We start from the raw sequence: 144,179 nt of genomic DNA on the forward strand, positions 1-144,179 counted from the left end.
AAGAAAGGGAAGAAAAGAAAAGGGGAAAGATGAAGTATGTTTTTTTTTTCTGAATATGTCAAATTTTAAAAAGGTCGCTGACCCGTCATTTTTTGTCTCACCTGCATAGCAGAGTGAGACTATAGGCGCCGCTTTTCCGACGGCGGCGGCGACGGCGACGGCGGCGGCGGCGTCAACACCAAATCTTAACCTGAGGTTAAGTTTTTGAAATGACAGCATAACTTAGAAAGTATATGGACCTAGTTCATGAAACTTGGCCATAAGGTTAATCAAGTATTACTGAACATCCTGCCCGAGTTTCATGTCACATGACCAAGGTCAAAGGTCATTTAGGGTCAATGAACTTAGACCATGTTGGGGGAATCAACATCAAAATCTTAACCTAAGGTTAAGTTTTTGAAATGTCATCATAACTTAGAAAATATATGGACCTAGTTCATGAAACTTATACATAAGGTTAATCAAGTATCACTGAACATCCTGCATGAGTTTCACATCACATGACCAAGGTCAAAGGTCATTTAGGGTCAATGAACTTTGGCCGAATTGGGGGTATCTGTTGAATTACCATCATAACTTTGAAAGTTTATGGATCTGATTCATGAAACTTGGACATAATAGTAATCAAGTATTACTGAACATCCTGTGCAAGTTTCAGGTCACATGATCAAGGTCAAAGGTCATTTAGGGTCAATGAACTTTGGCCAAATTGGGGTATTTGTTGAATTACAGCCATAAATTTGAAAGTGTGTTGGTCTAGTTCATAAAACTTGGACATAATAGTAATCAAGTATCACTGAACATCCTGTGCGAGTTTCAGGTCACATGATCAAGGTCAAAGGTCATGTAAGGTCAAAGAACTTTGGCCACGTTGGGGGTATTTGTTGAATTGCCATCATATCTCTATAAGTGTATTGGTCTAGTTCATAAAACGTGGAAATAAGAGTAACCAAGTATCACTGAACATCTTGTGCGAGTTATAGTAGTTTTCAAAATCAGCACTGCTGCTATATTGAATCGCGTGATGCAGGTGAGACGGCCAGAGGCATTCCACTTGTTTTGTATGTTGCTCATACGCCATATTGTGTCCCCTCAAAATATTTGACTAATTTCGCCAAGGAGCGGGGGGGGGGTCCGACCTCTATGGAGGAACAGAGAAGAAAAAAGGGGAGAAAGATATTGGAATGAAAGAGGTAAGGAGCCTCATGATCAATGCCGTGCATGGATACCCCCCCCCCACCCCCCATTCCATCCTCACCACGAGATGCCATGATTATACTGCATCTTGAATCACCATCTTTTTATCATCAGACTTTTCTTTCATCAATAAAACAATATGAAATTCTTTCAACAAAAATGTCTTCGACAAACGTGAAACATATTCATGACAACCAAAAATACTTGTGTCTTTACTGACAACTCATATTAGCAGCTCGTTACCGAAATAATCTTGTATAAAGTAATTAATTCTACATTGTTATTTGTGACAAACAACGATTAACAGAGATATTCGAGGAAAGAACTGAAGATAGAAAAATAGAACATGTTATTCATTTCAAATATAATTATTTGTTTATCGCGGTATACTTTAATGACAATGGATTCTGATTGTAATTATATTAGTCATATTAATTTTACCTTTGTAGGCTTTAAAGGCTTTCATAAAAGAAAAATGATAATTTAATTTAATTAAAATAAAATAAAGTTTTGGAACGCTATATATGCTTGCTTTCAATATTTTCTACATTTCAATCTGCAAATTTTCAAATACCTGAAAATGACTGTGTTAAAGCCGCCGAATATGGAAATGTTATGCCTCCTCAAATTAGAATGGGCTAAAATTATATAATTCTACCACTGTTTCAATTGAACTGAACCGTGAGAATACAACATAAATTATGAATATGCTTATAACAAATAACTGAAAAGAAATAACAATGCAGGACCAAACTTCGGAGTGATTGTTGAATTCTGCATTTTTTCTTTTCTATATAGATAATCATTATCGTCAATATTCCTAATTGTACAGAAAATAATGAAATTTGATAATACTATCACAACCTAATGGTCTCTCATCATACAAATATATTTTCTGTTTGGGGATACATAGTGGGGCGGTATTACATAGGGGAACTGGTGAGCGGCCCTTGAATTTTTCAAGTGATTTTTTTTTAATACGATTTGACAATCAAATTGCTATGAAAGAGAAAACATGAATAAATAGAAAGCGGAATATAAGGGAAAATAGCAAAGAATATTGAAAAACGGTATAGGTGCATATTCATTTAGAAAGGGCGGCCGCAGATTCCCTCCCCTAATTATTTATATTTTCATATTAAGCTAAAACTTTCCATTATCATTAATAATCGCTTTGGCCATGGTTACGTGGACAACGACGCATATTAACAAAGAGACACGGCCAGTGGTCCGGCGTAGGAATTCGGCGATGATTGGTTGACGTTCCATTTTGGTGGACACGACATGGATGATACGACAGGCAAAGTAAATTCTGACCATTTGAAAAGTAAGATCAGGATCCGGTTGAGTGCCGACATAGAAGATTCCCAGCAATATAAAGATGAGGTTGTTTATCAGTTCTTTGACCATTATGATGTTTGCATCGACTCTGCAGGATGAGGCGAAGAAGTGATGGCCAAGGGAGGGAGGGGGGGGGGGTGAAAGATTGAAAAAAAAAAGAGAATAGATATGGCGTTTAGAAAGTAAAAATTCGGGGAGGGTCCGAGGTCCAGGGTACAAGAGGCCAATTTTTTTCATAAGATGTATGTCAAATGAAGTCTTACCGCTTTGAATAGCTGATTCTTTCATGTAACTTCTACTTTATATTCCATTTTGACTAAGCTGCGATTAATAGGCCTATTATTGACAATTATTAATTATGATATAAAAAAACGACTAAAAAATCGACCTTGTGGATAGACCCAAACAGGATCGTACTTGAACAAGCAGGAACATGTATAGACCCATTATGATTATCAGTATCAGTATTGTCAAATTTTAGATAACGAGACAAGGGCAATAAAACATTACATTGTTCTTATGGGTTCTTATCGATAGTTCTTAGAAATTTATCAAGAGCGAAAAAAGAATAATACAAATGTTAAGTAAATAAAAAAAATTACAATCTATTTGTCAAAGTCTACTTTTCTGAACCTCAGTCTGATCTCCATATCGCAATGAACACAAAGGAGAAAATGAGACAAAACTTATGGGGCGTTGCAAGAAACTAGCAACCGATTGCAAGTCTATTTTCGGTCCCTAAATCAATTGTAAGTCTTGAAATTAATTGTGAATTTGCGATTGATTGCTAATCTACTTCTGGAAACAAGGTGTATATAATCTGATTTGCTACAGTTAAAACTGATATATGCATATCAATTGTAAAAATTTGAACAGAATAATATTTGCAATTGATTGCAATATTTTCTTGCAACACCCCCTTTTTAAGAATGAGGTCAACACTATTAGCCTTCATACTATAGGGGCCAGTGCTCTTCACCTGACTCCCACCCACCCCCTCAAAGAAACGGGTCCTTATCCTGGGAGGGGAAAAATAAAAGGGGATAAAGAAAGGAAATGAAAGTTTTTGGATATTGTGTGAAAATCTGTCATGAAAATAGATTTGCAAAGATAAAAATGTTTCCCTCACTCGTGGTTACCTAGAGAGGTTTTTTTTTCTCGAACGACTTGTTCTACCAACATAGGCGGCGGAAGCGGGGGGGGGGGGACGTGTCCCCCCTAAATTTTAGGTGGGGGGGACGTGTCCCCCCTAAATTTTAGGTGGGGGGGCGATCCCCCCTAAATTTATTGTTGGTAACCTTTTTTTTTTTTTTTTTTTTTTGGGGGGGCTTGTCAAAGTTTTTGGCTTCCGCCGCCGATGTCTACCAATAAGAAACAAATTTGATAAGGCTCCACCAAACAAGGGCAGGGCAACTGTTCAAATTCAAATTCAATTTTATCTCCAAATATTTTATTTCTATTATAGTAAGCAATTGTGGATTTATCACTTCAAGTCATGGATAAATCTACTCTTCAGGTTTTAATGTCTATCCTTTGGACTTGAAATAAAACAAATTGCATTGAATGTATAATGACCAGCTGCAGTCACGGAAGCGTGGCTGCAGTCAGTAACCTCAGCATTCATTCTATTTCAAATCCCTGTAAATCAGACAGTATACATGGTATAGTTCATTATATCATTTTATTTGGTGCTATGTCGGGTAAGCACCAACAGTGGCGTAATGAATAAAAAATCTGAGGGGGTCAGATATGGCGTATCGGGCAAAATTAATCAAAAGTGGAGGTGCCGTGGCCGGGTGGTCTAAGGCGCCTGGCTGTACATAAAAGTCCGGGGTTCGATCCCCGGCCGCGGCACCTATGCCTGTGAGCAAGGCATTTAATGTGCAATGCTCTTTTATCATGCCTTCAAATAAATGGAAATGCTATAGGCATTATTGGTAACTTGCTGTGCACTTGTAAAAGAAAAAAAAGTTGCAGGTGAGCGAAATTTTTGACATTCTTTATTAGGCCTACAAAAATCAAATTTTGTGATAGATTTTGACACAATATGAGAAAATATAATTTACTCCTCCTACCTTTCCTTTTCTCTTTTTTTCCTTGGTCGTGATTTTTTTTTTTTGGGGGGGGGGGCAAGAGACCCTCACTTTGAAAGGCGAGAGCCAGAACCACTAGACCACGACGTGCCCACATATACGCTTCTTCCTACAAAATGTTGTCAATTTTCATTACATTTCTGCCATTTATCATACCTACCAGATTTCCAGGGGGTGCTGCCTCTGGAAAATAACACACGCAGCACGCAGCATCACCAAGGATTTTTTTGGGTGCATCACTCCCAGGACCCCCGCTTCCCAGGCCAGGGCCAAGGAGCTGTCTCGATACCAAACAAGTTATCATAATTTTCTTCATTAGATAACGTTCAGAACTTCAGATTTTTATTGATTTACTTGTTTCCGTTTCACGATTAGCAAAATATTATATACATATAATTTTGATACTTACCCAATGTTGAACGGGATGTTTCCCCCCTGCATCAATTTCACGTCATGTAATACTACATACCGGGCCATCATTACAATCAGCATTGCTGAATATGTAGCGAATAGCCGAAATACGTCATTTTCAAAAACATATACGATAGTTACCATTGTGGTTTTATTCAGTTATTTGTAAATAAAACTAAATACAAAGCTGTATATATCTCTTATGGCAGATTATTATGATGTTATATACAAGGGCGGTAATGACATTTAAAAGACTGAAATACCTTTTCCAATCACTAGAACATTTATTAGGTCGATTTGAGGTAATTAGTGTTATAAAAAGACGTGTATCGACTTAGAAAAATTAATAAAGACTTATATTAAGACTTAAATAAATGTATTATCAGTTCCAATATTTTAACGGGAACATTACACATTGTACTTCAATGCTCCGATATCTTAAAACAAATAAAAGCCTATTATCAAGTAATAATCATGTGATTCTACTGAAAGGAAAATGCTTCACAAACTATTATTTTTTCCTTATCACTGGTAAATGATGGGTTGGTGAAGCCGCTCCAATACGCTGCTTGTTAATTTGTTAATTAAAGGAAGAAAGAAAGATACAAAAAAGAAGGAATGAAAGACGAAAGAAAGAAAGAGGGGGAGAGAGAAAGAAAGAAAGAAAGGAATGAAGGAAGGAAGGAAGGAAGAAAGAAAGAAAGAAAGAAAGAAAGAAAGAAAGAAAGAAAGAAAGAAAGAAAGAAAGAAAGAAAGAAAGAAAGAAAGAAAGAAAGAAAGAAAGAAAGAAAGAAAGAAAGAAAGAAAGAAAGAAAGAAAGAAAGAAAGAAAGAAAGAAAGAAAGAAAGAAAGAAAGAAAGAAAGGAAGGAAGAAAGGAAGAAAGAAAGAAAGTGAAAGAAAGAAAGAGAGAAAGAAAGAAAGATTAAAGAAAGAAAGAAAGAAATACTTTCACTTGCTTCACTGGTATGCAGGCTTGATAGGCAATCTCTTGGATGTATGTTAGGGTACACAATATCCCAATATCCACAATTAGAATGAGGGTATATCCAATATATCTGCGATATAAGTAGACGGCTGCCTAATTATAAATCTAACGGAAATGTATCTGGTCGACTCGGCTCAATTCCCTGAATGAACTAAGTTTGGGATTTTTTTATTTTTATTATTATTATTTTTTTTTTTTACATTTTTCTAATGATACATTGACGAAACATTTTGAGTTGCGTTGCATATTATATTCCACCTGTAAGGCATGTGCGTCCTTCTACCAGAAGTGGCGCTGTGCTAACAGTATCTGAGTTTCAGTTGTAAGGAATGGAATCTCAGGAAGGATGAATATACCTCAGAACGGTAACCCCTCAGAAGCTCCTTGACATTATCAACCATACTCTTACTACAGTAATACCACCCCGGAGTACTACAGAAACACGAATTTTCGATGTCGCCGAAAACGAAATACAAACGGTGGTGAAAGACTAGTGTCGTTGAGATACCATCAACGGTAATTTCATGTACAGTTTTCATCACATGCATGACACTTTGAAGTTTGAAAATCACCTAACTTCTTCGAATTCGAAAGTCAATAAGGAGTTGGCTTGCAGTGATTTTGGATTGATAAGGCCAAAGCCCCGCTGCGCAGTGCATATGGAGAGTGATTGAAGAAAAACTTTCACTGATCCGATACCATGGAGAGGTGAAGTTGTTTTATTTTAGGAAGTTACAACTGGATGGTGGAAGTCGCCATGGATTTATCTGGTTCCGATAATAGCTCAGACTCCATTGGAAGTCCTAGTGGATCTTTCGAGAAACTTTGGGGGACAGAATCGGCTCTGATGCGAGGACTAAAAGATGGTAAGTTTGAAAGAAAGTCGATAGTTTACATTGGTTACGACTCCTTTGAAATTGGAGTGCCGAACCACTCGCCGGAACAGACCCCGATCCGACCGGGGAGCGACAGCGTTCGTAGCCTACCATTAAATCTGTACACAGTCCGTGCCCAGCAAGTGGAGTGTATTGCTATGATTGGTTGATAACTTACTCTTCAAGAAATAATTTATCATCAATTGATGATATTTAGATTGCAGACTGACAACAAATAATTGCATATTCAAAGCATATTTGCATCAAATATTAATCTTTGAATGATTATGAATCCATAAGGAGATGTGTTCATATTTGTTTGAAAATAGGTGGTATTATTAGTATTACAAGATATTACATTAAAACACAGGGATTACAATCAAATTAATCAAATTATTTTGTTCTTATTCTTCTCTTTCCCCATCTTTTCATCCTCTTTTCATTTCATCTTTTCCCCATTTTTTTGTCCTTCTCCATCTATCAGTTGGTCTCTCTTTAATCGTCAAATAATATAACTCTGTTATTGTCAAATTATTATTAATATGTTTACATATCTGATTTTTTTTCTGCTTTTAATAATTATTTTTATTACAAGTTTTATCTCTCTCTTACATATCTTTCCTCCGTTAAGGTCGGAGATCGCTAGTATCAGTAGAAATGAATGCAGGCACTTCCGAGGGGTTGTTAGAGCTAGAAAAGTTGCTAAGGAAGTTTTGGTGGGTTGTGTGAAGATTGGGAATGAAGTATAAAATAAGTGTGTGGAGCTGGGTGTTACTGGCATTGTTGAGGTGCACAGGGGGAAGAAAGAGAATACACTCTAGAAAATGCTGAGGGTCTGTCTCAAAGAAATTTAAATTCCTATAAACTCAACGCTAAGAGTTGGGAAAAGCTCCTAGTACTAGGACCTGTAGATTTTAGCCTGTACTTTACTGGTGGGGAGTGTAACATTTGAAGATTAATTTTAGGAATTGACAAGATCTTCATAGATTTCCATGAACACTTTTTTCATTTACACTATTATCTAAAATGCAATGCATATATTATCTTCAATGTCCTATAGAGTTGCTCATTTTTAAAAAGGCGATGGACTTCCAATTTTTGTTTTTTGTTCATCCAATTCGGTGGATTCACGATATGGTGCCCCACCTATCAGTTGTAGCGGACAGGCCGATATTCGCAGTGCCTCATGGGAAAAAGTCGACATCTTGAAATAAATCTCTGTGGCGCGCACTGCATGCATGCCACTCGGCTGGCTTGCATATATGCTGTCAACCAGGGTCTAGGAGGTGGGGGAAAATTTGGCATAATATATATTTCTTTGCCAAATTAAGACCGTTGTCGTTGAATTTTTCCTCCGCTTTTGCCACGGTTTTCATTTGTGAATCATTAGAATACTAGCACTGTGCGCTGCCTGCACCGGCGATGTCAACCCCAAAGTTAGAAATTGGCCTTTCCGTTGCAACCGATGGCTGGCACACTGTATTGTGAATCCCCCAAATTGAAATCGTACCATGCAAAATATGATGCAATAAGGCTTCCAAACTTCAAAGGAATTGCATTTTTGTTCTGGTTCCGGGAGGGGGGGGGGGGGGGGGTGTTGCCTATAAACACAAAACAAATTTATGTGCCATGAGACAGTTAAATGTCAGAGTTTATAGACTGGAAAAATGGGAGAATACATAATTTTTTTTAATTTGTTCCACACCAACCTGAAAATGCATCAGGGAATGTAGTATGTGGACTTGCCTTTTGAAAGTTTATTTTTCATTGAAGCTATGAGGCGCCGAATGTACCAATATTATATAGAACAATTATTTGTTATATAATCATTATTTATTAAATAATAACTATTATTTATATATAATTTACATTTTATTTGTAAATAACTACTATCATATAAAATATCATTTCTAATTATTTATATATAATTCCAAGTAATACTTCATTATTTGTAAATAATAATAGTTCGACATTCCATTATTTATAAATAATGATTATTTGTTTTTCATTATTTATAAATAATGATTATTTGTTTTTCATTATTTATAAATAATGATTATTTGTTTTTCATTATTTACAAATAATGATTATTTGTTTTTCATTATTTATAAATAATGATTATTTGTTTTTCATTATTTATATATAATGATTATTTGTTTTTCATTATTTACAAATAATGATTATTTGTTTTTCATTATTTATAAATAATGATTATTTGTTTTTTATTATTTATAAATAATGATTATTTGTTTTTCATTATTTACAAATAATGATTATTTGTTTTTCATTATTTATAAATAATGATTATTTGTTTTTCATTATTTATAAATAATTTGTTGAGTTTTCCATTATTTATAAATAATGATTATTTGTTAAATAATGAAAACGTCTACTTCATTATTTATAAATAATTTTTTCGAGTGCACCATTATTCTCATTATTTATAAATAATCATTATTTAATGTTCGAGTTTTCCATTATTTATAAATAAAGATTATTTGTTAAATAATGAAATATCTACTTCATTATTTATAAATAATAATTTTGTTTCAATATCCCATTATTTATAAATAATCATTATTTATAAACAATTTTTACAGTTTGCCATTATATACAAATAATCATTATTTATATACAAATAACCATTATTTATTAAATAATGCCATTATTTATGATATGATATGAATATTCATGATGCGATTTCCTTTTTCGTGATTTTTCTTCACAAATTTTTGTCCATTTCCTCTTCATAATGACATTTCTTGAAGCAATTTTCTAGGGATATGGTCTGATTGTAATATTCTTCATTTTCTATATAACTTCGTCTTCGTAGAAATATCAAAAAGTGTAATTTTATACGATTTTTCCTACAGTTCACAATCCCCATAGGCGCGCGTGTACGGTAGGGACAGCCGGTGAATCGACGGAGTGCTCTTCATCGAAATACTACGTTGGTTGGTCCCCGGAAGTGGCGGGCGGAATTTAGCCCGAATCCTCGATGGAAGTCGATCAAGTGCATATGAGCTGAGAGAGTGAAATATCAGTGTACTTGTACAGGCCCTTCTACTTTTTATAAATATTTCTTGTTGCTTTTTTTGTTAAGTTAATTTTTCCTGGTGTAGAGATAAGTTTCAGTTCTAATAATGCACTTCAAATACATTTTGGAGTGTCTGTTTGAGGCGTTTGGGGCGATTTCACCCTGGCCCCAAAATGCTCGCAACGACAATACGGGGGCATGATGACCCCTAAATTTTTAAAAACTTATTTTTCTATTGAAAATTACCACAAAATTCACCAAAAGTGTGCACGAAAGCCTTCGTATTTCACTTTTAAAACTCCAAAAAGTGCCCAAATGACAAGCTTGGTCGCTTCGCTGTGTCGCTTTCAACTTGAGAACGTTTACGCGTCTGGCCCCCCCCCCCCCTCCTCCGAAAGAAATTCTGTATACGGCCATGCTCTAAAGAGCCTGGCACATTGATTTATGTATACTTTCATTTTCATTATTTTTATCTCATTATCAACATGGCCTTACGCAGAATTTTTTCCAGGGGGGCCGGGGCCGGAGCATGACGCGCGTAAACTTTCTCAAAAAAATCGTGAAAGCGAGACAGCCACGGGACCAAGCCCAAATGACAAGCTTTGTCGCTTCGCTGTCTCGCTTTCAACCTGAGAACGTTTACACGCGTCTGCCCCCACCCCCCGAAAGAAATTCTGTGAACGGCCATGCTCAAAAGAGCATATGCCACATATATGTACTTTTCATTTTCATTATTTTTATCACATTATCATCATGGCCTTACACAGAATTTTTACCGGGGGGGGGGGGGGGGGAGCAGCTAGGACGCGCGTAAAGTTTCTCAAAAAAATCTTGAAAGCGAGACAGCGACGCGACCAAGCTCAAATGACAAGCTTGGTCGCTTCGCTTTCTCAAGATTTTTATGAGAAAGTTTACGCGCGTCCTGCTCCCCCCACCCCCCCCCCCCCCCCCCCGGAAAAAATTCTGCGTAAGGCCATGTTGATAATGAGATAAAAATAATGAAAATGAAGTATACATAAATCAATGTGCCAGGCTCTTTAGAGCATGGCCGTATACAGAATTTCTTTCGGAGGAGGGGGGGGGGGGGAAGCAGACGCGTAAACTTTCTCAAGTTGAAAGCGACACAGCGAAGCGACCAAGCTTGTCATTTGGGCACTTTTTGGAGTTTTAAAAGTGAAATACGAAGGCTTTCGTGCACACTTTTGGTGAATTTTTGTGATAATTTACAATAGAAAAATAAGTTTTTAAAAAATTAGGGGTCATCATGCCCCCGTATTGTCGTTGCGAGCATTTTGGGGCCAGGGTGAAATCGCCCCAAACGCCTCAAACAGACACTCCAAAATGTATTTGAAGTGCATTATTAGAACTGAAACTTATCTCTACACCAGGAAAAATTAACTTAACAAAAAAAGCAACAAGAAATATTTATAAAAAGTAGAAGGGCCTGTACAAGTACACTGATATTTCACTCTCTCAGCTCATATGCACTTGATCGACTTCCATCGAGGATTCGGGCTAAATTCCGCCCGCCACTTCCGGGGACCAACCAACGTAGTATTTCGATGAAGAGCACTCCGTCGATTCACCGGTTGTCCCTACCGTACACGCGCGCCTATGGGGATTGTGAACTGTAGGAAAAATCGTATAAAATTACACTTTTTGATATTTCTACGAAGACGAAGTTATATAGAAAATGAAGAATATTACAATCAGACCATATCCCTAGAAAATTGCTTCAAGAAATGTCATTATGAAGAGGAAATGGACAAAAATTTGTGAAGAAAAATCACGAAAAAGGAAATCGCATCATGAATATTCATATCATGGGCGGTCCCACATTTGCATGTTATAGCGAGTTTTCCATTATTTAATAAATAATGGCATTATTTAATAAATAATGGCATTATTTAATAAATAATGGTTATTTGTATATAAATAATGATTATTTGTATATAATGGCAAACTGTAAAAATTGTTTATAAATAATGATTATTTATAAATAATGGGATATTGAAACAAAATTATTATTTATAAATAATGAAGTAGATATTTCATTATTTAACAAATAATCTTTATTTATAAATAATGGAAAACTCGAACAGTAAATAATGATTATTTATAAATAATGAGAATAATGGTGCACTCGAAAAAATTATTTATAAATAATGAAGTAGACGTTTTCATTATTTAACAAATAATCATTATTTATAAATAATGGAAAACTCAACAAATTATTTATAAATAATGAAAAACAAATAATCATTATTTATAAATAATGAAAAACAAATAATCATTATTTGTAAATAATGAAAAACAAATAATCATTATTTATAAATAATGAAAGACAAATAATCATTATTTATAAATAATGAAAAACAAATAATCATTATTTATAAATAATGAAAAACAAATAATCATTATTTGTAAATAATGAAAAACAAATAATCATTATATATAAATAATGAAAAACAAATAATCATTATTTATAAATAATGAAAAACAAATAATCATTATTTGTAAATAATGAAAAACAAATAATCATTATTTATAAATAATGAAAAACAAATAATCATTATTTATAAATAATGAAAAACAAATAATCATTATTTATAAATAATGAAAAACAAATAATCATTATTTATAAATAATGAAAAACAAATAATCATTATTTGTAAATAATGAAAAACAAATAATCATTATATATAAATAATGAAAAACAAATAATCATTATTTATAAATAATGAAAAACAAATAATCATTATTTGTAAATAATGAAAAACAAATAATCATTATTTATAAATAATGAAAAACAAATAATCATTATTTATAAATAATGAAAAACAAATAATCATTATTTATAAATAATGGAATGTCGAACTATTATTATTTACAAATAATGAAGTATTACTTGGAATTATGTATAAATAATTAAAAATTATATTTTATATAATAGTAGTTATTTACAAATAAAATGTAAATTATATATAAATAATAGTTATTATTTAATAAATAATGATTATATAACAAATAATTGTTCTATATAATATTGGTACATTCGGCGCCTCATGTGAAGCTGGGTTTTTAATCTTTTTAGAGAACTTGGAAGATAGTTGCATTACAATGTTTTCACACTTCCTTGTCTTTTCAAACTTCTTAATGCAGACTTTTTAATCCCTTTTTTTTTACCATTTCGTGGTAAGTAGATTTTGAAAGAGGATACTTGAAACTTGTAGAATTTAGATGATTCCTACTCTTTGTTCCTTCCTCATCTCAGCTCTATAATCTGCTCATATTAATTGTTAAAGGGACACACTACCCTACAATCATGTGAAATGTTATGTTATTAATATAAGGGAAATTATTTTTGCAAATATTTGTATATTCTAAAACAGGATGAAGACATGAAATTGATGAATTCTAACACATTAGGTAAACAGTGATGCATTCTCTGAGCTCATGTCATAATGTCAGTTGCCACCTATTTTTTCTATTTTTGTTTCCTTTAGATTTAAATATTTAACTCTGTTTGCAGACTTGGATAGTTATATTTCTTCTACATGTAGATCAATATAGCTTACAGCAAGTCTGGGTTTTATAGTGAAACATCTTCTCAATTACATAATGATAGAATGAATTGATTGAAAGTATGCTGAAGACAGTGCTGGATGACACCCCAAAAATGGGATTGTTGTTATTTTCATTTGAGGAATTTGTAACTTGTTTATTTGTAAGCTTTCAGACTGTGCCTCTCTCTCTAACATTTGCATTCCTTCTCTCACCTCGTGAATGTGTATGTCTCTAACTCGCCTTTTCTTCCTGGTTTAGCCTAATAATAACCCTTTATTCTTAATTTTAGGATATTTTTACCTCATCTTTTCTATTGAGTACAGATGTTTTCAACATTCATCACCAACAATTATTCTCTTTGTAGTGCAGCAGCTCCATCATTAAAATTGTCTCCAAAACATCCTTCGAAATGGCATGAGTTTTGAATGTTTGAAGACTTGAAGGACACTGTAATCCTTTACCTTGCTTTTTTGAAGGGGTATTTTTGCGAGGTTACTAGGAATGCTCCGATTTCGGTTGTTGCATTCACCATTTTGAGATCAGGCATTGAGAATCCTGTTCAGTGCTTTCCATGTAGACAATGAATTTATATAAAATTTATTTAAAGAAACATACAAAGATCGGCCTAATACAAAGAATGACTAGTTTCAGTCATCATCATCATTAAAAGTCTTGTTTTCCCACCTTGTGGGGTTGGACTGTTCAATTCCATGATGGAGAATTTATTCTACATTACCTGTGACTAGTCTTCCAAAATGGCAATGCTCCTGAGTTCTTGACTGACTAAAAGTTTTAAATAAATGATCCACTAAATCTATGAGTTGTAGATCCCAGAGTTTAAAGCAGACACATTAAGAAACTTGTAAGTTTTGTGAAATGATATATATTACAAACTCATTTCTTTCTACCTCCATGTTCTCACAAACCATGGACTCAACGTGGGTTTTCAACGTGGGTTTTCAAAACCAACTTTGTGAATTCGGGCCAATTATTCTCAAACAGATCGCCTACCGGCACAAATGGGCCCCAAAGAAATTTAATTATGAACAAGTAAATAGATAGTTACTAGATAGATAAATAGATAGGTAGATAGATATAGAGATAGATAGGTAGATAGATATATAGATAGATAAATAGGTAGGTAGACAGGTAGATAGGTAGATAGGTAGATAGATAAATACATGTAGATATGTGAATAATTATATGAATTAATAGTCTGTCTGTTAGCAGAATGACATGCTCATTACAAGGCAAGCCATTAACCTAGTCATTTTCCATCAGAAATCAATTTCTTAATAGATACCCCTTCAAAATTCATCTGTATTATTAAATGAGGTGCAAATAATTTTATTTTCATACAAGAAAGTCTTGTTAATTTCTCATCATTTAGATGTACAAGTAATTTCCATGCCATGATCTGTCACAAAGTATACGGTATACATTCTAATTTTTGACATGATAATAACATCTCCAAGGCAGAAATGAGGCACAAAGGATATCGGAGCCAAAGGAGAGAAGAAAGATAAAGAAGGTTACATCTTAGTGCGGATACATGACTGGAAATGCAAGAATTACCTGAATGATGCACAATGAAAACATTGAAAGCTTGAAGGAGCCAGAAGGGAAAAGGGGGAAGATTTCTTTAGTGTTCCTAGATTTATCCCCTGGCAAGGCAAGATGGTTTTGTATACTTCTCAGTCGCTTCTTTTCTACACCTCCCTTCTATTCAGAGGTGTATTATTGTCCTCTGCCCAATTTGTTGATATGGATGTTTCACACATGTCTCATTACAAAATATACCTTAATATTTTCTTATCGGGTATTTTGCCAGAGTTGAAAGCAAAGTTCTGCAACATCCCTGAACCAAACTACCTGGAATCCGTTTTATATAGGCTTAAAATTGTTGTAAATTTGCCAGTATTGTAATTTCCATGGATTTTTTTTAATTGTGATTGGCTGCTGTGCCCTAGCTGTTACCATGGTAGTAAGTACAATTGTTGGTACTCTTTATGAAATGGGGCCCCAAGGTATTTTGCCAGAGTTTTTCAAAACCAAAGTTCCTGCATATATCCCTGAAACAAAATATCTGCAAATTTAAATTTAAAAATCTCAAGAATCATTTGCAAGGATTTCTTTTATTAAAGATTTCAGGGATTTTTTAACAAATAGGTCAAAGCCCATAATGAAAAGGTTGTATAATTATGTGAGATAAGGATGATGAATATCCTTTGTTAGATGAATGGCAAACTTTGGTTGCTGGCTTATTAATATGAGAGTTTGGCCTATCTATTATAGACAGGTATGAATTGGAAATAATTTTAGGGTGATTTAAAGCCTTAGCAGTCTCTTGTGATGTACAGGTATTTTCATGCTTCAGCTTAGGTGTGAATACATCCACACAGGAGCCCAGAGCTCAATGAAAGAAAAAGATTTGGCTTAGTTCTGTCAAAGGACCTTTATACTGTAGAGAATTAAATCTCTGCCCTGACTGCTTTCTGTGTGATTTTTACAGTGGGATTAGCCTTTCAACATTGGACAAATAAAAAGGGCAAAAATAGAACAGGTAATAACGACAAATACTTGAAAGCTGAGGATATTGTGGTATATGCACGTTCTCTCATAGGATAAGCCCCAAAGTCTAAGCTCGCTATGCTCCCTGTACACTTTAATAATCAATGCCTTGCAATGGAAAATGTTATAAGCAGAAAAGGATAGTCAACTGTCTGAAGGAAGAGTAGGTTTATTACAGAATTTAGGCAGGATATGTTGAAGGTCGACATGTGTTCTCTAGGCCTACAATGTACATATAACTTTATAAGTTATAAAGCAAAAACAAAAAATCTTTTAAAATCATTTGAAGAGTATAGGAAAGATCAAGAAAAAATATCAAATTTGTGCAGACACTTTCAAGATATTTGTCTCTGAAAAACCATCATTTAATTTACCTCCAGGGGAGATTAATTGTAACACATGTTAGTTTATGGAATAACCGGAGCTGTGTCTCTATAATCACTTTCTTAATCTCCATTTTGAAGCACTAAATGATGATTTTCGAGTGCAATCTTTCACGGCTTTGATTGTGAAGCATATCACGGGCATGGGTGACAAATATGGGACCCTGCAGCTCAGACATTATCAAAGTCAAATAATTCTAACAAGTGCTTTTAACTTGATTTCTTTTTTGTGTCATTAACCTCAATGAATGGAATAATATTTCTCACCAGTCAACCCTAACACAAATTGAAATGTTTATGGTTTCATGAATCATGTGGGTAGAATGTAAAATGAGGTGCAGTATACAGGATAAATCTTGTACCACTTTCATATTTGGTTTAGAACTAGTGTCTAGTGAAGTCGATGAGTCTTTTCTAATACCCCTTTCATAAACCTATCCTCCAATTAGCCGCCTAATAGTAATGCGGATAATTCAAGAAAAATTGCGTTCACAAACTCCGAAAATTATCTGCATTATTTTTACGAGCGCCCGTCCTGAATAAGGCGGATAATCGTCATGACAACTGGACACGCCCCCTCCGATGCGGTTGTGTTGGAAAAGGGTGACCTTGTGACCGCACCATGGCAATTATCTGCATTATTTGGAAATACGTTCATAAACTCAAAATCTTGTCCTGATGCTGCTATTAATGCGGATAATTGCAGCATCAAAATAATGCAGATAACTCTGGTCCTCCTCCGATTTTACGACCAAATTATGCTGCTATTAGCCGCATAATTGGGTTTATGAAAGGGGTATAAGGGTTAGGCTAGCCAGTAAGGTTGGGCCTCTGCTGCCACATATCATCCCCAGTGGGGGGTGATGATCTGCCCTACTTTTCTGAATCAATACTTGTTTGAGCTTTACAAAGCCAAACTCTGTACTAAATTCATAATTTTGCAGAAAGTTGTCAAGTAGATTCTTTCTTCTTTGTAAGCGATGCTGGTTGTAAGTATCATTAGTTTGACATCAGTCCATGTCTTGAGTGTTTTCTTTGGGGGTGGGGATTTACCTGGCATTTAAATGCTATTCTGTTCGAAAAGTCTGCATCTTGAAGAAAAACATGCTTGCATGCATATGAATTGTCTTATTAACATTATTATTAGGACCATCATCATCAGCAGCATCATCATCACTATTATTTATCATGATCAGCATCAGCATAATCAACATCAGCTTATGCCATGTCATCATCGACAACATCATCATCATCAGCAGCATCATCATATTCATCATCATCAGCATCATCATCAATTCATCAGCAGCAGCATCATCATCAGCATCATCATCATCAATTCATTATATCATGAAGATCATCAATGTCATCATCATCATCACCTGAAAAAAATCAGCATAATGAGTTTTGCAAACAAATTTGTGACATCAAAGTGAATTAAGACTCAAGACAAACAACATAATGTCATTTTATGTGTGGTTGGTCCAGGATGCTACTTGGGGCAAAATTCTGATAGTTTGTGTCAAACACTTTAAAAATGAAAGAGTGGAAATGGATGAATCCTATCTAGATTTTTCACCTTGATGAAAAATTTGTTGTAAAAATACCAGAAAAATTATAAAGAATATTGACGAAGCTTAGAGAAAAATCCATCCAAGATTAAGAAAGTTATTAAATTTTAAGTTTTTTATTTGTGACATCATACATGTACCGGCAGCTGCCCCATATTAAAATGCATAAATTTTGTTGATTTATTACTTCACGATATATGGGGAAAACTGCTCATATATGATGTAAAAAAAAAAAATAATTCTAATCATTTTTAAATCCTTGAAGGATCTTCCTCAAACCTTCAGCAATGTTATTTTTATGGTACTATTTTTACATTTTTTTTTCAGGATAAACTTCCCCTTTAGAATGGGTCTAGAGCTTTTTTTAAGGCTGGAAAACCCAGTGACCCCTCTGCCCTTTCCAAACCATTTATGTTCTTAGTGAGTATGGTGTTATGAAAAATATGTTGGAAATTTATCTCTCAGTATTTTGAAAATTAAAATGATGATGTAATGAGGTTTTTGAGGTTTTCATCATTTCTTGGGTCTTGAATAATTTTTTCTATCTAGTTACAATTACACCACTCACCCCCCTACAAATTGCCCTAATTTGTATGAATGGTAAAATGGTAATGATGTAAAAATACCAGAAAAATTATAAAGAATATTGACGAAGCTTAGAGAAAAATCCATCCAAGATTAAGAAAGTTATTAAATTTTAAGTTTTTTATTTGTGACATCATACATGTACCGGCAGCTGCCCCATATTAAAATGCATAAATTTTGTTGATTTATTACTTCACGATATATGGGGAAAACTGCTCATATATGATGTAAAAAAAAATAATAATTCTAATCATTTTTAAATCCTTGAAGGATCTTCCTCAAACCTTCAGCAATGTTATTTTTATGGTACTATTTTTACATTTTTTTTTCAGGATAAACTTCCCCTTTAGAATGAGTCTAGAGCTTTTTTTTTAAGGCTGGAAAACCCAGTGACCCCTCTGCCCTTTCCAAACCATTTATGTTCTTAGTGAGTATGGTGTTATGAAAAATATGTTGGAAATTTATCTCTCAGTATTTTGAAAATTAAAATGATGATGTAATGAGGTTTTTGAGGTTTTCATCATTTCTTGGGTCTTGAATATTTTTTTCTATCTAGTTACAATTACACCCCTCACCCCCCTACAAATTGCCCTAATTTGTATGAATGGTAAAATGGTAATGATGTAAAAATACCAGAAAAATTATAAAGAATATTGACGAAGCTTAGAGAAAAATCCATCCAAGATTAAGAAAGTTATTAAATTTTAAGTTTTTTATTTGTGACATCATACATGTACCGGCAGCTGCCCCATATTAAAATGCATAAATTTTGTTGATTTATTACTTCACGATATATGGGGAAAACTGCTCATATATGATGTAAAAAAAAAAATAATAATTCTAATCATTTTTAAATCCTTGAAGGATCTTCCTCAAACCTTCAGCAATGTTATTTTTATGGTACTATTTTTACTTTTTTTTTTCAGGATAAACTTCCCCTTTAGAATGAGTCTAGAGCTTTTTTTTTAAGGCTGGAAAACCCAGTGACCCCTCTGCCCTTTCCAAACCATTTATGTTCTTAGTGAGTATGGTGTTATGAAAAATATGTTGGAAATTTATCTCTCAGTATTTTGAAAATTAAAATGATGATGTAATGAGGTTTTTGAGGTTTTCATCATTTCTTGGGTCTTGAATATTTTTTTCTATCTAGTTACAATTACACCACTCACCCCCATACAAATTGCCCTAATTTGTATGAATGGTATTGTCACAGTTTGCTGTCAATTTAGTTTTTCTACTTTCCATTCGGTCTTGTTCCATATCTACCTAGTTCAGCAAGCAGTTTGTCTAATATAATCCATTTGGTCTTATTGCCATTGAGCCAATATACCATTTACACCACTGAGTCCATATCAATTTTTCATTAGACAAAAATGGCAAACTGTTTATTTACTAGACAAAATGGAAATTAGAGAATAGAGACCATGTGTGCATTATACTAAATGAGAATTAGACTGCTTCTTAGGCTGAAGGGTTTAGTTAATTGATAGTAGACTAAATGGGTTTAAACCATAGGCTAGGTATGAGACTATCTGAGAAGAACACCAACTGCTTGTAGATCAGTTCCATATACATGTAGATCTGTACTCAACTATTTTTCTCTAGAAACTACTACCCCCCTCAAGTACCCAATTGTATAAACTACATGACAACATTTTCATCGTGACGTTGGATGTTATCATACATACTGCACCTGTCGGACCACCCATAGTATGTAATCAATGTTGTGTCTATCATGTATCATGTAATGACAGATGCAACTACATGTATATTATGTTCACATTTATGGCCACACCCCCTTCACATTGCGAAGAGTGAACTTGACTTGAATCTGTGCATGCTAACCTTACTTCCCGGGGGGGGGGGGGGCACTTTGATTGACGAGTGGATACCATGCGTGACCATGGGGTTTCGAAAAGCACCCTAAACAAGTATTTTCCATGTTCTGAAAATGCACCTCTTAACAAGTATTGGCCTGTGAAACCCTACCCTTAATAAGTATTGGAAACAAAACGGTTTACCCTTGACAAGAATTCCCTGATTGACCCCCTAAACAAGTACAACGTTCGATATCTTGATTGTTTTGTCACGGACGTCGGCTTTACCTTTACTTTCATTGGGTTTACCGTTTAGTACCACCCCACACACGTACCTCACTCAAATCGGACCCTAAACATGTAGTGTTGGGGCAAAAAGAACATCCTGTATAAAGTATTTTAGTCTTTTTATACCCTCGCAAATCGGACCGTAAACACGTGGTTTCCTAGCAAAATATATACCCTTTTTGTCTCGCCTGCATAGCAGAGCGAGACTATAGGCGCCGCTTTTCCGACGGCGGCGGCGGCGTCAACATCAAATCTTAACCTAAGGTTAAGTTTTTGAAATGACATCATAACTTAGAAAGTATATGGACCTAGTTCATGTAACTTAGGCATAAGGTTAATCAAGTATTAGTGAACATCCTGCTCGAGTTTCAGGTCACGTGACCAAGGTCAAAGGTCATTTAGGGTCAATGAACTTTGGTCAAGTTGGGGGTATTTGTTGAATTACTATCATAACTTTGAAAATTTATGGATCTAGTTCATGAAACTTGGACATAAGGTTAATCAAGTATTAGCAAACATCATGTGCGAGTTTCAGGTCACATGACCATGGTCAATGGTCATTTAAGGTCAATGAACTTTGGCCGTGTTGGGGGTATTTGTTAAATTACCATCCTAACTCTGAAAGTTTACGGATTTAGTTAATAAAACTTGGACATAAGAGTAATCAAGTATCACTGAACATCCTGTACGAGTTTCAGGTCACATGACCATGGTCAAAGGTCATTAAAGGTCAATGAACTTTGGCCGTGTTGGGGGTATTTGTTAAATTACCATCCTAACTCTGAAAGTTTATGGATCTAGTTCATAAAACTTGGGATATAAGAGTAATCAAGTATCACTGAACATCCCCTGTGAGTTTCAGGTCACAAAACCAAGGTCAAAGGTCAGTTAAGGTCAATAAACTTAGGCCATGTTGGGGTAATTGTTGAATTGCCATCATAACTTTGAAAGTTTATAGATAGAGTGATTGAAATGTGGACATGGATGTAGTTGACAAGTCTTAAGTCACCGTTCAAATGTCATTTATGGTCAATAAACGTGGTATTATGTCATTATATGAATGGAGTTTTTGTGAATGATTATTTTATAGTAGTTTTCAAAGTTAGCACTGCTGCTATATTAAATCGCGTAATGCAGGCGAGACTGCCAGAGGCGTTCCACTTGTTTCATTATTATAGTGTTTTTGGCACCCCTATTACGTTACGTACATATCGTGCCCTATCTTGAAAAAGAGATCCCTTTTACGTGTTTTTTTTGGTCACGCATGGTATCCACTCGTCAATGGAAGTGGCCCCCCTGGGCCTTATTTGAGGTTCACCTTTCAGTAAATATTGATTTCCAAACTCCAAAGTCATGATATCAAAATAAAAGTTAGTTTGATAGGATATACAGTACATGTCATAATTTTTTAATGAATGCCCCCGAGGTAATTATTTGATGGTATGATGCATTGGCAGCAATCATATGGAATCATTCTACAGAGTCCTCTATACAAGTATGTATGCTAAAACTTGAAAGAAATGGTACATTTCTAAATTGGATTATTGGGGATAGTTTCAATATTCATGTATATGCCTTCTTAAGTACTCCATATTAAGGAGACACCCCACCCCCTTTCTAATTTTGTACAGTAGCCTATAGGAGAGGGGCATCTCACCCCCCCCCCCTCCCCCGGCCCCAAATGGACCAAAAATCTCACAAAATTGCTGCCTATGAATTTTTCCACCATATTTCACTTCATTTTGCATGTGTTGTCAACACCAGCATATTTGAGGGATACAGTGTACATCATGTATTTGCGACAATTAAGATCAAATTGTCTCTTTACCTCCAATACTGGTTTTACTGGTTTTATGCTCAAATTGTCATTTTTATTAGGTTTTAGGGGGTTTATACTATTTACAAGAATATTTTTATTAGGACAGGAGGCTGCACCCTACAAGCTCCACTTTTAAGCAGCCTCCTCCATTTCCAGCCGGCTAATATGATAATCATAATAATTTTTGTACGTTAAAAATGCTGTTTCATTGATATGTTCTGTATTATAATGATTGTTGGAAATGGAAATAAATGAAATTAAATCAAATGAAATATACAATGAAGTTTCTTTTTTATTTTTCTTCCAACACAGGTTCCCTAGCTGGTTTGACTGATCTAGTCCATGACAAAGATGTGGCTGCTAAGGCAGTGGCATTTGTCGTCAACAGCAGCAGGAGAGGAATAGTTCCTTTGTGTGCTGATGTGGCTGCTATTTTGAGAAATAAACTCAAGTAAGATTTTTAAAGAGTAAAGCTTTGGTGCAGCGCTTTTTGTGAATCTGGTAAAGGCCCTGTCACATCGTTCCCTGCAAGCCTTGCGTGTGACTTGCAGGTAACTATTTGTGCTACCCACAAGTTGCCCGCAGTATCTCGACTGTATCTCTCACGCAGTTACCCTCAGAAACAAGTTTGATTTGCAAGCAGAAAAGTTTGAACATGCTCGAAACTTGGTTGCGGGTGAGTTGCGGGCAATCACCAGCAACTCACCCACAAGGCTTGCATGGAACGATGTGACAGGGCCTTCAATTATCAATTCTGTTTATTTTTCTTTAAAGATTACACTTTGAGCGCTTATCTTACATATTTAGTGTTTTGATAACAGAGAGCTACAGACAAAGATCATATCTTGGTATTATTTGCCCATTCCGAACTTGGAAAGAGGTTTTATGAGCAAAAAATAGGAATATTTATTTTAATTGATCGGGCCTCTGATCTAAATGAATTTTCATTCAAAATTACAAAACTTATCAAAGAAGACACATTTTATTTGATATTCTTCACTCCATAACTGTTGCAGCCCCCTTGCAGGGCATACACATCCATATAATATAGTAAGGAATCAGAATAAGGACATTCTCTTTTGGACTAACCCAAACTAAGAATAAGCTTTATAGCATATCTAATACTCCATTAGACAACGAAACTTGAAGACAAACCAATGCAACCTGCAAGTTGTACATGTATGTTTTTATGTTCAAAATCAGGGGCTCGTTTCATAAAGGATTTGCAACTGTTGTAACTTTGCCATTATGGCAACTACCATGGAAACCTTGATTTTGATTGGCTGCTGAGCCCTGTTACCATGGTAGTTGCCATAATGGCAAAGTTTAACAACAGTTGCAACACCTTTATGAAACGTTCCCCAGAAGGATATTTTCAGGAGACAAGGACAAATTGTAAAAAGAGGCAGCAGAAGAGTAGGAGACATTTCCTAACTGTTCTTGTTGTATTCTGCAAATTGCTGCTGTCAATCATTTTTTGTAAGGAAAATGTAGGGCAAAATCATGTGTTTTTGTAACTTTTCAACTTTGTATAAGAATTCCTTTTATTTGAGAGACTATTGTATAATATGCAATGATTGTTGCAATGTGCACTTTCGGTAGCTTAGCTTTTTCTTGTCATAAGTGACATGTGACTAGCATAAATTTTGGTGACCAAATGTTAGGGTCTTGCTTTAAAATAAAAATTTGGGTGCCCTGAAGAGACTGGGGCAATGCCCTAGTGGGCCTCTTCTCACACAAAATATTGATACACTGTAGATTCAAATTACAGTAAAATGTAATGAAATTGCTATCTCATAACTGCACAATAATCACATCGATTGCAATTTGAGTGTGATTGATTCAATCACAGACTCTCTTTGTAAACAGGGGCTTGACTGGTCATAGCAGATTAAAGTGCATGCACGTGTACAGAAGTGTAATCTGCGGGTATCAGCTGTACACTAAGTACATGTAGGTCTTCAAAACTAGTAAAGTCAATCCTGAAGATTTTTGTTTTTCTTACTGGGAGAAGTTGAATTTAGATGTTTCCCAGACTTCATTTCTTGAACACAGTAAGGATACCTTATTAGTTAAAATGGTCACCTGTCTGTCATACAAGAATATAAATTAGTGCATCGTGGTACTGTTTTTAGTTCAGGACTTCAGATTACCATGTCTGGCTTCATTCTTTGGTTGATATCTTGTGAGACTGTGAGTGAGTTCTTGACAAATCTTTGTTTGTCGAGCATCCTTACCTACATTCCTGCATGGGCGCTGAATTGAAATGAACCAACAAACAATGGCCGACCACCCTTAACAGACTTGTAAGGGCAGCGGATTCATTGTGCGTTTGTAAGCTGGGCCACTTTTCACCCCCTCTCTAGAATTCAAGCATGGCCAAGCAGGCAGGACAGGAGGCGGGATCCTGGGATTAACACCTAGCCTCCTGAATTGTTGACAGTCTTTGTATCATGTATCACACATTTGGTTTGATAGAGGCTTGTGAGAGGAGAAGGGTTAAGAGTTCATGGAATTGTGGGCAAGAGAAGTCCAGGGATGGTAGTCCTTCCTTCATCCATGGACTTATTCCGTGCTTCAAGTAATGCACTACCCATGGAACTGGGGTGAAGCTGTTCGAAAACGACAATAATGGTTGCCATGACAATCCATGATTGAATTACCATCATGGATGGCAAAATATTATTTCTTGAAAACTGCATCATATTGACACAGTATGTATACGGAGAGGCTTTTTGAACATCCATATAACCAGCATTTAATTAGAGGGATTGAAATTGAGAAGGTGAAAGAAGGGTCCAAATTATTTACGAAGTGTGTTTTCAAAACTTTTTATGTGGGAGTGTACTTGGAGTGACTTGCATTATTACCCCCCCCCCCCACACACACACACACAAACACCATGACGAGTCTCCATTGATAAAGGGTTGGGTTACAGATATCTATTTTAATCACCGATTTTAACAACAAGAATAGACTATCACAGTGTGAAGTAAATTGTGGAAAGCCGAAAGTGTCAAAAATTTAGTAACATGGAATCTTTCTGACGTTTATTATTATACTCTTTCATTATGTGATAAGTGATAATGTCTAAGAAACTAATTCAATTATTTCCTCATACAGTTATGAATGATCTGAGTGACAGAAAAGTTGATTAATCAAACCTGTGCTGTTTTTAGAGATTTGTGTCACAACTGGCTATCCATACTTAAACAACACTCAGGTTCAAAATTAAACCAGAGCTCAGAATACGGACCATTGGTTTTGGGGGATTTACCAAACCTTAAGATCTGTAGGCTTTAAAAATCAGTGTTAGGGACTGTGTTCTGGCAATACTTTATAAGTAGTACATGGACACGTGAGATCTAAAAATATATCATGCTGGAGCCCTTAATGTGAAGAGGTACAGTATGTAGACCTTCTGCATGTACTAACACACTTATCGCCTCATTCAGCACATTTGTTGGCATCCAAAGACAAGCGGGGCTCAGATGGAGTGCCAGCTCAAGAGAAGCGGCAAGGAATAAAGAAAGTTTTATCGATTGTTATTTGCTCATTGGCTTAACATGGCCTACTTTGTGGGACAGGGGTGATGAAAACAAACAAACAGGCAGGCTAACAGATATCTTGGAAAGGGATGGAAGATGGATATTGTCTTATATTTTTCTTTGACTTGACAAAATCTCAGAACACTACTAGATTTCTTCTTCTTTGTTGTAATATGTTTTTCCACAAAAGGCAACATCTTTTAGAGTGATACAATATATAAGCTATAGCGTATTCAAGGACTTTCAAATATATTAATTTAAAATTGAGAATCACTATAGAAGACAATTGAAGACAATCTCACTGATGCCACATTGAAACAATCCAAATGCTGGAAAAGAGACTATAGTCCCACCATTGCCACATTAAAATCAATCACACCATTGCCACATTGAAATAATCCCACAGCTGACACATTGAAACCAATTCCACTGCTGCCACATTGTAAATGATCCCACTTCTGCCAAATTGAAAACAATCCCACCATTGCCACACTGAAATAATCCTACAGCTGCCAAAGTGAAATAACCCTACTGATGCCACATTGAAAACCCACGCTGCCGCATTGAAATCAATCTCACTGCTGCAACAATGAAAACAGACCCACTGCTGCCACTGTGAAAACAATCCCACCACTGCCACAGTGAACACAATTCCAATGCTACCACATTGAACACAATCCCACTGTTGCCACATTGAAACCATCCGTCCACTGCCACATTGAAATAATCCCACCAATGCCATACCAAAATAATCCCACTGCTGCCACATTTATACCAATCCCACTGCGGCCAAATTGAAAACAATCCCACCAATGACATGTGCAGCGAAATAATCCTACAGCTGCCACATTGAAACCTCTCCCACTGCGGCCATATTAAAAAGAATCCTGCTGCCACAATGAAGCCAATCGCACTGCTGCCACATTGAAACCAATCCCACTGCTGCCACATTGAAACCAATCCCAGTGCTGCCACATTGAAACAATCCCTCTGGTGCCACATCGAAATAAACCCACCACTGCCACATTGAAAACAATACGACCGCTGCCACATTGAAAACAATCCCACTGCTGCCACATTGAAAACAATCCCACTGCTGCCACATTGAAAAACAATCTAACTGCTGCCTCTCTAAAAACATTACAACTGTTCCCACATTGAAACAAGCTTACCATTGCCACGTTGAAAATAATGTAATTGACACACTTCTACCATGGAGCTGTAATAGCTCCATGCTTCTACCAGCAATCAAAATAAACCTACCTCTACCCCAATATAATCAGTTCCACCACCGATACCCCTTTCATATTGCGCTTTTCCCCGGCGAACTTCGCCAGCGAAGGGGAAAGTGTCCAGAACTTCTCCACCTCTAGAGAAACTGTTTCCCCAGCGAAGTTCGCCAGTGAAACAGCCAGTATGAAAGCAAACCGGAGAACTTCTCCTTAATGACGTCAGATGTCATTTTTTCCCTCCCCGAAATCCCCTGAACTGAGATTCCACGCGCTAGCTAGCTATTATTTCCGTGGCTAAATGTAGAAGGCCACGCTTTATGAGCGATTCGATCATTCCATAGAGTAATACCCTCGAAGATACAGTTTTTTTTCCACTAACGATGTTTATTATAAAAGCGTAAGTTTACATGCTAAAAATGCGCTTAAAATATCAAAATACTTTAATTGATTCTTCATTTGTTTTGCTTCTCATATTTCTAGAATATATTGTAATTTAAAAAAAAAACTTTTTGTAATCGGTAAGAAGCAATGTTTACAATTGTCTTTTCGTTAGTTCTAATTCTGCATGGACATGCCGAGTATGCTGATCAGCAGCTGCTGCTGAGAAGTGTTTACCAGCCGTCATCTCCAAAATTTCACTGTTAAGATTAATTAGGTATCTGCAGTTAATAAGGAAAGAGTACGATTAAAATTAAAATTTAAAAAAAAAGCGCGCTTTCATTGACACCGGGTTTGCACTTACTTCCGCCCGAGCAAATCACCCGTTGACTTTCGCCGTGGAAGAGATGTCAGTGCGAAAGGGTAAATTTTTTTCTTCGCCGGGAAGGTGAGGAATGCGTGCCGGAGAAGTTTGCCGGTGAAGTTCGCTGGGGAAAAATGAAGAAGCCAGTCTGAAAGGGGTATGAAACTCATCCCACTGCTGCAGCTACACTGAGAACCACCCACCAATTCAAAATTCAAAACATGATCTGCTGCTTCATTGATTCAAAGTCACTAATTCACATCATCTCGAAACAAGTCAATTGCCACAATCATATTATAGGTTGCTCATTATTTGTCAGACTTTATATTTTTCACACAGTATTTATTCCTTTAATTTGGCTTATAAACTTGCAGTTGGTATATAATTCACCCTTATCCATTTTATTTTTAAATAGGGGGCTGTGTTCATGTTTCACTGTGGTCTAACCTTCACATAATACCCTCTTCACTGACACTACCTTTCTTAGAGATGAACATCTAAACTGTGTGCAGATGAATAACTTAGCATAACTGTGTAAAAAGAATCTCTTAAGCATTTATTCAAGCTATCAAAAGCTTTATGCTCAGGTTAATTCTCCCATATTACCTATATCTTTGTCATTATGAATGATTAACACAACTCTTCTTAGGTTGATAAGTAGGACTTTTATAAAATTCACAGTTCACAGATAAAGCATGCTGTATGCTTATTTTGGTCATGAAGTGGTGTAAAAAAAAGCCTGTACATCATCAATGAAAAATTGAAACACGTGCACCAGTGATTTCCTATATTAATATGAATGGTCTTAAAGTGGTATATTTGAGTCTAATTTCATCTGAGAACAAACTTCATTTGTCACAGCTCATGAAAAAAAATATCTGAAAAGTCATCAGCTAAATTTAAGTTTTGGTATATCCTCCAAAATTGCATGTTATTTTTCCAATGACTTACTAGATGATATAAAATTTGATAAATTTACAGATTTCTACATCAAAATCAATTTTGATCAGATCAAAATACATATGTGCATTACTAGTATTTTCATATATATATATATATATATATGAGGAATAGGTTGATACTTTCAGGATATAATTTGTGTGTGCTGCTTCTTATACCCAATCATTCACTTTGTAAAGATAAGTGCTCAACAGATCTTTTTTGAAAGAAAAACACTTAACATTGTCGAGAGAGGGCGATAGGTATCTCAAAATTGAATATTTGAATTTCACAGAGAATCCATGGTTGAAAGTAAGGTGACTACACTTCTTTGTAAATTGGCATGTTAGATGATCTTTATTTCTTACCCTTTAGAAGCTTTAGCAAGGCTTTAAAACCTAGGAGAAATCATTAACAATTCTGGAAATTTTGTAGCAGATAAAAGGGGAAAATAGTAAGGGTTGATCAAAATGAATTTTAATCGGAATGAACTGACCAACGCATATTGACTTGTTGTTTCTTATTGACTGTGTATGGTAAATTGCTAGTCTCAAAATGATTATTTTGAAATGTAATTATAAATAATACAGAGAACAAATTAGCATTTTTTTTCTTAAACAAACAAAAATACTTTTGAGAGGAAAAGTACTTGTTTTGCTACGTAGTTACATGTGGCATGGATGTATTTGGTGTTGAATTTGTGTGTTTTTATTCAATTGGGCTTATATTACAAGACTACACTGCCACGTATTTTGCATCATGGGTTAGTAACCTGGCCGGATTTGAGTAATTGAGTACTTGAGGTGGCGCTATACAAGGCTGTTGGTTTGTATTTCCTTTAACTGATGATAATTTTTTTTTATCTGTGCTTACCTGATCTGTAGGTTAGAGCGGACAATCGAGAAGCAGCGTGCAGAAATCCAGAGACTGAAAAAGAGTGGGGCAAGTCTTAGTGGCAGGACAAGTAGGTCTACTAGCCCCACCCACCCTCACATAGATAGGCAGATGTTGTCAAGGCAGTCTAGTGCTAGATTAAAGGTAAGATTAGAGACCCAGTTTTCTGGGTTTTTTTTTTTTAATGCTAATTCCATGCTGTTTTGTGTTCTGATCATTGCATTTCATATTCTTTAGTGAGATGTACAAAGCACATGATAAAAGGAAATGTAATTAGTGAAAATCTAAAAAAACCATAATAAATCTTGGGGGAAAAGAATAAAAAGATGATGCTTCACTAGATATGCTGCTTATTTTAAGGATTTTGCTATCATTTCATTTTTAATGCATTTATTGAAAATTCTAATTATTTGGCATGAAGAAATTGTGTTTTCCTTGAAATTCCATGTTCTTCCAGAATTCTGTAACTACATAGATTCATGACAAACAGATTCTTTTTATATTGGTCAAAACTTGAGTTAAAAGATTATAAGTTTTAGACATTAATATCTGTTTCATTCAGTTTAATTGTAGGGAGGTTGTGTTTAAATTTGTTTAATTGATATCTGATGAACGGATTGTTTTAAATAATAATCGGTTGCAACCTATAATGAAAGAATACAAATTTTCATTCCAGAAATCTGCAGTCACTCCTGCTGTACTCCCCATGCAGCCTAACGTGTATGTTCCTATAAGTTTTTGATAATTTTATTATCTTGAAACTTATAATGAAAGAGTACATATTTTCATGCTAAAAATCCGCAGAGTCACTCCTGCCGTTTTTCCATGCAGCCCATGCATGCTCCGATTAGTTTCTGATTAGTTTTTTTTCTTTTGCAAACCATAATGAAAGAGTACAAATTTTCATTCCAGAAACCTGCCGAGTCGCCCCTGCTGAGTTCCCCATGCAGCCTGTGTTCCTCGCCCCGCTCCCCATCACCGCCCCTCCCCAACTCCTTGGAGCTCTCCAGTGCTTCATGTGGGTCTCTGGCAGAAATTCCATCAATGCCCCACCCTCAAGAGTCTCCAGTAGAGGATGGGGAGCCCCACCCAATATCATCATCATCATCAAATCTCTTGCCCAACCAACGTCTTGTGCTGGCTGAAGTTCATAGAGTGCCAAGTGTTACCAGCATACAGGTGGGTCTGTTTGAATATTACGGAGTAATCGCTTCCACAACGCACTTCGGATTCTCAAACACGGTGAATGTATTCAAAATGCCCTAGCAAATGACAATGAACAGCAGAGTGGTCTTTGTCGAATACTAGTGAACCGGAACAGCAGTTTCGTCCAAAGTTTCGGAGCTGCGGGAAAATGGCAAAATGTCGTTTGTCCAGAGTCCGGGTGCCCGTTTCATAAAGCTGTTCGTAAGTTAAGAACGACTGGTGATCCTTTCTTATGCACTAAACCATCGTCAATGAACATTTTGGTGTATACCATTCACCACAAGATAGGATCACCAGTCGTTCTTAAAGTCGCTCTTAACTTACGAACAGCTTTATGAAACACCCACCAGGACAAAACTGCTGTTTTGATTCACCAATTTTCGACAAAGTCTTTTTGGTTGTTCATTGTCATGAATGGCATTTGACAATACATTTTCTATGTTCTTGAATCCGTTGTGTGTTGTAGAGCAAAAACACCCTATTGGGGCTTTAGCGAAGTAGTTTGTACCAAAATTAAAGCAGCAGTTTGTTCAGATTTTTTGAAATATTATTTGTATTCAAAAGTGCCATCCAACCTATCCATTATTTGCAGCCAAATGTAATATTGTACCTAATTCTAAACAAATTTCATATTTTGTTTTTCGTACTTGACTCTATTAAAACAGTATATTATATCTTCATCCAATTGACATCACAAAAATGTAGGTTCCAGCTTTCTAATACAAGCTGCTGTATACTTATTACAATCGTTGGTACTAAGATCTGGGAGTCCTTTGCATAATATATTAGTAACTTTGCTATTATTTACGCATACATGTAGTGATAATTCATGGAATACTGAATTTTTATTGGCTGTTGAGTATGGCATGTTTCTCAATGGTTGATCAAAAGCAAATATTCCATAATGAGTCATTAACAAAGTTCATATTAAATGTTCATAAAACAGGCCTTTAATTTTCACATTTCCAATGCCACGATTGACCTTAACATTTTGATCATTGATTTCTCTGACCTGTGATCTTTGCCTTATGTTCAGAGTGATGTCCATTCACATGCCTCCACATTAGAAAGAAGGTCAATAGAGACTCGGCGTTTACCTTCAGAAGTGCCAGAAGGTGATATGTGTCTTCAGCAGCAGTACCAAGAAGGTGAGAAACAGAAAGTTGTTAGGATGTTCAAGTGTACATGAAAGTTCGATACTATCTAAAAATCTAATATTCCTTTTTCATTCGTATTTTAATGTATTTTTTAATGTCCTAAACAGTTACTTTTTTAACTAATGACATTAAGGATTGCAGAAGATTTGCACTCAGGAATGTGAGTAATCAGTTGTCCAGGACTACTTGAAAACCTACTTTATAAGGGTTTACAAATTTCACACATTATAGAAATAAACTGAAATTCACCATGAATATTGTTTAATCTTTCAGTGATCATTATTTCTATAACTTCTTATAAAACATAACTTCTCCCCAAAAATAATCATTATACATTTACATTCAAGAAAAAGCAAGAAAACAAATTGAAAACAAATACTAGAATTTTAATTCGTCATGAGGACGAATTAGGTGATCTGTCTCTGATTTCATGATCACGAAGACAATCAGCATGTTTATTGACATCAATACGATGATCATATTGAAAACTAAACTTCTATTACAAAAAGAACATGATGAATACTCTTGAAAAGAGAGAAATGAGAAACTTTGTAAAATAGATGTAAATGATACACATGGTACATGTACATGTTATATTAAAAGGATTTTTTAAACTATTTTATTGTGCAATGTTTTAACTTATATACCTTGTAATGGTCATGAAGGACCATTTGTGAAATGTTGAAAAGAAAAAAAAAAAAAAAAATCTCATGTTCACCCCTGGGTTCCAACCCTCAACCTTAAGATTGCAAGTCTGTTCAACTGAGCTGCACTATTTCCCATAGACTTTTACACATAAGCACTATTTCCCATAGACTTTACACATAGCAAATTGAGAGGATCTCAAATCCAATTTTGCAAGTGAAATACGGGCATGATCTCGGCATCTGATTGGAAAATGAAGACCACATTGCGATAGCTTACAATCTCAGCTACAACATACTCCAAGCTCAGAGAAAACCGACAAAAAGAAATGGAGATATGGCTCGCGAAATAGAAGAATGTAAAATCCAGTTTTGAGAAAAAGTCATTTCCCATAGAGATTGCACACAAAATGACATGCCTCTATAACTTGCCATTTTTCAGGATGATCCATTCCTTTAAAAGAAGTTATAGCCATCAAATTAAAAAGAGTATGTCCTCAGCTACAATATATGAGAAACTGAGCAAAAATTGACCAATATTTATGGAGTTAGAGTCAAATTTGCATAATTATGATGACGTCATAAGTAGCAAAATGGGAATTTTGAGTTCCGACGCCATTTTGATGACGTCATGATAAAATTTCGGGTCAAATGTGACATGAAATCATATCTCCCGTCCATACTCTATTTGAATATGAAAACAAAATTGGGGGTCAACGGACTACCTGAAGAGCTATAATGAGTTTTGTATAGGCATGTTTTTGCACATATATTGTCTATGGTTAGTGCGCGCGCGCATGCGTGCTGTAAACTTTGATGGAGGCTTATTCCGTTATTACTTGTCGTAAAAGGTTGATCAAGGTATCAAATTATTCAGAATTATATTATCAATGCATTGATATAAAGAAAATGGCGACCCTATGCTCTATAGTGCCGTCACGCGCGAGAACGCGCGCGTAACCATGCGTGCGCGCAAATTTTTGAAATGCTTAAAATGACCTGATTCGTACTCTACTTTGGTCAAAAAGTGATTTTGAGCATTTTAAAATTTTGACGCGCGCGTCGTGACCTTTATATGACCTTTGATGACATGGACAGTTGACCCTTGACCTGAACTTAATGTGATGTAAATATTGTTAATTTTTTTAAATTGATAATGAAGATATGATTGATAATGTGATTTTACAAAATGGCGTCTAGATGACGTCATGATGACCTTTTGACCTTGAACTTGTTTTATACACATCACATGATACGTCCCCATATCTGATGATATTCTGAAGATAATTGATGATGTAGATTTGGAGATTTTGTGCTAACTAGAAAAGGGCGGAAAATAAAGAAAAATAATAAATAAATAAAAAAGAAAATTTGTACGAAATTAATAGTTGATCTGTCGATTGACAGATCACCTAATTACAGATGCACAGACATCTCTACATTAAAAACCACATTAAAGGGACCGGAATGTTATGGCTTATGACTTGTGTTTTTTTTATGTTGCCCAAATAATTACATTTTATGTAGCACATGTATCTTTGTATTCAAGGCAGATAATTTTAGGCTATAGCCAATCAGTTTCCAACATCATCTTTTTTTTAATGCCTATTACAACCTTTGATTTGTAGAAGATGTTTGGTACATGTATTCCCTGTGGCATAAATAGGCAGATTAAAAGTCACATGAAGCTCATGACTTGAACTTTCCATTCTAGTTCACAATCTGTTTATATTCATTTTCCTTTGGGAGCCATTTATAGGTCCATCAAATCTTTGCGTCTAGACTGTAGCAATTACTGAATCTGAAACTACCATCTCGTTGAATCCTAATTTGTCTACTGCTAAACTTTGTTTCTATTTCATCTGATTTTCCAACGATGAATCTGTGAAGTTACCATTTTACTCTTTGTCCAGCGTTTACTGTCTGTTTAGGGGGGCCCGTTTCATAAAACTGTTCGTAAGTTAAGAGCGACTTTAAGAACGACTGGTGATCCGGTCTTACGTGCTAAACCATCGCCAATGAACATTTTGGTGTACAAAATTTAACGCAAGAAAGGATCACCAGTCATTCTCAAAGTCGCTCTTAACTTACGAACAGCTTTATGAAACACCCACCAGGTCAAAATATTTGTGGTCGATTAACTTTGAAAATTCAAAGAAACATTAGAATGTATGTAGCCTTAATATCTGCAAAGATGGATGAAAAAATATGTGGGCTTTGACATGACAGAGCTTGTTTTATTTTGTCTAGTAAAATAACCAAAACTTTACACAAGACTAGAACAGTTACATTGTCTGCTAAGCTCCATGGAGCAAAGGATATAGAAAGTCAGTGAATAGATAAATGATGTTTGTCCCTTTTCCCCAATAGGTTGGATTTGACTTTTTAAATGATACATTTTCCATCCTTTGTATCAAAAGGGGGAATACCATTTTAAAAAATGAGGAGGGAGGGGGGGGGCAAGAAAGGGATCACCAGTGTATACTATTGAGTCATAAAGAGGGAGGTGCAATGAGATGGTGCAAAAATTGCACAAGTTCATGTGTAGAAAATGATCGTAAATTGAAATTGATTTGACAGCTTGCCTAGCGAGGGAAGCTCTTGAGAATGAACTCCTGAGAGTCAGAGCCGAGCTGGAAGAGGTCAGACTGGGGTCGAAGGTGAAAGACTGGTCACCGGGAGACAAAGAGGTAGAGTGATATTCGCTTTGTGCAATTTTCATTGCAGTAGATATATATACATATACCGAGTTTGATACTTATTCTAGGTGAAATTAATCAGTTTTGTTTTTGTTTTGTCTTTAAAATGCAAGCAAAGTCAAATGTTTGGCTTCATCCCCGCATTGAGTATGTTGCTTATTGATATTGTCTCTTATACATTGTATAATGCAATTTTTATTTTAATAATTCATTGTTGATTTACAACCTGTGTAATCAAACCAGTGCTTTCACTTTTCAAAACGAAACCTGGAATTTACTCTGAAAGTTACTGGAATTTTACAAAATATCTCGGAATTTTACAAATGTTTTACCAGTCTTTCATAAGATGTTATACTTCTCTTCTATACACAAAAAAGATGAAATATAGGGCCCAGTGCCGTAATGAGCCAAACATTTTGAGGGGCGAAATATGACCAAAGACATATATTGGGCAAAAGAATTGCGAGCGAGCAAAAATGTTGACATTTTCATTACAAAGATCCAAGTTTGAGATAGATTTTGACATAATATTCAGAAAATGATATCATTCTTGGACATGATAACTTCCTGGAAAACTTCCCAGAATTTCTCACTTCCCGAAATGATCTTGGAAAATAGCAAAACTTCCTGGAATTTCCTAGATTTCGGGAAGAGTGGAAGCACTAAATCAAACATTTGGCAAAGTTTTAATCAATGACGCGTGTGTGACTATGAATTTCTTTTTGAAATGTTAAGCTATGATCTTGATGTATATCATATATATCCTGTATGTTCAGAAAAGTAGAATCATAATAAAAATGATGATGATGGAGCTACAGCCGGGGTAATATATAGTGCGCCATTGAATAGGAAACTAGATAAAATCGGCGCCTCATAAATGCTATATATTATCTTTATTATTATGATGATGATATGCAACATTTATATAGTCCCTGTACAAAATCTTTGGGAATTAAACAATTCTTTTGACAAGGGACCAGAGTCCTTCAGTTGCTTGACTAGGCCATGCAATGCCGTGTTAATGGTAGCGACAATTTACCTGATATACTTTGTTGCAGTGAGCCTGTATATTTCATGAATAAGAAGTCAGGCAAGATTTAATCAGAGCCCTCTAAACTCTTTATCTTGAAAACCGGATATCAGAATAACCTATAATGCCCTGTCACTCTGATAAATCATAAAATTAATATATAGGAAGAATATGGTGCTAAAAGGTATTAAATTCATATATTTTTGAAACCGCACATCAGACTAACCCTTCATGACCTATCACTATGATAAATCACAAAGTGAATGCAAACATATAGAGAGAGTTCAGTTTCAAAATGCAGTACATCCAATTTCATTTCTTTCAAGAAAACTAACCTTTTCCCATATTTTGCACTGGCAGCTGTGGGTAGGTGAATAATGATGACAATGTTACAAAAACAAAACAATTCCATCCCGATGGATGCTAAATATACCTATAATTGTCTACCTTTTATTTCCAAATAAAAAAAAACTGTGACTATAAAGCATACTCACCAAATAATGTACATTTAATTTTAATTAATCACAATTTCCTACACAGTATGTTGTGATATCAGGGTGTATGCATTTGTTATTTATTAGTGTTATTATTTACAATGAGAATTTTAAGGGGAAATTATTTTGTTGCCTCCATCAATTTCTTTTCCTTTACTTCAAAGGTAAGGAAAGAAGGAAATACTAATTATAAGGATTGGATTGCCATTTGGAATCTAGATATACTTGCTATTTCATATTTTACTGTATCCCTATTTATTTCTGTCACTAATGCAGACGGGAGGAGTGTGTGGATTTCAGATTGAAAATGAGATGTCTCCAACCCCATTACTGAAGAGAAGTCGGAGCCATAGCATCCAAGGGATTTCAGAAGTACCCCACCCACCCTTATCGCCAACACATGATAAACAGAATGAAGGGTAAGGCTTGTTTAGACTAACTCCCTCCCCCCTCCCACTCCCCGCTGCCAATAGCATTCATGGGATTTCAGAAGTACCCCCACACAACCTTATCACCAACACATGATAAACATAGTGAAGGGTAAGACACGTTTAGACCAACCCCCTCCCCCAATAGCATTCCTGTGATTTGAGAATTACCCAACACACGATAAACAGAGTGAAGGGTAAGGCTTGTTTAGACCACCCCCTAGCATGGCAGGGGATTTCAGAAGTACCCCACCCACCTTTATCACCTACATATGATAAATAGAAAAAAGGTAATTAAAGGTCAAGTCCACCCCATAAAAATGTTGATTCGAATTGATAGAGAAAAATCAAACTAGCAAAACGCTGAAAATTTCATCAAAATCGGATGTAAAATAAGAAAGTTATGACACTTTAAAGTTTTGCTTATTTTTCACAAAACAGTGATATGAACAACTCAAATGAGAAAGTTGATGATGTCCCTCACTCACTATTTCTTTTGTTTTTTATTGTTTGAATTATACAATATTTCATTTTTTATAGATTTGACAATGAGGACAAACTTGAATGAATCATATAGTTATTAAAAAATGCTCATTCCAGATGTTCAGGGAGGAATTAATTGCTGTTCATTTGACAATGAGGAGAAAAATAGAATATTCCCTATTTCATATAATAAAATACAAAAGAAATAGTGAGTGGATGACGTCATCGGTCTCCTCATTTGCATACCCACCAAGATGTGCATATAACTGTTTTGTGAAATTAAGCAAAACTTTAAAATGTCATAACTTTCTTATTTTACATCCGATTTTGATGAAATTTTCAGTGTTAAGTTTATTGGATTTTTCTCTTTTTATTCAAATAAACTTTTTGTTGGGGTGGACTTGTCCTGCAGTGGCGTACCTAGGATTTTCCACAGGGGGGGGCAAAACCGTTCGCCCAAAAATTTGACAAGCAAAAAAAAAAAAAAAAAAAGATCACAAATAAAGGACTCGTTCCAGGCAAAAAATTGACAAGCAAAAAAAAAAAAAAAAAAAAAGGTCTTCAAGCTCGTCAGGGGCATTAGAGGTCTTAAAGCTCATCAGGGGGGGGCAAAAAAGGTTTTTCAAGACCGTCAGGGGGGGCAAAGATACGTTTTTGCATGGGTTGTGACTCGTCAGGGGGGGGCAGAGTGCCCCCCTGCCCCCCCCCCCCCCCGTAGGTACGCTAGTGCCTTTAAGGCTTGTTCAGACTAACTGCCTCTCCTCCCTCCCCCCCTCCTTCTCCCCATCTCGACTTTATGCATGACTGGAACATGTTCTTAGGTGCTAATCAGCTACATAGCGATTAGGCATTATCCATATAGTAATCTATGAAAAGGGAGCAAAAATACAAAATACAAGCGCACATGACCTTATACGCGCATTGCACCTTCATTTTTACTGAGCGCAATGAATTAAATCGTATTGTGACGTCACCTCCTAAAGCCATGCAACGGTACATTTTGGATGGTACGTCTTTTGTGCAACGGTACAAATGTTTGACATTCAGTCTCCCATTTGCTCGCGTACAAGCTAAGTAGACGTTGTACAATCAGCTACATAGGGATAAATTGTTTAGCGCAAGAAATGGTCACCAGTCATGTGTTAAGTCAATCATAACTTACGAACAGCTTTATGAAACACCCACCTGGACCCATTATTCATAAAACAATAATAAGTCTAGTAATCACCTAATTGTGTAACATAGCCTTTATAATTAGGTGATAATTAGACTTACTTTGGTTTTGTGAATATGGGTCCAGGTGGGTGTTTCATAAAGCTGTTCGTATTAAAGTTAAGAGCGACTTAAAGAACGACTGGTGATCCTTTCTTGTGGAAAATGCGGGGGGAAATGGTATATTCATTTACGATGGTTACTCGTGTAAGAAAGGTTCACCAGTCATTCGTAAAGTCACTCTTAACTTATGAACAGCTTTTTGAAACGGCCCCCAGATCCCCAACACATATACACAGCAGTATGTTTGGTTTTGATGCTTTAATTCCTGCAGACTTCCACCTATAGCCAGTCCCAGGCAGGTCAGTCCTAGGAATCCAGACCCAACTAGTCCTATCAATAGAGGAGATGGGATCAGCAGCACAAGAACCAACAAAACGGAGAACAACCAGAACAAGTAAAGCATCTCTTGATTTTTTGTTTCTGTAGTCTGACGTTTGAAGAAAAAGAAAAAAACACTGAAATAAATACAGGATTGGTCGCTATGTTTTCAAATTCATATGTGATTATTGTCTTGGTACCTCTATTTTGATGAAAAATTCTATTAACCTACTATTTGTAACATTTTGCATGGCAATTGTCGGAGCCATTTCATAGAACCGAATTGTCATAATACCAGTAAATGATGATTTTTTTTTTTCAGCACCTTAATTACTTCGGTTTAATCTAGCAAAAGTTTACTTAGTTTGTAATGTAGTATGATTTTAATGACTGTTCATATTCAAGAAATCGTTTTGTTTGATGTCTGCGATTAGATTTCTTTGATTTATCAAGCCGAAGAATAGATAATCAGTTTCTTCTAAAATACCATAAGTTAAATTATCAATTCTCCTTTTTTTCTTTTACAGCCTGACTGTGAGACTTGAAGACCATGTGTTGATTAAAGGAGAGAGGACTGGCTTTGTCAGGTTTATTGGCCACCTAGAAAAGAGTTCAGTACCGAATACTGTATTTGTGGGACTACACCTAGATGCTCCAGGTAATATTGTCATGTGACTGTTTTAAGTAGCCAGAGAACTTGTGGTGTTGGAAGATGATAAGATTTTATGTGTACTGGAATAAAGACATATACCCCGTCAAAGAAGTTTGAAGGGGGTATATAGGAATCAGCGGTTGATTGCAAATATTGCACTTCAAACTACTTCCTCAGTTTTAAACCGATTTTCATGAAACTTGGAAAACATATCGGTGTTGGAGTGAAGATGTGCAAGACATACATTTTGTGTGTGTCAGAAATCATGTTGCCACGGTAATGGCATGTTTAATGACAAAAATTGGGTAAAAAACTTTCAGATTTAAATACTTCCTCAGTTTTTAACCGATTTTCATGAAACTTGAAATACATATTGGTGTTGGGGTGAAGATGTGCAAGACATATATTTTGCATGTGTCGGACACTGTTTTGCCAAGGTAACAGTATATTTTGGCAAAAATAAAGAAAAATCTTGCAGTTCAAACTACTTCCTCAGTTTTTAACCGATTTTCATGAAATTTGGTACACACATTGGTAGGCCTATAGATGTAAAGATGTGCAAAACATATATTTTGTGTGTGTCGGAAATCATGTTGCCATGGTAATGGCATGTTATATGACAAAAATGGGTATAAAACTTTCAGTTTTAAATACTTCATCAATTTTCAACCTATTCTCATTGAATTAGGCTCACACATTGGGTTCGAGCTTAAGATGTACAGGACATATTTTTGCATTTGTTAGAAATTGTGTTGCCATGGTAACAATATATAAAATGTCAAAAATTAGATAAAAATCTATTGGTTCGAACAACTTGATTAGTTTTCAACCAATTCTTATGAAATTCGGCTCACACATTGGTCTCGAGGTAAAGATGTACAGGTAATATTTTTGCGTGCGTTGGAAATTGTGTTGCCATGGTAACAATATATAATATGTCAAAAAAAATAGGCAAAAATCTTTTGGTTCAAACTACTTTATCAGTAATTCTCATATTTTGCTCACACATATATGTACATGTAGGTCTTGGGGTAAAGATGGGCAAGACATATTATTTTCCATGTGTTGGAAACTGTTGCCATGGTAACGGCATAGGGCGGTGGTATTAATAACCTTCAGTGATTTTGATAGGTTGACAGCAAACATGCTGTTAGAATTACGGTACCATTTATCATATGTTTAATGTAAAAAAAAAGATGCATTGTGTAAAAGTGACACAATGTTGCTTCATAAATCGTAAGTTCTGAGTAATTATTATTGTCTTTCCTTATTTTAATGGCAGTGGTGGGATGATATCCCGTGCTGTTAGTATGATTGGTGCAGAGTACTAGCCGATTTTGTTAACATTATTTTAATCCTGTGTGGATCATTGTGACCCACTCCAGCGGATTAGTCTCCAGACTTTGAAACAGAAGGTTGTTGGTTTGAACCCAGCGGTGGCCTTAATGTCCTTCAGCAAGAAATTGACTCACATTGTGCTGTGCTCAAATGTGTAAATGTGTACCTGGCATGAGTTTATTCCTTGAAATGCTTGTGCATTGTGAAAGGCACGTTGGGCTTAAGGCAGGGTATCAATTTCAATGTCCCTTTGGACGCACATAGAGACGTTAGATGGTATGTGGTATGCGCTAACAATTAACGATAAAAGTTACGAATTGAATATTATTAATATGATTCTAATCCTTGTTATTTTTCTCTTCAGTTGGGAAGCATGATGGGATGGTCCACGGAGTAAGATATTTCTGGTGCCCAAGGAATCATGGGATCTTCGTTCCTGTCAACGATATCTTAGCAGTGATCAACAGAAAGGTATGATGACGTGTCTTTAACCACCATTTGGACAATGATTAAAGGGATGAATTAACCATGTCGAAAGTAGATGAATTTGCTTGTAATGATATAATCAACCATACCTGAACTTCTCAAGGCAAAAAATAAGTCATTAAGTAGTTAAAAAGGTAATAATAATGATAAAGGTTTGCCATAGACCATGCCTGAGAGCATGCACCCAACAGGCAGGCCACGTGGGTGACCGAGCATGAGGCACAGACACCTGCTTGCTGAAAGAAGTTTTTATTGTGACTTTGTAGATATCTTGGTGAATAACTGGGTGACCTTTTTTCTCATATAACTCTACCAATTCCTGTCTGACTTCAAGAATTGAAATGAGGAGTGAATAATTACAATCTGAATTCATGATTTTCATTTTCCTGCAGGAAATTACTATTTGCCTTTAACTATTATTTGAATAATGTCGCCCCCATTTCATTATTGTGACTTTGCCATTATACATATGTTATGTTATAGCGCTTTTCCATTGAACATGCTCAATGTGCTTTACAATATAATGTAATAAAATGAATTCTACTTTCTGAGTGCTAAAAAATTATAAGGGGGATATTACAGAGACAACATATAGGTTTTTAATTCATTTGAGAATACTGGCACTGAAGAACATGAACAGATTATACATTACTGACCTATCTTGGAGTTCATTTTAGGAATTTGTAAGTTTACGAAAAGGGTCTGATCTATAACGTAATGCATAGTGAGATTGTTGGACTCGAGAAAATAAAGTTTAAAAACAATGGAGAGCTCTGCTCAATTTTTCTTGGCTACCAAACCCTTTTACCATTTGGGTAACCACAATCAATAATTCCTTTTAAAAGTATTGAATTTCCTTCATTTTCCCCTGAGAAGCAGCAAATGTTCTACATTATTTCTTTTACATTTTCATTTTATATTGTCTTTATCTGACAGCCATTCAAAAGAACAAAGACTGCAGATACAAAGCGTAAAGGCTCTTCCCGAGGGGGTGTTGGAGGAGGCGGGGGAGGGGTGTTTCCTACCGGTGGCTATGATAGAGGGGAGATGAAGAGAACAAGACCCGGTCACGCTCGGAGGCTAATATCAGCAGACAGTTCAATGCTGCCCTCAACTCATAAAAACAGGTAATTTGTAATATTCAGAACGGGTTAATTACATTTTGCAGGTTACTTGTCAAGAGAATTGTAAAAATTTAAAATTATAGATTTGAATTTTGGTTTAAATATGACAAGGTTTATTGCAGATTAATATGTTTAATTTTTACAAACCATTCCTCATAGAGGATGCATTTTTTTCACTGATGGTGCTAACCAGTTCATGGTGAATAACTCTTAAATCTACATTGGAAAAGTACACAGACTGTACCAGCCTAAATTGATATATAATCCTAAAAAAAGAAGGAACTTCCACTCGATTATTTGAAATAACAAACACAAAAAAAGTTTTCTATTCTTTTCTTTTTTATACAACAAATGAGGCCATAGATTTCATAAAATATGAAAACAGTTTTCATCTGCTCCAAGTTTTTACTGCTAAATAAACTTTTTGTCTCGCCCACTAGAGGTGAAGGCAATACTAAGGGATCCAAATGTCGTCCGTCCATCGTCTGCCCATCACAAACATTATGACACATACATTTGCAACAATAAGTCACTTTTCAACCAAACTTGGATTGTAAGATGTACTTGGGGTACTTGCATGTTATGGTACAGTCGCAGGTCACATGGTAAGGTCAAAGGTCATTTTGAGGTCAATGTTAAAGTTTACGTGCAAGACTCTTATGACACATAACTCCGCAACTTTAAGTCACTTTTTAACCAAACTTGGGTTGTAGAAGTACTTAGAAGACCTGCGTTTCATACTGCAGTCGGAGGTCACATGGTAAGGTCAACGTTGGAGTTTACATGCAAGACTCTCTGATGACAAATGTTATTCCATCCCAGTTATTTAACAATGAACTTTTGATATAAATAATTATGTTGCTTGCTGTCACAGATCACAATATTTCTGGATATTACCACAAGTGGGCAAGATAAAACATCGCTTATGCCTTGTTTTCAAAGTTTGTCACCCTCATAGTTACGAAGTTGGTTAAAACAAAATTGCATGAATTGCCTGAATATCTCACAAGATTTCATGGCAGCCTCTACAAGTAGCTAACTGTTATAAATTTTGAATTGTCGGTAGTGGTGGGTTTGGTGTAATTTGTAAATGAATATTATGTGCTCATGCATTGTTTCTTTTGTTCTTTCTTGTTTTTATCTCATCCTCCAGGGACCATACTCTATCAACTTCATGACAGTGTCTTTCGCCAGAGCAGTATCACCTCTTCTACACAGTTTCTTCATTTTACAACTAACATCCGTTCCCATGGTAACACGTCAACCGCTGTTTTCCGTAGCATCGTTTCAGGAGTTTTCCAATGCCCTACATTTCTGTCAAGTAGAGAAAGAAGTAAATAGAAATAAAAAAGTAGAACACAGGCATGCAGTTTTGACCATTAGTTCAGGGTTGGCAGGAAGTCTGTTTCAATCATCGTTGCGTGTAGGCTGCACCCACCGACTTTGAAAGATTCTCTCTTCCAGAAATACTGCAGGCTTTACATCGGCAATCACGGTACAGAAAGGGTGAGGTGAATCAGAAAGCATGCACTCTGTCAATCCTTAAGTAAAATTTAACCTTTTGCTCACAGCACAAAAAAAATCAGAAAAATTACCTTGAAATTTTCGGCTGCTAACTGCCTTCTTCAGCGATGACTGAAGTGGCTCGATTTGACGTAGTGACGTAGCGATCGATAATCAGGTCGTAGACACTCGGAAGCATTGATCGCCCTCCATCCCTTGAGAGAAGGTTTGAACGCCCAGATGTAAATCGCTTCTTTCACACCTCTCTCAAAGTACAGAGGCTCCCTGTCCAGCACTTGTACCTTGCTGATGTCAACATGATGTCCAGGTGATTCGATTCTAATGTGCTGGAATACCTCCTAGTGGAGCTAGGGCGTCGGTGTTCAAGGAATCTGGTCCTAAGGGAAAATTCTGTTTTTCCAATGTAAGATTCCTGACACAAACCCTTAGTTGTCTGTCCTTTACAAGGAATCAAATAAATAGGACCAGTCTGTCAATCCTTCATCATTTATGGATTGATAAATGGGTTAAATATCCTTATTATCTAGATATTACAGAGAGTTGATGTCTTCATAACCGACAGTATTATTCTCCCATTACACACTGCTACTCCTTGTATTTTAAATGTATCATTTCAGAAATTCCCAGTGTACATCTCTATTGAGGCAAGTATTCAACTTCTGGAAAGTTCAGTTCATTTATTCAAAAAATTAACATGACATTATACAATCATTTACATAATAAAGTGGTGATAATGTAATGCATAAATGTTAATAGCTTATAACTTGATTACACAAATGAAAATGGAATGGTTGACTTTTGCAAAGTCTACTTTATATGAAACGGGCCCCTTGTGTCACTTTATGAACAAAAAATTATGTAATTTTTAACAACTGAATATTTTTAAAAAGGGGAGAAATTGTGCATTTTATACAATATTCTCTCTTTCTTCAAAAAATAGTGTATTGTTTGCGCATATAATGCAAGAGTACTTAACATCTGAAATTTCTATACTTTCTTGAGTCTTTCGAACCTTCAGCTTTTTGTGAATGTATATCTGTAAATATGACTTTTTATGTATATGAAGTATAGCCTCCACAATAGTAAATCAAAAATCACATAGTGATTTGATTTTCACGATTCATTTTCATCATTTCTTCAATTTTCAAAATTGAAAAGGATATCTTCTATTCATATCTGTAAGGGTAACTGTGCATGTTTTGATGAGTTTGGATAGCTTAAAGCAGAATGTTTTCTTCTTAAGGAAGTGAAATTGAAGGAATATGGATGAGTATGAAATTGACTTGACATGGGAAAAGAAATAGTCAATTGATATTGTTATTGTTAGCACTCGCATAATCTTAATTCAATATATGGGCAGAATGTTTGAGAAGTATCTTTCTATTCTAAATGTCAATATCTTGGGAACTTTTTTTTCCATTTTCTATACAACAGACTGAATATGCATGAACCTTTCATCTTTGTTTTGAAATTATTTTTATATTTCTGTCAATGGGATTTTTTTCATAAATATTGGACATGTTTCATGATCTTGACAATATTATTTAACTACAGTGCAAATACTTTTACTTTCAAAATCTATTAATCACTTATCTGACCTTCTGTTTATTTTTTTCTTAATTCCTTTTATTCTTAGAACTTATGACCTTGTGTAATCATTGCTTGGGAAGTACAATGACATGAATATTATTCGGGGGAGACATAGGTCATGCAGGTATGGTGTAATTTGTGCATTTCATAAGGAAGCAAAACTGAGATCCAACATGTAACAGAATTTACAAAAAAGGATTCAAATGGCATTAGTTTCCCCCAACATCTAGTTCTGATCCATACCATAAAACAACTTTATTTCAAATCTGGTGCTGTGCTCTCGTAAAAATTGGCCCAACACAACACCAGAAGATCAACATTGAATTTTTGATACCACCCATTTTTGGGGTAGTAGATTCTGAGATCTGGTGGCCGTTTCATGAAGAGTTACCACTGTTGTAACTTTGCCATTATGGCAACTACCATGGTAACAGGGCTCAGCAGCCAATCAAAATCAAGATTACCATGGTTTAGTTGCCATAATGACAAAGTTATAGCAGTTGTAACTCTTGATGAAACAGGCCCAATAGCGATTGATCGTACGCTTGATTTTCACAATTGATTGTACATTGTAGTCAATGGAATCAATCGTAGAAAAATGTTCTACGATCATTGCTAAACTTATGGGCCTCAGATGTGACCAGCCACCACCGAAACCAACAATAAATTGCCAGGGAAGTTTTTTTTTTAATATATAGCCAAAATAGTAATTTGGTTTTCAACAAGTAAAAATTCGAAAATAAGCCTGCTTGAAAGAGTAATTCTTTTTCATACTCTAGAAGAATTGAAGATGTGAAGTTAAATGAAAGACAATCGAGATACAATATATTCTGTGACACCATGTCCATGTATTTCAGGCTGCATTGCAATTTCATAGAGATTGCACATCTCATCTGTGTTCATCTCATTGCACATCTGTGTTCATCTCATGCATGAGTGAATCCCAAACTTCAAACCTTGTTTCTCCTTTATTCTTTGAAGCTCTCATCGAATTTCACCTTCATTCAATCAACTACTTGTTTGGGTTATTTTTGATCAATTAGGACAAATTATTATGAAGCGTAGTATTTGAATTTTCAAGCACATTAAAAATCTCGAAGTTCTTTTGGGGCCATTTATTGATTGTTTGGGGGGTGACAGGTCATAAATGCGAAAACTGATTTTCTGCAATGCCTACAATGTAGGGAATCCCTTTCAAATTGAATTTTCATCTTGGCAGTTGATTTTATATATTCTCTTTGTATTTTTGTTTATAATCTTATTGTTTTTGTGATCTTGACTCTAGACTTGTTAGTAGATAACAGTCTTCTGGTAGTACATGTAGCTCCTTGTGCTCTGTATCCGTTTTCTTTGTGTCTTTTGTGCTTGATCTTGTACCAAATATTCCTTTTATGTTTCTTCCCTTTGTATTTGTGTGTCATCATAAACTGTAAATATAGCAATCTGTAACTGATTCAGTTTTTCATAGTGGTGGGCAGCATTTTGTCAATGGGACAATGTTATCTGATTAGCCAACAAGCAGAGGAAAAAATGTCCACATTCTCAGTTTTCTGCTGAACAGAGATTTTGCGGACAGTAAAGGTTTTTGGTGTTTGAAACTTCCCATTCCATCCCTTCAGTAAAATTACAGCATATGGTGCAGGCTTTATAAGTAGTGAATGTCTATAATATACCTCAGATTTTATTATATGGCCTACATTTTATACTTCACTTCATGCCAATAACAAAAAAAGCTTGGCGAATGCATACTGAACTGAAACTGGTTTCATTGGCATATTTATCATTAATGCACGGTTTTGTGGCATTGGATTTGCTTTTATTTCGTGATTTTCTCTTTAATCTTCCTCACTCGTTTTGGGGGTTTGATAATTGCGTTTACCGTGAAATTCTGCAAATATTTTATGTTCATCCCAAATCCAAAATAAGCCATTTCATAATCAGCTCTTTAGCAGCTTTTTCTACAGGTTATTGTTAATTTCTTAAAAGAAGATGCTGTGTCAGGTTGCCTGGTATACCAATCTGTGATATTAAAATCAAATGAAAGAACAAACTGCACAGACCAGGGGCCCGTAACACAAAACTTAGCAATGATCGTAGAATATTTTTCTACGATTTATTGCATTGACTACAATGTACAATCAATCGTGAAAATCAAGTGTACGATTAATCGCTAACCTTTGTGTTACGGGACCCAGGTGGCACTCCTTGTAGGTTATGTTGATTTTTTTAAATTGAAAAGCTTCTATTAAATAAACAAATAAACTGTCCACTTCAACTAATTGTAGTTGACTCGTTGCCAAAACCAAACATGACTGAATGTTTTGTTGTAATACCTTGAATATGATATCAAGCATATTTCAAACTTATAAATAAATATTCATGCTCGTCTGACTGACTTAAAAGGCACTTTTCAGATTGACTTAACGACCTTTATCTGCTCTTGCACAAATTATTACCGTATGGCTGATTCCATGAGTTTTTGTGTATCATAAAAACAAATGACTTCTTTAGAGTAATGTTTTGCATCCTTATCAGGAAAATTAATTTATTACTTTAGTTTCCTTTAATGTGTTATTACTTCCCTGTGACAAGCAATAGAAACTATCTTTTAGGCTCTCTCTTTTCTTTGTCAAAGCAATTACTCCTGTTATATTGAGATATGGTTCCTCTTTCTGAACCTAGCACAGTTGTGATGGAAATGAAACTTACCTGAAGAGTACGTAGTGGTATGGCAAGAATATGTGATCTATCAATTGAGTATATGAATATATATTAAGAACGACCCAAGTCTTTGATTCAATTCAGTTCAATTTATTACGTCCATTAGGAAAATTTGTTCTGGGATTTAGATATTAAGAACATGCGTTACATGGCAACATTTAAAAATACATGAATGGAAGACATATAATGTAAAGTGAAAATGATAATTGTACAGAAATAGTGCATCTTTTAAAAAAAAGTTCTTTTTGAGTAAATGAAAAACACTGTGCTGTTTTCGTATGTTCAATGGAGACTTAAGTCATTTTTTGAAAATTCATTTCAGGCACTGTTATGGTGGAATTCTGGGATATATGTATATTACACACAACATGCATCAACGGCAATTCTCCCAGGATGTTTAACACAATTTGACCAAGAGATGGTTAATCTTATATTCATATACTCAATTTCAAATTTGATTTGTCAATTTTACAATGTATAAATCAATGTCAGCTTTAGCCAATCACTTTACACTGCAAAAACTCCGGTGTTGATTTAACACCAGACCGGAATCTATATATGTCCACACCAGGGAAGTATTGAAACAACACCAGTTTGGAATCAAACCGATGCTGTTTTAATACTAATTGGTGTTGTATAAACACCTATCTGGTGTTAGACCAAAACCAAACTGGTGTTTAACACTTCTCTGATGTGGACATATATAGATTCCAGGCTGGTGTTAAATCAACACTGGAGTTTTTGCAGTTTACACTTCTTGGTGCAAGAAGCAGATCAACAATCAATCATAAATTTGCAATTAATTGCAAAATATATGATTGATTTGGGGACCCTCAAACGATTTGCAATTGATCGTCAGTTTCTTGCAATGCCAACAAATCTAGACCGAACAAGAGGAGTTATTTTCACACTCCTATAGAATGCTAGGCTTCATCTTTTCAGAATTGATATAAATGACAAAGATGATAATGTTTGTAAAGAATTTATGAAATTCATTTTGTAGTGATATGGACTATTGCTTTTATTTTATTGAAAAATTAATTTGATAGACCCTTTGCACTTTCAGGATTTGAGTGATCTGTAATTAGTGTTTGAGTTGGCAACACTCAATAAATGTTAGCCTTGGGGTGATATATCCCATGAGATGATAATATGATACCAGCCAATATGTATTAAGCACCAAAGTATGCCCATGGGCACTATTTGGCTTTAAAGGAAAGATCACCCTGAAGATATGTTGTTTTTATTAAAAGTAGAGAAATTATAGAAAAAATATTGGTAAAGGTTTGATGAAAATATTTCAAAGAATAACAGAATTGTTGATTTTTAAAGTTCTTAGCTTGTGACATCAGAGACCAGCAACTCTTAAATATGTTGTGATATAAGTTTTACCTTTTTTTCTCAAAAAATTCAAAGTGACTTTATATGTGCAGTGGATATGTCCTCAGACATATCACTTTTTCAACATGATGTTCAATTAGAAAATGGGATATATGGAATTTATATTAAATAGTATATGTGGGAGCTGCTCACTTATGATGTCATAGCTTAAACACTTTTACAATTTCTAACTTTCTAATTCTATGATGGATTTTCATCAACGTTCCCTGATATGTTCTCAAATTTGTCTGTTTTTATAAAAAACCAATTTATGATAAGGGTGCACTTCCCCTTTAAAAAGTACCACAAAAGCAGGAAACAAACATGTGGTTTCATGTATACTGTTAAATGCCAAATCTGGCAATGATCTATGTTGCAATGTGTTATTATGTCACTTTATGATCAAGAAAATATTGGGGGGGGGGTAACAGCACAACATGAAAAGTAAAATAATGCAATACTTTTATTTCTTACATTCTAGTCTGGGTTAGGATGGCATGATTGTTGCATAGATAATTATGTCAGAATTTGTTTGATCAGGGGTATATGTTAAACAAATCAAGAGAACATTGAATGATGTTACAACCCCCCTCCTCTTCCCCTGCCTTCCTCCCCACTGTGATTAATAGTTTATGATACACTGAATATTGAATCTGCATAAACAAGTATGACATTAGTATGATAATAGTCTGTACATGAAGGATTTTTCTTGCACGATAGACTAACCACTCAATTACTATATTGCTGTACACACGCATGACCCAAAAAGCATGTAAAATGGGTTTATGCCAATCATGATGCGTCAAGCATGTGATGCATGTAGGGTATATCTAAAAGGACAAAATTGAAGAGAAAAAAGCATGTAAAATGGGTATTTTATGCCGATCATGATGCATCAAGCACGTCATGCGTTTAGGGTATATCTAAAAGGACAAAATTGGAGAAAAAAGCTGTGTTTATGGAGTACAAACAAATAATTGTTTCGGGTAATACTTGTTTAGGGGACAAACTTGTTGAAAAAGCACACAAATTGATAAAACTTGTTTAGCCTGATACATGGGTTTGTAAAATCATTGTGTACAGCAATATAGTTGAGTGTCGGCCCCTCCCCCCCCCCCCCCACCTGGGTTTTCTAGTTTGCAACTTTCAAAGGAAATCCTGCTTAGGCCTACTTAGTCCCACTGTCTCTGTTTGATCATGTTTAGATTGCAACATGTTGGGAAAAGAGTCACAAATGTTCTAAGTTGATTCAACTTACAGGAATGTCATCATTCAAGAAGTGTTCTTATCACAAAAAAAGGAACACCTTCAAGATCTGCATAAACAATAATGATGTGTTTGATATTTTTGAGGACCGTATTTTTAACTGGTAATATTTTTTCTTCAAATTTTAATGTAATTTTGGAATCGGTCAGAGGTTTTATCTTGATATTGATATACTGCATTTTTGTATGGGTAAAATAATAATACTATTGTGTAGTATGAAATCTACACAAATCATTTTTGTATCACCTATTTCAAGTCTTCTTTGGGTGTTTCTCTTGTAATGTGTTGTTGATAATTATATGTATTGTTTTGTTTTTTCATTTTGTTTTATCCTGCCTTGAACATCACTTCGCTTCAATGTCATATAATTATGGATGAAAAAACAGACATAATTGTCAACACCAAATTGCAAGAGAAATGTTATTAATAATAGGCATTTTTATAGTGCCATGTATCTAGAAATAGTCCATTCTGAGGCGCATTATTATTATCACCCCGGCTTTAGCCCGGGCCGCCATTTCAGTGCTGCTCATAACCCCATAGAATCACATGGCTGTGATATGTTTTTTATGATTTTGTTTTCTGTTTGTGTGTTGTCTGTTACATTCGACTGGTGGTCATGTTGGGTTACCCCCTTGACTACAACTCTTATATATTCCTTCTGTGTTGACTATATACTGCCTTGCCTTACAAAGCACCATGCACCTGTACACTTGGACTATATTGCAATGGGCTGTGCTTTCTCGATGTTGTCATATACATTTCATTTTCTCTCGCTATGACAATGTATTAAAAGTAGATGTTTGAAATATTTATTATATATTTATTGATAATGACTGTATTCTTTCTTTCTCTCTCTCTCTCTCTGTCTCTCCTTGTCTCTCTCTGCAATTTCTGATTTAAATTATATTTATTGCTTTCAAGGTAATATTTTTTAATTAAACTTCCTTAAAATTCACTGAATCGGCTCAGATGTCAGTCCAGCCATGCAAAACGAGTTTTAGTTTTAAAACCTGCTGAAAAGGATGCTGCATGGGGCCACAAGTTTTAAAGGAGGGAGAATTAGAGCCAAATAACCCCATTATCGCTTTAAAAAAATCAGAAATATGAAGAGCCTCTGTGGCTTGTGAAGTGTTCAGCTAGTAATGACATCATTTTTTGTCCTGTTACTATGTGACTTATTGATATTTGTAACTGTTAGTCTGTGATCTTATGCAGTGTTTTTTTTTCTTCCTCATCTGTTGTCACTTAAAATGACCTCATCACATATCATTTTATGAAACAAAAGCTATGTAGGATATATATATCTAGAGTTCACAACAGGCATATTGCCATAATTATGGTAAAAACTTAACCACCTTTAATGATAATATTTTTGTAAATAATTCCTATTGTGTGTTATCAAGATGATTTGATAAATAAATGTAAATCATTATGTATAAAGTTTATCTATTTGTTAAATTATGCAAAGCATATTTATGTACAATATCAGATTGTTTATGTGGTGTGCATGATGATGTATGTTTCTATACAAGTACTAACACGTTGGTCTTGTGGCCTATTGGTAGAAGGGGTCGGAGAGGACCACACCCCTGGGAGAGGGCGGGGTCAGAATGGTACAATTAATTTGGGTGTGGTCAAGGTTTTAATGTTGTTGGCTTATTGCGATGACTTAGAATTATATAGACACTGATCAAAGTAATTATAGCACCATGTTGAACAGTCACAACAATGATACTTCTGCGCTGACCGAAGCTGTTCTATTGTGTTTGAAAGGGGCATCATTGGTCAGTTTGGAGCTGATTTGTTGATGTGACTGTTCTATGCACTGGAAGCACACATTGGAAAGGGTTATTTGTGCTATTTGGGGAACATTGTTTCTAAATCACTTAATTTGCCATAGTTTACCATGAAGGGTTGGAGGAATTACCCTCGCTTCTTATATTTTTGTCATTTTTTGTGTGGGTAACAGGACAAGAATTCATGTTTGCCTTTATTGTAATTATGTTTTGATAATGCATTTATAATAAAGATTATTATGTACTATTCAAAGAAACACGCCTCATTTTTGTCTGTTTTGTTTTCTCATATGCGGTTAGAACACAGTACTATACAATTACAATTAATCTCTCAATCAAGCTTCTGCCATCTTGTGAAACAGCCAGGTTACATTGATTAAGTTAATTTTCACCAAATATATCTGATTGGTTGTTTTCCCCCTTTCTTTTCATATATTAACAATCCAATATGCATACTTGAACCCCGTTCAAAAAATTTTACAAACATTGTAACCGAGCATTTGTAGTTTCAGCAACAGAACTATTATCTGCCCAAGAAATAAGAAACATAATTCTTTCTCGGTTTAAGAGCACTCTTAAAGATAGAAATAAGAATGGAAAGAAGCGAAGGAGAGGAGAAATGAAGGGAAGGGGGGGAGAAAAGAATGGAAGTGGAGAGGAAAGGAAGGAGTTAGGGAGATAAGAAGAGAAGAGAATGGTAGAAAAGGAAGAGGGAAAAGGGAAAAAGAGGAGGGAACAGGGGAGGAAAGAAAGGAAAAGATAAAACAGAGAAGGCAAAGAGAGGGGGAAGGAAGGGGAGAGAGAAAAAATGGAGGAAAGGTAGGAATGAAAAAGAGCTAATAGAGAATTTTTCTTAAAAATAAAAGGGAGAAAGAAAGAGAAGGAGGAAAGAGAATGAAAAGGGAGAGGGGAGAGAGACAAAAAATGAGAAGGAGAAGCGAAAGGGGGAAAAAACGAAGGAGAGCCTTAAAAAAAGAAGAAGGGAACGGAGTAAGGAACGAAAGGATAAGAAAAAGTAGAGAGAAATGGAGGGAGAAAAGAGGGAGGTGGGAGCGATAGAGAAAAAATAGAAGGAAAATTATATAAGGGGGACACATAGGCGGATCAAGAGGGCCCGGGCCCCCTATTGGCGGAGCAAAAAAAGAAGAAAAAAGGGAAAGAAAGAAAAATAAGAGGGAAAAGAGAGGAGAAAAAAGAAGAGGAGGAAGACGAGTGCATAGAATAAGATGAGGGGGAGACTTGGAAAATAAAAAGAATCTTTCATGCCACTTTTAAAATTTTCGCTCGCGCTTCGCGCTCGCAATGTCTGTTAGGAGATTTACATATCTTGTTCAATATGAAGCTTGAATATCAAGTTTGGAAGTCAATATACAAAACATATTTCACCTTGGAAAGCGAACTTTCATTATTTTGTGTGATTTACAAATTGATTTTTTAATATCTGTAAAAATATAAGTTTATGGTCTGAATATTAACATTTTCTGCTCGCGCTGCGCGATTTTGATTTATCAGGTACCTATTATTTTCGTGTATTCCATAAAGTTTTCAAAATATGCAAATCATATGCGATTCAGATCCACCTCACAATTTTCCTACAAATTGCTTGAAATATAAAGCTAAAAATTGACTCTTTTCAGATTGGAATATTAAATAGTTTAAGCTCGCGTTTCGCGCTCGCTTTGATTTTCATGATAAAAGATTATATAGAATGCGTAGATTCTAGGTGTAAATATGAAACGCGCGCGCATGTTTATTCAGATACTCAACTTGTTTTCTATTTAAATCATTATCCAGTTTCAGATCACAATATCAAAGATTTTCTGCTCGCGCTTTATTAATGTAGGAAGATCCCCTATTGCTCATCCTTTTCATGATTTACAAAACATGAATATAGTGGCCCATTTTTAGGTCTAAATCTCGAATTTTTCCGCTCGCGCTTCGCGCTCGCATTATTTATTTTTGAAATATGTAACGTCTTCATGGCTGAGTGCAAGCTGTCCTTAACGGGTACCTTTTCGATCAGTTCAAAACGTATTAAAAACAATTTCTGCTCGCGCTTTGCGCTCGCATTATCAATGTAAGAAAAATCCCAAATTACTCATCCTTTTCATGATTTACAAAACATGAATAGAGTGTCTCGTTCAGTAGGACTAAATCTCGAAAGTTACAAAAAGTGCTTAGAATTTCCATTCTTTAGGTGAAAATGTAAAAAAATTCAGCTCGCGCTTCGCGCTCGCATTATTTGATTGTTGAAGAAAGTAACGTCTTCATGGCTAACTGCAACAGGTACCTTTTCCATCAATTCATTTCTGCTCGCGCTTCGCGTTCGTAGTAATTATTTAGTTGCATACACATCTTTTTCAGGATAACAAACATTGCCCAGAATGTTCAAGTTTTAGGAAAAACTGAATAAAATTTCCCAAAAAAAATTATATATATATACCGTATATCTTATATATCTATGCTGATTTATAATTAAGATAAAGCTAAGAAGTGACTAATAGGTCTACCCCTTCAAAGAAACAAACAAAAATCATCTTCGAACGGCCGATCGGGGAAAATGTGGCTAAAACGAAATTCCGACCACCCCCCCCCCCCCGCTATTGGCGAAGGCATGATCTGCCCCTGGGGACGATAGGGAAAGGAGGAATGCACTGGAGCGAAAAACGAGCGCACAATGGCGGGAATTTCGAAATGGAGAGAGCTATTGTATTTTTCCAATAGTGTGTCTGGCAAGTCTGAATGGCGTGAATGCTGAAAGAACATCAAGAAGGATGCCACTGACGACTTCATGATTTAAACAGCGGATTTCAGACAGATTTCTTTCCTGATATCACTTCGTATGAGAAACAAAATGATGGGAACTACGACAAGTCATTTGGTGATCATTAAGTAAGTGAAATAATCATTTATACGTTTGGAACCTTTTGAAAATGGCTTAAAGAAATACACGTTTGTAAACTCTTAGTACCGGTGAAGTCAGATAGGGCACTCATTCAATGAACAAGGTTATGATATAACCTTGTTCTCAGTTATATCTCCATGTGTGGCAAAATAAGGATGGCAATGTTTGGCTTATTTTCTCTTTTTCTTTGGGACGAATGCTTGATTTTTTTACACTGACAGTTTCCATTACACCTATTCGTTATACAACTTGGACCTTAAGTAAATTTGATTCTTTAAATTATTTTTTTCTTAATTAAAAATAGAGATAAAAAATGAAAATTTTCTTGCCATATTATTTTCCACCAATAGAGGGCGTACACAAAAATATGCCCAAAATTCAAGTTTTTGAGCGCTCTGGTGAATACAAAAATTATTCCCAAGTTACTAATGAAAAATAAATTGCAACTGTACAAAAATTAGTAATTTTGGTCCCAAAAGTGACATTTTAATCATTTTTTAAAGTGTGTGCTCTGTACAGCATTGGCATGCCATAGTCCAACCTGTAGATTCCCCACAGGCAGGGTGGTTGCAGTGAACAAGTGAGATAGGGGTGTTTTGCCTGTCCGTGTCCATGCAGCATAAAAGCACACACTCAAAAGTATCTTTAAAACATAATTTTATCACCAAAAATACTTATTTACGTTACAATTTCCATCTAATCTTGGCGATTGCTCTTTTTTATTCACCGGAGCATTCGAAAGGTGAAATTTTGCATGAAAAATGAGGACAAGTTTTTAAGTTTATATCAGAATCTTGTACTCTGAATTTGTGACTGTGACAAACCATTTGAGCAACCTAAATGACACTCATTCGTTCCTGACTACTCCGTGTATTGGGAAATATGGTTGGCAATGTTTGGCTTATTTTCTCTTTTTCTTTGGGACAAATGCTTTATTTTTTACACTGTCAGTTTCCTTTACAACTATTCATCATATCAAGTAAATTGAATTTGTTTTTTCTAAATTAAAAATAGAGATTGAAAATGACAATGTTCTTGAAGTTTTACATTCCACCGACAGAGGAGCACAAAAACATGCCCAAAATTCAGGTTTTTGAGCGCTCTGGTGAATACAAAATTTATCCCCAAGTTACTAATGAAAAATAAATTGCACGTGTATTGAAATGGGTATTTTTGGTAACAAAAGTGGTATTTTAATGATTTTTTTAAATGTGTGTTGTATACTGCATCGATCTACATGTGGATTTCCCACAGATGGAGTGGTTGCAGTGAGCAAGTGCTAAAAGATCGAAAAAAATGTTGAATTACACATTTCTTTTTAAAGAAATTGACCATATCTGGCATTTTAATGAAAACTCTTGTTTCATTTCGTTTCCTTCTATTTTGAGCAATATTAGCAATTATTTGAAATTCAGATGTTTTACCAATCAGAAGTGATTGTCAATACGATTATTTAAAAACCAAAAACCTCCAAAAGCTACAAATAAATTTATTTTTGTGACTATTACCCCCAAATATTGGTGCCAATTCTATCCATTTGTGCAACAAACTTTAAATGTTCGCTTCTTCGCCCAGGTCCGTTGATATTCACGTTCCAAATCCATTTCTGACAAAAAAGGGCTCTCTCCCCCAAAATAACCAATACAGAACATGTAATTAAAAAAAACTATATCAAAATAAGTGGGTGACCTTAATTGTGCCTCTAAATCCAAAAGAAATATCATTTTAACTTTTTAGAACCCTTCCCCCCCCCCCACTATATAAATTGAGGGAAAACAAAACAATTGATTTCTTTAGATTCTTACACAGCCTCAATGTCAAGAGACAAAAGAAAAGGACAGCTGTCAAAAGAGTCATTTGATATGAAGGTAACATAGTATATACATGTAGATAGGATTTTCGGCAGTTAAAGTGAGTCTCTTCTTGTAAATGACATGTTCTTTTAATTCTAAAATTAATCAAACTATGCCCGTATCACAATCATTTAGGTTAACAATAATGGTATCCATAAGGTTTACTGACAGATGGTCTAATATCACTTGGTCTAATCATCAGATGGGCTAACAACATTCGGGCTAAACCCACTTAGTCCAATTCTCTTTTGGTCAAATGACCACTTGGTCTAATAGCCAATTAGTCTAATGACCACTTGGTCTAATAGCCAATTGGTCTAATGACCACTTGGTCTAATAGCCAATTGGTCTAATGACCACTTGGTTTAATAGCCACCTGGTCTAATGCCCAGTTGGGCTAATCGTCACTTGGTCTAATTTTCATCTGGTCTAATTGCCATTTCGTCTAATGTATTTTATCGTCACTTGGTCTAATTGTATTTGGTCTAATACCAGTTCGTCTAATAGTCGGTTGGTCTAATACTAGTTGGTCTAATACCAGTTGGTCTAATCCTCACTTGGTCCATTATTCAGTTGGTCTAATGTGCAGTTGGTCTAATTTCCATTTCGGCTAATTTCCACTGCGGCTAATTTCCAGATAGTCTAACATTCCTTTCGTCTACATGCCACTTGGTCTAATTTGTAAAGTTTGCATGGTGACTTTTTTTCAATTTTCTGGTGAAATTTTAAAGTAACTTTCCGCGCGCCGGCTCCGAATCTTAACACGCCGCCCCTCGATATTGGAGTACAGTCAGAGTGACTATATTTTCATTCCCAAATTTTGAAAAATATGGGGATTTTCAAAGCCTGTGGAGAAGGTTTTGATTTGGGGAAAAACAATAAATTTTGCTATTTTTCTGTAAAATAACGCTGTTATACGATCAATTGAGGTGGAAAAAATATGAGGTTTATTTATCCACCTCTATGTATATGATCTACTGTAGATAGTTAACGGCTGGCTTAACCCAATCAGGGTTCCCAGCTTTTCAAGAAAACAAAAATCCCTGATTTTTCTCTAAGAAGTTTAAAAATTCCCTGATAATTATTTAAACCCATTCCGAGTTTCTCATGCCTCTAAATTGTTGCAGTGAATTACATGTATTTTTTTTACGTGTAGGCCTATTATTGTTTTTAATTGTATATACCAGTAGGCCTACTTGTACGGTAGTAAAAGAGGCTACACTTAAAAAACACCATAACATGTCGTTCTGTTGTTTTGATATACAACAAAATATAACAGTCTGACTGACTATCGTGCATTCGACTTTTGGGCAGATCAAAATTCCCTGATTTTACAATGACTGGAAAAACGTAAACAAATCCCTGATTTCCTTGATGCGCTGGGAACCATGTCAATCCATTAAGTTCAAGTATCGTCCGTGCATGCGGTGATGTAATGATTATGAGTATGATATAATTTTCATCATCATCTATATAATCGATATGTAGGCTTAATTATAAGAATTACAGTTGATTAGAATAATTCATTTGATGAGCGTCTATCTCGTCATCTATAGTCTTTCACGGTGCAGGTTTTGCGCCCACCAGCCCTACCCCGGCTCTACACTTCCGGATCCTGGCGACATGTATTAACTGATGCATGGTATTTATCCACTGCGTATATTTGTTAATTCTAGATCAAATGCATAATAATTAATGAATGATGTTATGTTAGAATAAATGGACATTAGACCAAGTGTGAATTAGACCAAGTGACGATTAGCCCAACTGGGTATTAGACCAAGTGGCGATTAGACCAAGTGGTCATTAGACCAATTGGATATTAGACCAAATGGAAATTAGACTAAATGGAAATTAGACCAATTGGAAATTAGACCAAACGGTCATTAGACCATGTGACAATTAGACGAAATGAAAATTACACGAAGTGGATATTAGCCTAAGTGGAAATTAGACCAAGTGGTGTTAGGCCAACTTGAAATTAGACTAAATGGGTTTAGCCCAACTGCTCATTAGACGAATTGGATATTAGACCAAGTGGGAATTAGACGAATTTGATATTAGACCAAGTGAAAATTAGCCCAACTGGTTATTAGCCCAACTGGTTATTAGCCCAAATGGAAATTAGACGAATTGGATATTAGACCAAGTGGGGATTAGACGAATTGATATTAGACGAACTGGTTGTAGACGAAATGAGCTTAGACTATGTGAAGTTGGACGAACTGATAAGTAGACCAAGTGGTATTAGACCATCCGATAATTCACCATCCATAATATCTTTGCCATCATTATAACTATACGGGAATAGTAACCTTGATTGTGATTGGCTGTTGATCCTGTACCACATGGCCAGTAGTTAGAACAGCAAAGTTACTTTATTGAAACAGATCGAAAATGATTTTATAATGATTTTATAAAAAATTCTCGAAAGTACTTATAAATGCCAAGTTCTCTGCGACAAAAATATATTTTTTATAAATAACTTTTAAAAAAGCATAATACAAAAAAATCATTGAAATCCGATGTAAAACGGAAAATTAGCTGTGATTGATTTCACTCACAAGAAAGTTAATGTATATCTTGGTCTTTATGCAAATGAAGGACACTTGACGTCACCCATTCACTATTTCTTTGCAGTTTATTACATGAAATATGGAATAGTTTTATACTTTTTATCGTAATGAATTAAATATTAATTTTAATCCCCCTGTAAAATACCATTAGTGCAACGTATTGTCATCGACTAAAGAGCTTATTGTCAAACAGAAATATACATATATATATATTATAGTCATGAATAACTAGTATTTCGTTCAAGTCGTGAAGTGCTCTAAAAGGAAATGTCCTCACTCGTTGACAGTGCTCTCCTCTCATGAAATTACTACCGGGCCGTTGGCGGCGGGGGTTCTAGTCTGTCCCACTATGATGCAGTCCCCGATATTTTTTTTATTGTATTGAAATGACCACCGTTTTATTATATTTTCAAGCCCCCAAAAGTTTAGTCTAGAACCATATGCCTGTTATGACTAAACTATTAAATAATCCATCGTTTATAATTAAAATACAAAGAAATAAAATAGAAATTGAGAGTGTGTGATATCATTGACTGTCTCATTTTGCATATCACTTTTGCTGTGCATATATCGTCTAACACTCTAACTGTTTTGTGAAAATTAGCGAAAATTTTAAAGGGGTAATCCAGGCTGAAAATCATACGATTTCAATTGATAAATTAAAATCTGATAAAAAGAACACTGAAATTTTCATAAAAATAGGAGCAAAGTTATGACATTCTAAAGGTTTCTTATAGTTTGGTGAAATAGTTCTCTGAATTTCCTCATGAATATGTAATGGGAAATCGGATGATAACACTTTTTTTTTCTTTTGGTTTTTATTACATGTATATGAAATATGTTTTTTTTTCTTCTAATGTTGTCCTCCCAGAATGAAAGGTATTGGATTTACTACTGATTTAATATGTAAGACAATAATTGTAACTTATTATGTTACTATAGGAATAATCATTATACACATGAATGGAAATATAAGATTGTCATCATCATCCCACCCATTGCATATTCATGTTTTCACAAATTATTGCTAACTTTTAGTAGGTGTTATCAGATTTTGATAAAATTTTGCGCGTTATGTTGGGTAAATTTTACTTACTTTATTTAGATATACTGTAATTATTGTCAGCAGGGAGTGTCCCTTTAATGTCCCTATTTCTTAATTTACATCTCATTCTTTCATGAAATTTTTAGCATTATTATTTTTTTATTCTCTTTATTTTATTCAAACCAACTTTTTGTTCGGATGGCTTTGACCTTTTTACATTCAACCATTTGTCTATGAAGTGGGCTTGGGATAAATAGATTTTTACTGGTTGTAAAATTGGGGTATTATAATAGCTTGACCGTCGTTATCATTTTTCAAGTAGTTGTTTTGTTTTTGGTTTGTTTGTTTGTTTTTAAATAGGGGAAGAGGAGGAAAAGAGAAACGCCGAGTCAAACAAAAAAGTGGCATGATGGCATATAGAACAGAAGTATGTTAAAGAATGTTTCACTTATTTTCGTTTCTGTATGTTTTTGTCTAACAGCGCCTTAATTAAACTGGTGTCAACCAAGATGGATAAATATCCTGAGTCACAAATGGAAGTGGATCCAAAGTAGGCTCGAGTACACATCACCATCTATGCGGCCTGGTCAGATCAGCGAAGAATGGAACGGGTTTTCATCGGGAGATGATGGCGGGTCAGGTGGACAGGAGAATCTTGCTTGGACAGCATCTGCAGATCTGCATGTGATTATATCTTACGGTGAGATGAAGTCATTTTAGACCGGTCATTTCAATTTCCCACTCTAATTCTTATTGACCATAAAGGTACTACACCAGAGGACCACTGCAGAATTTTTGGTGTTAGTTCAACACCTTTGATTGCTACTTTTACACTATCTGGTGTAACTTTCAAGCTCCAGGGTGTCATTTTTACACCATAGAACGTGGTCCTCTGGGAGACTAACTGGTGTTGGTTTCATCACCCTATTTTTACAGTGAGTTTGGCAAGTTGAAATGTATATGTATTCAAAACTCTACGAAACATATGAGGATATTCTACAATAGAATAATAATAGTAATAATAAGCACAACATTTATTATGTGCCATCTATCTAGTAAACTATTTCGAGACGCAGAAGGATGGAGAGAGGACGGGGGGGGGGGACAATAGAAATAACAATGTACAAATACAGGTATGAGTTATATTCAGTAATGTACATCAATACCTATTAATTGATTTCAGGCATTGGCGACGAGCGCCTATGGGAGAGGGTCGTTTCGGTCCCCCGTTCGTCCCCCATCGATGGACCAAAATCTCACTAAATTGCCGACTATGACTTGCAGAGGTCCTTTGATGTTTATATTGATACGAGATACAACAGATTAAAAAAGATCAAAGTATCACAACTATTAACTAACTTAACAATTATTGTAACTACGATGTTAACCTTGATGGTGATTGGTTGCTGAGCCCTGTTACCATGGTAGTTGCCGTAATGAATTCCATAGTCATGATAGTTGCAACTCTTTACGAGACGGGTTCTTGGTCTGGTATTTTGTTGGATGACGTAGAAAGAAAAGACACATGTAGATATAAGACGGTTTCACTTGTTTTATTTTTCCTTTTTTGTTTGGTTTCTAACAGCACAAGAATCAACCCGGTGTCGACAAAGACATGGTGGCCAACGATCAGTGACCACTTCATGCATCATGAGCCACAAACTTGAAGTGGAATAGGCTTAGCCTCGAGTATTGTCATAATCACCGTCCGTGTGGCCTGGTCAGCGAGGAAGGGAACATTATTTTCATTAGGAGATGATTGTGAGTAAGAGAATGTTGCTTGGAAGTCATCCGCATGTGATTATTTTACAATGGGATGGGTGTCTTACATCATTGTTGCCGTCCAATTCGATTTGTGGCCTGGACAGCGAGGAAGGGAACATATCATTTTCATCAGGAGAGGTTGGCGAGTAAGGTGAATAGAAGAATGTTACTTGGAAGTCACCCTCGTGTGATTATCTTACAATGGGATGGTGTGCAACATCATCGTTGACCGTCCAATTCGATTTGCCACTGGAGAGGACCCAGTTTTACCCTGTGAGGGATGTGGATGCATGGACTGCTTTCGACGAATATACCAAGCTGATACAACGGTGTGAAAAGTTCACTGGATAAAAAAATCTCAGCATGGTGATTGGTGTTGTGATCAAGGATCCAGATGGTCTCCTGCATGTCCTCCTCCGGCCAGAGCAGGGCCCCGTCTTACAAAGAGTTACGATCGATCCAATCAATCGTAACTCTATGGAAATCCATCGGTGTCATAATTTCTTCTACAGGAAATTTGCAAAATGTCCTTTGTTAACAAATGAAAACACACCAAATTGTCAAGAAATCAATGACTTTATGGATATACAGTCATATCTAAAACAATTTTTGAACAAACATGCATTTCATAAGTTGACTTTGCTGGCTTTCCATAGTTGCGATGGATCAATCGCAACTCATTGTAAGACGGGCCCCCGGGGGGGCCACTTACATTGACGAGTGGATACCATGCGCGACCAAAAAAACACGTAAAAAGGATGTCCTTTTCACGATAGGGCACGTTACGTACGTAACGTGATAAGGGTGTCAAAAACACAAAAATAATGAAAAAAGGGTGTCTATTTCGCCAGGAAAATTACGTGTTTAGGGTCGAATTTGCGGGAATGATAAAACAAAATTAAAATGTTTTATAAAGGATGTCCATTTTGCCCCAACACTTCGTGTTTAGAGTCCGATTTGCGCGAGGTGTAGAAGGTGGGGTCGTACCTAAACCAAATAAGGTAAAGCCGACGACCGAAGGACCCGTAACAATAAAACATTCCTGTACTTGTTTAGGGGTTCATTTCAGGGAATATTTGCCAAGAGTGTCGTTTTGTTTCCAATACTTGTTAAGGGTATGGTTTCACACGCCAATACTTGTTAAGGGGTGCATTTTCAGAATATGGAAATTACGTGTTTAGGGTGCTTTTCGAGACCCCATGGTCGCGCATGGTATCCATTCGTGAATGGAAGTGGCCCCCCCGGGGACGGGCCCCAGGAGGACTATACGTTACATGACGGGAACGTTCCCGTTGAATGCATGCAACAGTAGCGAGTTTTTGCAATCGATACGGGAACGAATTCTATAACTTAAAAAAACTATTGAAAATGCACGTCAAATCGCAATGAACATCTGAGAGGTCTTTGTCGAAAATTGGCGAACCGACCGGGACAGCTGATCGTCGTAAGATTCGGAGCTGACGAAAAATTGCAAATATGTCGCTGTCTATAGTCCAGGACGAAACTGCTATTTTGATTCACCGATTTTCGACAAAGACTGCTTTATCATGAAGGGCTTTTGACAACAGATTTTTTAAGTTCTAGAATTCGTCCCCGTCGCGATTGCGAAAACACCCTATTATAGGACGAAAATCATGGTAAAAGCAGGTCAACCAAATTTCGTTTACCCTCCACGCATGTGGCAACTACACTCTTCTTCGTGATCTTAAAAAAATATATTTTATGGCTTTACTTGCAAAAGAGAAAAGAAAAGAGGGGATGATGTAAATCATAACCTTTATAATACCAAAGTAAATGCACAAAAAAATGAAGCTTGGGGTGAAAATTCTACCCTTTTTTTCTCTCAATCGCTTCACTCCTGTGATTTTTATGAGATTCTGAAAACACTCTACAGCACTTGTAGGTTAAAGGTAAAAATTGCTACCGTAATTTTTTTAAAGAAAAATATGATGCTTTCAATATTATGAAGGAAACCTAACTCCGCAGCATAGCCGATTGAAATAGGTGGGACAGGATAATTTCCCATACCGTTGTAGTAGGTCCATGTCAATACGTACATGTATAATATTGAATGTGGGATAAGACCATAGGGTCATAGACAACATTAATAAGGGGAAGAGGCAATTGTCCCCTTCCTTCTCCATCCCGGTCCGAGGATTGTGCGGAAGCTTGCACTTTTCTTTTGAAAATTTAATTTCAATTCACCAATTTGTTCACAAAATTATCCTCCAATTTCACCGTTGAAATGCAAATGCCGTGATGGTAGCTCGAGTTCCTTGCATTAGAGTTTCTTTTAGAAAAATATGACGTGTCTCTCCATGTGTACGGCTTAGGTTTCCGCCAAAAACTTTCATCCTTCCCCTCCGGAACTGCTTCAGGTATTACAAAAAATAACAAAACTAGGCATACACTGAAAGTAAAGGGTCAAGATGGTCAAATCTTTATATTGTTACTTATTGATAATTTTCTGTGTTTCCTATTTTTATGATTTCGTTTTTAGTTTTACATATTGCGAGTAGAATTAACGAAAATGACAATTGGGCCAATCTACTTCCACCGGATATGCTGTGGAGTGCGGACTTATGTTTCCTTTGTGGGCTGTTAGTGCAATCAGGGTATATCATAAAAAGTCTTGTGCATCATAAAAGATAAGCTATTGGACACTGCAAAATACAGAAAAAGACACTACACTTCACGTTGACTTCCGAAAATTGACCATACCTGGCATTTTAGGGCCAAAATTACTGTATCAAATTCGTTTTTTCCTTGTTTCGAACCAGCGCATCTCTATTATTTCTTAAATTGTTTATAAGCCTATAAATTCTCAAAAGCTACAGAAATTTATTTTTTACCCGACTATTAACTAAAAAAATGGGGTGCCAATTCCGTCCAAATGTTCTCTCCGAATTCGGCATTTTTAAGCTTAGTGATACATTTCTTGATTGATAATGTTTTTTGTCAAGAAAACTTGTGTATTATTATGCAACATTATCTTAGAATGTTCACTTTGCCCACTTTCATTTATTTTTCAGACAGTACCCATTCCACTGGTGTCAAATCCATTTTTGTCCAAAAGTGTCGTATGCGAAAAATTAAGCAATTGGCATATAACATCTAATTTTTTTTTTTATGAACCCCTACAAAAATATATATTAGTGATCGTGTATGTCTCAAAAGGTAAAAGAAATACCATTTTACATGTTACAACACACACAAAATTAAGAAGAATTTTATTATTTTAATTTTTGTGTCAAATGAGACGGCTGTGATACCTATCCTGATTGTAAAACAACCCATATAACCTTTATAAAGATATACAACTGTTGAATACTCCATGTGAATTTGGAATGTCGTAATTCATAATGCCTTTGCTAATCTATGTGTATAATGTTTTATAAAATAGTGATTTGGATCCTTGTTATTTATAATGATTATAATATACAATATTTATATAGCGCTTAATACAAATGTTTCTAAGCGCTTCATGTTAATTCTCCGACTTTATTTAATAAACAACTCTCATATCATCTCAAACCATGACCGGTTAACAGAACTAGGCATTAGAACCGGTTGTTGGTAAAAATTGTATGTTAGCTAAAATCAAATACAGTCAAAATTTCATATGATAATGATCCATATCACTATTTTATCAAGATGAGTAAATAATCATGTTACACCCTTCTTTTGGCTGATTGTATTTATTCTCGTTACGGTCACTCTCACCCCCACCCCGCATTCCCCCCCACCCCCTCTCCCCCCCCCCCATCTTGCTCTGTATCGCTCAATCTTGTTCTCTTTCGCTCTCTTTCTCAAGCTCATAATTTTTGTGTGTTTCCATATACAAAACTTTGTTCTTTGTTTTCTTTTCTTTGTATTGCTTAATATTTTTTCTTGTAGAGTATCCTATTCCCCATCTCTCCCATCTCCCCCCTCTCTCTCATTCATTTTCTTTGCTTGTCCCTATTAAGTTGCATTCATGCACCAATTACTTCGTTGTTAATCTTCCCAACTTTCTTTCTTGACATCAATTAGCCTCCCCATCACTCTTTTCGTTTCTTTAAGAACTCTCCTCTCAACACCATTCTTAATAATTCAATCATTTTATTTTCGACAATTTCAAATAACGAAAAAACGTCATTCTTTTATCCTTTAAAAAAATGATAATTAGTTCTTCCCATCTAACCCTTTTCACATCCGGGCTATCTCGAACTCGCTCCTGATTTTTCCAGCTTCTTTCTCAATCACATTTATTTTAACCCACTGATCCTTTGTCAGACTATCTCATCATCCTATTTACCTTCTCTGTGACAACCCTTTTTTTTTCTTTTCCTTTATTTCTTCCTCTCTATCGTCTCCGTCTCGCTCTCCCCCTCTCTTTATTTCTGTTCCTACTTTCCTCTCCGTCTCCATCTTCCTTTCTCTCTCTCTTCCGCCTCTCCCTTGCATGAAGAAAAAAGAGTGAACTTCATGGAATGCAAATAAATGAAACCCGATCGATCAACACAATTCAGCAAAAAATAATCTTTTTTTTAAACTTTCAGTTATCTTCAGATTCAAAACCTCTTATGATGGATGTAAGAAACATTGTGGAAAATAATTTTATCCTACCTAGACGGAGGCCCTGTATTCTTTAGCTTTGGCAATTTTGATACAATATGCATATTTTTGCTTTTTTTAATTCTTATATTGTGCCTCTTTGAAATTCTCTGATAATTATTCAAGAATTCAAATTGTATGTAAAAAAACCATGCAGCACATTGTCAAAAAATAATCTTTAAATTCAAAATGCAATCAAAAATCAAAATCATTCAACAAAATTGCATTACATGAAGTTCACTCTGTAAATAAACCCCGAAATACCTCTATTCTTAAATGAATATAAACTTGGAATGATGCAAAGTGGGTCAATAAACGTTTTACCTTTAATTTCTATTTTGCATTGAGCAAAAAAAATCTTTGAAACTGACCGAAGTTGCTATTATTGGTGTTTATTATTTTGGAAATATATTGAATAATTTAATCTCACGAAACAGCCCAGAAATAGCTGCCATGTTATTTTACATCTCAATTTTTTTAAAGGAGGAAAATTTGGCGTTAGATTTCAATCCACTTTGCAACATTTTACCTCGTCCTGAATATGGGATGGAAGGGGGGAGGGGCAGAATGACCCATTGAGACTTGCACATAAAGAAAGGAAACAATTTTTTTAGAACCACATAAAAATTACCAACCAAGAGGACATGGTGGCTAACCTGTCATATAAGTTTATTTTATTGATTTTAAATCCATACAAAGGATTCCAATTAAAGAAAATTAAAAATTTTTAGCAAATGATCAAACAGTTACATTAGGTAAAAAAAACATTTTCTAAAGAGAATAATTGACTTTCCTTGGTGGCAATAAGATTTGTTGTAATTCACCCTACCCCCCTTTCGTATCAATGTGCAGTTCTCAATGGGGGAAGGGGATCAAACCTAACCTACTGCAAGCCAAAATCTGACATTATCCTTGTAAGTACTGAATAAGATGAAATTCTTATATTTTAGCATTTTACCAATTTTGAAAGAAACCCTTCGCAAACTTAACATTACCTTAAAAATATTTGTGTGCTTAAAAAAAGCGACAAATGACAAACATAAATGCTACAGATATCAGAAACAATGTCAGCTCTGGCTTGCACATGGGGGCGGGGAGATCACAATAGATAACAAAGGGGCGGGGAGATCACATATAAAAAAAGAGGGGCGGGGGTCATAATAGATAAAGGGGGCAGGACTATCACAATAAAAAAAGAAGGGCGGGAGGTCATAATAGATAAAGGGGTTGGGGATAATCATAAAAGATAAGGGGGTGGGGAGATCACAATAGATAAACAAGAGGGACGGGGAGATCACCACGGATGAAAACAGATACTCAAATACAAGCGAAAGACATGAAAATTTATATTCCAAGGTATTTATTTCAAATTATACGCAAAAAAAAAATATTAAAAAAAAATGACCAGCAGTCGAGAAGACTCATCCAAGTTAGAGTTACCATAGCAACCGACCTTGATTCAATGAAGCAAACCCTAACACTCACAAACTGGCCAACAGCCTTATCTGAGCCGAGGTCTTCCTGACAGAATCACACAATACATGGCAGACTAACAAAGAGTCCTATTTTTTAAGTGTGCAGAGCAGGGCACTGGACACTGCCATGCACGGTCTACTGCATCTTCAACGTAGGTGCTTTATAAGTTCAATCTCAATGACACTTTGTGTAGTCGAGAGTATGCAAGACAATACCAATTACCATATGAATCAATATGTTAATCTCCTTTGTATTCTAGTTATTCACCCTTGAACAAAGCCACCACCTCACTACCAACCCCTCCCCTCTATTCCCCCTCTTCTCCTTACAAGTTTACCAGTTAATCCATTGATTGTTCTCTCTCTCCATACCTCCCTGTACTATCCATCCAAGGGAACAGTTCATGGAGATTTTTGTCAGTGACTTTCACCAACAGAGTTATGAGCTAATGAATCACTGTATCTGATTGGTCAATAGCAAATTAGTTGGTGATAATCACTGACAAATCTCATGAAATGCTCCCCATATCTGCAAATCTTCCTTCGTTTCACATCATTTCAACATTTAAATACATGACTGATATGAAAATGTTCTAATTTAATTAAACCGTATTATGAATAATCATTTTTTTAAATTGCTAATTAATAATCAATCGTATCATTTCATCATTGTCTTTTTAATTTTTGTTTATTTCATTTTTATTGTATTTCATTTATTTTTTTATTTGATTTCAATCTAATTCAATTAATTTGATTTAGTTTAATTTAGTTTAATTTGATTTGATTTTATTTCATTTTTATTTTTCGGGGGGGGTGCCTATTCTTTTCAAATGAGCAGTAGCCTGAACAGATGGGATGTATAACACATATTTTGCAAATAAATGCACCGTTTTTTCTATACATAAAACAATTGTGTTCTATGAACTTCAATGAACACTGCATTTTAGATCAAGTATTTTGAAATAAACTTGATGTTTTTTTTTCTTTTTTTCCCTCTTTGTTGTCTATGTTTCCCCGTCAAGGTAATTTAATTTATTCACCATTATACAATGACCAAATGTTTCGGATTGCGTATGTATCCATCACTTCTTCCACACAATTTTGAGAGATAGAGCTAAAAGCAGTCGGAATGACATGATATGTGAATCTAGATCTAACAGGTCGAACCCTCAAGATAGGCTCGTCCTGAGGAAGTGCACTTTATATCCCACAATGCGCCATCAATCATTACAGTACAATTGTATGTTCCCTAGTAGTGAAGCGCAATGTCAACATTCAACACCGAGAAACTCTAAAACTCCTTCCAGAATGGAAGTGGAAACACTTTCTTCCGCCAAAAGGAATCTCAACAACGGCACCAAATACAAATTTCCACTGCTCATTCCAGACTCGATGTGGGAATCCATTTCTTTAGGCAAAAGGCCAGTGACAACAGTAACAATCTTTCAGAAGAACAGACAGCACCAAATGGAATGTCAAAAACTCGTTCCAGACTGGACGTCAGAGTCCGTTGTAGCAATTAATTTACTAGAGGAAGTCATGCGATTACATTCCTTATCTTCAAACGTACGCCGAGACATTAAAACTAGGGAACTATAGACTAGAGCGCCCTCTGGTCCGGCCCTACAACAGAGTCCCTGTGAGAATCCTGCTGAGGCTATTCAAGGTACAACAGTCCTCTTTCTTTGATCACCATGGTAAGGTCTCGAATAATCAAGATTCCTTGAGGATAAGAACACCATGTGAGGATGCTGATGAGGCTGTTTAAAGAATTACAAGCCTCTCGATCACATTGATCACCATAGTCAGATCTTGAAGAGTCATCCACTCCGGCTCCTTCCGGTAGGCAATGTCACAATCTTCTACAACCACAGTAGGTAAAACCCGACTAGAACCAAGACACAGCTCTGGTTCGGACCGAATCAATTTTTTGAAGCCCAGTAGAGAGATGTAGATTTGAAAAACAACTGCAGATCATGCAAACTTCCACCAAATGCCTTCCCAAATACGGCAATCCCTCTTGAATTCTGCTAAGTGAATAAATGCAATTTTTTCATACAGGATATGACTTAAAATGTTCTCGGAGGAAAAACTACCAGACGATGCAATGCTTGAACACGACGAACAGAGAGTTCAGTAGGTTGACAATCCAGTGGATCACTGCCTCACTCACAGACCAAAATATGGATACACGAAAGAGTCAAATCCAATATAGATAGCAAGAGCCTTGCAGATCAGAATGATGTAATGTCGACCAAAATATCCACTTAAAGGCGCCACGTATGAGTAAGAGATTCAGACGCACAGATTCCTCATAAAATACCAGAATTTCACTTTCTAATAGACAATATCCAACTTACATGATGTTTTGAAGAGCTCTGGAAATCAAATATGAAAAGAACACATTCCTCTTGATCAGAGAGTAGGCTACTCGAGGACTTTCACAACATAACCGGATTTTCAAACACCAAATACATAAAGTCACATGCAATTGAAACATGTTACCAGAAGAGAGCAAATTAACACATATCAACAGTTCCTCGAATCTCCTCTTTGGAGTGCAAACCGGTTCTTGATCGACCTTGATCACTGCCATGCACCAAGCCCAAAAAGGCGTCTTGGCTAACTGCTCCATCTACAAACGTACAAGAGGTCCAATACAAATCGATAGGGGTCAACTAGAAACTCTACAGTGGGCAAGGCTCTTGCATAATGGCTTGAAAAGCAAATATCACTTGCTGGCAAGAGAGAAATCAAAATCTGACATTGCACTTCGAAGACTAGATCCCAGACTTATTTGTAATGCAGTGATTGATGGAATATTTTTTCCCTTTACTTTACACATTGTGGAAATACAATTGAAGCACACAATCCTCGTAAAAATGGGTTAATTTTTGTTTCCTGGTTTTGTTTATCCAAATTCGAGTAGGCCAGTAAAAGACAACGGTTTTGGGCAGACAAACCGATATTGAGAAGCCACCTTCATCACAATATCATTATCACCCAATGCCGGTCCGGCAAAATCTCTCGCATTATGTGTTTACATGATGGATACACACTCGGCATTCTCACAAACATTTAGGTTTATGGTGAATGGGGATAGGACCAAAAGTTTGAATAATTAACTTAAATTAATGTGTCCAAAAGTTAATATGTACAGAAAAGTGGAACAGATTTATTGCAAAATAATTTGCACTGCTCTATATCATGGCGGCTCTGCAATTTTTTTAATGTAAATATATACTAATTTCCTTGTTAAATACTTTTGTCTTTTTAGCACATTTTCAAATCAGTCATGTCAGATATCATGTTGAAACAATGTGAAACAAAGATATGATTAGACCAGCAGCTAGAACAGATAGTACAGGGAGGTATAAAAAGAAAGACAACAATCAATGGATCAACAGATAATGCAAGTATTTTCAAGGTGAAAGGAGAGTGGAGAGTGGAACATGAGGGGAGGAGGGTGGGGATAATGAGAAAGAAAAAGGGGATAGGGGATTGGGAAAGAGCGATGGGATTTTATACAAGTCCCCACAGTGTTATCGAACTTGCCCTCGGGAATATTGTTTTTGATAGATTTTCATTAAAAGAATTTGATTCGAAAGAAAATATCATAAATTTTTAAAGGCATTTGAAGTAAAACGCGGATTAAAAGCCAATGTGTGTGAAAAGGCTGCAAAATACTTTCTACAGTAATTTTACCCTCAGATTGATAATTTCTGGAAAACCAATGGCATTGTCTTGCAGACTCTCGGCTACACAAAATAACATTGAAATCAGAAATAAAGCACTTACATTATAGAAGCTGTATACCATGCACAACAGTGTCCAGTGCCCCTCTCCGCACACCGAAAAATAGATCTCTTGGTAGTGATGTCACCAATTGTGTGATTCTGGTAGGAAGACCCCAGCTCAAATCAGACAGAAAACCATGTTTGTAAGGTGTCAGGATTACTCCATCGATCAAATAGGTCAACTGCTATGGTCCTCCAACTTGAATGAGTCTTCTCGGCTGCTGGTCTTACATTTTTTTCAAGAATGAACAAAAAATAAAATCATGAATACAAAGTAAGTACATAATAAATACAATGGTACACTTAAGGACAGGTCCAAGCTATCTGACATTACATGTGGATTAAGAGACGGGGGTGTTTCACAAAGATTTAAGACATCAAAATTTGTCAAATACATCCACTTAAGTGGAAAATAATGGACTGTATTGGTGGAATCACGCTCAAAGAACGCGCTCTTGAGACTACGCAAACCATGAGATGTCAAATTAGCATTTATATTAAGCACGACTTTAAGTCAGAATTATCAATTTGTGAAACACTTCCCGGAATTGTATTGCTAGTGTTTTAAACTTTCTAAAAATAAAAATAAATCTTATGAAATAAAGGCAATTTTTACGACACCTGGCCGATTCTTAGTCGAAGAGAAAACATGATTGCATAATACTACCGAGTCAAAATCTATGCCTCCAACATTACCAGAGCAGGAATATATTACACACCTAACTTCTAAAATGTCAAATAATGACCTTCGTGACCTTTGAAATTTGACCTTAACGGCACATCACTTCATTACCATCTTTGTAAGTTTCTAACAACTTCTCAGATCACCCACACACAGGGTTCCGAAGTTGTGCAACATTTTGTAAGTTCGAAAATTTTGATTTCATTAATAGAAAAATCATTGCAATTTGTGTGTTTCAACTAAAACTTGTTTCTTCGCTTCCATAGATTGAAATTAGGCAAATGTAGGCAATCGATGTTGATTACATAGCCCACAGAAAAATAGAAATGCACAGAATTAGGTAAGAAATGCCAATGACTGTTTTTTGTTCTTAAAAACCCAAACAACACTTGATTTAACCTACCACCGTCTACTACTTCACAATCTTTGGAACTTCATTATGAGGGGAGTTACATGAATGAACCCCCTCAAGAAAGTCCTGAAACTGAAGATGCAAGAGAGGTAATAAACTTATTACCTCCATCATCATAATGTAAATCTGGTATAATTAAAAAGTGAATTTATTCCTCTTTGCGGTGGTCTGTTCTTTTCTATCTTAAGATAACAATGAAATGTGCACTGTCCTATTAAATTTGCATTCATGTAAAAAAAAAAAAAGCTGGAATGTGTGCACACATAGTGTATTCTTAATCTCATCTCATTGCATAATGTATTTGAGTATGTTCGAGACAATGTTGGACCCTGCCAGCATTAACAATCTGTCATTTGTTTTTAAACGACATTGAGAAGTTAGTTTCTTTGCTTCTTGAAATTCAGGATTTTTAAGCTTGTATTTCACGCTAATACTAAATCACCCGGGGTAAATTAAAAAAAATATATTCAAATGAAATGGAGACTTTGTGTAGAAAACAAGTCAAATTTGCAACATTTCACATCTGACTTTGCCCCATATCAGGGTAACTGCACATTCCATGATTACATAATCAAAACAGATGGCCCTTCATTGCAAAGAGGAATAATGAAGCTTTCCAATAATGCTAATCTCAATTTCCATCGTTTAGTCAAACTTGAGTTACGGAATTCGTTAGGGATTTAATTTGATTCCGAATTATTAAATTCCATCTTGTATGAAGATGATGCTAAAATCATTCTATCATATTAAATGAAAAGGAATCGATTTGATTTAATTTGCTAATAACGAACTTTGCTTGCTGCTGGCCTAAAAAATACAAATTAATTCAAAAAGTTCAAATTAAACTGAGATTGATGTACAACATTTACCGTAATTTGAAATGCATTACCATTTATCTCCAATTTATCAATTGAAATGGATAGAAATTGAAATCGAAAATATGCATATTCTAAACTTTTTTTGTGTGTAATAACTTTTCCTATAGAAAAATAAGTTCCAGTATGCAAAGTATTTTTTTAAGGGGGGAGGTGGGTTCTTTGTGTTCGACAATTCTGCGACAAGTAGGTCCAGGGTAAAAAACCAGAGATAAAACACAATAGGGGAAAACTCTGGAAAACCTTTGGATCCACTTTTGCAGAATATAGTCAACACAAAATAAACCCAAATGCTATTCATCAAGATAAAACATACACTATACTACAAAGTTTTCATGACATTTGCTCCGACAACTTATTGCCCCGATATGAATTCCACACGCTAATCGACCGACTAACTTCAACCTGGATTTAAAACTAACTATACCCTTAACATAACCCTAAACCTAAAATAAAACCCTATTGCAACCCTATTATCCTAACCTAAATATATCTGAGACGAAATAAAGCCCGGAGCAATTACTGTCGGAGGAGCAATAACACCTATCACCATCTGAGCTCGAGGCCTACACAATACGCAAACCATTTCTATCCTTACGCACAGATTAGTAACCATGTCCTACACAGTACGCATCCATTGATTTAAAAAAAAAGGTAATTCAGATACTTTATACCATCAGCAAAGCGATAAGATGATAGCTTGGACCTGCTCCTTGGAGCTACACAAATTTCATCTTAAAATCGTAAAAGAGCATTCATGAATAGCAAATGCATTAAAATTAACATAGGGCCTATTTGATAATGCAATATGCTCTGAATGATAACCGACATTTGGTTCCCATTTAATTGATTGACATTGGGGAAATTTCCTAAACAAATAGGTCACCCCTGGCTGTCTCGCCTGCACTAACAAAAGTTAAGAAAAAAAGGTTTTAAAATGTTGCACATGTTTAAAAGTTACACACGTTTTTTGTTTGTGATTCAATAAAACCGATTAATTAAATCAAATCACCTGCAATACACAATGCAATGTAGCAACAGTGCTGACTTTGAAAATACCTCCATGTAAGTTCAATATTTTTTTTCAAAGAGAGAACGAAAATTCATTTGATAATTATCGTATATTCATGAACTTCAACGACCTTTGACCCTGGCTAAGAAACTTATGTTTAATTTCATACCATTCTCTATAAGCAATATCCATCTAAAAAAAGTTTCATTTAATTTGAATGAATATTTGTCAAAATGATGGGGGAAAAAATACATTGTTATCCAAAAGCGCCTACGCGTTTTTTCTGCAATGCAGGCGAGACCCCCCCCCCCAAAAAAAAAGGAGGTTATCAACTCTGGTTAAAAACACCAAATAAATACAGCTTTTACATATCAGGATACAATTTATGGATGAACAAATGCATCTTCTCGCTGAATGGCCGTGATGAGATTCCTTTTACGCACAAAACTTTTCCCATTCCTGGCAGTCATCACCATTGGCAGTAGGTAGTGTTTGATCCTATATCCCACGTAAATAAATCCTCACGCCAGGCATTCCATGTAAGTGAAACTTTCAAGATTGGTGTCATGTCCTTCTCTCCGGTAGAATATCTCTCTTTGAAGATGGTTAACATTAGATAGCGGGCATGTCCATGTTGGGATTACTGAAGGTGTAAAGTGAAAGAACAAAAAAAAAACATTTCTTAAAAAAAAAACATTCATCGTAATGTGTCTGTGACACGGATGTAAAGATGAAATAAATCAAATTTTGCAGTTGTACCAGTACCGTAAATTTATCAAATTAAACACATTTTTAATATATCCTTCACATCACAGTCGTTTGGTAAATTGCCAAATCGTCCACTCACCACATGGTCTACCCTCATTTAGTCTAATGCCGTTCCGTCCTTCAACATTTCGTCTAACAACCATTCGGTCCAATAACCAGTTGGTCCAATCATCACTTCGTCTAATCACCAGTTCGTCTATTACCATTTCGTCTAATAACCAGCTGGTCTAATACCCATTTTCTTTTCATTCATTTTGCACAATTAACACTTTAGTTTAATTAGACCAAATGGTATATGGACTAAATGGCTATTGGACCAACTGGTTATCAGACGGAATGGCATTTGACTACCTAAAAGTAGACCATGTGGCGAGTGGGCGAATTGGAAATAAACCAGTCGTTTTGGGGTACATAATAATATAATCCAGGAATGAAATGTTAATTGTGAAATTACCTTCTTAGTGGAAATTAATTAAACTAAAGTTATGCTTTAAAGGGGAATCCAACCCAAATAAAAACTTGTTTTTATAAGAAAAAGAAAATTCAGACAAGTTGATAGGTGAAAGTTTGAACAATATTGGACAAACAACAAGAAAGTTATGAATTTTTAAAAGTTGTAAATATTGGTAATCACTATACCCATGGAGACTTCAAATTGGCCGCATATGGGATGTCATAGTGATGTAAGGCAAGGACTACTCTTCCAAGTACTCCAATACATATTATGGCTAAAATGTCATTTTTCCCAAAAGTTTTATTTCAAATCATATTTTTCTTTCATGAGGACATTAAACAATATACTACCTGGGTTATATTTAGATTACTGCCCCAGGGGAATGGGTACTTAGCAGAAAACCACAAATCCTGATAATAAAGTACATGGCCTATGGGAAAGTTGTCCTTGCCCCTTGTCATAATTTACTTACCCAGTTGCCAATTTGAAATCTACATACTATTAGTGATCTCAATTTTAAAGCAGCTATAACTTTCTTATTGTTTGTCCGATTTCTTTCAAACTTTCACCATTCTGTTTAATCTATTTTTCTCCTTCCCAACACAAAATTTTATGGCCAAGGCTGGATTCCCCTTTAAAACAAATATTAATTTTTTTTTTACTGTACGGTCTTGTAATTTATATCCGGCTCTACGCGCATGCAAATTTTCGTGGCAATCACGCAATCAGCGGCCGAGATATTGAGGGGAAGGGTCAAATCGAAACCCTCCCCAGTAAAAGCTGGTCTGAAATAGTCCATGTAAAATGGGGTTCAGATGGTGATAGTTAGGACGGAAGTCGGGTCCATTACTCTATTTTCAGGAACTTTACAATGCAGTCAGGAGTGTTGACAATTCAATCATACAGAATCGTTTCGTGTTTTTTCCTTGTTTATTTCTTTCCATTCTTTGCCGAAAGTAATAATCTTCCAGCGATCGGAAGGCAAATGAAATCAAAGAATTCAAACTGGTCAAAATCTGTTCAACTGAAAATTTAGTAGATTATATTTTTTCGTCAAATATTGCACAACTTACCTCTGGCCCTGCTGGCGTATTTCCAAGCACTATCTTGACCTTTGATCGGAGTTGGTGAGTACATCCTCCAGCATGGCCACTCCTTCGCATTCGAGTTCCATATTCTTTGCTTGCTGTTGGGCTTGAACCCTGTAGATTTCCGAGCGTTGCTCTCGTGGAAGTCACTCTGTGCTTGCTGCAGATAGAAACATTACGTAAATTTGCGATAAAATTTATAGTTCTCAGACAATAAAAGTTAACTAATCTAAAATGGCCTTTGACCTTGACCAAATGACCTAAGAGTATACTCATGTAACTGTTGATACCTGATAACCATCATATTCAAAATCTAAAGAAGGATTGACGTATGTTTAAAAATCCAAATCCTAGCCTTTGATTAAGATTTTGTAATTGACAACAGTTTAGTGACCCCAAATGACATTTGACCTTGGAATTTCGACCCGAAATTATAACCATCAATGTGCTGTAACGATAATCATTGAAATTAAATTTTAAGGAATAGCGACTTAGAATTTCAAAATGATCTTTAAAATTTGAATCTGCACCATGGTTATTTTTTTTTCATATCCTGTTTTGCTCTTGATCATGTGATGTGAAACGCATGCCAAATAATAAGTACCACTTCATCACACTAATGCCCAAGATACATGAAATAGGTCCTAAAACTTTTAAAGCTTTGATTACATTTTAAAAACAAAATGTTGATGACGCCGTGGCCGTCGTCATCGCTACCGTAGGAAAAAAATCGTGCATACTTTGCTATGCAGGCGAGAAAAAAAGGTCCCATTGGAGGCAGCAAAATTATATGTAAAAAATGGGAGTACATCATCATCGAATTGAAGGATGAAACAACATTTCAAAGAGTGAGTGTAAAACAGGAGAGGACTATACCTTCAACTTTTTTTAGAAGCTAACTCCCTCCTCTTCTAAGCCCCATCAATTTCCAGGGATTAAAGCAAAATTTTGTCGTTGTCAGTTACTTAAAACCAGATAAGTAACCATGATTGCCAAGAATAATAAAATCTTACCTTGATGATGACTGCTTCATACATGTAGACCACATCAGATTCTCGATCGAACTTCTCCCTGATGATCTACGATGTCTAGAAGCCATCATACAATGGTACTTCAATCTTGATGGGGCCAAAGAGTTCTCGATAACAAGAGAGACCCATTCGGATAACCAATTTCAGCTTGGTTTGACACGGGCATCTCGGGAAAAGTACTGTATTTACCACTGGTATCTACAATCATAGAATAGAAGTACAGAAAATCATTTAATAATAATAACAACAATATGCAACATTTAAATGCGTTTTTGCTATTAGCCCTGAATCTTGGGCTATGACTAATACATATCACTATCTCTTCATTCCCCTGGCGTACAAATAGGGGGCTTGTGGCCATTGAACCCCAGCCCCCCCCCCCCAAAAAAAAAAAAAAAAATAATAATAATAATAATAATAATGAAAATAAAAAATAAGCAAATAATAATAAGTAAAAAATAAATAAAAAATGGATTAAAAATGAATAAATATATAAAAATAATAAAATCACGACCAAGAAAACAAAAGAAAAAGAAAAAGAAAAAGGGAAAGAGAGAAGGGTGAAGTATGAATTGTCTGAATGAATAATCTCACAATCTATCACAAAATTTGAGTTTTTCAATAAAAAGAAATTTCGAAATTTCGGCCCGATACAACATATCTGGTCCCCTCAAAATGTTTAGCCCATTACGCCACTGATTCTTCCTGTATTATCTGTCGAGAAGCGAAACAAATTTTAATTAATAGCTAACTTAAATTTATGTAAACATTGGTAATGGTATACTTGAAAATATTTCATTATGTGTCGATCATAATAAGGAATTTTTTCTTTGTTCTTTAGTTTAGCAGGATGACTTTCTTTCGGATTACAAACTTATGATTGCACAGCAGTTCCGGAGCAGTTCTTCTGCATTTCTTCAGTGATTATTAAGCTATTGAGTTATGATTATTAAGTATGCCATTTTGTTATTACAATTTGCGCTTGAGCAGATAAACAAGGATATTTTTTATCACCGTGATGAGCATAACTGTTTATAATTGGTTTAGATTAGGCTCGTTGTCTAATTTCAAGAATAATAACAAAGTATTCAGTCATATTTGGTATTTGGCAACGGGTCAAACGATAGACATTCCGTTCAAAACGGACAAAGTAACAGAAGCTTTCCCAATTGCAAAATATGCGTAACCACAAGTCATGTCGCCTAGTTATTTCGCCTTATTAGAGTTGCATATCGCAGATGAGTACACCAGACAAGCTTATATGACATCTTCTTAAAAAAACACATTTAATTGACCACCTATCCAATAAAACAAGGAAAGAGGTATAAGCCTATAATGTGGAAAAGGTTGCTCAAGAGCTAATTTCAAAATGTTTTTTTTTCTTTCATGACACGAAACTGTTTGAAGATACCATACCTTATGAGTATTGTAGACATTTAGTGATATCCATGCATACTAGTTCTTCTAGATTCAGCATACGATGCATGTGAAGTTTTTACTTCTCTTCATTTAAGCGGCTATCAGTCTCTTCCTCCTCTTGAACTGACACGGTTGTAGGTTGTTTGTAGTGAGCTAGCAATCTGGGACACAAGAGACAAAATGGAGAAACTAAGCAACATCATCATCGTCATCATCATCATCACAAATCATTGTATATTTTTTAGGGGGCTTTACTATTTGGACATCGTTCTAAAGCTCTTAGAGCTTATGACGATTCCCTCGTGTCAGTGGCGTACCTAGGATTTTGCACAGGGGGCAAAACCGTCCGCCAAAAAATTTGACAAGGAAAAAAAAAAGATCTTCAATCACAAATAAAGGATTTTGTACCAGAAAAAAATTTGACAAGCAAAAACAAATTAAAAAAAAAAAAAAAAAAAAAAAAGGTCTTCAAGCTCGTCAGAGGGGGCAATAAAGGTCTTCAAGCTCGTCAGGGGGGCAAAAAAGGTCTTTCAAGCTCGTCAGGGGGGGGGCAGGGATACGTCCTTTGCATGGGTTGTGGCTCGTCAGGGGGGGCAGACTGCCCCCTGCCCCCCTGCCCCCCCCCCCCCCGTAGGTACGCTAGTGCCTCGTGTATATCATATTCTCTGAATGATTATACCAATGACAAATGTTATGTAATGTTGACAATTGTGTACAATACACTGCAAAATGAGTGGATGAACTACGCTGGAAGTAAAATAGATTACCCCCAACATAGCTATCATAAAATCTAATAAAATGTGTGTAATATGAAAGGGAAGAGTATAGCCTCTGTTTTGCACCTAGTTGCAAATTGTGATCAGTCACGCATGGATTATCACAATTCATTAATGCATATTTTTATACCTTTCTGTGATCATTGCAGCGTTATTTTCAATGCTTCAATGATCATGACCTACTTCTTATTTTTCCAAGAGATGAGATGATATGCTTACATTTTATAATAAAATTATGATCCTTTCCATTTTGTATATATTTTCACAGGAAATGAATTGTAAAAAATATAGTGAAGTGTGAAAAATTAATCAATACCCCTGTACAAAAGTCAATGAAGCAACAGCAGTCCGATGCCCATTTGTTTAAAATCGTTTGGAACATTTGGAAAATGGTGCAAAACAAAAGCTATGAACACGTACTTTCTTTTCGTTTTTTATGATGTAGGCCTATTCATTTCGACAGGATATGAAATATGAAAAAATGAATTCAATTGCACCAAAAGTCACCCAAAAAAATCTAAAATCGTTTAAGAAATGCGTAATACCAATTGAAAATGCTAAGAATTTCATATCAAATTCAAGCATATCATCTCATCTCTCGGAAGAAAACAATGAAATAAGTTATGTCCTTTCAACTTTAAATGTTGCGCGCTACACTTCAATGATCTATAGCAAAGTCTGAAAACATGCATAAAAACATTTATGATTCGTAATAATTCATGCAGGATTGATCACCCTTTGCAACTACATATATAATTTATCATATTTTTGATAGCCGAGTTAGGAATATTTTATTCCTGCAGAGTCTCATTTCTCATTTTGCTTTGTTGTACGTACAGTGCGTATGAATTAAAAAAAAATTCACTTAAAAAAAGTCCCCGAAAAAAAAGAAGAAAATACAAGCCGGGGATTATTCTTTTCACAAATACTTTTGGACTTTGGTTTCATTTTTCATAATTATGAAAGTATATTTTTTGACAGAATATTACGCTTGAATGGACACTTTCCACTTTTTAAAGCACGCAGAAAATTTGTTTGAGCATAACTGATGATTTTTCACATCATGGCCAGGGAAAATGGTGAAAACGCAAACTGACAGTGCCGGATATTTCTCTCTCTTTTGGGGTAGTTTTAGTACATGTATATGGAAATAAAACTGATGTATTGTAACTTTTTATTAATAACTTTTCTACTCGAATGGACATTTAAACCAAATGTAAACAAAACGTTTAGACTGTTTACATCCTCTAGATTTGAGGACATGAAATGAAACACACCAAAGTTAACAAGCTAAACATCTCCAGCATTTTCTGTATGAATTTTTGTTAGTTAAAAGGGGCTTACATTTCATACTTGTTTCTATATACATTATCAATATCTCTACTATCATCCTCCTCATCATTATTATCATCACCATCATTATCTACTGTATAATCATTCTCATCACCATCCTCATCATCATGCATCACCATCGCCACCATCATCATTATCATCATTGTCATCAGCAGCAGCAGCGGCACACTTTCAAAAATGTTGGGCAACATACTGTCCACACCACAATTGGTTAAAACTTTATCCAATTATGGGTAGTTTTAAACCAATAATGTGTGCTTTGGGTGAAAACTACACAGTATTGGTTGAAAACTACCCAGAGTTAGATCAATTGTTGTGCGGACAGTATTTGCCCAACATATAAAGAGTGCAGCGGCAACATCACTATGCTCACATCACCACCTCACTATTTCTAATATCATCATTTTCACTTACCAAAGTCAAAGACGGTCCAATGATAAAGAGTCTCAGCATGTGGGTATGGAATTCAATCTTGATCCTGTAGGACGTACATGTACAACCGACTTCACTGCTACTGACCTCTTGGTCGCCTTCTTGGATGTCGACGACTTTTCTTCGTTGGTGTCTTTTCTTCTTTTTCTTCTCAGTAGTCTTCTTTACCGGCTTCTTCACTGTCTTTGGTGCTGCTTTTGTCTTCTTAGATGCGGCTGCCTTCTGTTTCTTCTCCTGAAGGTGATTTTTTCTGGGTTGCAGCTTTTGTCTTGGCCTTCTCCTTATCAATCTCCTTCTTGGCCTTCTCCGCTGCCCTTCGGACATCAGACCATCACGACATACTTGAGGGCGGGCTTCACCGTCGGGTTATGACAAACAGAAGCCAGGACGATGCTGGTCACAAAGGTGACCAACCCTTCAAAGATATAAATGTAAAACAAATTTTGAATCGCATGTTTAGTTGGCTAAGCCATCCAATCAATACATGAAGTTACGATCTCACGGAATCGGACGGAAACTAATAACTCTCAAGTGTTAGTTTCCATGAAGAATGCCGTACCATTAGGTTGATTACCCAGGAACAAATCTTGTCAAAAATAACTAATACAAAATAGGTAAAAATTTATTTTACTGCCGTGAAATGGTATGCAATAGTCTGATTACTCCTCCTATACTGCCTCACATGGCAAGTATACATTATCTCACTTTCCCTGGGCAAGTCTGTGATTTGTTAACTAAATTAGCCGAGCCTCCCCCCCCCCCCCCATGTAGTTATATTACCACTATTTTAAGTACTTACCACGACAAGAACTGTCAGCATATTATAATGATTTCTACTGACTTCATGAGTATTATTCTTTGCAAATTGTAGATGGAAGATTCTTACCCTTACTGAGCATGCTGAGTGTACTTCAAACTCCCACTGGAATGCCATGCATCTTTTCACGATGCGTCCTTTTCTTTGGCTGGAAGTATTGCCCTCAGCGTTCCTTGGAAGGACTTGTCGGGTGTTTTCTCCGACAAATCCTGTTGTATCCGGCGGTTACCATAGTAACATTGCATCTCAGCCAATCAAATGCTAGGAAAGTTGTCAAATCTGACAACCAATCGGAAGACAAATGTTAATGGAACTCTCCCCGGCCTAGGGAGCGTTTCATCAACATTTGTTGTCCGACAAGTAGTCAGTTCTGACAACTTTCCTTGATGTTGATTGGCTGAGAAGAACAGTTGAACTGAGTTCCTTATAGGTAACTGTCGGATAAAGCAAGACTTGTCTGATAAAACGTCATAAACGCATCTCAGGTCCCTTGAACTATCAGTATAGTGATCCCAGGAATGTCCTCTGCCATCTACAAAAGAAACAAATATTGAAATGGCTAAACAACACAAAGCAAGTACTAAGAATTCACTAAATCTCTTAATCAGTCGGCCATAAACATACCCAAATTTTTTTTTATCCTAATCCTAAAACTTTTTTTTATATTTTAACTTTTCTTATTTTATTTTTTTAATAACTTCCATTCTAGATTTATCGATTTATTTATCTACCTATTTTATCTATCTATCGCTCTATCTGTCTATCTATGTATCTACCTATTTATATATTTACATGCAAGTGTTCAAGTAGTCAACTACATACAGTGTACAGGAATTACATCATTGCAAAAAGAGATGGTCGTTGCTGGAAGTCACAACTTCCTAGCTTTACCATCAGAACATGAATACTTAAATTATCACGTCATTTTTTTGAGAGATGAGATGATATGCTTTTACTTGATATGCAATTCTTAGTATTTCAAACGGCATTACGCATTTCACAAACAATTTTAAACGAATGAATATCTGACTGCATGCTAACACCTCGTTGACTTTTGTACAGGATTGCAATTGGATTAATTTGACCACTAGGTCAAATTAATGAACAGCTTCTTGACGAAATTACTTTTACCCTGAATTAGGCCAGTATTAATTCTTTAACTCTTTTATTATGGGTGTCCTAAATATTAGTGAATAAAGAGACTTTAATAGGAGGAAATCATAATTTGATAACATTTTTTCGGCATTACTCCTATGTGTTTAAGATCGCATGCTCGATCTGTAATGAAAATCATAAGTCAGAAAAAAATTGGAACCAGTGGGATTCGAACCTGTCATCTCCTGCTTTCCGGGCAGCGACTCAACCACCGGCTATTCTGGTTCATGGCTAAGTCACGATGATCTGGAACACAAATGCCCTCGATCCTCTCTCTTCTTTCTGACTCATTATGATCTAACTAAAATCGGTATTTGAAAAATTAGAAATAAATAACTTCGTTGATCATTTGCCGAAGTTTTGTTAGGGACCTATTCTTAATTCCCCAACATGTATAACTGAAAGTACAGCTTACGAAACGTTGCATCTTATTTTGAGTCAGATATACTTTTGAACGATATAAGTGATCACATTACTGTTTTTTTCTTCAACTTTTCCAAAATTTTCATAATGAAAATGGGATCCCCTTAAAATATAAGAGCAGTTTTTACATTATCAAATATGCAATCCTTTTTTTTTCGAAATTGAATAACACTGAATGGAAATTCATAGTAAATTAGGACGTTAACGAGATGTACAGGACATTTTTGGATACATTTCAAAATAATCATAATGAATGTTTTCTAATAAAATCTTTTAATTGCAATAGGAGGAACAGGAGTCCATAGTTAACACAGGATCTACGCAAACTTTGTATAAAAAAACGACAACTGTAGCAAATACATATATAATCCAACTAATGTCTTTAAAGCAGCTTATAGGAGATTTCAGAATTGTGTTACAAATAAGCTTAGACAAGCTTAAAGAGAATTATATATTTTTTTTTATTACACAAATGGAAGTATTAAACCAACATGGAGAATTATAAATGATCTTTTGAATAAAAAAAATTGTTAAGAACATAATAATGTAGATTCTCTCCAAGTTGGAGATGAAATTATCACAAATAAAGTAAAGAGTATTGCTCATATTCTATTAATGACTTTGTGTTTAGTGTTTGACTGAAATTGCAAAAATCAAAATATAAATTCTACAAATAATATCTCCTTTGACACTTATCCAAAAATGTCAAATAATCACTCTATTTTTCTTCAACTTACAACCAAAGGTAAAATAATATCAATATTACATGAAATGAAAAATGATACCAACTCCGGCATAAACTATATAAATTTATATATCAAAGTTGTAAAAAACTATTTTATGTTAGAAGTGAACCCTTATTATTTATTTTAAAATGGTTGCGTTTAGTAATGGTGTCTTCCAACCAAAAATTATAGTTGCACGTGTTACACCTATTCATATGAAAGGGAATACATATAATGATTTTCGGCCAATATCCGTATTACCAATTTTTCCAAAATAGTAGAAAAATTTTATTTTAAAGATTAGAGGATTTTTTTAGACAAACGCAATATTGTACCTAAAAATCAATTTGGATTAAGGCATGGTCACTCAACAGCGACAGTAATACTTGATCTAATTCATGAAATCAATGATGCAATAAAGAAAAAAGAAATTTGCATTAACTATTTTTATATTAACTAACGCCTTTGATGTTATAGATCATTCAATTAAAAAAAAAATAGACTATCATATGGTCGAAGGGGCACCCCACTATGACTCTTTACTAGCTATCTCTCTTACCGTAAGCAATTAACAGTAATTAATGGCACTAGAAGAAATTGAATATGGCGTGCCACAAGTTTCCATCCTCTTTTACTTTATATTACTGATTTACCATATTCCACTCAAAATTTGCAATTTATTCTGTTCGCCAGAGATACAAGTATTTTCTGTAATGACTCGGTTCCCGCAAATTTATTAAGGCACAAAATTATCAACTTGGGAAAATAAGTTCTTGGATGGAAGTAAATAAACTAATAAAAAACATGTAATGTATTGTTTGGCACTCGAACCACCAACATTAATGTTAATGTTGAAGTATAGAATATAGAAATATGAAAATAGAGAGGGTTTACTGTACTAAATGTTTATAGGTATTCTTACAGATGATAAACTGTCCTGGAACAACCATATACATATCCTTTGTAAAACAGTGTACAAAGTAATGGTCTTTGGTATAAACTTCAGTTTCTTCCCAAAAAAATATTAGAACCATACAATTCCCTTATATCGTCTGACATAAATCTTTTTTTTATTTTTTGGGTGGGGGCTTCACAGTAAAATCAAATATTGTTAGGATTCTAAAGGTCAGTTCCATAAAATATGTAGGATGGGGGGTCGGGTGTCCGGACACTTTATATTTTTGGCAAAAAGAAGCTGCTGAAAACTGCTTATCTAATAAAAGAGAGCCAATGGAGTAAATTAGAAAGTCAAAAGGGGCCTAAGCTTTCGATCCTAGCAGAATCTTCGTCGGAGGCAAAATGACCTTTATATTTTTTAACTTTATATTTTTGAAGCCTTCTTTTTTGTCTCTGGATTACACTAAAAATATGAATTCAATACTTGTAATCATCTTCTATTTTGTTCTTTATTTTGTTCCAAATGACTTTCTAAAATTGATCGTCCGGACACACAACCTGTCCGGACACACAACAACTGGGTATACATCAGACCCCCTACGTGGGACCTTCATGAAATTTTCTGTCTCTGATTTCTTGTTCTTTTGACAGTACATGTACCGGGTATGTAATGTTATCAAAGGACCATGACAGAAAATGGGAATCGGACGTACAAAAAAGGTTGATCGTTTATGGAATTGCCTTAAAATTAAAACAAATATCTTTAGTAGGAGTATCATGAAATGCATATAATTTGCTTGTTGGAAATGATCATCAGAATACATAACACTAGATTAAACTAAAGATGCCTTAAAATGAAAATATGATTACAAAATTCAAAATATGTAGACAAAATATGAAAGGGACTACAGAAGATTGGAAAACATGTACTTCATGTACTATCATTATATCTCTTGAAAAGATATTGTCTAATTCCTTTCGATTAACTTGTTGTAAAGATGTATGAAATTATTTTATCTTGATGGAAATAAATGAATTGAATCAAACATTTAATTTCTTGTCAAAATGAATGAAATATTTGAAAAACACTTCAACAAATCCCCTCTTGAATAAACACACAAATATGACGGAATAAGTAAATGAATTTTGGTATTATCAAACTTTTCATCGTTATAAAGGTAAAAATGTATATTACTAGGCATGTTAGATGATTTTAAAAGCCTTTTTCCAAACGTTTTTTTTTCTTCAATTTTTATCTAATGGATGGGACCCATGGGCATGGAACTCTTGCCGATGAACGCAATACATGTAAGCATATGGTAATAATTGCTCTAGTGTTTCCGGTCACTTTATTTTGCACTTTTTGTAGCTCTAAATAATGATTTTTGGTGCAATTTATTAGAGTTCAGAAACAGGTGATAAAAAGGACCTTGCGGATCAGATTTTTAAAGTAAAATCAATGCTGGTTAATTTTGCGAAACGCCATTGATTAAGTTTGCTTCGGCGCCATTGGTGCTTTACTCGTCATTGGCAAACAGCTATTTCTCTGAACCATTCCCAAAGTTTTAAACATTCTTTGCACATTTAGATACTCGTTTCACTTACCGTGGTCGTTATCATCAATCTTTGAAATCATATCCGAAATCAATTCCGGTATCCATTATTGATTATTCCTCAAATACGCAGAAATATCAGGAAAAAGAAGATGTCTTTTTATTTTGAACACGACGTATCCGCTGTGTATTAAATTCATTCATTGTATGTACGGCTTACATTCCTATCTCGTACGTCCCATCAGCTTTTTAAATGTCCCGCTATTGTGTGCTGGTTTAATCACATTGCGTTACAATGGACCTATTATTCTAGATGGACATTCGGCGTTTTGTTGATGGATTCACAGTGATTGCCTCCATCGATGTCGTTCCAATAAATTAAATAAGCCCACAATGTCAGGATGTAGAAATAAATAAAAAATTGATCAAAGAATGAATATGTTATAAATTCCAATTCTTATCAAGAATTGAGATAAGTCATTGAACTGTGTAAGTAAAACATTAAATTAGATAAATCACAGGGCAAGATTATAATAACCAACTTGTCAAATTGATTTGAATAAATTTAAGATAATATGTCCCAATAGAAAGTACTCTATCCAATATTCAAGATAATAATCGGCTTTACTAAATATTGAACTCATTCACATCTTGTTTGTACAAGAAATCATTAAAATGCAGAAGAGCTGAATTACCTTATAATATTCCTTTTAAGCTGGTTTATTAAGTATATAAAACAATATAAAAGGGGGTCTTCTATAGCGGGGTAGGGCAATGGAATATCAAAGATGCAATCGAATGTTTCAAAGACATCTTGACGTTTTATACAAAATTTACGTAATGAAATATTCATAGCAGTTCATTTTGGGATGAAGGTATGATAAGGTTGATTTCCTTGAACACTTTTAACCTCAGCCAATAAGAATTAAGTACTTTACATCAGTGCGAATCGCAACAAAAATCGCTTCCAGAAACGCCTCCCTGACACATTATCGCAAATATCATTCAACCCAATCATGCCAATAGCCCCATCTCAAGTCCTAAACTACTCATAATCTGGTCAGGTGCATTACCCATAATGCAATTTTCTGACCTGTGTAGTCCTGTGATATAGGCCCACTTGAATGGTAAAACATTAATTCACTGATCAATGCATTCATATCGCAATCATTTTGTTATCAAGTAGTAAAACATGTACATTTCCTTTCATAAAATTTTAGTTTATATATACACAAATAAAAATATAGGCTATTTTTTCAACTGTATTATCAATAGTCAGTGATGTTTATCCGGGGGGGAGGGTCGGGGGCACATTGCCCCCTACTTTTTGAAGCACTGAAAAGGTCCCTTTTTTACATAAGAAAAATGCCCCCTTACGAACGTGTACTGTGCCATTTTCATCCGAAGACGACCCGTTTTCGGTGTTACCAAGTGCCTTTTCTCGTATAAGTGCCAATTTTCTTTCTAAAAATGCCCCCTCACGGACATGTTCTGTGCCCTTTACATCTGAGAAGGACCCTTTTTATGTGTTAGCAAGTTCCATATCTCGTATCAGTGCCAAATTTTACCCCAAATCCCCCTCACGAACGTGTTCTGTGCCCCTTTCACCTGAAAAGGACCCGTTTTATGCCATTAGCAAGTGCCCTTTATATTCTAGTATCAGCGCCACGTTTTACCCAAGAAATTTGCCCCTCACGAACGTGTTCTGTGCCCCTTTCACCTGAGTAGGACCCGTTTTATGTCTGAGCAAGTGCTCCCCTCCCTTGCCTTTTGTAAGTGCCCTTTCTCAAATCAGCGAGTGCCCATTTTTACCCAAGAAAAATGCCCCTCACTAACATGTCCTGTGGCCCTTTCACCTGAGAAGGATCCGTTTTATGTCTAAGCAAGTGCTCCTTTGCCTTCTTATGTAGGTGCCATTTCTCGTATCAGTGCCCTTTTTACACAAGAAAAGTGCTCCCACGAACGTATTATGTGCCTCTTTCACCTGAAAAGGACCTGTTATATGTGAACGAGTGCCCCTTTGCCTTCTCATGGGTGCCTGTTCTTCATATCAGATAAGTTGTCCTGAAAAAAAATTATTTTTGTGCTCTATGAGCGCCCGGTTTCTTCTGCAAGTGCACAATGAATGAAAAAAACTTGCAAAAACAATCCCACGTGCCTAAGTTTCATGAGTCATGTGAGTGGGGTAGATAAGTCATTCTTTCTTTGTTTTAAAATCATGGCCGTACGCCCGAAATTTTGAAAACTCACATTATCATACTGCAGATTTTTACAAAAAAAATTAAAAGTATGCACAAAATCCATCAATTTCATTTAACAAAATGCAAAAGCTCCCTCGTTTTTTAATTTTTTTTCCCCAAAAAGTTTACGCGCACTAGCTGCCCCCCCCCCCCACCCCGCGAAAAATTATGTCTACGGCCATGTCTACGATAGTGCCCTTTCTGAAAGAAAAGGTGCCCTTTTTTCGCTGTGCCCCCCACCACTTTCAACTTCGCTCCGCCGCCCCTGTCAATAGTTATCTTAAAAGATGTATTTTAAGACTAGTCATTAATAACATACACTTCGCCCCCCCCCCCTTTAAAATCTACAATACAAACTCCTTGATATAACCATTTTGAAACCCGGGGCGTTCATTAATAATTTTCAATCTTAAGTTCAGTTAAAATTTTGAAGAAAAAAAATGTAGCCCCAAAATTAAAAACAATAATTGCCCAAAACATCTGACCGATGATGCCTCCGAAAAAAAACTTAGGGCCTAAAATTTCATTATTGATAATTGCATCTGACGTGAATCGTTCTTGAGGTATTGGCGGTGAAACCCATTCATCACAAAGTCAGTACTTTTTTTTCCTTTTCGTCAAATCTTGGGACAGGATGCGACCGGTCCCGTCGGCGCGCCGACCGCCGCGGCGGTTGTTGTTTTGCTTTTGTTTTTCTTTTTCTTTCAAGCAGTGATGAAAAAATGAAAAGAGGATGATAACAAATTTGAATAAGAGGTGGAAGAAATAAAAAAAAAAGAGACGAAGAGAAAAAAAAGAGGAAGAAATTAATGAATATGGAAAAAAAATATTTTATATATATAAAAATAATTAGTATAAAAAAAGGGAAGTTTTGGCCGTGCAACCAACCCTATGTGTAATATCATTTACTTGAGAAAAATACATACCGCGGCACCACCTATTTGCAGTCCTACCCCTTTCCCCAGCTCAAATATATTATATGATTCGGGTATACTAGAAGAAGGTATTATCAACATCTACCACTCGCACGAAATCGTTTGGAAAGAAAATGGATAGCCTATATATATATATATATATTTTTTTTTTTTTTGGGGGGGTAATATCACAGTACCTTCGCTCCCCTCCCTCATTGTTACCCCCTTCTGTCTCCCTTACCCCCCTGTCTCTCTTGAAACGGAATGATATATGGCTATATTTACTTATTAATTCATTCATTTATTCATTCATCCATTCATTCGTTCATTTATGTATTTATTCGTTTCTGCATGTCATGACAATGTACACAATATGACCATCACCAAAGTAAATAATATAAAATAAATTTTACATAAAAGAGATGTATATGATCATTTACATAAATGATCGTTCGAAAGTGGCAGACATGCAGCGGTATGACAATATAAGCAGATGTAGTTATATCAAGGAGTTGGTTATATCTATGGTTATATCATGTTATATCATTTACGAGCTACCCTATACACTGACTTGCAAACTGCTTGTCGATACATTTTTCATTTCATAACGAAAGTTGTTGTAGAGCGATTTGAACTTGATGGCGCAATATTCCTCATTGGCATAAGATTGTGAAATGTGTGAAATATGAGTGTCTCCTCATCAGCCAATAGTATTACTCATGAACCTTGGACTCGGAAAAACAAGCTACGGTGGTTATGAACACCCAACTGTTCTATACTTTTAACACATGTCATGCAAATATATACATCCGTATAAAATATGTGCACGTCGATCGGGGAATCACAGGTTTGTTACAGCGGCGGGGTGAGGTGAACTTCGCAATCCATGCTGAATGTGGAAGCCAGTCCAAAAAGAGACTTCGAACACTGGTTGGTGATCACTGACCCCAGGGGTTTCCAGGCTAGAGTGAGTGTTCCGTTTCACAGCGTCGGGTCTTCACTTCTATTCACTTTGTAAGTACAACCACAACTTCTATATTTAAAAAAAATACTACACTGATCATGCATAGACCTTTGCTCTGACTGCAGGTTTCCAATCTTCGGACGATATTTATTAATCATTAAGAGGTATTATGAGCTCATTATCTTTGCCTATATTTATCTTACCACCCTCATATAAATCACGGGTCTCCATAAGAGGGGCTATTGGTTGCACTATAAGTTGAAAATGATACTGTTTCAATAACAGACTTCCTGGTATATACTAAATTTATATATTAATGGTTTAATTGCTATAACTTGTCGCATACTTTAATTCAAGAAAAGTTCTCGAAGATTGAACTCTGTACACGATTCTAAACACTGACGTTTATTAGTGGGGGATTCCCCCTCCACACATGACCCCCCCCCCCCTTTCCTCCTCCTCCATGTCCTCTTCCCCTCTCTCCTTTATGTCGATATACAAAAAAAATGATCAGGTCATGCATGAATTGTGCTAGCATTTACTTAATTTAGGCATGTTAGATAGCTATTCTCTGCACGATTAATAAACGAAACGACTAAAATCTCCAGTTTTCAGATTTGCATACGGTATGACAAAATCAGTTCTGCTTCGCCCTCATGTGATCACTTTAGTGAAATACTTGTATATGGATACCCACAAAAAATCCTTATGTCCGCTTAGGAAGTCATAAAAATTAACTCACTTCGAGTTCGATCTTATTTTTCGTGAGATATTCATCACATTCATGCTTACAATAGAACGACTTGAAATTACTCTTTTCAGATCAGTTTATGATTATAACAAGTATCAGCTCGCGTTTTCGACTCGCGTTATTTGTTTGCCTAGATACAGTAAGTACTTAGATAGATATGTTCATGGATACAAACTAGACTTTAAACAAAAAATGTCATTTTCAGTTCAGTATATAGATCGCGCTTCGCGCTCGAAATGCGATGTCATTAAGGCCTATTGATGTTACTAATAAAATTTGTAAAAATATATGTAGAAAGTATTTAAATTCAGTAGTAAGACCACCCCAGGTAATGTCGATGATTTCAACACCCCCCCCCCCCACATATTTTAACAAAGCTGGATTCGCCCTATTAAAGTAGTACTGATACATTGTAGTAGGCCTATTATACTACTACTACCACTAGAACCACTGGTAATAGAAGTAGTAGTAGTAGTAGTAGTAGTAGTAGTAGTAGTAGTAGTAGTAGTAGTAGTAGTAGTAGTAGTAGTAGAATTAATAGTAACGAGGTCAGTATTCACAGAAATTTTGTATTAAAACCAATATTTCGTTATTAAAGGTATAACAAATATTACGCAAATAAATTATCTCTGTCATTATAGAATGATAGTAATAATGTTCATGAGATGAAAGGAAAATGGAACGAACATGTAATGGTGGAAAGTGACATGGTGAAGGGGATGGGGGTGATGATGGGGATGATGAAAATGAAGAAGAGCTTTTAAGGAATACTTTGAAATATTATCTTGCATAACTACAAATTCAATGCTGTTGAGCATCTCAACCATATAAATGAAACGTTGGAACCCTTTACATATAAACACTATGTCTCAGCACGGCTTTATGACATCATGACGGGATATGTATTGTTTAATTTGTATCTATATGATAGTGTCATGGTTAATATATTAAGATTTAACATGTCCACAGGAAATAGTAGTAGTAGTAGTAGTAGTAGTAGTAGTAGTAGTAGCAGCAGCAGCAGCAGCAGCAGTAGCAGTAAGAGTAGTAGTAGTAGTAGTAGTAGTAGTAGTAGTAGTAGTAGTTGTAGTAGTAGTAGTAGTAGTATAGTAAAAGTAGTAGTAGTAGTAGAAGTAGTAGTAGTAGCAGCAGCAAGTAGTAGCAGTAGTAGTAATAGTAGCAACAGCAGCAGTAGTAGTATCAGTAGGAGGAGGAGTACTTAGTAGAAGTAGAAGTGGTAGTAGTAGTAGTAGTAGTAGTAGTAGTAGTAGTAGTAGTAGTAGTAGTAGTAGTAGTAGTAGTAGTAGTAGTACACTGCAAAAACTCCGGTGTTTATTTAACACCAGCCCGGAATCTATATATGTCGACACCAGAGAAGTATTGAAACAACACCAGTTTGGAATCAAACCGATGCTGTTTTAATACTAATTGGTGTTGTATAAACACCTATCTGGTGTTAGACTGAAACCAAACTGGTGTAGTTTAACACTTCTCTGGTGTGGACTTATATAGATTCCGGGCTGGTGTTAAATCAACACCGGTGTTTTTGCAGTGTAATAGTAGTAGTAGTAGTAGTAGTAGGATGAGGAGGAGGAGGAGTTGGAGGAGGAGGAGTGGTAGTAGTATTAGTAGTAGAAACCCATTGCATCACATCATGAAACATTTATATCTTTATATGAATGATATTCTAAAAATTGTGTGGTAAATGATCATAACTACGTTCTTCTTCAGATTTCTTTATAAAAAGCTGCAAATTTTGTACTTCAGGAACCAGCAAGAGTTAAAATGGACATCTTCACCATCTTGTTCTATCTGTCATCAGCGTTGGTAGCAACTGTTGCATATAGCAACAAAGGACCCGGTACCACCCAGAACATCACGGAAGTATTGACCGGGAGATGCGAGGAATACCGGAAATGCCTCTTGGGAGAGCCTTGTCTTCCATATTAGTAAGTCCTGCTCTTTTTCTTATGAGATTTTTTAAAGCAATTTTTTTTTTTTTTTTGCTTTAGTTCTTCGTTTTGCTGACTTAATGTAGAATAAGATATTCATTTTCATGTTTACTCTCTCTATTTTTCTTTCCCTCTTCCCCTCCCCCCTCTTTTTCCCCTTTCTCTGTATTTTTATTTCTCCTTCACTCTCATAGTCGTCGTGTAAATTGTGCTAGAGTAGTGGACTTGTTCTTAGGAGGCGTTCTCAATGTAGATCCTTGTGGGACCCCACCTGACGCGTTCGATGCCTTCCTCGACATGGTTCCTCCAACTACTGCACATGGAACGGTAAGTTATATCAACTCCAAATCGGATGTTCGCAAATTTATTTATTTATTGATTATTTATTGGTTTTCTTTATCTAATACTGCCGGGTAGCGAATATTTTTTTCGTACATGGAAACGCTATGGTACATGAATTATTCATAAGTTGAGCTAAAAAACTGAAGTGCGCAGGCGCATGGACTTGCCGATAGTTCTATAGCTTCATCAATTTGTACATGAACGAATTTTCCTTGCAGACACATATAAATCATTGTGTGTGGGGGGGTTGACCGAGGTCACTTAATAGTTATTTTTTTACAAAATCATAGTATACTGTACAACGAGTACATTATGGGAATGATTGTCCGAATGGTGCTGTATATACAGAAATATGTCTACACTCTAAAAATAGTTGGGCAAAAATTTCCATCTTTTAACCAACCCTGGGCAACATACTGTCCACACAACTATTGGTTAAAATCTGTCCCAATTGGGTAATAAATTTGTTCAGTTGGATATAATAATTGCCCAGAATATATATTTTTCATTACCCAACACAGTGGACAGTATATGCTGCCCAACATTTTAAGTGTGTGTGGTGAGAGAGGAAAGACAAAACATGAGCTAGACAGGAGAGACAAAATTGCTAGGGCGTTAACTCAGAACCTATCAGTTAATGAAACTTTATAATCTGTCTTATTTCGTCTATGCCTGTAGAAATTATGTAATTTGTTGGACCAAAATAAGAATAAAAAGCAATCAGAGTTTATTCATTTATTTTTATTTTTTTAATATCTTTATACAGGATAACAAGCTCAAAATGACTTTTTTCAGCATGGTCCTGTTAACATGAAATAACAATAAATACATAATGTGTATAAATTATTGCAAAACCATCCATTACACAAATTGAATGCTTAAGATATTGCGTACAAAAATTGCAGAGCTATTTGCCAGATAAAATTCATGAAGATATAATAATCCTTAAAAAATGGCAAGGCTTGCAATCATCATCTGACCATATCAATGATGAAAAGTGTAAAGTTACTTTTTGTCAAAGACCGAGTGAGGAATTAAAGGTTTTCTGAATAGTTACCCCCAAAATGATAAAGAACTTGCGACTTTTTATGATTAAAAATATATTGGACATTATTACATTGCGTAACATGAAAAAGGTCCATCATAATAGACCCACGGTAAAGCCGATATGATTTTTTTTGGGGGGGATGTTTTAAAGTTAATTTTGTTTTAGTTCTTTAAAGTGGGCTTACTAGGTGTATATCCTTTAGAAAGGGCAGGCTATATCTGTCCCTGTTGTTAAACTTTGGTGATTTTGGTATAGCTCTTGGATATAACCAACCTCTTTATTAGTAGAACAACAATCAGTGGCGGCACCAGGGAGGGGGGCAAATGCCCACCCCCCCCCCCCAGTCAAGATCATTGCCCCTCCCCCATAAAATTTTGAAAACTGAAGAGAGAAATGAAGTGAATGCTATCTCATAAACATCCTACTCAAGCTATAAAGTGCTCCAAAGCAACATTTTTTACCCTTCAAATATTGAAATTTTGGCATCATGCCACTGTTAGCGCCCAAAAAAACTTTCAGGTCATTATGTAAATTCAAGATTTCGTCGCGCTTTTTGCTCGCAGTGGCTGTCGATTGAGATGAATAAATGCGCTCAATATATAGGATAGTATGAGACTTTAAAATCCAGTTTTCAAGTCGATTTGCAAAAATTCTTCTTCTAGAGATTCGAGTTTTCATTATTTGTTTAAGCAAAATATACGCATCCTGCATGCATGTTCATAATATTAAAATAATTTGCTGAATGTAAAACTTTATTCAGCTACGCGCTCGCATTCATTAATTAGTGAGATACCCATCCTGTTCATCATTTTACAAGAAAGTGCTTAAATAACGTCAAGTTATCACATCAGGATGTTTTTTTAAGCTAGCGCTTTGCACTCGCATTATATATTGGAGAGCTCTGAAATTTTTGTATGCAATATCTTAAGCATTCAATTTGTGTAATGGATGGTTTTGCAATAATTTATACACATTATGTATATATTGTTATTTCATGTTAACAGGACCATTCTGAAAAACAGTCATTTTGAGCTTGTTATCCTGTATAAAGATATTTAAAAGAATAAAAAATAAATGAATAAATTCTGATTGTTTTTTATTCTTGTTTTGGTCCAACAAATTACATAATTTCTACAGGTATAGACGAAATAAGACAGATTATCAAGTTTCGTTAACTGATAGGTTGTGAGTTAACGCCCTAGCAATTTTGTCTCTCCTGTCTAGCTCATGTTTTGTCTTTCCTCTCTCACCATACACACTTAAAATGTTGGGCAACATACGGTCCACTGTGTTGGGTAATAAAAAATATATATTCTGGGCAATTGTTATATCCAACTGAACAAATTTATTACCCAATTGGGACAGATTTTTACCAATAGTTGTGTAGACAGTATGTTGCCCAGGGTTGGTTAAAAGATGAAAATTTTTGCCCAACTATTTTTAGAGTGTAGACATATTTCTGTATACAGCACCATTCGGACAATCATTCCCTTAATGTACTCGTTATAAAGTTACTATGATTTTGTAAAAAAATAACTATTAAGTGCCCTCGGTCAACCCCCCCCCCCCCCACACACACACAATGATTTATATGTGTCTGCGAGGAAAATTCGACATTGAAATATGACGTGGGGGTTGGGGGAAAGTATAACTAAGTCATAAATCATTCAATTACTAGCTTGAAGCTCTTGCGATTTCAAGTCTTCATGAATCCTGATCAACATTTAAATTCAACATTATTTTTTTATTTCCAAAGGTATAGGCATCAATGCATTTCTAAAAGTTATAGGCCTAATCAATGGAGAGAGCGGAGAGAGAGAGAGAGAGGGGGAACTTGGCTGACATGTTCAGTAAGGAACAGAGATTTAGATGGGGGGGGGGGGTGCGCGAACATTATGCGAGTCAATTCATTCATGATTCATAAAGCAGAAAGAGTGTGCTAAGAGAGAGGAAGGGAGAGAAATTGCAAGAGAGAGGGGAAGAGAGAAATCGAAACTTCATAAGGAGATTGGGATGGAGACCATTCATTTATGTACAAGAGTGCGATCGTCCATTCGTTCATGTACAAATTGATGAAGCTATAGAACTATAGAACCATGCGCCTGCGCACTTCAGTTTTTTAGCTCAACTTATGAATAATTCATGTACCATAGCGTTTCCATGTACGGAAAAAATATTCGCTGCCGGGTAGGCCTGTTCAGTTATGCAAGACTGCTTTCCAGAGGCGTCCTGCAGTTTAACAAATAACTCAACATTTAAAGCACTAACTAATGAAAATGTACGTATAATTCTGAAAGAAAATTAAACGAGAGACAAACTTATTTCGGACATGAAATTGGGGGAAGGGGGTCATTATCTGTATCGAGTCCAATGAACTTCGTAACCAGGGAAGCGTTTAATAAAACAAATATTCAGTGATTTTTCAATGACAATTGTTATAAGGTACTGAAATCCTTGGATCTCATTGGCTCAGAACAATTTGGTCATGGAAAATCATTGACAAGATGTTTCTCGAAGCACTCCCCCGGTTTCCTCTGTATGATTTAACAGACTCCTCTTTATTCTTTTGAACTAGGAAGGGAAATTGATAGACATTATTTCGTCGTTATCTCTTTTCTTTTAAATTCAAATTTCGACTGATATTCATCGAATTCATTAATAGCTGTTTAGATAGAGATAACTCATAAAAAGGGACTGGAAAATATTAAAGATCTATTTCTCAAATTCATTGAACAATACATGATTAACGTAAAGAAGATAAAAATAATAATACTTGCATATCATGCCGCACAGGTCCACCTTTCGGAGCCCATGGCGCTTCAAGAATTAAAGTACAATATCCCTACAAATAAACAAAAGACATCGAAATTCCCCTTGACGCATATAATATGGGCCTACCATTAGGTTGTTAATGAGAGGGGAACGAATATCATTTCAGTTGGGGAATAAATGCTTCCGTTGATGAAAGTTGGCGCAAGTGGATAGTTTATTCCACGGTTTTTAAGGCTAACAGCGAGTTTCCGTCATCGACGTACGGGGCTTTCAAGCGACGCAGGCGTATGGCACGCCCTTGATAATACAATTCTTAATATCAAGACTTTTCTATCCCCTGATGTCATGAATTGGATTTTATTCAATTAAATTCTTGATATGAAAATAAAATTATTGATATTAAAATAATTGTGTATCTTGGTATCAATAAACAGGAATAAATGATAGAAGGGCTTGCCCTACGCCCGCGTCGCCAAGCGTCGTAGGCTACATCTCGCTAAATAATAATAATAATAATAATACATATGATTTATATAGCGTCTTTTCCATTTTGATTAAATGCTCAAGGCGCTTAGAAGAGAGCAAAACATAAAAGTAAAGAGAACTAAGGTAAGTACAAGAAAGGGTAAATTACAAATGAGGAAAAATTTCAAACCTATTACCTGCTGGTGAACAAATGCAATTTTAGGATACCCTTAAAGGATGTTGCAGAGTTTGAGTTCTTCAGCTCCTGTGTTAGTGAATTCCACAGGGCTGGTCCGGCATGAGCAAAGGCTCGATCGCCCCAGGATTTGTTAGATAGTGGAATATGCAAGAGACTAGATTGGGATGATCGCAGTGTGCGTGCAGGTTGATAGTGATGGTGTATATAAGAGACTTGTAATCGGTTGTTCATGCCCGGCGTAATGTCATCAATAAGCATATTTTATGATTCTTGATGTGGATTGTTTCTATGGCTTTTCCATTCAACACATGCTCTACACTGGGATTATAGAATGTAAAAAATATATATATATATCAATGTTGTTGATCATTATATAATCAATCAATAATTACTTAAGCATATAGTATGCTATAATATCTGCATCTCTCTATCACAGGTCCGTCGGATTTTTAAACTAACTTCATGGTGGTATGAGGGTTAAACTCATTTACAGTGCAAAATAAATATCTGACATAATGCAACGTCAGATAAAAAAAAAAACATAGTTGTGGTTTATATAGGTACATATCTCTGTTAAGAAAATGCTTAGCATGAGTTAAACGCAATATGCCGCAAATAATATATACAGGTAGTACTTGGTTTTGTCTGTCTACTACGGGTTACTGGGGCTTGATTGGTAGGAATTCGAATATTCTTTTCAGCCTTAGAAGAAACTAGTGAGAATTATTTTTATGATTATTCATATGAATGTTACAGGTTTTTCATTTGCTTGATATCAGATCTATTAAATAAATTTTCCATGAGAAATGCGCTGGGGCTACTTAAAACAAATTGACGATCTAAATAGTACACTCTTTTTTTTTCTTGAAAAAACGAACAAAGTTATACTCTCTAAAAGCAAAAGATCTACTCTGGTCCCTAATCATATTCCTCTCAGAGAGACCAGTCCTGATGGAATGAGATTCCACTCTTTCAAGGGTGCATTATTACCAGTTTTTAGTGAAAGTGGAAAAAAGATGCTCACTATTTGCGATGGGGGTTCTGAAGTTCATTACTTTTTAGTGAGCATAATTATGAGAGAACACCTGACCTTGCAGATTCATTGTTATTCATCTATCTCATTCTAGAAGGTACATTTTTGTTAATTTTATAACTAATAGTAAATAAGGCTCTACGGTATATGAAGGATGCGGATGCGTTTACAATTTCCACGATATGCCAAACACCAATTTTCATCTAATATGAAACAGTAAATATTTATATATATTTGCACACTGAAGAATGAGAAATTACCATCATCAACGAGGGATTTTATCTTATCTCTCTTGCATTGTGACACTTTTGTATTTTACATCCACTTTTAAATGATATTGCGAGAGTAATTCTTGTTTGATTTTACCACTTTTCTTCAAATTGATTTCTTATCGCGAAGGATAATGAGCAAAAAAAAATTGAGCGGGCCATAAGTGGCGTTTCGGGCAAAAATCTATAAAAAGTTGCGAGTGAGCAAAGCGAGCGAGAACAAAATCGACATTTTTATTACAAAAATCCAATCATTGTGATAGATTTTATCATAATAATAACATATTTCGATCTTCTCTCTTTCCTTTTTCCCCTTTTTTTTGGGGGGGTGGTGATTTTTTTTTTTTTTTTTTTTTTTTTTTGGGGGGGGGGGCAAGCGCCCCCAAACCCCCCATCTGTACGCCACTGCTCAATGCTTCAGTCACACCAATGAAACCGACTCCAAACCGACCGATGTTGTGTATTTACTCGATATGGGGTCTGTTTCGCCGATGTAACTGAGTATTAGATATTCAGTAGGCCTATATCAAATGCCTAATGAGATCATGATACACTTAGTTCTTACATGGATTTAAAGCATTTTTTTTTCTCCCTCCATGGTTTAAAGTGTGTTAAGAACAGGAAGCACGAACAAGGATATACTCACAGTATCAGGAAGGAAGAATTGGATTCGGAATTAAATTATCTATCGTGTACATGTGCGATGTGTCCCTTACCCACTTACAGAATCAACAGGATAATCGAATTCTCCTACCTTTATGATTTGATATAGCCATTAGCCCTACTCATTTGTTCGTATCATATACATTAATTTAACGCATGTCATAGACTGCATTGCTTGCTTGGAAGCAGTTGAACGAATTCTCAGGCCAATATGCCTATGGAGCTATCTTTCGATATGTGATATCACCGTATCGATTCTTATTATAACAGAATACATTTCCGGTTGTTCTTAATTCTTTCTATCATAATTTTTTTTAACAAATTGTGGTGATACCACAAATGTGAATTGACGATATCATTGAATCTTTTGAAATGAGGGCATGGGTTTTGTATATCTTATTGCTATTTTTTTGCGCAGAAATACATAATGAATTCGAGCATCGGTTTGCACTTGCGTGTAAACGCTGCTTACTACATTAATATAAGCAATCGGACCAGCATGTACTTGAAGAGGCCACTTAAACACCGATGACGGGTTTGTATTAAGAGGCACTCGTGAGCCGATTCATTTCATTATGCATGGGAAATGTTCCATATGTTATTGTTCAAACTATCTTAAACCAAGGAAGGTATTCAACCAGGGAAAATTTCCTGCTTCAGCTTAAGTGCTTGGGTGTTTGAGTACCATTAAATCGTATGTAACTATCAATGGCTTTGTCTTCCAGTAGTATTGTATCCCCCATCCCTGCCCGTCTCTCTGTCTATGTATCTCTCTCTCTCTGTCTCTACCTGTCTCCAATTCATACCTTCTTTTTCTTCTTCATTCATTGCCAATACACCCACGGACTCATTCTCCCTGAAGGTTTGTAACAAAATTATGACCATAGCATATCTAGCAACAGATGCAGGCAGATATGTTATTACAAGTTGGATATGGAAAATTAATGAAATTTGCGTCTTTCCATTCATAGACTTATCTTTTTTCAACTGTCCATTTCTTAACAATAACAAAATTAAAATGCCATATTAGTAAGACAATGCAACTTTATATTGTTTTATCCTGGAAGGGTTGGCACAATTAATCCCAGGGCCTGGTATAAAAAGAATTTGAGACAAAGAGGAAACATAAAAGAAACTATCTGATTGACTTATAGTCAGTTCTGTTGATTGTGATTGCCTATCTCCATTTACCGCCTGATGGCCGACCTTCGTGTTACCAAACCCTGGTCAATTAATTCCATATCTGTATGCAACTTTCTTCCTTTTATTTCATATCAGTTATTCTTTCTCAATAACAAGCATCAGTGACGATTCCTTTTGTCCCAAATGAATTAAGAACCTTCGAAGAACAATTATTTTATTTATATAGGGTCCTAAATTTGTTCGGATCGGTTTCTTTTCAAGCCCCAAAGGCACCTTTTGGCACGCCCATGAATGATTCTAGAATCCTTGTTGTTAATTTAAAACTATCGGGGGCGTCTCGTCTATATTTTTCGTCCGACAATTTTTCAGATCCGACAGTTTTCCTTGACTTTCATTGGCAGAGAAGCACAGTTCTGATGGGAGGACTAACTTTCGGATAACATGTCCGACAAGCCATATAATCAAAAGCTCATTTTTTATGTATATAAACGAAGCAGTACCAAGAGTGTATTATCTGTACATTTATTTCGTACTAACATATTCAATGACAACTTCTTTTCCTGATGTTTGGTTCTTAGACGATGTTTTGGTCAGGTGTGGCCGGTGCGAACATCCCACAGGACATCGCTCAGGTGACCACAGCCTTCACCGTCCTTGAGGAAACCTTCCCCGGCTACATGGCTGGTAACCTGTCCTGGTGTGGTGCTACGGATGGAGAAGAGTCTGGACCCGGTCTCAACTTCACCGTCTGCCCGACATGGCGGAATGAGACGTGTCCGAACAACACCAAGGCGGCTTTCTGGGACAAGGCATCAAAGATGGTGAGTTCCGAAGCAACGAAACAGTCACACCAACGAAAGCGACTCCAAAGACCGACCAATACGAATTATGCCTATGGCGGTAGCAATACAGATATCGGTCTGGGTTTTTTTTTTTACCTGTGTGGCCTTCCATAATGCTAGGGTCCCAACAGGTGGCGATCCATGGGGTAGGGGGTTCCACGTCAAAATGTGTACTCTATACCATGTCTTACGGGGTTCCACATTCATGACATTAAAATTCGTACACAATACCATGTGATAGGGGGGTTCGAACCACACCAAATCTGTACACAATATAATATGGTCGGTGGTTCCACCCCAAGGTTTGTACACAATACCATGCGGTAGGGGGTTTACCCAAATTTGTACACATTATCATGTAGTAGGGGGTTCCACACCAAGATTTATACTTAAACCATGTGGTAGGGGTTCCACACCAAAATTTGTACACAATACAGGAGGTTTACAAAATTTGTACACAATACCATGAGGTAAGGGATTCCATACCGAAATTGGTACACATTGCCATGTGGTAGGGGGTTCTATCCCCAAATTTGTACACAATACCATGTGGTAGGGGGTTCCAAACCAAATTTGTACACAATACCATGTGGTAGGGGGATCCACACTAGAATTTGTACACAGTACCATGTGGTAGGGGGTTCCACATCACATTTGTAAACAATAACATGTGGTAGGGGGTTCCACACCAGAATTTGTACACAGTACCATGTGGTAGGGGGTTCCACATCACATGTGTAAACAATAACATGTGGTAGGGGGTTCCACACCAAATTTGTACACAATACCATGTGGTAGAGGGTTCCACACCAGAATTTGTGCACAATACAATATGGTAGGGGGTTCCACACCAAATTTGTACACAATACCATGTGGTAGGGGGATCCACACCAGAATTTTTACACTGTACCATGTGGTAGGGGGTTCCACAATTTGCACACAATACCATATGGTAGGGGGCGCATCAAAGTTTGTACACCTTACCAGGGGGTAGGTCTGCCACTTGGTTCCTCCGGTGCAGCGGTACATTTCAAAGCTAGAATTAAAAAGAATCATGGGCAAACAAAATCACCTTCACACAACACTACACGTGCAAATATTTAATTTGAACAACTATCGAATGGAAACCTATTTTGTAACCATTTCTGATTCAACGTTTGCTCGAACAAATATCAGTTCGACCATTGAAGTTTATGGTTATGATATTTTGAACGTACGTGCTCTGTTGTTCCTGATTCACGGGAAATGATTTTGGTGTATTCAATTTTGGGCTGCGCCTGAATGGATTGTTGTTTTGGACTTTATCCGGTTTAGGGGCTTGGAGTCGGAACTGAACAGTCACAGCTTGTTACAATAATGATTAATAATGTAGGATAAAACACTGGCGGGTCTGGGAATTTTTTTAATGAGGGTTTGGGAAGTTGAAATGACGTAGACTAGAATGTGTTTGGGTGAAAGTAATGTGAAAAGGGGGATCCTCACCACCAAGGGGCGGACTCTGTCTGTCTATCCGGGAAAATATATACATATTCTTTAAACAAAAGAGCCCCACTCAAGGGGAGGGGGTGATTCGCACATTGAATCCCAATGCACTTCATTAAATAGACACTTTCCTCTACTGTGCATACAAAATGAATTCGATCTTGTTTTTTTCTTTCTCTCTCTCTCCCTCCCTCACCCCCCCCCCCCCTCTCTCTCTCTCTCTCTCTCTCATCACAGTTAGCAAACCAGGCCGCTGGTGATGTTTATGTAACTCTCAATGCGCAAAGGGAAGGCGGTGCTTTCAACAACGGCAGGTATGAATGGGCTTCGGTCACTCTTGGATTCCAGTAAAGTAAATATAGTTTCAACAGGGAATGAGTTAAGGGCAGGAGTCCCGATCGACAGTCACGGTAGGACCAGCAATTCTCCCGTAGCGGGAGGGTGGGGGGCTCGTGATTTGGAACGAGGCTATTAAAGATCAAGTCCATCCCAGAAAAAATGATGATTGGAATAAATAGAGAAAAATCCAACAAGCAAAACGCTAAAAATTTCAACAAAATCGGATGTAAAATAAGAAAGTTATGACATTTTAAAGTTTCGCTTATTTTTCACAAAACAGTTATATGTACATCTCGGTGACAAGCAAATGAGACAGTCGATGATGTCCATCACTCACTATTTCTTTTGTTTTTTATAGTTTGAATTATACAATATTTCATTTTTCACAGATTTGACAATAAGGAACAACTTGACTGAACCATATAGTATTAAAACAATGCTAATTCCACATGTTCGGAGAGGAATAAATCTTTGTTTCACTTGACAATGAGGAGAAAATTAAAATATTTCATATTTCATATAATGAAATACAAAAGAAATAGTGAGTGGATGACGTCATCAGTCTCCTCATTTGCATACCGACCAGGATGTACATATAACTGTTTTGTGAAATTAAGCAAAACTTTAAAATGTCATAACTTTCTTATTTTACATCCGATTTTGATGAAATTTTCAGTGTTATGCTTGTTGGATTTTTCTCTATTTATTCAAATCAACTAATGGTTGGGGTGGACTTGTCCTTTAAGCCTGTGGCCAAAAAAAAGCGTGACCTCAAAATTGGCCTCGTCTACATCCCGTTTTTGACACACGAGTACTATAGAGACCTTTGTAAAAAAAAAAAAAATGGGATCCAGTGCAGCGTCATATCATTCATAATTATCTACATGTTGATAATAATTGGCTGTAGTTATGTATTGGGATTAATTTATAATTCATTGCCATTATTGTTAACTATTCTGAGTTGATGAATATCGTATAATTCATAAATAAAATACAAAATAAACAGTGAATGCGTGAGATCGACTTTCTCATTTACTTAAAATGATTCAATTTTTGTGGAAAACCAGCGAATGTCATAACTATCTCATATTACGTCCGATTTCGATGAAACTATACACACTATGCTTGTTTTACTTTAATCTGTTTACTAAAAAGTTTTGTTAGGGTAGACTTCCCCTTTGATTTTCAATTCCTAATTTCTTGGCTCGCTCACCTCACACACTCGCCAAAGTCCCATTACGGTGCATCATGTTATAATGGTCCATGTCCAAAATGTATCCCTTTACAATTTTTGCTTCATTAGCCTACGTTTGGTTAACATTAATTTTATGAGGAAGTCGCATTACAGTACAAGGTTCACCATCGCGCCAAGCATGGTTTATTAATATCCAAGGTTTATGGACGATTCAACATTTAAAAAAATCCCGCTATTTTGACAAAAACAAAGGCATTTGTTACTTTTTGTTTATCCTCAAACCAATAACTTTGTACATAATGTGCATGTGAGGCTTGGGATTCCACCCCCCCCCCCGGGTTCTTCACTTTGAGCTATCCTATTATGAACTTTGAAGTTTCATGAAATACTTCGCAAAAGTGTGTGATATTAGCAATGAATGAATATAACGACCTATTGATCCCTGTTGCTAGAATTAAGCAACCATCCCCACCCGTCCCCCCTGTCTGTCTCTCTCTCTCTCTCTCTCTGCCTCTCTCTCTCTCCAGGTTGCAGAAAATCAGATAAATCAAACCCAGATGATCAAGGAATTTTTATTATTTAAAGGACAAGTCCACCCCAACAAAACTTTGATTTGAATAAAAAGGGAAAAATCCAACAAGCATAACCCTGAAAATTTTATCAAAAGCGGATGTAAAATAAGAAAGCTATGACATTTTAAAGTTTCGCTTAATTTCACAAAACAGTTATATGCACATCCGGGTCGGTATGCAAATGAGGGAACATCACTCACTTACTATTTCTTTTGTATTTTATTATATGAAATGTGAAATATTCTAATTTTCTCCTCATTGTCCTGTGAAACAAAGTTTTATTTCTCCCTGAACTTGTTGAATTATCATTGCTTAACATTTTATGGTTCAGTCAAGTTGGTCCTTATTGTCAATTCTGCAAAAATTGAAATAATGTATAATTCGAACAATAAAAAACAAAAGAAATAGTGAGTGATGGACATCATAGATTCTCTCGTTTCATGTGACGAAATTGTGCACATAACTATTTTGTGAAAAATAAGCGAAACTTTAAAATGTCATAACTTTCTTATTTTACATCCGATTTTGAAGAAATTTTCAGCATTACGCTTGTCTGATTTTTCTCTATTGATTCAAAGCAACATTTTCATGAGGTGGACTTGACCTTTAAATAGTAAAAATATCCTTTAAGCTGATGGGTATGTCGCTATTAGTTTCTATGCCATTCTTCAGACTAATAAGCACAACACTGTTTATCTATTTCTCATTTTTCAGTGTATTTGCCAGGATAGAATCACCCAATCTAAACCCGGACGCTGTCACGAATGTCGCCATCTATCTAATTCCAGATTTCACTCTTCAGATTCCAAATAAAATGTAAGTAACACTGTTATTATTACCATTTCCCTCTCCTTGGTTCCCTCCTATTTTTGCGGGGGTTACTGGCTAAAAAAAAATCGAATAAAAGTTAAAGTATCTCTTCACATTTAAACCCCCCCCCCCTCGAATCAGGGCATCTGGTCATTACTTCGGCTCTTTATGGAATGTATGTGTTCTTGAATCATTCTGATGTGGATGATGAGAAATAAAATCGTGCTTTAATATCAATTATATTGCGACTATTATGGGAATATCTATTTTGGACCGGGATATATAAGTAAAGAAATAATAACTGGATATTTGGGGGGGGGGGTTGAAACCAACGTCTCACGAGTGAAATTGACAATAAATTTTCAGGATATATTCTTTGTAGCTTTCTGCAGTCACTAAATTAGCAATATAAGTGTCCCTGTGACTTCTTTTTTTTTTGCAAAAAACAATGTTTCCAAAAGACGGTGATAAATTTTTTTTTTTAATTTCTTTGCTGAGATTCAAAGGATGAAAGAGTTATTTTTCTTAAAATAAAAAATGGATAAACTTGACTTACAATATCCTGTTTAACCACTGGCGAATCCAGGGGGGCACATCCGGCCCGTGCCCCCTCCCCATTAAGAGCCATAGTCAATATTTTTTAATTTAAATGTAAATATGTCGTTCATACACAAGTGAGGACCCCTCCCTCTTTTTTTTTTTGCTTGTCAAAAATTTCTACGTAAACGAAATGACCTTCATTTTTTGGTGCAAACCATTGGGGGGTTTTTTGGGGTGAGGGCTTGTCAAATTTTCCTCGGGGAAATTTGTCCCCTCCTTCTCCTTTGGAAACATTCTGGATCAGCCCCTGTGTTTAACATTTCCTTTAGCCCCACTGGCGTGTAGATGGGGGGCCTTAGAGTCATGCCCCCCCCCAAAAAAAAAAAAAAAAAAAAAAAAAAAAGTTCCATGACCAAGATAAATAATGTGAGAGAGAAAGAATAAAAGAATAGGAAAGGAATGTGATATCATTTTCTGAATATATTACCAAAATGTGCATGATTTAGCTTTTGCTATTATTTTTTGTTCGCTCACGACTATTTAGGAATATTGCTCCGCTATATTAAGTTCTCGCCCTCACAGTCTTTGGCTCATCACGTACCATTTAGCCCTAAACCAAAGGAAGAACGACTGTTACAATAAAACAAAAATGGCACATTGTTTAAACTCATTATTCGATGTAATTTCTAAGATTTTTAGTAGGACTATTATTTAAAACGAGAATGAATCTATATTTCTCGAATGAATTTTCCTTTTATTATACCAAAGGTATCGAGAAACCTGTACAAACGGAAGCGTATTGTACTTAAGAAATCGCTTGATGAATATGAATTTCAATGTTACTTGTGAGGAGGATCCTACGTAAGTACAAAATAATCATTATTACTTTTTTTTTTGGGGGGGGGTGTATAATGCACTTTTCCCGAGATTATCAGATGCACAAATGTGTCTCCCGACAAGTATGGTTATCAGTAATTAGAAATCAAATGAAGGCGTGATAGAATTTTAAAAAAATTGTCAATCTTTAGCGCATTGTTTTCCGTAACTTAAATTGAGTGAAATAAGACATGCTTTTTAGAGGTAAATAACGTCTATACCATGCAAATCTATAATGTAATATGGTCCTCAAATATAATTGTACATTGCATTGTTTTCGTAATTTAAGTAAAATGATAGTAAGTTAGTATGCACTTGAGTACAAAATTAGGGAGGGGATTGATGTTGGTAAGTTCCAAGAGGGTAAAATGTTTAATTATTCTCTGGATGTTTTGTTAAAATATTTCACAGAATCAGATTTTCATTTTTAACAGGTAAATTTGCTTGGTTGCGACTGTTTCTGGATTTTACCCCATTCGTTTTTTTTTTTTTTGGGGGGGGGGGTGGTGGTGTTTTGTTTTTTTTGGGGGGGTTCTCATGTGTTATCACTGTATCTGTACGTAATAATGATGGAATATCTTTACTTTTCATATTTGTCAGTGAGGTGATGTGGCTCCAATGTGCTCGTTTTCCCGATAGCCCTTACTGCGACCGATACAACGGGGTAGGCAAAACAGTGGCAACCCTATCATTTGCGGTGATACTGCTTCAATTCGCGTCCGTTATATCACTCAGCGACTGGACTCTAAGATCATAGATCATCTTCAAAAACATGCATGGGAGGAGGGGAGGGGAGAAACTCTTGAAATAGTAAATATTTTCCACCGGTAACGAAGGCAATACATCGGGATAGAAGAAATGTGAAATAACGGGATATAATCTGGGTTTTTTTTTGCTCTTCGGCGGCCGTACGGCAAGTCGAAAACAGCCGTTCTAACATTTTGTGTATCAGCTAAATATAGGTGGTTTGAATAAAAATTAATAAAACGGCTGTTTTCGACTCGCCGTAGAGCAAATGTGACCGAGGTATGATTATTTCGCTTTATGACTTGTAATTTTCCTTAATGGGTGCAAAAGAGGGATGATGCATTTTCGATTGTGGATCGGGGAAAACTCGGGCCCACCTCAAAAAGGGGTGAAGCAATGTCTCCCGCAAGTTCGATTGTCTACGTGAGAAAAACGTTCAAATCAAATGAATTAATAAGAATGATAATACAAAATCTTATGAAGCATAAATTAAGATGATTACAGTGAAGTCTTTTGGCGTTCCGAAATAAAAGATTGAAAATCTACAGTAAAATAATCATAATATCAGAGCCTATAAGAGCACAAATCCAGACTTGGAACTACATGTGTATAAATGCATCGTGAATCCGGGAAAAATCATTTTGATTATTTTTTTAAAGGTACGATTTTGAAAGGTTGAATAGTCAGGAGAAGAGCCTTCCTAAATATTTTCGAGAATCTTGTCTTTTTGTTTTCTTTGTTGCAGGGTTTATATATCTTTCAATATATGTATTTTAACGCAATATTCCATTTACAAAAGAGCTTTTGATACATTTTGTCTTACACTTTACGCTGTAATAACTTTTTACTTGATATTCAAAATTGCTGCAATACACCCCTGTATGCTCTATTCTGTACTAATGTGAATGGGCACAAAACGATTTTTACAAGAGAGGGCACCATGTACATGCAATTGCGATTAAAGAGTGGCGTACTGTCTGAAAACATGATTGCTAACGAAATATATCATTACTTATGCCATGTATGTAATAAATGCTGTATTTTGACATTCCAAATGGCTGCCATACGTCCCTACTACATCGTAAACAGTTTGAGTGGGTAGGCCCTACAAATAATGATGCCAACATTTGACTGTGCTCGACTGCAAAATGCCTACAATTGTGATGTAAGAGTGAAATGTTTTGTCTCGCAACATGACTTCTAACGAGATATGCAAGTTTCTTTTGCCATGTAGGTGATAAATACTATATTTTGACATTCTTTTGGATTATACCAATTTACGGAAAATGCTTAAAGTTACGTGAGTGGCATCATTCAGATTTGGAGACTCGGCACCTTTGAATTGACAAGTAACCATTAACAAGATCGTATGAATCGAAAAACAATGTTTGGTCCATTTTCTAGCCTGCACTCAAAAGGACGCTACGAGGACGCTACAAGGACGCTACGAGGGGGCTTAACTTACAGATTTTTTATCAATAAATGCATTAAGTCCTTAATTAATGATCTCAGGTTCATACAAACATTCCATGCGCGGCTGTCACATGGGAACAAGTAAAGTACATAGTTCATGTACATGAAAACATTCATCACATCAGCCATGCCTTGTAACCACCTTTTAATCATACTGTTATATTTTGAGCTCATTGGTACTAGAAGTGCCTTTTAATATTTCTAAAAAGACGCAATACTTATTGACCAGTTCGTAGTTACTTCATGGGCAATTTGGGTCAAATGACCTTTCATTTCTTTTACTATGATAGGCAGATTTCAAAGCAAGATATTACGTAAGCATGCCTTACATAGCAGGGTGAAGAAATTGAATAGACCAGGTGACTAAAATAGCACACCAATGAAGGTATTTGTTGCATTTCTAGTTAGAGTGCACAAGCATGTTGTTATAACAATGTACTTGGACAACGGTGAAATACCAGTCGTTAGTGGACGTATTCTTTTTTGTGTGGATCTAATGAAAAACATAATTCAAAAGATTAATCAAGACATCGGGTTAGTGCTTATCTCATTAAATATTAAACCACCTTGTCACTTTATAGTCCCAATGACCTTCTTCTGATCATGCGCAGAACGGAACTACGAACTGGCTTATTGCTCCAACCATGATGCATTCACTATCATGAGAAAGTATCCTTTATCCTAAATCAGTTTCATCCACAGACACGTCATTTCTTTCCAATATACGGTATTAAAAAAAAAACATACAAAAGCTCCAAAGTCAACTCACCAGTGGTGCTAGCGGGATTACAACTAAAGATACTTCCATATAATGTAGAGAAGCACAAACGGGTTCTTCTGATCTCAAACTTGATAATTTTGATGTACAAAACTAAACAAATTAGGAAGACATTTATCTGATAAATCTGATGAGGACAGCCCATGCCCATGTCTTGTCGAGGCCCTGGCGGCTGCTTCCCGAGCGAAGCGAATTAGGCATGGCGCGGCGCTCTCCTTCGCTCTCTCCCTCGCTTCGCCATGTTCGCTCGGAAAGCAGCCGACAGGGCCTCGACAAGAGGCTACAACACCGTCTGCCCAAAGTGCTCTATTATATTTACACCCTAAAACTCCCAAACACAAAAGCCTATCCCAGGCTGAATGTAATAAGGCATGCATTTCAATTAGCGCTGGTATTAAATGGTTTTGAGACATTTCTGGCCCTTCCTTCAGGGGTCAATCCTTTCTGTATATTGATATATGAATTTGTGCAAAGTTATTTTCTCTTGTTTGTATACGTGGACATAAAAAGGCTACAATGTACTCCTTTGTTTATTCTATAAGCTTTTGATAACTAATCAAAAATCTACATTATGTGTAATTCAATTACCTGATTATTTTAAAGAAATATCTCTCCATTGATATTATCGCGATGTAAATTAATAGATATAAAGTCTCTGTAACTAGTGTTTCTTCGTTCAATGTTTGTCTTTCCTCGTACACAGCATTATCTCAGATTTGTACTTTGTATTAAAATAATTTTATCCACAATTGTTTCGATGAGTTTTGAAATGTGGTAAACGATTTACGGTTCCATTTTTCTTTAAATGGGCGTGGGGAGGGGGGGGTACCATTTCCCCATCCCACCTCCTAGGGGCAAAAAGCAAATGTAATGAATGGAGAGAGAAACTGTGTAAGGAAATTTAAAATACTTTTAGAACGGCTTTTATGGTCGGGGAAAGAGGGATGCGGAATATGAAAGAAAGGGGTGAGAAAGAGGAAAGGAGAAAATGATAAAGTAGTGTGGCATGCAAGGTTAATGAAATAATTTAGTTCGAGGAAGATCACCAGACATTTTAAAAGTGATTTTAATCTGCTCTATCTCCTCTATCCTCACACTCCACCGGGTCCACCCCCTCTCTCTCCCTCCCTTTTCTACTCTCTCCCATTTCTCACTTTCTCTCTCTCACTCTCTCCCCCTCTCTACATCTCCTCTCCCCTCTCTCTCCCCCCCTCTCTCTCTCAGAACCATCTTCCGTTTTTTTTTATTACTCGCCTGTCTACATATTCGCATCTCGGACCAAAAAAATCAATTTAGAATCAAATACACGCTCAAAACCATATCGTTTGTCAATGCTTATTTAATTGCTGGAAAAATAAAGACTCACTAATACATGAATACAAGAAGACTATGTTTTTGTTCTCTTATTTTTTTTACTGTAAGCCCGCTTACGATATATAATAAGCGCCAACATAACCATTACTCATTGTACTTCATATTATTCCGAAACTCCATAGCCAAAATAACCCATTTGCAAGATAGAAATGTAACTTTTTTGTATAATATTGGAATTATGTTACAACAATTCAACATGCATAAACTGTCACAATATAGCATATGAAGATGCGAGGGTGTGTTCTCAAATTGTAAACGAATAAAGAAACTAAATCCCATTTGGACTCTTGATATTCGAATCAAATGACCCCCCCCCCCGAGCTCCTGCTCCCAACTCCTTCCACATCCATGCCCCTTCACTTTTTCAGTATGCCATAACAATTGCTCACTTATATGATACAAACATTTTGTTCGCAAACGTATAAATGAAAATCTCTTTACAATACTTCATTCATTTTTTGTTATATCTCTTCATGTCCATTAACCTCTTTCAGTGCCAACATCAATTTAGTTACAGTCAGAATACACTGAGCAATGAGACATATTCATCACATAAAATAAGATATCTTTGAGCATTCAAATAGTAATAGAAAAACAACATAGATTACGATTGCATAAACATGTACATATATATATAACCTTTAAGTTGACGCGAGAGGACACAATATGATTTCATCTAATCAGCGGTCTACCATATTTCTAAAATTCCACGAATACCACTGAAATTAATATATTTTTTATATCATCATCTCAAAGTGTATATACTACAGTATACGTGTACATATAAAAAGGAGTAAAAGCTTTTATTAGTTTGAATTACTTTAAAATGATACTCCTGGGGACCAAGTAGTCTATTTGATCATTTAGATCGTGTTCAGTAATATATCTACCAAATGCTTGAATTAATCACATTCATAGATGAAAGTAGCATCGTACAAGTAAATATAACACAAAGGTTAAAGGCAGACATTATATTTTTTTGAAAATTTACAGTGTAATATTCAAATTCACTTTACAAATTACGATTTTCGGTATAAATTCTAGGAAGAAATATACCAAAGGCTACTGATTTCTATATTAAAATCACATAGTTTTAAGAATTTAAAAAGCAATAAGTTAAAAACCTTAAATTGTGAATAAGAAAACTACGATATCACTTTGTACAAATTTAATATTCGGCATTTATTAACCTAATGAATTACAACTGCTTTGAAGTGCATGATTCATTGAATTCAATTTATGATTCAATTTAGGTAGATTGCAGCACAGTTTTTTCAAAATATTGCAAATATATATTCACCATTGGTTCTAACCATCCAAATATCACTCAGGAAGATTAATTTTATATGTATCAAAATGTCGAGAAATCAGTTATCCATAGGATTAAAAATATCAATAAAATCAGAAAGACGTGGTATTTTTTTCAGTTACACATTTACGATAAACAATTATTGAATAAAATATACAAATATATCATTGCGTTCATTACTAAAATTCATTTCGAAATTGCTTTGAAAATTTATTCAAGATTGCTTTGAAAGACTGATCAGAAGAAAGACGTAAAACGCACATATGCATAGGAATTCATTAACATTTCTTTCTGAGTTGATAGCTGGCTAAGCATAAATCATGAATACCATTAGATTTGTGATTTTTGAATTATGCGAAATTACATTTTTAACGGAATTATCCGCAAAGGCAAAGCACACACCATAATCCAATATCATGTCAAATACTTATCATTTTATTATGGAAGTAGACATACCCTCTCCGAATTCCGTTCGGTTCTGCAGTATTTTTATTTTTTAAAGGAGATGAATATATTTTCACACACACGCGTGCAAATGAATACAAAATGAATACTTTTACCGCGGAAGACTGTCAGAAATTTGTAAAATCTACAAGATTTTAAAATCACAAAACCCGTGATCCTACTTTTCAAGAATTTAATCTCTAAATCTGGAAGACGGCTATATGCATATATCACCCCCTCCATATATAAAAATCAAGAAATTCTATATAAAGATTATCACATGTTTTGTCATATTTACAGTTGTAATCTATGTTGGAGAATTCTCATCAAGTGATTGCTAAGATAGAATCGAACAATAAGCCTTCTCTTTGTTATTAAAGCTCCTCTTGAATTTGTATTATAGGCCAACCGCAGATTTCGGTGCAATTTCTATGACGCACATGCGCACAAGTGTTTTGACAAGATATACGCGTTACAAGAAGTAGTTTGGCAAATCTAAACTTGTTCACATCACCTGAAAACTGCATGCTACCCTCTGATTACGTCACCATGTAGGGCAACATAAGGTCTTAATCACACCAAATATATCCAACTTATTGGCCTAGATTCTACCATCTTATTGTAAAATTAAATTAAACCAGTGGGAACTCTAGGTCGTATTCAAAGACCTTCTTGAAATCACCCGAACTTTAGTTGATTGTTACGTCATAAAATTGACGGCCTTTTCGCGTTCTTTTTTTAAAAACGCGTATCGTCCATATCGGCCTGAACGCCGAAACTTGAGGTACCGCTTGGGAGTTCGATTCCTTCTTCTGGGTTTGCTTCTGCGTCCTTGATTGTTTTAGACGCGGCACGGCTGTAAATAAATATGATATCATAGGATGCAAACAAATGGTTAGTTTAATTTGCCTTATTTTGACCGAATACAGCCGCTACATCATGCGCAAAAAAAAACACCCTCTATTATACCCCAATTAGATTGCTTTTTGCCGTTGATTTCGATTTATAGGCGTACATAAAATATGATAAACTTCTTCTGGTAAATGAATTTATATTACAAGATATAAATACAGGAGGGTCTATCTATGGTTAACTTATTGAAGCCAAAATTATAAATATTGCATTATAAGATATACAACAATAGAGAGATCTCCGAGACTCTATAGGCACTCGATTTCCCAGTCCATGTACAATGCCGGAATGGAAATGCAAATAATTTTTCATCCAGAACTTGAATACTTTATGTCAGATACTACATTACCAAGCAAGATTCAAATATGGTATTCTATGTTAGAAAGTAAAACACATCATGCAAGTTCTCCTTTTTTTTTAAATGAAAGATCGGGGAGCGTTTCATGAAAAGATCTGTTAGTGGTTTTCACGGACTTGTGCGCTCTCATCCAATCAGATACGAGGATTTGCGACCAAACTACCATGAAACCCTTCCCGGCTCGTGCACGTGACCGTAATCCATACAACGTTCAAACAACATGCTGCAAAACTATCTCCGATTGACAGATAAGCAAGCGAAATAATTATACTTAAGGAATCATTTTCAAGGAAGCATGCAAATATTATAAAGAACATAAAATGTGACAAAAATGAAACATGTAAAGTGTAGTACAAGAAGATATGAACGCATCTATTTCAGTAATTCAGCTCGAAACATTATTAATCGCTTATTGATTTTATCAAATTATGTGTTATTTCAGTTTCGACTCGATGGAATATTTGGTGCATTCTTTGAATTGTGCAAACATGTCACAAACAAAACACAAACAAACATAAACCACGAATTAATAATCATGAACAATTAGTACGTCAGTAAATTCTGGGTTTCTAGCTTAAGACAGGTTTTGACCATGGTTGGATTTCACGAGGATTAAAATGGTGACACGAGGTTAGAGTTCATGCGGGTTAGAGTTGATATGATAAAATTTCCGGGTCGCGGTCATCTGTACATGCAGTGTCCTCATTCCATCATGCAAGGAAGATATTAGAACTTATCTTCCTGTGTTTCAATGTTAACTTCTTCAATTCTATCGTACCGGTTGCGGACAGTGGGGAGGGGCGATCCGCTGAGCTTGCTGAGCGCCTTGGCGTTCTCGATTTCAGAGTTCATTTCCGAGTCACGTGGGGTGTACGTCACCTTCTCAGCGGGCACGGTCAAGGTCTGACCGCTCTCCAGTGCGATGGTGAGTGTACCTGTGCGAGCACGGGTCACCTGTGATTTCAAATAAATACAATTGCACACGACACCAAAACGACAATGTTAGAAATGGATATTAGTATTTCCACACAATAACAACAACACAACATGAAAGTTTTGCGTGTCAACGAGTCCGAAGATGACATCTCCAACACATAAAACAATGACGGTTGTGACGAAACATCTATGACTATTGACTTGAATACAACAGGATTCACAATTTGGGGGGTACTTACTTTATGACATGCAAACTGTCGATATTCTTCAAGTGGCTTCTTAGAAAACCTTTAAAATGATTACAGAATTTCTGTTTTTTGTTGTGGGGGGGGGGGGGGGTGGTAACGATAGAGCAATTAGAACTGTGTTAATCATAATTATGAAAGCAAAACACTATATACTGGATAAACATTACTTCTATGCATTGAACCTCCCAACAATTATTTATATTTCTTATTCGAAACAAAGTCAATGAAATAACAACCAATTCAACAATATTAGAAGGGTCATGAATAAATGGAAAAGACACGAATATGCTCAGCGTAGATTCTTTTAAACTATCTATTTGAGTACGTATAATTATTTTAAAGTAATTCTTGTCAAGTAACGGACATTGTCATTTTGGAAGAAAAGTAGAGCTAAAAGAACAGTATCGGGTGAGTGTAGTGGGACTCTAGAAACAAAAGAAAATCGGGGTTCTTGTGAAGAGCGAGAGAAAGAAAATAAGGAGAAAAAAAACATAAGGGGGGGTCAAGAAAGAAGAAAATGGTCTACAGTACGAGATCGAGTCACGTGACTAACCTGCTCGCGTTCCTCCTCCAAAATCTTTTCCTCGTCGTCCTTGGCGCGCTTTTGACTTTCAGGTATGACGTCATCCAGTACGTTCAACTCGTACTGAGTGAACACGAATTCCATGAGTTTACGGACGAAGACAACGGCCAACACCTAGGATAAGAGAACGGAACACATCTTTATTGTGGTCAAAATATAGGATACACACTTTTTTTGGACGGAACCATGAGAGACGGTAGGCCTACCTTTACTCAGAATGCTTCGTGAACCGCGTCTGCAAACATTATATAGGCCAAAGGACATGCGATGATTGGTTGCTTGGTTATTCCATGGGGCACCGTGCCCCCAAAATTGTCTGGTTACTGTTATGTAAAGTAAACTACCCACTCAAGATATGTTTTTAACGTAAGTAGAATATCAATTCAATTTAACTTCTTATTGCCTACATACAATAAAGCGAACAATCTTCGCCACATTTCATTTAAATTCTTTGCATAAATTTTCACTTTTTCAAAATTGTTGTGTTCTTTGTGAGAACCTCCAGAGAGCAATGGAGCATTCCATGAAACAAAGTGGTCAGTGGTAGTCACTGGCAGCTGTTGCAAGCTACCGAAATCCTTCCATCTGATTGGCTCAGAGCAAATTAGTCAGTGAAAATCATCGACTGTATGGTTCATGAAACACCCCGTCTGTCAAGCCTCCGCTAAAAAAAAAAGCTGCGTCAAATGGTTGACAACGATGTCGACGACGATAACAATGACGATGTTAACCTACCATGAGAGGGAAGACGATTGATGCCTTTGATGTCTTGATGAGCCAGAGCAGAACAAGACACGTCAGCTGGACCAGGGTGAACAGATGAACCCTCCATAGCTTTACGTGGCGAAGGTAGACATAGTCGGGTTGATGTTTGGCCGGGATCAGGTACAACATGATACGGTTCACGAACTGAAAAGGATAATGTATATAAAAATGAATTAAGGCCAAAGAATCTAACGGTGCCTTGTAGGAAATTTTCGTTCAGATTTTCAAAATTTAGCATAAGTCCCAGCATACCTCCTTTAGTGAAACGGCAATTGCTTCATTTGCATTCGGTTGCAAACCAAACTTTCTTGAATGGCCCAACAAAAGTTTGCACTACATCTCATGCATCATCTTAAATCGTGTATACATTGCGTTCTAGTTAGGTCTTTTTCCCACATGAAAATCAGATTTTAGATAAAAAACTGATTATTATGATATAGGCCTACTCTTTCATTGAGCTGACAATTAAAAATTTGTCACTTTATATTCTTTCGGTTTACGTAAAGTTTTCTCATATTGCATCTAAACTCTGACTCAGTCAGCCCATAGTCCTTCACCCATTGTCTATTTCCATGAAGAGGGATATCCCCAGAGGGGGGAAATCCCGGAAAGAGGGGAAATCCCCAAAGAGAGAAATTAACAAACATACCTGAACTCCACGCAGTGATGAGATACCCATGTACAAGAAAACACCAAAGAGAACGGGCATGGGGATGAACTGGGGGGGAAAAAAAAAACGAAGTTAGATTACGAATTTTAACAAATCTTAAATGGATTTAATCACGTCGTAAGATCATTTCTACTGTATGTAGCATGTTTTCCGCACCGTCCGGATTTTTTTTAAGGCTTTGGTTAAAGATGTGAATATACTGAATTGTCTTTTTTGTCATTTGATTGAATAATACCTTGGCTTACACTCAAAGAAATGAACCTTTATTATGAGTAGTTTATTTTTGAATGGCTGTAAACATGAAATATAAACACATGTGTAAAGGGGCATTGGACTCGGACTACATTGAACTTTCTGCCATAGACCTATGTAGGGCCTACATTTTTGATGAAATTGATGATATTACAGTCACACATACCTTGAAAGTGTCTGATCGAATTATATATTTTTTCTTCTTCCTTGGTGGAATCCCCCCCCCAAAAAAAAAAAAAAAAATCAAAGTTAATTATTTTTTAATAACAACTTTGCAGTGTTAACCAACGTCTTTAGTGATATAAATAGATAAGGGTCCATACCTTAAGAACTGAAGTTAGCAGACTGGATACACCAATTAAAGCAAACACCAGGATACCAGTAACACGTTGCTCCCTACGGAATTAAACCAGAACAGTAAAATCTGTCATAATGGTGGCTATAAAAGTTTACCCTGATGATAAGTTAGTTTTTATAAAAGCAGAAAAAATTAATATGATGAATATAAATATTGTTCTTATAGTAGTGGTGTGAACGGATGTTGTATGATATATCCACCGCACAATCACTTTCAAATTTTTGTTAAAATGCCATTTTGGGGAACTTGTATCTAACGACATTTGGAAAAGCTTGAATATTCAAATCTCCGTTCTTCTTTGACAGATGTTCACAGCGTGCATTAGGCCTATTGTTCCTTCTGGATTGTATTGTGCATCTTACAGAAATTTTCACTGCAAAAAACGTTAAAAAAACACTCTCAAAAGATTAACGCCTCACTCCAAAAAAAAATGGCCCGTCATTTCACTCCAAGAAAAGCGTAATGAGGAACCAGATGAGATCTTGTATTTAGGAAGGACAGTTCTTTATGAAACTGGCCCCAGATCATACCTGCAGCCTACGGCCTTGGGGGGCTCTCCGGGAATGGTGGTCTCCGAGATGACACGCAAGCTGTCGACGTGGTTGATAGAGAGAACGGTAGCGGCGACGAACCACGGCATACCGAGCACAGACATGACGAAGAGGAGAATGGCGATGACGAGGAGATCCAGATGGTAGCCGAATCCTTTCTATAATGTCAAGAACGTCGATGAAAAACTTCAGATTTATTCATAAAAAATTATTACATTTTTATCTTTTGGTTAATTTGATGAGCAGTTCCATAAAATAATCAACCTTTTTTGTACGTCCGACCTTTATTTCACGCCATTCTTACTTCACTTCATAAAGTTCTCGTGTCATTAAAGAGCATTATAACATTTCATATAAACTAAAACAAAATTTGTAGGGGCCGGACGTTGCCCTGATAATATCTTGGGGTCTATTCGACATGATATTTTAATGCTGATTATGATTAAAATTCATTTTATTTTTCATTTTCACTATTTCAAATTTGTAATATGTATAGAATAATTGTCGACTTTGTCATAAAAAAAAACAGTAATTAGCAGCAATTACCTTGAGTTTATTTTCGCGACGGTTGACGATGACGGCCGTGATCTGTTGGTCCATGAAGATGAGGATGGAGCAGAGAAGGGCTGGGACGATGGCGGCGAAGTAAGTCCACCAGGGGTTGTTGAAGAGTGGGATCACCCATCCACGGTCTGGGCGAGTAGGCTAAACAAGGATAAACAAAATAAATGAATACTTGTAATTAAAGTGTAAAGGCAATACGATACGTGTATGAAAGTCGTTGGATATCTACTGTAGTATTAATGCTGTTTCTCGACAAATTTTTGGCTCGTGTTTGTCAAAATGCTTATTTAATGAGCATGAACAAACATGCACGGACAACAAAGTATTTATTGAAGAGTAATAAGGCAGTGAAAATCATTGCATTTCATTAACAAAAGGAAGACGGAATGGGTGATATTCAGACAACTGCAGTCTTTTTGCAATCCTCCTAAACGCCATCTACAAATAGAAACATTGGGAGTCGAACGAACATTGCATGTGTGACTCTTAAATAACCCTATAAAAGAAAGAAACTATTAATACATACCCTGAATGTGTCTGGTACGGTGAGCTTAGGAGTTGGGATGCCCACCCAGATATCGATTCCAGTCATGGCCAAGAAAGCCATGAACACACCGAAATCACTGATGATGTAACGGACCTGCGCATTATAAAGTGACAAGGTTAATCAAGATATTGCCATGTGGTACTTGTTTGATGAAATTGATAAATACAGTGACATTACGAATGTTTACTTGAAAGGGTTGGCACAATACTTTGATTTACAACTATCTCTATCATATTGATTCAAACAACCTATGTTAGTATCAATCGCATATATTCTGTTGTTGATAAGCACATGTTATTAGTCGCCAGGGAAGGTTCTCTGTAAATAGCCAAAATAGTAATTTGGTCTTTAGAAAGCATTCCCCTAGATATATGTATTATATATTTATGAACTGTTTACAAATAAGAGATCATAAATGAATGGAATTGTTGTTTTTGAGTTGAAAATGTAATATTTCAAAGACGTTTTTAGAGTGAGTGTTGTGTGTTTATATAGACTCAACAAAGACAGAACGGTTGCAGGCCGCAAGCGTGATTTTACTTACCTTGGTTGGGAAGAAGTTGCTATTGCGGAAGTTCTTGAGAGCATAGGAGAGGACAAAGGTGCCGAAGAAAAGCGCGCAGGAGAACAAGAAGACATCGGGGACAGGCTCGTGGTGGGTTTCACAGTCTCCGGTCAGGGTTCCGTTGATGGCTTTGCAGTCGTCTTCGGTCACCTCTGTCCAGTTATAGTGATTCGGGTCGATGGTCTCGTTCTGGTACTCGCACATGCATTCCGTTACGTTCATAGCGTGCTCGTCGAAGTACTCTCCGAGCTTCACGTTACTGAGGAATACAAAAATGCAGAAGGTGAGAAGACGCCATTTTTGGTCATATACACGAAAGTAGAAAATGTTTGTCAACGATTAAAACACGAAAGAAGAGAGTGTTCATCAACAATTGAAAAGTATTGATTGAAAAGTAAAGAAATGTAACAATTGATATTGATTTGATAGATTTTTCTACTAATTGTTTTTTTTAATACTTTTATAACACCATCAAAGACATGATCGAATCTAGTGAATTTAATTAATGTTTCACCGTTTCATCAACCAATGAAGTGCGTCCTATGTTTTTAGTGTGCAACAATTAAATGTACTATGAAAGTTGCCATGATGGCAAAATTAGAATAGTCTATAGGACCCTTAAGTTAAAGAGCAGAGTTTTGTGTCTGCATGAGCACTCATCCAACAAAAGGCCCTGAGAAAATTGCTGTTTTAAAATGGTTGTTTTAATGAACTTCATTTTAAAAGAAGTTGACCGACTCACGTCTTGATCGGGTACTCGTGGCTGATCTCGAACAGGTTCTCAAAGGCTTCTACGATGAAGATAAACGAGATGAGAGACGAGAAAGCCTCTTCCGTGAACCTGGTGAAGTATCGAACCAAGGCACTGGCATCTGTAGCCACCAAGATGATGCAGATTACACACGTCCAAAATCCGATCCAAACACGGAACGAGATATAATCAATTCCAAACGAACTGCAAGGAGAATAAGATCATGCATTCGTTAATTATAAAGTTTACCAATAATCATAGACAGCTATTTCGTAAGAGTTTTTGTCCATTTGCTGGGTGACGAGATAACCATCTACCGTTGGCGCTTGTATAAATTCGAAAAATCGAGGGGGCACGTCCGCCCCCCTCTCACCCAGGGATCATCAAGGTCAGTAATGCTTTGATAAATCTCAAGTAATTGCAGTAACAGCAAGGCTATAGTAAGTCATTTAGCGAGCTTATTGTTGGTGCCACATTAGTGTCATTATTGTTCCAAGGTTTCGATTTAGCGCCCCGAGCTCCAAAACTTACTCAGAATATCAGTTGATATATAACCTAGTTGACTAGGTTCAAACACCACTCTTGACAATCATTCCAATCATCAAGTTGGACACTTTAAGCTGCCCACTTACCCACAAAGTTGGTACATGATGGTCTCAAAGATGAGGATAGGCCCCGTACTACCGATAATCGTTAGAGGTTGACCAGAGAAGAGATGGTACGCAACTCCACAGATGGCAGCTCCAATCAAACTCTCAAAAGCAGCCTGTGATTGGTTTGAATGATAAAGTACATGATAATAGTGTTGGTGGTGGAGGTGGTGATGGTGGTGATGTTGATGATAATGATGGTGATGATGACGACAATGATGGTGGTGGTGTTGATGACGATAATAATAATGATGATGATGGTGGTGGTGATAGTGATGGTGATGATGACGACGATGGTGATGATGATGATGAAGATTACGATGATGATGATGATGATGATTATGATGACGATGTTAATGACGATGAAAACACCATCAACACGATCAATGATGACAAAGATGATGATAAAAATCATGATGGTAATAATGTTAATGACCAAGTCGAACTTGCAAAAAGACATAAGAACCATATTGCAATAGTTTAACCTAACATATTCACAATAATTAAAGAAGTCTTTAGGACTATAGGATGCCCAATATGTTTAAATTAATTTAAATTATAATGTATCAAACCTTATATATTTTAACACGCACATCTTACTATTATTCTGCCGAGCCGAATGTCTCACATGTTATGTAGGACAACTTTCCATATGAAATGTCATACATTCCCTCTTAAAACGAAAACATCGATCCGTCTCGAGACTTCAGAAAGTTTGAGGTATACACCGGAAGTTCAGAGCACCTTGGACTTGCTGATATACTTACAATGTAGTCATCCGTGGCATCACCAAGCAAACCACCGAATGTGATGATGGGGGTGATACAGGCGATGTACATGAAAACAAAGGATGCCAGGCATTGGATGTTGAGGGCGTGGTAGTATTCGCTCCAATAGAACGGTGCTTTCTTCTTGATGTCTTGGATTAAACCACCGAATAATCTGAAATAATCAGAAATATCTACGATGTAATTCCTTGCATCACAAGATGTAGCGTTTCGCTGAGTTTAGAACACTATCAATTAGTGCAAAGAAAATTTTCAATGCCACTCGGGCCTATCATTCTGGAAACAACCATTCCTTCTAAAGCCAACAATTGTTTTGTTCTCTCATGATTTCATTTTGTGACTCTGGCCTATCTTACGATCAGCTTTATGAAAACCGGTGGGTGTTTCATAAAGCTATTCATAAAGTTACAAATGACTGGAATATGTTTTTAAAGGTACTAGGTTTGCTACACAGAAATATAACATTGAGCACAAGAATACGTGGGTGTTTCATAAAGCTGCTCGTAAGTTAAGAGCGACTTTAAAAACGACTGGTGAACCTTTCTTTTGGTAAATGGTGTACACCAGAATGTTCATTGGCGCTGGTTTAGCGCGCAAGAAAGGTTCACCAGTCGTTCATAAAGTCATTTGTAAATTACAAACAGTGTTATGACACACCCGGCTGTCCTCGGGGGAGTGTTTCATCAAAATTTTCATCCGACAAGTTGTCAGATCTGACAACTTTCTCTGATGTTGATTGGCTGAGAGGTACTGTTACTATGGTAACTGTCGGATAAAATGGGACTTGTCGGATAAAACGTGCGACAAGTCCTTTCATGAAACACTCCCCTGAACTCTACTTTATCTTTAATGGATCACTTATCCTATAACTAACCTTCCTGTTCTGGCAAGATCAAATTTGTCATCATCTTCTTCCTTGATTGCGTCACTGGGATGGATGAAGTGCTGAGATTGTCTCCTCATTTCAGATGATAGCGTCTGCTTGGGTGGTTCGATACGAATATTAGGATCCCAAGTACCTAATCAGAAAAAAATATATATTTATTAGTTTTTGTTTTCAGTTTCATTTAATCAGGTTGTCTCGTCAGATAGTATCAATATATAACTGTTGTTTGTTTTTCTTGAGTTTGTCTGGCTGTCTCATATATTATCATTATTACTATAATTATTATCACTATTATTTTTTTTATAATTATTATTAATTAATTAGTTAATTAATTAATTTGACTCACCTGGGGGTAGTACAGTGACCTGTTCTAAGAACTCATCAACACCGGCTAATAGATCTTCCCTGTCTCTTGCTTTGTAAGCTACTTCGTGGAAGACCTTAATAAAAAAATATAAACATTTTATATTCAATTAATAACATTTTGTTCGATCATTTCATATCTACTGCAGATAGCACCAGGTTTTACAATTCAACTCAAGAAATGAAATAGCCAATCAAGAACATTGTTGCATTTACACGTTGTTCATGGCACCAGTTATTAGCCAATCAGATTCATCGTTTGAAAATCAGAATATATCGAGAATCTTTATGTTTTGGGGTATATAAAGTTATAGGTTTTTATAATTGCTTTACTTAGAAATAATGCACTCCCTACTCCCAGATTCTTATATTTTCTTATAATTCTTTTTTAATTCTCATTTTTTCTTCTTTAAATCTTAATTTCTTTATTAATCTCGTTCCATATTTACCTCTCCTGTGCATTCTTATTGTTTGATACCGTGAGTTTTTGCAAAGTCTGTAAAGTTGACTCTTTCCATTTTGGATTTAATTTAATGGTGGTTAATCCAAATTTTACAGCAAATAAGATAAAATAATGAATAAAATTAGTAATAATGATAGCAATAATTATTTTAATTATAATAATAGTAAAACATATAATTTAAAGTGATAACGAAAAATAATATAAAAAACAACGTTTTGCCGCCCCATCCCGTGTAAGGTTTCCACACTTTTTTATTTAAATCTGAGACGAATTCAAACAAGCATGGTTTGCAGATTGTTAAGATTTTACCTCCAAAAGAATTATCTCAAATATAGCCGACAGAACTTCGTCAGTATTTTCTCTTTTAAACCGTATTTGCATCAAGAGTGAAATTCATTTTAATGATAACTTACATCGTCTGTCATAAGGGTTGCCATGCAACGGCCGATTTCACGGTATTTCTTCTTATCCTTTGTAGGGGGTCCCAGCAGGAGGAAGACGAAGCGGGTCGGGATGGGCACCTCGGTGATCTCGGAGAGGATTTTGCCCTCGGAAAGGCGGATGAAGGCGACCATGGGCTTCTCAACGAAGTCGACCTCGCCCACGAGTACATTGGAGGCCTCGGCACCGGCCGGGATCTTTCGAAGGAATTTCGCCTGGACGGAGAACAAAAGAAAATCAATAATGCTTCGGTCATATTTAGTTTACGATGACCCAGCAAACCCCCAATATCCATATCTTACATCTTCCTACACAGACACGAACTATAATAATACGAATATCGTTCGATTTAACGGGCTTTCTTCATGCAGTAAAGACTCTATACGATTTTGTTCCGTGTTTCACAAGACATAACCGACAAGCCATCCCAATCATGGATTTCAGCATTGATGAAAGAGGAGCAAGATTTCGAAATGTAAAATTCCGATTGATTTTCAATGGGAAAAATCTTCTCCTCGGTCGGTTTAACTTTCCCAATCATTTTAAAAGTACTGTATATCAACATTAACGCTATTGTTTTCATATTGAGAGGATAGCCCGCTTCGTATAATAAGAGCGAGTCGTCTCCTTTTTTTGTCACCCCCAAGACGCTATTTGCTTTCGGAATTGTGTGTAAATGAATTCGGATGTGTTTCAGTATTGCAGTAGGGAAATATGTTGTCTTTTGGCTAGAGTATGCAAGTAAAATTGATACAGTAATTAAAATAGTAGATACTGTATTACTGACAAAAAATATAGAAGAGGGGATAGGTTGGAGAAATTGATTTCGGAAAAAGCATTTCAATAAATTTCTCATTAATCTGATAAATATCAAAAGACAATGAAGCAACCAATATGGCTTACCTTCTCATTCTTAACTTCTTTCTCCTTCTGGTCTAGACTGTCCGATGTGCCGACCCTTCCGACAGACCCTCGGCTCTCTGTTCGGGCACCTTCGGGCATTTTCGTCAACGCATTTGCGCTCGAGTTTTTCCTCATCTCTCCTTCCTTCATTTGTGCTTCTACAAATAATACCAAAAACGATAAGTTAGTACCTCACCATTCACCATAATACTTACTGAATATGACTGACAAAAATGACCCAGAAATATCTCAATAACCTAAAAAGAAGTTACATTACAGCATTTTAAATCAATAAAACCTCGCACATATTTAAAGATATTGTGTTTCGAGTACATGTAAGTTTGAACCAAATCACATTGTTTCATCTTGTTTTACTTATTTTTCGTATATATCCAATTGTACATCTTTTATTCAATTGAGACTTAAGAATATTATCATTCACAGATTGTTTTTCTAATCACGATGACCGCTGCGGTAACAATGCGGTAATCGTGTCGCGGTAGCCACCACGCAACCGCTTCACGTACCTTGTTCCATGCTCACTGTGTTGTTTCCTGTGGACTGACTGCGGCCAATATCGGACATGCTGCGGTCCATACCGGGGAACATGCTGCTTTTCCTTCGTCCTTTATTGTAGGCTTTGTTTTCAGGCTCCTTCTTCTTCTTCTGTTTGTGATGACGATGGCGGGTAAGGAGGGCCTCACGGGCGATGATTCGCTGGTCCTCCTCCAGCACGTTTGTGGCTACCAGATGGTCGAGTGCAAGATCTGAATAATCAAAGGGACAGCGAAAAGTGGTGATAGAGTCAAGCGGATATAAAATGTAGATTAACACACATGAAGATGAAGGGAAACAAGGGAGGCCATTGAAAATGTGTTTTTATGTAAGATTTATCTGATTCCCAGTCTCCTTTTTGTCACCAGACCCTCGGACCACTTATACTGCAATCTAAATAACCGCCCAGCCCCTTTTGAAAATTGTCTTCGCCCTAAAAACTAAGGCCTGGTACGGTCTCGTGAAGACGTGAATTACTTTGCTTGACACCTGGAAACTCAATGTTCCCTAAATGGATCCATGCCCGTAGATAGGGCTATATGCCCATCATTTTTGGTCAAATTCTGAAACTATACGGAAGCTTTGGAAAACATCATGAATGGAAAAAAGGTCGGGTACGAAAAGTTAGACCAAGATCGATCTGCGCATGCTCGCTTCTACTTTCTTTGGGACTGGGCATTCGCAGGTGGATTTTTCATCTGAAATCACCGTCGTTTTTCCCTACCGAAGAATTTCGAAAAGCAACCAATAGTTATCAATTTGAAAAACTTACCAATGATTTGTTCGAGATCCTCAGCCACCATGTTGAGTTGGACTCCACCATTTCTGATGAACTTCCGGAGTTCGAAGAGACTGTGAAGGGACAGGGTGGCAACGTGAGGTTTGCTCCATCTACCAGCGCCGTGGTCGACATTCTCTTCGTATTTCACCCATCTATCAGATCGTAAGAGAGAGAGAGAGAGATGGCGGGGAGGAATAGGAGAGATACGAAGAGGTATCGGAAAGGGATGATGAAGGTAGAATTTTAGAGATTTCTTATAATATTTTGATATAAATAAATGTTACAAAACGTATATTTGTGACTTCATCGAGTATGTGATTAACACAGTAAAAAATGCTCAAATTTAACAGTGTGTCCACGTAGTTGACTACATGATTATGATTCACACTATTAAAAGGCTCAGATTTAATAACATGATGCTGATTTCACACTGTTAGCAATGGGACCCTATTAACACACTGCGAACACACTGTGAACATATTGTGGGACACTGTCAACACACTATGAATACACTGTGGACACACCGTAGGGCCCTGTGAATACACTATAAAATATATGTACATATTGTGGAACACATTATGAACACACTGTGAACATACCGTGGCACCGTTTTTTTTTTTTTTTTTTTTTTTTACTGAGATTGTCGTAAGAGATCCTCACCTCGCCGTTTCTTTCCATTCCAGTAATCGACCCTCTTTGTCATAAAACAATTCCTCCATTTCCGAGTAGACTGGTGGTGTCTCTTTCTGATTTTCTCCTTCGCCACCCAACAAGAACTGTACACGCTGCTGTGGTGTCTCTCCAACCTCTGTCAATTTAGAAATGGCAACAGTCTTTGTGTATAACGGTTCTCATACCATAAGTCATGATATCAACTTTTATTAAGTCAGTAACAAACCAAACTTTTACACTTTGGAGGTTACAACAGCCACAGCTAAAATTGCGGTGATGATGTGTGTACTAAGAGGAACACAGCAGTCATTTTACAACGGTGTCAATATCTTGTTATTAGCTGAAAACCTATGGGTGGTATCACAACACCTTTCGTTCTTACTTTTACTCTTTTTGGTGTTTTCTTCAGTCTTAATGGTGTCATTTTAACACCCCAAGGTTTGGTCTAGGGACTGGCGTATGTTTTAACACCCCGGTTTTACAGTGTGATATTGACTAAGTAAGAACACTGAATGGTGTACATTCGAGACCTTTCATCAATTCAGGCTTTATGGATATCGATTAAGACGAAAGCAGAGTCTATATTATGTACAACCACCAGGCGAGCACTCCAGGAATCCCCGCACCCATTTTCAAATCAAACTGCTATATATATTTTTTTTTTCCATATATATATAAAAAAATCATGTAACAGGAAAACTATCTTCTTGATTGGCGAGAACCATTTTTAGGGGGGCTTGTTATTTCTTTTCAGACGAAAGTGCCCCCCCCCCTCTCTCTTCAATCCTAGGTCCGCCCATATCCTGGTATTGTGTGAACCTACCGTTCTCGAAGTTGAGTATTTGTGCAGCTGGGCTCATAGGCGAGCTGGGTCCATTGCTGACCGGGCTAGCATGCCCGTTCTGGTGGCCCTTCTTACGGTCCTTGTCAGCACCCCCAAACATTTCTTCTGATCGGTGGTCTGAAAAATACAGTAGAGAAAGAAAACGCGTGAAAGTTAAAGTTTGGCGATTAATCGTAGGCTTGATTTTTACGATTAATTGTACATTTTAATCAATGCAATCAATCGTTTAAAAAGATGTTGTACGATGATTGCTAAGCTTGGTGTTACGGTTCCGGCTTCCTGTTCCATTGATGGCCAGTCTTTATTTTTTTGAAACCTCAAATGATGTTAGATTCTCCCATGTGAACATACTATTGTGGGCTTTTAACATCAGGGATCCATGTTGGGCAAACTGGAATTACATACAGTATCTACTTTTCTAAGAGCAATGTCACGTATGTTGTTAGGAACGTACATTGGTGTCCACTTGTGATTTTTTTTTTTTTTTTTTAGAATGAGAAGTGTCCGGTGTCATTTATTTTCAAAGGTTTTCATCATCCGCGTCCACAAATCCTGAGAGGAGCTGGAAGAAGCTCTATCTTTCGCACGGGTTATCAACAAGTTAACCTCCTTTATGATTTAGTTAGTCAGCGAAAATCGATATATTTTAAGTTAGGTTTTTATCTATGAGACGCTTTGTGGCCATTACTAATGGGAAGTCTTTAACTAGCGCATATCAATCTAGCCAGAATCACACCTGGATTTTGAGAGCAAGAACGTCGTAAGTACCGATTTCCAGTGTCAAATAGCCAATTGATATTTTTCTCTTTTTTTCAATTCTACATTTTTGTCTAATGCGTAAAGACTCCCTTTACATTCGTACCATGTTAGATGTTTCTGTCCTTTCTGTCAAGTTAATACGAAGATTCCACATACCACCCAGGTAATGTAATCGTTTGAAATTTAAATGGGTTAGGATACAACCAGTGTCCATTAAATTTGAATAAATTCGTTAAAATACCTAACGCTATTTGGGGGATTTGGATATATTTATGTGTGTGCAACTTCTATCTCACTCTTTCCCTATTAACATGAACATAAAAATGCATATTTGCTTGGTATTTTATATTTTTAGCACTTCATCAAATGTATACTTATCGTATCACATTGGTTTTCACTTCTCTCACGTTATCATGGTAATGTCACTGCAGCAATGACCTATTGTATGCCAGTCCTTTTGCATCCGAACTGCACATCACTTCAGAAATGACTTTTCACACATAGAGCGTTCTGGCGCCAGCGATGTGACGCCATGATGTGAGTCACGCTTAACACTGATAACAGCCCTCCCTCACTGGCCCGGGAGAGAATCTTCAGATTGGGTTTCCTACAATTTTTTTTTCTCACTGTCTTTGAGCTGGCCCGGGAGAAAGCACAGTTTGGCGCTGAGAGATGGGACTAGGTGGCGCGTAGCTCGCACCCTTCACGCTTTCAAGGATTCGCGACAATGTTAAATTGGACAGAAAACTTTGAACAAACACTGAAGATGAGAGGAAAAGCCTGCATTAGTTGGCGTTTTGGAGAGCTGGGTACCGTAACACAAAGGTTAGCGATTGATCGCTAATTTTAAAGAACAATTCTATTGGTTCATAGTCAGTCTACTTAGCAAGATGCGCATGCAACGAGGATCTTGATTGGTCATTTCATTTAGCGATTAATCGCTAACCTTTGTGTTACGGCGCCCGGGTGGGTGTATCATAAAGTTGCTCGTTAGTTACGAGCGACTTTATGAGCGACTGGTGATCTTTTCTTGTGGTAGATGATACACACCAAAATTATGTTGGCATTAATATAACTGTTAAGGAATGGTCACCAGTCGTTCGTAACGTCGCTCGTTACTATTACAGACTTCTTTATGAAACACCCCCGGTCCTGGCAGTACTGTAACAATAACCATGACTGCAAAATCAATCTCCGATTAAGAAGCAAGTAATTCCCCCTAATAGACCAGAGAAAATAGACTGTAAATGGACCAATGGGATTCAATCAGAACCAATATATCTTTCACAAATTGTATAAACACGGTGGATGGGCGGTGGCATCCACATCATGGTATTCAGGGGAGCATTCCATGAAACATAGTACGTGGTTTTCACTGACATCTGTTAGAAGTTACTGGAATTAGTGAGTGATAATCGCTGACTAGATGTTTCATTAATCACTCTCCAGATAACTCGCCAATGTTATTAATGCACTTGTTGACACCGTCAGATCTATATTTAAAAAATCCATCTTACAAGTATCCACTTTTTGTCTCAAACTCTTGAATCAAACCCCTCTAACCAGTACGGTGCGGTGTATTTAGACATTCTGCTCTGGAGTGGAATGAATCATCCTTAGACAGATAAAACGAATCTTCATATTTTAAGCGCGTAAGTGATCTGTTCTAAAAAATATGTTAGCTTAGATTTTTTAAACCCTTTCTTATTTCCGGATGATTTCATCCTTATCATATCTTCTCATTCGACGTACCCTTCCAACGCATATTTTCTCGTGAGGCCTATTTTGTTTGTATTATGTCTACCCATGTAGTGACAACAACCCCACTGACGATGGAGTTATAACATGATTGTTACTTCCCGGATGAATGGTCATATTTTGGATGAAGAAGTCACATCTTCTGGGTCCCGTATAACACAAAGGTTAGCAATTAATCCTACGCTTGATTTTCACGACTGATTGTACATTGTAGCCAATGGAATCAATCATAAAAAATGTTCTACGATCACTGGTAAGCTTTGTGTTACGGGCCTCTGGTAAATTTAAAAAAAAATAAGACAGCGGTGAACATGCGTAGGAGGGAATCAATTCTTCCCTTCAGATTTTTAAAAGTTCATCTTTCCGGAAATTCTTGCTAACGAACGATGAACGACGTCTTCGAGAGAAAAAAAAAAGCATCTACTCCCACAAAGTAATGGGGTTATTTACATGTCAAGAGTAGGATAGTTCCTTACGAAGCAATTTCTTGAAAGCTTTCATCTTGATTCCCAAAACATTCTAAAAGGGAATTTGTTTCAAGCGGATGTAGACTCATCGTAGTAGCCAGCTCGGCCTAGGGATATACTTTGTTGATGAGTAGACAATCGGAATTTGGAATAGGTCCAAAAATGGAAAGACCAATCTTCTAGAGTTCTTTGCTTCATGCAAAGCTGGTATTGCAATACTGTACCATACACTTGTGAAACCACTCGACTGTCATATGCACACGTAATTGAGGCCCCTGCAAAACCTCCCCCGCCTTTCCCACTACAAGACAGTCTTTAAGTGAGCATCTAATCCCAATCAATGCTGCTGAAAAGGCGAGGAAACGTGGTTGATGAGACTTTTAATCCGAACAACATGACGCAACATAGACAAGAGAAGATTTTCTGGCACCTTTCTAACAGTCATACAGGGTGCCTCGGTTGGGTACCCCTAATTCTTCATGATTTATTTCATTATACACTAACCCCTTGTACTCTTTTACTTTCTATCACATTGTCCTACACATACATTGATGTCTCCCTTTTCTGATCTCAAAAGAAACCGATATTAGAAGCATGGTTTTCAAAGGGCACACGAAATGTTTGGCGAAGGTTTTGCAAGGACACGAATGATCAAAAATGCAAAGTCCAACATTGATATTTTATGCGAAAAAGAACGCAAAACGTGTGCTCTTGCAAAACCTTCGCAAAAAGCTCTTGCGCCCCGTGAAAACTGCGCTGAAAACAGCCCGCAAAAAGGCCGCGTTTTGCCTAGGCTTAAATAGTACTTTTTATGTAGGCCTACATTGAACTAATTACATTTGTCTAGTAGGAACTTAAATAGCACTATAACAAACCTCGTGAAAAGTCGTCTAGTGCGCACGACATCAACCCTTTATTACGTTCGCAAAAAGTTGGCACTGGAAAGAGGCGATTTGTATGTTTCTAAAAATGATCATTTCCCTAACCGCAACTGATCACCCCCAACTTTGAGTTCAATCCAGGTATTTCTCTTTTGGGAACAAAAAACGAATGTTGCCTATACTTGCTCGATCTAATTTCCTGTGTCTAGTTAGCAAATTGCCTTTGCCAATATCATCATTATCCATCTCGTGCTGATCCATCTCCGAGATTTCGTTCCGTTTATGGTAAGTCGAAATTTTTCAGTCAAGTCACAGTTTTCATGATGATTAATTAAATCATGTTATTCTCATCAACCAAAAACATTGCCATCGCTGGACTCCAGAATAAAACTGATTGATAAACGATAATACAAATCCCACAACTATCGATAAACAGACACAAAAAACGCTTTATGGGCGCGTAATTAAACTAACCATATCCCTAGTCATACCAACGAAATCGACTCTAAAACGACGGATGGCATGCCATTCTTTAGAACATAAAACCTTTGATCGGTCTAGAGTTGGTTTCTTTGGTGTGGCTGCAGCATTGTGGATGCTGACTTTGAGTCTTCATTTGTCAGCATGTCCATATAAGGTTACAAAGAAGACCGCTTCATTCGAAGCAACCAAGCAAAGTCATGATCCCACATGTCCATGCCCATAACTATAGACTACCGGCAAAGGCAACCTTTACGAGAGACGGTTCAGGAAGAAAGCACATCTTCTAAACAAATCGTTTTGCCTGTTGCCAAGGGCGCACAACAAATAGAACAACGAATTGTGAGACCAAGCTCTAGGTTGCTGCCATAACGAGGGCTTATCAATCCGGCGACCCTGGTCTGGGTTTTATGGACGTGCACCAACGTCATTTTCTCGTGACTCATAAGAAAGTCCCCGCAAACATAATTTGTTGTTTTCCTTTCATCCGTGGGCAGGGCTCGTCTTCGAGAGCCTGCACGTCCCAGAGTGATGGTCTTAGATTAATGGCATTGCTAATAAACGATGCAAAATGTTCATCTGCTGGTGAAAATAACAATTACTTCATGGCTGCTTACGTTCGATATCCCGCCATCCCCCCCCCCCACAAACACACACATTCTGAACACTCTCCCTTTGGTGTGCAGGAGCAGAAGATGATGCCACCAGAAAACCGACCGTGCATTTCAACTCATAAGTATCAAAAGAAAAACATAATAGCGTCATTGACATGTATTGTAACAAGTTCGGTGATGTCTGCTAGTTAATAACTGTAAATGAAATACATTTCCTAAAGACATAAACGTTAGACTTTAATCACATGAAAAACCTTGCTAATTACAACGCACAGTACTACATCATTCCCCCTGCTTTTTCTAACACTTTTTTATTTAAAGACCTTGACCAAAAGAAAACTAGAGTCGAAGAAACATGGATTACTGCGACAACTTCCTATCTGAAAGGTGTAAGTTGAGATTGCGTCAAGTTGAACCACCTCAAACACACCTTATCTTACAGGGAAATATTAGTATTCAACTCAAGAAATAATCCCCAAAAGTGAAAATCAAGATTTAGGGTGCGTTTATCCGCCACTTTTTTACCCTATAATCATGATTCCAATCATGATTCAAATCACGATTCTGCAGAATCACGATTGCGTTTAGTCGAAATTGAATATAATCATGATTAGAATCACAAACATGAACTACGAAAAAAAGGGCGTTTGGAAAGACGTTTCTGCAGAATCACGTACGAAAATGTTCGGATAAACGATATCGTGATTTGAATCATGATTATATGACGTCATTGTGTCGAGCTATTTCCGGTTCTTGCCAAGGCGCGCGCCCCACGTTGTCACATCACATGTACGTCGCCGACCTCCAATTAAGTGTCCAACGTTGACCTATACTTCCTGGGTCAAACTGCGCACTGTGATGCGCACTGGATCGGTCCGAATCCGAGGAGAAACAGCGTTGGAACGAAGGTCGTCTAAACCCTGATTCTGTAGTAATTGTGATTCATGTTTGTGATTTGAATCATGATTCCAATCATGATTCAAATCACGATTCTGGCTTGAGGTCGGATAAACGCAGCCTAAGGGGAGCAAATGTCCCATTGGGACCTTTAGCACTCAACGGGTAAACCTGACACATAGTAAAAACAACGGTAGATTAACCATGTGAGTCAGTTTGCAGTTCAAAGGCATGTTTTAGCGATCTCTCCTTTTCTATGAGTCAATCTTCGGGGGGGGGGGGGCTTGGGAAATACATTAAACGGGTATAAATTGTTTGTTTTTTTGTTTAATGAAAAAATGATAGGATCTTTTGTGATAGTGCCACTGATGTGATCTCGGAAGAAATGGATGATGGTGTTTGGTGGTGTTTAACATGGGTTGTAATCACGACAGAACGCTCGATTTTCATTAAATACAAGTCATAATTTCCGTTTGAGATGTTTCTTTTTTTTTTCTTTTCAAATTTTAGATATCTAACGTAATCATGCAGCTGACATTCTATAAGATTAATTATATCTTTTCAAGCTAAAATATTTAACTAGTTGGGAATGAATGCCTTCATAGGATACAAAGAAAGGTTGTTTCGTGGCATATAACACCTTTATATTATGGGTGCATGATTTTACATCAAGTGTATATATTGATATTTAGTACTGTATTTAACTAGTTGAGAGTCTACTTAACATGCTGAAACAAAATATTGTGTGAAATCGTCATTGGCCATAAACATCGTCTCAGAGGTTTGATAATGAAATTTTGTTGCAATATAAATATTTTGATATTCAAAGTGACATCTACAAAGACAAATCTTATTTTTAATGGTTAAAAGGAAATGAGGAAGGGGCCATGCGACATAAAATAATTAAGTAATAGATGGCATTTTCGATGCTCGGCGTACTGGGAGGTCTTACATGAGGATGTATGAACTAAATTGAGCATCGTGAGCTAATGATTATCTATCAGGGAACAGTTCTAACTCTGTTTGACCTGCTTTCTGTCATAGATTTGGAAGGAAAGCTCAAGCGCTATTGGCGGTATCCATGACCTCTGTTCCCATTCTAAAAAATTGGAGGAAATTTTAGGATTAGAATGATTAAGGTCAAAAGTTCAACTAAAAAAAAAAGAAAGGGGGTTAAAAGTTGAGCAGGAAACAAGAGCATCGTAAAGAAATTCTGGGCGGGGCGACAGATATTACTAGATAAAGGCGCCGATGTGGATTTTTTTTGAAGGACTGTTTGCAAAGGTTTGTCTCTGTTTAATGAAATCGGTTTCGACCATTTTTTTCAAAACTGCGAATATAAGTGGGATTTGCAACATGATTCAGTTATCAAACAAGATATGAACAAACATGTGACTGTTGAATTTAAATTCAAATCGTCAATCAGAGTTATACCCTATTATATTCATTGCAATGTATCTTTCATCCTGTTCATTGTACCAAATCCATATAACTATGATAAGTTTTGATTATGTTAATATTTATTCATATCATGACTTACAAAGCAATAATCATATCGATTGGTTTATAGATTATCGGATGGGATCGTAATGAAAGTTTCCCTCTCCCGCAATGCCTTTCTTTTCTTGCGGTAAGTTTCCAAACATGGAACAAGTATCCTAACCTCGACTGGCCTATCGCTGTTCTCTACATAATTGCATACATGGTAGATATATTGAGCTCAACCAAAGGAAGAACCAAATAAACTTCATTCGTATATACTTTGTTGAGAAAAACCACAATAAATCTTGATCTGGGGGTACAGTTGCTTCTAGTGCAGTCACGGGAAGACTCCAGACCTGGAATTTATTACCTGTTCTGACTTATACACTTATTGTGTGCCGACTTGATTCCCGCGTGACTCGGGTTTAGCTTCTATTTCGAGACGCTTCCTCAGATCTTGGAAGACAGCCTCAGCCTATGCAGTGAGCAGGCCTTTCTGGCTGCTGCTGCTGCTGCTGTTGCTGCGGTAAGCTTGGTTGACTGGCTGAGTAGTGACGGTGTTTAATCTGCGCTATCTCGGGGCACATTGTCCGCCCACGACCCGTGAACACGAGTAGATGAATAGCAGGAAAGCTCAATTTAGCGGCAAGCTCTACTTGTGTGAGTAGGCTTCCGCAATAACTGCAGTAAACACCACATGACGAGGTCATAGCCAAAAGGTTACAGACAAGGTCCTACTTTGCAATCTTAAAATAGATCGAAATTATTTAAACATTCCTATTACATAACGTAATTCTTGATCATCCCTTCATCAGGATCAAGATTGGAAATTCATTGCGTGAATAGAATACACAGTACTTGAAGATACAACTATGGACAAAGAATTGCATCTGACAACATCTTTTTAAGTAGAATTCCTTAAGGGTACTTTTATAGTTTCACTGCAGCGGACAAAAAGTTAATTTTATCCCTAAAAATCACTTTGAGGGTTTTTCCCCAATGTGGCATTTGTCTGTTTGGACTTTCGCTGATAAAATTCAATGTTCTGTGATGGTTTCGCAAAGGATTGGATTGTGAAACAAAACGAAGCTATAACCATATTTCGTACAGATGTTACATAATTACAGCAGTATGGATGTCATATTGACAAGAATAGAAACTACAAACAAAGCTATTTAATGCAGCATCTTTTCCCGATGACGATTATGATATGAAATTAGAATAGATTATCAAACAAATGTATAATTTAATGTCCTCTCCTAATTACTCTCAGTATCAGGACTTATGTAGAGTCGATTACACCTGTCCAGTTGAGGTAAGCAGGCATGGTAAGAAGAAAATGACACCAAGACCCTTCTATTTGTAGCATACATGTACCTACGCTAGAATGCTTTTTAAAAGACGTCTTACCTAGATGTATGTGATGGTGAAAGTGCCCACCTCGTACAGAATGTAAATGTCAATTCTTCAACAGCGAAAACAATCTGTGCCTTTCTTGTCAATTCATTTGATGAAGTTCACCATCAAAACAAAATAAAGCTTCATCAGTTTAATTGTAAAAAGACAACAATCCTTAACGATGGGATATGGAAAAATGCGACAAGCTACGAACGAGCATGATCGAGTCGCCACGAAGTTGTTGCGAAACTGCTGGCGGACATTATGTCAATATGCATCGCGTGTATATATTTAGAGTCAGATATGAACGTTATCATTTACAGCTATAAAACCATATGATTTTGATTTGGCCTGGTAAAAAATGCATTGTAATGCGGGCACGATAAGGTCCTAATGCTGCTCCCCTTACTACTTCTTTCTATTTAGGGCTTTATGTATCCTGTTGTGCAAATACAATAATCCTACTAAAAATGGCATCATGTCGTATCAAGGACTCGCCCTGATCCAGAGTAATCACACATCCATGTCATAACACGATTTACTTGTTTGCTTTTTTCATTTCTGTCATATCAAAGTTTGTTCCATTTTAGGAGGCCAGAGCATCATTAATAGAAGTTCACCAAACGGTCCTCACCTTACGGTGACCCTGACTTGTTCAATTAGCATCACCCTGGGCCAAGAGCTTTCTTGGCAAGACTAATGGCTGTTGAAAACCATGTTCCAGAATTACAACGACGCCGAAGAATCTAAAAGGATATTCAAATTTCAAAAGAACGTTCACATATGTGTGAGTGAACATATCATAAGAATTAAATTGTAGTTCATTGAAATCTACAACAATGGATATTGAATGATTGTCATTTACTCCACTTTGTTCTAATTCCACCCAAAGACGTCCTTGTTCCTCCGCAACGAAAAAGGGGGGTGGGTCTACTACCCTGATCTAGCTATGGAATAACAACAGCAGATAGCTTGAGTCTTCAGAAAGATAAATGCCAGGGATCGTGTGAAAACTAGTAAGACAAGTTCATGCGATCGTTTAAGAATAAATGATGTATTACATTAATTATTCTAAAACTAGGTTTCGAATGTTAATAACAAACTCGAAATGCGTCATATATTGTATATCTCCAACGATGGTAGAAAGGTATGATATTTATAAATATAGGGGTATACGTATAATGCATGAAGTGAATGGCATTTCGGTAGCTTAGAAGGTGACAGCTTAAAAGATGATAAAGAGTTTTTAAAAAAAAACCTGAAGTAAATGTGACAAAAGATATCCGGTTTGCCAGATGAGAGATAAGACAGTTGGGACTTTCGTTGGTCCAATTTAAAACACAATAAAAATGGATCAGGAATTTCAAATAATAGCAGAAAACACCACGTCATGAGTATACGTTGGTTGTCAACACTGATTATCGGTTTAGCTTGATCCCTGAAAGCCATTTTCGCTCTTCATTGATTATTACGGTTTAAATCAAATGAGAGGGCGTCCCAAGGACAAAGTCAGGTTAATCTCTGGTGTACAAACAGGGATCCAAGGATTAGATCAGGTGATTTAGTGTACCTTATCCTCAACGATCGACTCGCTGACGTCAGCAAAAAAATAAAAATAAAAAGTCACCGTTTTATCCACACATGTACCTCACGTGATACAGAAAGTTTTGTTGTAAAATTACAAGTTTCCTTAAATCATACTTCCGAGTCTTTTAAGTATATTTACCAAAGCTACAAATGTATGCGGACATCAGAAGACCTCAAAAGACAGTGACTATAAGTTTCAAAACTTCCTTCGGGCAAGATTATAATATTGGTTGCATACTCGGACTTTGTGATAAGGCACATTATTTTCACGTTTATAAAATTCAAAAAGTGGTGTTAATGCCTTCGTGTGAATAATGCTAAGCCTTTGGAAACAAAATAATGTTGAATTGAATTTAAATTGAATCATGCCGATACTGATCAGTGCTACTAGAACATGGTGTACTTTTAACACTGCACTTGATTTTCTAGTATAGAAAACGTGTATCAACGTTAACATCCTGTTGTTTTTCAATTGACAAATTGATACCGAAGGGGTAGCCAGCTAAGGAAACACCTTTGCCCTTGGCAGTGCTGATTTTAATCAGCCATCATGACTGCTTCTTTAAAATGAATATACATACCCCTCATCATTTCACCTTCATGAATTACCGGTAGGCCATATGATGGGAAGAGGAAATGGTCATAATCATCTCCAAGAGGTCAAATCTAAATGACTTATCCCGTTTTTTTGCCCCATTTTCGATAAGTAGAAAATGGCTAAATGTCAGATGGTCCTTGACCCCACACGAAGCTAGTAGACATCACTCAGGGATTACAGACTAATGTGAATTAATCAACTTTGTCAAGTTGAAACACAAAAAAAATTGGTAAATCCCTGTTTCTATGTTTTAATATAATTCATATGTACATTAGCTTTCGTCGATATTCACCGAAAAATTCACCTCTTTCTTTCTACAAAATATTATAATTTGCTGAAACTCGAGACAATTAGCCAAAAGGCAGTGAATAAAGTTTGTATTTATTAATGAGATCTTATTACGATTTTTAATGTCAGTTTTATATGTTATATTCAGAAATTAATGTTATTTTTTTATATGAAAGTTATGATTAGTTTATGAAAAGAAAGGATTGTTCCCTTTCGGTGATATGTTGAGAGATATCATGGAAACCGCTGACGGGATATGTATGTTAGATGAGTCACTACGGGGAAACCCAAGGTGTCAGATGCCATCGGTAAACTGGTGTGCAATATTGGCAAGCCTTTACCTGACACATCTGTTTTGCTCTAAAGAGTCCCTTTCTTCGCTTCTTCTTTACAAAGAAACCAGATTTGTTAGAGCTCCTAGGAGTTCTTATTTCGTTTTCGTTAATCAATTCACATGTAGACATTTCTTATTCTACTAAAATACGCAATGAAATTATCATGTTAATCTTAAAACAAAAGCGTAATCAATGCACAACTTTCACAACTTTCAGTTTGCCTTCCGAGGAAAATACCTAATTTGTCAACAACACTCTATGCTTGAGTAACCATGGTTTGCACGTTATGGAAAATATGTGTCG

General features: G+C 36.2%; 4 protein-coding genes and 1 long non-coding RNA gene across 8 annotated transcripts; 3 read left to right on the forward strand and 2 right to left on the reverse strand.

Moving 5' to 3' along the window:
* Positions 1-6,785: 6,785 nt before the first annotated feature.
* LOC129265993 (uncharacterized) lies at positions 6,786-44,801 on the forward strand. The gene is made up of 12 exons (XM_054903887.2): positions 6,786-6,894; positions 22,851-22,989; positions 29,884-30,037; positions 30,806-31,072; positions 32,136-32,247; positions 35,481-35,590; positions 37,400-37,542; positions 39,581-39,703; positions 40,155-40,285; positions 41,982-42,088; positions 43,040-43,230; positions 44,381-44,801. The coding sequence occupies exons 1-12, from the start codon at positions 6,786-6,788 to the stop codon at positions 44,403-44,405; spliced, it is 1,611 nt and encodes a 536-aa protein (XP_054759862.2). The 3' UTR covers positions 44,406-44,801.
* Positions 44,802-56,205: 11,404 nt separating this feature from the next.
* On the forward strand, positions 56,206-70,461 carry LOC129261159 (uncharacterized). The gene is made up of 3 exons (XR_010293841.1): positions 56,206-56,399; positions 62,368-62,586; positions 63,472-70,461. It is a non-coding gene; the product is annotated as an uncharacterized LOC129261159 (long non-coding RNA).
* Positions 69,618-89,705, reverse strand: LOC135154471 (uncharacterized). Of its 2 annotated transcripts, XM_064100630.1 has the most exons (8): positions 89,443-89,705; positions 85,968-86,093; positions 84,707-85,169; positions 83,803-84,235; positions 81,257-81,420; positions 79,823-80,038; positions 78,795-78,969; positions 69,618-77,142 (listed from the first exon to the last, which is right to left on the reverse strand). In XM_064100630.1, the coding sequence occupies exons 6-8, from the start codon at positions 79,844-79,846 to the stop codon at positions 77,021-77,023; spliced, it is 321 nt and encodes a 106-aa protein (XP_063956700.1). In that variant the 5' UTR covers positions 79,847-80,038; positions 81,257-81,420; positions 83,803-84,235; positions 84,707-85,169; positions 85,968-86,093; positions 89,443-89,705; the 3' UTR covers positions 69,618-77,020. The 2 variants fall into 2 exon arrangements, 1 of the variants encoding a protein (XP_063956700.1); XR_010293840.1 differs by lacking the exon at positions 85,968-86,093 and having other exon boundaries at positions 77,046-77,142.
* A 3,567-nt stretch (positions 89,706-93,272) lies between these two features.
* Positions 93,273-114,548, forward strand: LOC129266004 (ADP-ribosyl cyclase/cyclic ADP-ribose hydrolase 1-like). 2 transcript variants are annotated; one of them, XM_064100660.1, is made up of 10 exons: positions 93,273-93,558; positions 96,027-96,208; positions 96,406-96,538; positions 104,724-104,966; positions 106,707-106,783; positions 109,290-109,391; positions 110,694-110,786; positions 111,402-111,852; positions 112,953-113,955; positions 114,079-114,548. In XM_064100660.1, the coding sequence occupies exons 2-8, from the start codon at positions 96,045-96,047 to the stop codon at positions 111,556-111,558; spliced, it is 969 nt and encodes a 322-aa protein (XP_063956730.1). In that variant the 5' UTR covers positions 93,273-93,558; positions 96,027-96,044; the 3' UTR covers positions 111,559-111,852; positions 112,953-113,955; positions 114,079-114,548. The 2 variants fall into 2 exon arrangements, with proteins under 2 accessions (XP_063956730.1, XP_063956738.1); XM_064100668.1 differs by having other exon boundaries at positions 93,383-93,558; positions 96,007-96,208.
* A 572-nt stretch (positions 114,549-115,120) lies between these two features.
* LOC129261165 (sodium bicarbonate cotransporter 3-like) lies at positions 115,121-132,481 on the reverse strand. 2 transcript variants are annotated; one of them, XM_064100648.1, is made up of 21 exons: positions 132,312-132,481; positions 131,477-131,624; positions 130,808-130,968; positions 130,008-130,247; positions 129,481-129,638; positions 128,550-128,792; positions 127,657-127,750; positions 127,299-127,443; positions 126,404-126,578; positions 125,619-125,752; positions 124,978-125,190; positions 124,215-124,494; positions 123,650-123,763; positions 123,106-123,264; positions 122,539-122,717; positions 121,974-122,046; positions 121,378-121,446; positions 120,699-120,872; positions 119,934-120,077; positions 118,975-119,150; positions 115,121-117,782 (listed from the first exon to the last, which is right to left on the reverse strand). In XM_064100648.1, exons 1-21 carry the CDS (start codon positions 132,430-132,432, stop codon positions 117,665-117,667), a joined length of 3,318 nt encoding a protein of 1,105 aa, XP_063956718.1. In that variant the 5' UTR covers positions 132,433-132,481; the 3' UTR covers positions 115,121-117,664. The 2 variants fall into 2 exon arrangements, with proteins under 2 accessions (XP_063956718.1, XP_054755210.2); XM_054899235.2 differs by lacking the exon at positions 118,975-119,150 and adding an exon at positions 119,372-119,442.
* Between the last annotated feature and the right edge of the window lie 11,698 nt (positions 132,482-144,179).

The sequence above is a fragment of the Lytechinus pictus genome, chromosome 1 (genome assembly GCF_037042905.1).
Source record: "Lytechinus pictus isolate F3 Inbred chromosome 1, Lp3.0, whole genome shotgun sequence".
NCBI classification, from domain to species: Eukaryota; Metazoa; Echinodermata; class Echinoidea; order Temnopleuroida; family Toxopneustidae; genus Lytechinus; species Lytechinus pictus.

Coding starts and splice junctions, on each gene's coding strand:
- LOC129265993 (XM_054903887.2), top strand. CDS start 6,786: ATGGATTTATCTGGTTCCGATAATAGCTCAGACTCCATTGGAAGTCCT. Junction 40,286..41,981: donor ACTACACCTAGATGCTCCAG/GTAATATTGTCA, acceptor TTTTCTCTTCAG/TTGGGAAGCATGATGGGATG. Junction 43,231..44,380: donor CCCTCAACTCATAAAAACAG/GTAATTTGTAAT, acceptor CTCATCCTCCAG/GGACCATACTCTATCAACTT.
- LOC135154471 (XM_064100630.1), bottom strand. CDS start 79,846: ATGTATGAAGCAGTCATCATCAAG. Junction 78,970..79,822: donor ATGAAGCAGTCATCATCAAG/GTAAGATTTTAT, acceptor TTCTATCTGCAG/CAAGCACAGAGTGACTTCCA. Junction 77,143..78,794: donor ATACGCCAGCAGGGCCAGAG/GTAAGTTGTGCA, acceptor TTACACCTTCAG/TAATCCCAACATGGACATGC.
- LOC129266004 (XM_064100660.1), top strand. CDS start 96,045: ATGGACATCTTCACCATCTTGTTCTATCTGTCATCAGCGTTGGTAGCA. Junction 96,209..96,405: donor GAGCCTTGTCTTCCATATTA/GTAAGTCCTGCT, acceptor TCACTCTCATAG/TCGTCGTGTAAATTGTGCTA. Junction 96,539..104,723: donor CAACTACTGCACATGGAACG/GTAAGTTATATC, acceptor TTTGGTTCTTAG/ACGATGTTTTGGTCAGGTGT.
- LOC129261165 (XM_064100648.1), bottom strand. CDS start 132,432: ATGTTTGGGGGTGCTGACAAGGACCGTAAGAAGGGCCACCAGAACGGG. Junction 122,718..123,105: donor GTCGCGAAAATAAACTCAAG/GTAATTGCTGCT, acceptor TTGACATTATAG/AAAGGATTCGGCTACCATCT. Junction 117,783..118,974: donor CTCCCCACTGTCCGCAACCG/GTACGATAGAAT, acceptor ATTTATTTACAG/CCGTGCCGCGTCTAAAACAA.